Source organism: Erythrolamprus reginae, chromosome 3, assembly GCF_031021105.1.
Source record: "Erythrolamprus reginae isolate rEryReg1 chromosome 3, rEryReg1.hap1, whole genome shotgun sequence".
Classification (NCBI taxonomy): Eukaryota; Metazoa; Chordata; class Lepidosauria; order Squamata; family Dipsadidae; genus Erythrolamprus; species Erythrolamprus reginae.
In genome coordinates, this window is record NC_091952.1 from 211,941,749 (window position 1) to 212,085,927 (window position 144,179).

At 39.4% G+C, this 144,179-nt stretch overlaps 1 protein-coding gene and 1 long non-coding RNA gene across 5 annotated transcripts; one reads left to right on the top strand and one right to left on the bottom strand.

Moving 5' to 3' along the window:
* Positions 1-19,470: 19,470 nt before the first annotated feature.
* Positions 19,471-29,743, bottom strand: LOC139165931 (uncharacterized). Of its 2 annotated transcripts, none has more exons than XR_011558843.1 (4): positions 29,592-29,736; positions 27,462-27,511; positions 22,864-23,023; positions 19,471-20,033 (listed from the first exon to the last, which is right to left on the bottom strand). It is a non-coding gene; the product is annotated as an uncharacterized lncRNA (long non-coding RNA). The 2 variants fall into 2 exon arrangements; XR_011558842.1 differs by lacking the exon at positions 19,471-20,033 and adding an exon at positions 21,197-22,372 and having other exon boundaries at positions 29,592-29,743.
* Positions 29,744-29,799: 56 nt separating this feature from the next.
* FAM110B (family with sequence similarity 110 member B) lies at positions 29,800-116,832 on the top strand. 3 transcript variants are annotated; one of them, XM_070747794.1, is made up of 2 exons: positions 29,800-30,255; positions 113,905-116,832. In XM_070747794.1, the coding sequence occupies exon 2, from the start codon at positions 114,245-114,247 to the stop codon at positions 115,355-115,357; it is 1,113 nt and encodes a 370-aa protein (XP_070603895.1). In that variant the 5' UTR covers positions 29,800-30,255; positions 113,905-114,244; the 3' UTR covers positions 115,358-116,832. The 3 variants fall into 3 exon arrangements, 2 of the variants coding, with proteins under 2 accessions (XP_070603895.1, XP_070603896.1); XR_011558722.1 differs by lacking the exon at positions 113,905-116,832 and adding an exon at positions 66,019-66,093 and having other exon boundaries at positions 30,171-30,255; XM_070747795.1 differs by lacking the exon at positions 29,800-30,255 and adding an exon at positions 66,017-66,093.
* The last annotated feature ends 27,347 nt before the right edge of the window (positions 116,833-144,179 follow it).

Sequence of the window (144,179 nt, forward strand, 5' to 3'; positions counted from 1 at the left end):
ACTCAATCAAAACTTTCATACTGCTCCAGAGAATCCAATCAAGTAAATAGTCTGAGAAACTGTTATGGATGAGAACAAAGTAATGGGAAGTTGCAGTAAGGACAGAAACATACAGTCTCTGCATTCTTGCCCTTGATATAATTAAATATCATCCTCCAATCCTATTAAAGGATAGTTTAGAGGAAACATAATCCCAATCATGCCCAGATAATTGCCAATGATGTTACACAATAATATTTAAGTAAAATATTGGAATTATGTAAGACAGTAAATAGATTGTGTTAGTGGCAAAACATCCACCTAACTCCTAAAAGCTGGTTTAGATTATCACATGGATGTTATTGTCAAAGCCCTCTGACTCTTCCCTTCTTTTCATTTGTCTACAAGAATCGATAGAATAGAATAGAATAGAATAGAATTTATTTATTGGCCAAGTGTGATTGGACCCACAAGGATTTTGTCTTTGGAGCATATGCTCTCAGTCTGCATAAAAGAAAAGATACATTTGTCAAGAATCATGAAATACAACACTTAACGATTGTCATAGGCAGAGGTGGGCTGCTAAGGTGGAACGGTGATATGTGCTCGCCCCCGTGGCTCTGAGTGTTAACTGTGCCGAAACACGGGCACACCTGCGTGTCTGCATGTGATTTTGCTACCTGCCCAGGTGCAGAGCATAATTGTGCTAGATTCTGCTAGCACTCAGAGCCACAGGGGGGAGAAGATGTCACCGTTCCACCTTAGCAGCCCACCTCTGGTCATAGGGTACAAATAAGCAATCAGGAAACAATCAATAGTAATATAAATTGTAAGGATACAAGCAATGTTACAGTCATAGTCATAAGAGGGAGGAGATGGATGATAGGACTGATGAGAAGACTAATAGTAATAGTAATGCAGTCTTAGTGAATAGTTTGACAGTGGTGAAGGAATTATTTGTTTAGCAGAGTGATGGCATTCAGAAAAAAGCTGGTCAGAGTGGCCACCGCTGCTCACGGTAAAGACTGATAAGCATATTTTAGTGTTGTGTAGCAGTGGTATAAAGTATTCTTGCCTGTAGTGGGACAATTGGTAGCTCTTTAACTTGACACTCAGAAAATGCTTTATCTCTATGAACCTTCTGATTAGTCTAAAGACTGTTTTCAAACATATGTTTATCTACATTTTTATAATGCTTACTGAAAACCACAACGCCTGTGCACAATATTAGCTTTGAGCTTAGTTGCTGTGATAGTCATAGATTCAGGAACTTGAACATAGCAGTTTTTAAAGATCTTGAGCCAAACCATTTAACCACTTTTCAATCTTACTTTATATCAAATTGTTCTGGTTTCCAGATCTCCAACAACAGTTAAGTTTCCATCTGTATATTCATTATCTCTACAAGTGCATATTGTTTCAAAGGATCATCAGTTGTATATTTCTGGACAATGTTGTTCTCAGTTGTGCCTAAACCCAGCCTGGGGTGTTGGGAATAACTTCTAAAGCAACCAGACAAGCTTGCAAAAAAGATTAGGTGATTTTTAACCATTGAAAAAATAAGTTTCATACATGCTTCTGTATTCTGAAATATCTCTTTCAAAGGATTTGTACAATCTCATCTCTGTTTAATGCTCTTTGACCAAACTATATATGAAGTTTTGTCTGGTTATTCTTTCTCTGAAACATGCTCCATTTCTTGTTTGCTTTGCACCCCACCCCCTGTGATCTATTCCCCAATCACTAGGCTTCCCTGAGTCATCCAGCTTCCAACCTGGCTATTTTAATACTTTTTTGCTTGAAATTAAGTTTATTAAAATTAGTATAGTTGTCCAAGTGCCAGGAGGCAGATATACACACACCAAGCTTCTGTAATGTAAATGATTGTTTCTTCTTTATGTGTTTCAATAAACTTATGCACTTGTTGAACTTGGATGATTGCCTGAGCTAATTATTCCCTGAGGAAAAGTTTGAAAGCACCATTTCCCTGGCTAGTGTAAAATCTAAAGATATGTTGTGTGAACCACAGTTTGATGAAAAAACTTTTCATAGTTTAGTTCTGAGTGCTAAAGACACTATTCCTAAATGCTTTTCTAAAAATAATTCTATTTAATAATAAAGTTTACTTCTGACTAGACATACGTAGGCATGCCATGGCATGTTTGTCTGGAGTTAGTGTAAAAAAAAAGTAACCAAGACATTTTATATATAGTTAATGTCTTTGGTTTTAATATTGTCCTGAATTAAATAATTATGTTACCGTCATGGTTGCTTATTTTCACTTATTAGTTGATTGTTTTCAACTAGTAGCAAGTTCCAGAGAAATATTTGTATTACGCTCATTGGCAATTTAACCAGTAACCTCTGAGTTATAGATGTAATTATAGTTATTTAGTTATTTATGTAGTTTTATTATTTAGCTAGTTATAGTTATTTGCTTATTTATCTGGACCGGGACTCACTGCTCACAGTCACTCATGCCCTCATCACCTCGAGGTTCGACTACTGTAATGCTCTCTATATGAAGCTACCTTTGAAAAGTGTTCGGAAACTTCAGGTCGTGCAGAATGCAGCTGCGAGAGCAATCATCCCAAGGTATGCCCATGTTACACCAACACTCTACAGTCTGCATTGGTTGCCTATCAATTTCCAGTCACAATTCAAAGTGTTGGTTATGACCTATAAAGCCCTTCATGGCATCGGACTAGAATATCTCTGGGACCGCCTTCTGCTACATGAATCCCAATGACCGGTTAGGTCCCACAGAGTTGGCCTTCTCCGGGTCCCGACGACTAAGCAATGTCGTTTGGCGGGACCCAGGAGAAGAGCCTTCTCTGTGACAGCCCCGACCCTCTGGAACCAGCTCTCTCCGGATATCAGAGTTGCCCCCACCCTCCTTGCCTTTTGCAAGCTCCTTAAAACCCACCTTTGTCATCAGGCATGGGGGAATTGAAATTTCCCTTCCTCCTAGGCTTATAGAATTTATACATGGTATGCTTGTATGTATGAGTGGTTCTTTAAATTGGGTTTTTTTAGATTATTTTTAATATTAGATTTGTTTACATTGTCTTTTTATATTGTTGTTAGCCGCCCCGAGTCTTCGGAGAGGGGCCGCATACAAATCTAATAATAAAAAAATAATAATAAAAGTTATCCTTTCCACCTTTCTGCCAGAACTGATGAAGCTTTTTGGTTAAGAAGCGAAGCATCTTCAAGAAAAAACAAAGAAAGTCCAGCTGCCATTTTAAAAAAAATATCTTTGAGATAACCAAGATGATTAAGAATTAATAACCCAGTTGTGTAACTCAACTTTGGGCATTTCACAACATGGCCTTATTTATGGCCATTTGTAGCATTTGAAAACTGTGGGCATGTTTTTTTTTTCCAAACCACAGCATTTGCTTAATGACCACAGAATTCACTTTAAGACTGCCCAATAAACCCTGTATTATAAAATAAAGTTGGTTACATGACTGGCTGTTTTTTGACTGTCATGGCATGAGACTGTAATGGGCAGCCTCCAATATAGTTGTATGTTGAGAACTACATGTACTTGAATATGTGATCATCAGAGCTGTAAAATATTCAGAACCGAAGCAAGCAAAGATACTTGCAGATCTGGAGTTGGCATCCTTTCTATAGCTCCTTAAAAGAACTACACTTTTTCCTGGGTTAAGGAAAATATTTATTTGAATTCGGGGCGCATTTTGAAGATGGATACAGAATACAGTTGCTATGCTGTTAGTAGCCCCTTCATGTAGCCCCCCTCTCCATTACTTTTTTCTGAAACTGTAATTCTTCCCTGTGCCCCCAGCAAAAGGCACGTGCTCTTTAAGGAGCTTCAGGATGGCTGCACCAGATTCAAATAACCTTGGCTTGCTTTGGATATGAAAGCTACACTACTCTGATGTTCATGAAAGTTTACTCAAAAGAAGAACAAGGAGTTGTTCTATTAAAAATATGAGCTGTGATGGCAAGACTGTAATATTCTAAGATAATGTAACATTCATGTTGCTCCTGAGGACAATTTTACATGATGATTATTTTTATACGCTAAAAGAAAACAGAGCGAAGCACCATGATAAAACAAATCTTCTGTACAAACACTGTGGTAAAAGGAAACCCAATTAAAAAGTGACCAACAAAACAGTGAGAATGGAATGCCCCGAACTCTTCAGGCCTTTATAGACTTGGGACAGCTTTTTGAATTAGGGCTTGTAGCCAAGTAGTCAACAAAACAGTGTGATACCACTGTTAATAATTGCACATCCATACTCTGCATTATTGGTAAATGTTCAGGAGTTTCATCTTCTCATAATCCAGTCATGATGTTTTTAGGGCATGGATTGTTTAAATCTGAGAGGATTCACAATGTGACACCAACATACTCAAGTCATAGTATGTTCAATCAGAACTTCCTCATTATTTCTTTGTTTGTTTCTTCAGTTAATAGTGTATTCATACCATCAACAAAGCTTGTATTGAATGTAATTGACTATTGGAAAGACAGGCTTTTAGATAAAACTTATCCCAGGATTTTTGTATTGTAGATCCAAAGAGATCAGGCTACATTATATCTAATCAGAATTGCATTAAATTGGTTGAACAAAATTCAAGTCACCAGCGTTGTCCAACCAGCACCTAAAGCTTTGATTCTTAGCATTCAGAGCTTATTTTATTGAATTCCAATATCCCCAGGATTTATATCTATGCATGCATCATTCAAATGGCCATGTTTTTCTAATGTTCTTAGTGCAGCCATGTGATAAAATAAAAGCAAGTATCTGAGTATCTTTCATTTGAGTTATCAAATTTGCAAATATTCATAAAAATCATTATAAAAACATAACCAAAACAGATAGGCACAATCTGCTCTGTACTCTATAACAGTGAAGCCTTGATTGAAAAAAGTAAGGAAGCCCAAGTTCACTGGAATAGGAACATAGAAAAAAGCTAAAGTGCAGTGAAAGGTCAAGATACTTTTCATGAATTAGATGGTTAAATCCATCTGCCAGATTGGAAGAAGAGAACCCTTTTCTCTTTAACCCTTTAGATGGTTATATCCATCTGCCAAGTAGGAAGAAGAGAACCCTTTTTCTTTTTCAAAGAATTTTTTAAAAGATAGTCAGCTCCATGACTCCTGCATCATTGAATAGGATAACAATTGGAAGGGACCTTAGAGGTCTTCTAGTCCAACCTCTTGGTTAGGCAGGAAACCCTACACCACTTCAGACAAATGGTTATCCAACATCTTCTTTAAAACTTCCAATGTTGGAGCATTCACAACTTCTGTAGACAAATTGTTCCATTGATTAAATATTCTAACCATCAGGAAAAGTAATAATAATAATAATAATAATAATAATAATAATAATAATAATAATAATAACAACAACAACAACAACAACAACAGAGTTGGAAGGGACTTTGGAGGTCTTCTAGTCCAATCACACCCCCATTAGTTCTAAGTTGCTTTTCTTCTTGATTAGTTTCCAGACATTACTTCTTGTTCTACCCTCAGGAGTAGTTTTGAAACTGAAAAAATGTTCAGGAGACTGTAATGTGACTCCCACTGGCTCCAGTCAATGTCATCTCTCTGGCTCTCTGTACTTTAGTTTGAAACTTTCAGCTCAGTAATGCTGCATCTTTCGGTGCAACTTTTCAGCTTCAGGTCCTCAAGATCAGCAGAACAAATTCTGCAATTTTTTGTACATAACACATACCAATGTTTTGTGGAAGTCTGTGCCATTCTGAATTCTCATTACTGTCCCATTTGTCTCTTGTTGACACTTTCCAGTCTCCAAATTCTTATCAATTCTTATCTTGCTTTGAGAGTTATAACATTCCAACAAAGCTTGCATTACAGCCAATGCAAGCAAGTCAAGAAATATAACCAAAATAGCAATAACTTTTAACCCAAATTATTTCTCTCCTAAGGTGTTTATTTCATCAAATAAATTAGACAATTCTTATAAATCACTGTTTCATACCAGCATCATGCAGAGTAAAACATCAAAAATGGGTGAAATAAAGAGTTCAAACACAAATACCTTTTAATCAAAGTAAGTCAAAGTAAGCCAGGCAGTCATCTAAAATCACACTCAAATGTAGATTCAATCTGAACAATAATTGAAGCTAAGTTATCTCATTTGTAAAAGACATATCAATCAAAATAGACGTGAACTTTTCATGGTATTGACACCAAATGTAATAATCCAACATTAAGAGACTTAAAGGCAATGCTACCTTGACTAGAAGAGATTGTTTTCCTAATTTTAAGCATTCACAACATTTCTTTTTGTAACAGCTAGTTTTGAAACTGAAAAAAAATGTTCAGAAGACTGTAATGTGAACAAACTGTTGCAAACTATTTCATCATCATTGTGAAGACTTACCTTGTTAATCTTTCTTAAAAGCCCGGCTATGTTTATTTATTTTATTTATTTTATTTATTCGATTTTTATGCCGCCCTTCTCCTTAGACTGAGGGTGGCTTACAACAGGTTAGCAATAGCATTTTTTAACAGAGCCAGCATATTGCCCCCACAATCTTGTTTTCATTTTACCCACCTCGGAAGGATGGAAGGCTGAGTCAACCTTGAGCCGGTGAGGAGATTTGAACTGCTGACCTACAGATCTACAGTCAGCTTCAGTGCCCTGCAGTACAGCACTCTACCTGCTCCGCCACTCCAGGTCAGCTGTACTGAATGTGTTAAGCATTATAGCCTTTTTCCTGACTGTATTGCTAAGAAGCATCTTGCTCCCATGTACATGTAAACTGGATATTTGTAATGTTTTTACTGTTTTTATTATTTGTATTGTTTTAAAATGTTTTAAGTATTTTTAATTGTAGTTATTTTCTGAATTCTAAATCACCTAGAGTCATTAACTGAGATGAGCGGCTATAGAAATTGAATAAATAACTTTCCATCTGGTCATATGAAATAAAATTAAATTGGAAAATTTATGTTTTAAAGTGCATAGAGATATATTGGTTCTATATTGAAATATAACAAGAGTTTTATTTGCTTGTAAATTCTAGAGAATCAACAGAAGGCAAAAATTGATTACAGAAAAAAACAATAACCCCAGGCTACATCAGATTTCACAGGCCGTTTCAGCTATAAAAAGCAATTAATTTGCAGGTGCCAGTAAGAATCTATTAAGTACATGCTAATATCTAGCCATTCCCAAGCAGAAAACATTAGTTGCTCATAGAGCTGGTAACTTGCTCAAAGCATCAAAGTTATTTTTTTAATCCCATATCCTACTCTTTCAGTAGCCCTGTTTTTGTAGGCTATTTCATGGCTGAGATCCAGTCTTGTGATTTACCAATCTCATTAGTATCACCATCACTGCTATACCTTCTCCTTTTTTAACCATAATAGCAATTAGACAGTTAGAAAAAGTCAGATTCTGATCTTCTGACATGTTCCTAAATTTTCCTGAATTACTGTCTTAGTACAAAGTTTACAAAGAGCAACAAAAGAGACAATAAGATAAGAAAAACTAAAACAGGCTCATATTTTTAGAGCAGAGAAGTATCAAATTAAATTGTTTTGTTGTTGTTGTAACTGTAGTTGCTGTTTTGTTATAGGATGAATTGGCTCCATTCTTCCTTCTTGTAACTAGATTCAGTGAGTACATCTGCATTATACCAAGGCTGCAGGGCATGCTTATAAAAAAACATTACTATTTTAGCAGTCATATATTAAACATAAATCTATTATCATGATCTTATCTGTTCCTGGTCTGTTTTAGCTACAGAACAAGAACCAAATTTTCAGAAAGGTCATTAGAGATCCAAACCTTTGTTCTTTTTCTAAGCAACTTGACATTTAAGGAATAACAGATCTTTGTCTGCACTTGAACTTGATTATATTTTAATTATCCTCTAGAGAAGTTAGCAATAGTTATTGTATAAAAGTTGTTAAGACAGGTGACAAAAATTGGAGGAGCAAGGTCAAACATGAATGTTGAGAAGAAGGTTATCTATCTGCCTTCAGATATTGCTTCAATTTGCTAGGGTTGCCTCCAATCTGGAGAACCAATAACGTCTAGCAATGATAAGTAAAATTTATTTTTCAATATAATCTCCAAACATAATTGTATGCATTTTATCTTGCCCGTTGGATGTGAGGACAGAGGAAAGACAAGAGGTGGAAGACTGATAGAGAATTGTTGCATATCTTTTTATTTTATGAATACTAGTGAGGAAAAGGCATTTTAAATTATGATGGTCTTGAATTTCAATGAACAGTTTTCTGAAAGCACCATTGCTACTATACTGGGTTCCAAGAGAACTATAGTGTTAGCTATAGTGAGTGTGTCTGCACGAGGTGTATTTGGGAGGGATGGAAACTAAAATAATCAACATAGCCCAGAAATCACACAAAGTCTCGGTCATTTTTTGGGTTTTGACAATGCATGTGAAAAAATGCATAGAACTTCAATCATAAGATGAAGTCTTGGCCTTTTTCACTCTTGCAGGTACTGAACCAAATAAAACTAGTGCATCTCTTATTGTGAACATTATCATTATTCTCAGCAATTCCCATTTATTCTACATCCAAATTCTATTTTTGCTTCTACTAATCAAGGAAGATATACAAGTTCTTTAGTTATTATTTTCTTATGAAATTTATACTGTAGTATAAATAAATTTGGTCTCCATTTATATACAGTACAGTAACTTGCCCTGTCGGTTTTGGTAGAGGTATGATTTTCACCTTGGTAGTTCCTTGATTAGGATATTATTTTCTGTTTGATGTTGCCTTCTGACTGTTTTCCCCCTTATATTAATTCTTGCTTATCTGGATATTGGCTGCTCTTTTTGTAACCTTCCTAGCTTTTCTTACTGAATCTTTTGACTGGTCTGTAAGTCTCCTACTCTTTATGGGAAAGGTTTATCAGTCAGGTTTCAGGCCTGGCTGCAGCACAGAAACTGCTTTGGTCGTGCTGATTGATGACCTCTGGTGAGCCCATGATAGGGGTCATTCCTCTATCTTGGTGCTTCTTGACCTCTCAGTGGCTTTTCATACCATTGACCATGGTATCCTTCTACGATGACTAAGGGAGTTGGGGGTGGGAGGCACTGAATTGTGGTAGTTCTCCTCCTATCTCTCCAGTCAGTCGCAGTTGGTGTCGGTAGGAGACAGATGTCGACCCTAGGCCCTTCCTTTGTACGGTGCCATAGGATTCAGTTCTCTCCCCTATCCTATTTAACATCCACATGAAACCACTGGGTGAGATGATCCAATGGCACTGAATGAGGTATCAGCAATATGCTGACAATACCCAATTCAGTGAAGCGGTAAATGTGATGTGCTGGTGCCTGGAGGCTGTGATGGTCTGGATGAGAATGAACTCAACCCCTACAAGACTGAGTTGCTGTGGGTATTGCCTCCAAAGGATTATATCATATCTCCATCCTTGATTCTAAGGGGGAAATATTAACCCCCTCAGAATAGGTTCACAATTAGGGTGTCCTCCTAGATTCTGAGCTGATATTGGAGCAGCATGGCTCAGCTGTAGCTAGGGGGACCTTTGCACAGGTTCGCCTAGTGTACCAATTGTGACCCTATCTGGGTCAGGAGGCTCTTCTCATGATCACACATGCCCTACAACTGGTCCAGAATGCAGCCACGTGAGCTGTTGTGGATGCACCTAGGTACACCCACATCACACCAACTCTCCATGAGCTGCATTGGTTCCCAATCAATCTCAAAATGCAATTCAAGGTGTTTATTTATTTATTTATTTATTACTTAGATTTGTATGCCGCCCCTCTCCGAAGACTCGGGGCGGCTCACAACATGTAAAAAACAAATCATAAGCAATCCGACAGATTTAAAATATTTAAATATTTAAAAAACCCCATATGCTAACAGTCACACACACAGACATACCATGCATAAATTAAACGTGCCCGGGGGAGATGTTTCAGTTCCCCCATGCCTGCCGGCAAAGGTGGGTTTTAAGGAGTTTACGGAAGGCAGGAAGAGTAGGGGCAGTTCTAATCTCCGGGGGGAGTTGGTTCCAGAGGGCCGGGGCCGCCACAGAGAAGGCTCTTCCCCTGGGGCCCGCCAACCGACATTGTTTAGTTGACGGGACCCGGAGAAGGCCCACTCTGTGGGACCTAATCGGTCGCTGGGATTCGTGCGGCAGGAGGCGGTCTCGGAGATATTCTGGTCCGATGCCATGAAGGGCTTTAAAGGTCATAACCAACACTTTGAATTGTGACCGGAAATTGATCGGCAACCAATGCAGACTGCGGAGTGATGGTGAAACATGGGCATACCTAGGTAGGCCCATGACTGCTCTCGCAGCTGCATTTTGCACGATCTGAAGTTTCCGAACACTTTTCAAAGGTAGCCCCATGTAGAGAGCATTACAGTAGTCGAATCTCGAGGTGATGAGGGCATGAGTGACTGTGAGCAATGAGTCCCGGTCCAGATAGGGCCGCAACTGGTGCACCAGGCGAACCTGGGCAAACGCCCCCCTCGCCACAGCTGAAAGATGTTGTTCTAATGTGAGCTGTGGATCGAGGAGGACGCCCAAGTTGCGGACCCTCTCTGAGGGGGTCAATAATTCCCCCCCCAGGGTGATGGACGGACAGATGGAATTGTCCTTGGGAGGCAGAACCCACAGCCACTCCGTCTTATCCGGGTTGAGCTTGAGTCTGTTGACACCCATCCAGGCCCCAACAGCCTCCAGGCACCGGCACATCACTTCCACCGCTTCGTTGACTGGGCATGGGGTGGAGATGTAAAGCTGGGTATCATCCGCATATTGATGATACCTCACCCCATGTCCTTGGATGATCTCACCCAGCGGTTTCATGTAGATGTTGAATAGCAGGGGGGAGAGGACCGACCCCTGAGGCACCCCACAAGGGAGAAACCTAGGAGTCGACCTCTGGGCCCCCACTAACACCGACTGCGACCGGCCAGAGAGGTAGGAGGAGAACCACTGAAGGACAGTGCCTCCCACTCCCAACCCCTCCAGCCGGTGCAGAAGGATACCATGGTCGATGGTATCGAAAGCCGCTGAGAGGTCAAGGAGCACCAGGACAGAGGATAAACCCCTGTCCCGGGCCCGCCAGAGATCATCCATCAACGCGACCAAAGCGGTTTCCGTGCTGTAACCGGCCCTGAAACCCGACTGTTGGGGACCTAGATAATCGGCTTCTTCCAAGGACCGCTGGAGCTGGAGTGCCACCACCTTCTCGACAACCTTCCCCATAAAGGGAAGGTTGGAGACTGGACGATAGTTGTTAAGTACGGCTGGGTCCAGAGAGGGCTTCTTGAGGAGGGGGCGCACAAGCGCTTCTTTATAGAGTGATGGAAAAACTCCCCTCCCCAAGGAAGCGTTGGTAATCTCCTGGGCCCAGCTCCGTGTCACCTCCCTGCTGGCCGAAACCAACCAGGAGGGACACGGATCCAGTAAACAGGTGGCGGAACTCACAGCTCCGATGGCCTTGTCCACTTCATCAGGTGTCACCAGATCAAACTCTTCCCAGACAGGTGGACAAGTACGTGCCCCAGTCACCTCGACTGACTCGTTGTCAGTCGACTCTGTTACACAATTGGAGTCGAGATCGGCCCGGATCCGAGCGACTTTATCAGCGAAAAACGTGTTAAAATCCTCGGCACTACTCTGTAAGGGCTCCCCAACTCCCCCCTGGTTGAGAAGGGAGCGGGTCACCCTAAACAGAGCGGCCGGGCGGGATTCCGCTGATGCAATCAAGGCGGCATGGTACGCGCATCTTGCCGCCTTGAGCGCCACTTTGTAAGTCTTAATAAAAGCTCTTACAAGTGTTCGATCGGATTCAGACCTACTCTTCCTCCATCGCTTCTCTAGACGTCTCTTTTGGCGTTTCAACTCCCGGAGCTCCTCGTTGAACCATGGGGCTCTACGGGGTCTAGCGCCATGGAGAGGTCGCAAAGGCGCAATCCGGTCAAGAGCCCCCGCTGCAGCCCTGTTCCAGGCCTCCGCGAGAGACTCCGCCGAACTGTGGACGAGTGCCTCTGGAATAACCCCAAGCGCCGTCTGAAAGCCCTCTGGGTCCGTCAGGCGCCTGGGGCGGAACATCTTCATTGGTTCCGCCTCCCTGCGGGGGAGGATTGGAGCCAGGAAGTCAAGCCGTAGTAGAAAATGGTCTGACCATGACAAAGGCAACACTTCTAAGCCCCTTAGTCTCAGACCATTACTCAATTGCTCGGAGAGGAATACCATGTCAGGTGCGTGCCCTCCCTCGTGAGTCGGACCCTGAACTACTTGAGTCAGGTCCACGGCTGTCATGGTGGCCATGAACTCCTGTGCCAACCCAGAGGTTTCGCCGAGTGACGGCAGATTGAAGTCCCCCAAGACAATAAGTCTGGGGAACTCTACCGCCAACCCGGCTACCTCCTCGAGTAGCACAGGCAGGGCTTTTGACACGCAGCTGGGAGGCAGGTACGTGAGAAATAAGCCCACCTGAACTCCTAAGTCCAACTTCATCAAGAGAGACTCGCAACCCGCTATTTCCGGAGCAATGAGTCTACGCAGGCAAAGGCTCTCCCTGGCTACAATAGCCACTCCTCCCCCCCTCCCCTGGGGTCGCGGTTGATGCCATATCTGAAACCCGGCTGGGCAAATTTCAGAGAGAGGAACACCTCCCTCCGGGCCCAGCCAGGTTTCAGTAATACATGCCAGGTCGGCCTCCTCATCCAGGATCAAATCCCGGATGAGGAGAGCTTTATTAACCACCGACCTGGCATTCAACAGCAGCAACCTGAGCCCAGGGCCAGAGTTGGTTATCACCCATAAAGCCCTACATGGCTTAGGGCCAGACTATCTTTGGGACCGTCTTCTGCCGCATAACTCCCAGTGACCGATAAGGGCCCACATGGTTGGCCTTTTCCAGGTCCCATTGACTAGAAAGTGTCAGTTGGCAGGGCCACAGGGGAGGACCTTTGCTGTGGTGGCACTGGAACCAGCTACCCACTGAGGTCCATATGCGAAGACCTGGCTCTGCCAGCAGACCTGGGGCCATTAATCAATACGGTACCACCTAGATCTGGCCACAAAAAAAACCATATGAATTTTTATTTTACATATTTTATTTATTATCTATTTATTTATTCATTCGACTTCTATGCCGCCCAATCCCAAAGGACTCGGGGTGGCTTACAACAATATGATTTCCATAACCCCAGATTTTGATTTTGCTGTCATACCAAAACCTTCAAAAGTCTTTGTTTCATAGAATTGGGAAATCTATCATGTCAAATCTTTTAAGTAATATTTATGACAGGCTTTCTTTAACAAGCTTAAAACAATATGCAAGGATTTTATTATTTCATCTTTTATTTATGGGAAAGGAAAAGATAGCTCACTTACACATTTGCCAGAATTGATACATACAATAGCTATTTCTAAGTTAAAGTATTAAACTCTTGCATAGAACAGCTTAACTGAGGAAAGTACAACATACAGATGAGTTCCTGTTTCAAAATGATCAGTATGCTGTTCACGTATATTTTCTTTTCCTGTGACTTTTACATTCATCCTAGTTTTCTGACCAGTGAATAGTTCTGGCAATTATGTATTTTATTTGAATATTCACAAATAATATGTGTTTACAATGCAGTCAACTTTGAGAAGAGTATTGCTTTGTGCCCTACTTGTGGACAGAACTTAATCCAATATATGACCAGTAACTGAAGGCATCTGATTTTGGTTTTATTTTAAGTCTAAAGTGGACATGGACTGAATTGCTAATGATACAGAGAGCCGTCTTGAGAACTATCTTGTAAAAATCAGGATATGCAGCCACCTGCACAGATACTCATATCCATTGCCTCCCATCAGTTTTTCCAAAAGCAGATTTGACAGCTTCAAAAAACCCCAAATTTGTCTTTTACTTCTCTTAAAAGAAACAGACTGTGGATGGACATGGAAAAGGAAGAAAAATGAACAATTTTAAAATCCAAACTCTAACAAAGCGGTATCACATTGATAAATGCAAACTTATTTTCTTTTTGAATGATACTTTTTGCTGTAACCCACAGATGTAACCCACATGAAAATTCTCAGTGGCTGATGAAATGAATCACTGAAATGGTAAATGCAGCAGTTATCCTCACTTCCTGTTATTTTAAGAGTGGCTGCATAAGAAACATTTCTGATAAGTTCTGTCCTCTACCATTATTTTCTGACTCCACGACAGCTACTAATATTAGAAGAATTGGTGATAGAAAAGAACTTGTTTCTCTTTGTGACACTCCTTTGAATAATCATGAAATATGATTACTGGGATTAAAATAATTTTTTGCCCTTTATTTAAACAAAAGGGCAAGAAGACAGTTGACTCATAATAAGGGTCCCTGCAGTAGGAATACTTTTAGGAATAGTTTTCTGGGGCTTGCAAGAATATGATGAAATAAAGGGCAAGAAACTTTGTTGAACTCTTGGCACACTTCTCCCTTTATAATCCAGGGGGTGGGGAATCTGTTTTTGCTAGCACAATAAAGCTGAGCTTGTTGAATATCTAGTCTTTTTTAAAATTAAGGCTGTTTCAGCATAGAAATGACTGTTCTGTCTGTTTAGAACTTTTTAAAAAACAACAACTATTTGTTCGCTTTTGTCCCTGAGATTTTTACATTAACTGCTGAAAAATTTATCTGCAAGTCTGGCACACCGAATAATTTTTCTAATTTCTATGAAGTGTTTGAGATTTCCAAAGTTTGTAGATTAAAACCATAGATACATTGTAATACTGAATTCTTACCTGTTATTATTCTATTTGATAATAGTACAACATGTTTACAGGTTAAGGATATCTTATTATGTTTTGGTATGAGAAATACAATCTCGGTCTATAAAATAATTTTATTACAGCAAGAAAAAATGTGCATAGAGTGCATTTTCAGTGTCAAACATTATTTACCAAAGAAAGTACAACAGAAAAGCTTGCAGAAACTATTTGTTTTGTCGATCAAATTGCATTTACATTATAGATAAAAGTTGGTTCTTACAAACCAAAAAAAGATATCAAATGCTTCTAATTATGGAATAAATATTACCTGTTATATTCTGGATTTATTAGGGAAATGAAATATCCATCTTGTTTCCAACACTTTAAAAAAATGATGGCGTTCAGGGAGTATCTTGTAAGGTGCTTCTTGGTATTCAGGTTAATTGTGTTTCCACTATTAGCAGACAACCTTGAAACTATTGTTTCAGCAAATATAAATAGCTGTATTCTGGTGCCTTGGTTGTAGAAGCAACTCTGAGTTAAATTACATAGGTCACATGCAGATTTAATCAATCGGTATTTGGTTCCCCCTTACTATTATTACCTTATTTGACCTACCTTAATGGTATGCCCTTGATGGGGTCTTTTTAGAGAATTGTTTTTATACTAGAAACATAGAAACATAGAAGTCTGACGGCAGAAAAAGACCTCATGGTCCATCTAGTCTGCCCTTATACTATTTTCTGTATTTTATCTTAGGATGGATATATGTTTATCCCAGGCATGTGTAAATTCAGTTACTGTGGATTTATCTACCACGTCTGCTGGAAGTTTGTTCCAAGGATCTACTACTCTTTCAGTAAAATAATATTTTCTCATGTTGCTTTTGATCTTTCCCCCAACTAACTTCAGATTGTGTCCCCTTGTTCTTGTGTTCACTTTCCTATTAAAAACACTTCCCTCCTGAACCTTATTTAACCCTTTAATATATTTAAATGTTTCGATCATGTCCCCCCTTTTCCTTCTGTCCTGCAGACTATACAGATTGAGTTCATTAAGTCTTTCCTGATACGTTTTATGCTTAAGACCTTCCACCATTCTTGTAGCCCGTCTTTGGACCCGTTCAATTTTGTCAATATCTTTTTGTAGGTGAGGTCTCCAGAACTGAACACAGTATTCCAAATGTGGTCTCACCAGCATTCTATATAGCGGGATCATAATCTCCCTCTTCCTGCTTGTTATACCTCTAGCTATGCAGCCAAGCATCCTACTTGCTTTCCCTACCGCCTGACTGCACTGTTCACCCATTTTGAGACTGTCAGAAATCACTACCCCTAAATCCTTTTCTTTTGAAGTATTTGCTAACACAGAACTGCCAATACAATACTCAGACTGAGGATTCCTTTTCCCCAAGTGCATTATTTTACATTTGGAAACATTAAACTGCAGTTTCTAGTTAACAGTTTCAGTCCAATTACTAGCAGAGAGATTATGCTACATTTTTAAAAAGAAAATTCTGTATTTCATAGAATTGTTTCTCATAGAAGTCACAAGTTCTGTGAACTAATGAAGGTAACAATGCTTATGCTTCTATTGTAGCTCTCTAAAATCTCCAAACAGTTATTACATCTGTAGTTAAATTTCTTTTAGAATTTCATTTAAATATTTTAAAATTCAGCTACTTGTAGAATGTATGTGTTCTATCCCGAGCTTTTCAGATTAAAACAAATAGCTAAAAGCTAGGATTTAAGATTTGAATTACACTCTTTATTTGAAAAAGCAACATTATAAGCAGAATTCCATCTTTTAAAAGTTCAGGGAATAGATTTCTCTGTTGCGAAGTTATCAGATAAGCTTCTGGGAAAGGCGCCAACTTCAGGGCTATTGGCATTCCAGCAAGATAAGACAAACAATGAGTCATGGGGTCATGGGGTATAAAATTCAGCTCACCACATTCTGGCAGGCTTCTAGCAGAGGACTTTTGTGGAGCAGAAAATCAGGTGTTTAGGGGAGCATTTTATAGAACCCCAGATCTAACACAGCCTCAATGAAACCAACGTTGAAACTCCACCCAGAATTTTCCAAGGTCTTTTCCTTTTATACCTGCTGCTGGGAGTAATCAGCAACCCCCTAGAGTTAAAGCTACAAATTACTTCCTTTTACCATAAAAGTGTTGTTGTCTGCTTTGTAACCTCCTGAATCTAACATCTAAGATTGGCTCATCTACTCTAATGTCCCCTTCTTCCTCTGATTCAGATCAATCCCCCATTGACATATCTGCCGCCTCTGGTGGTTCCTCGGGTTCATCCAGGTCTATTTCTCCCAGGGTATCCAGAGGGGCCTGGCTCATTCTCCTCGGAATCTAACATTACCATAGGTGGACAACGAGCGCTCACAACAGTATGTAGCATTATCTCTCAATAAGCTAGGTAAGACAATATTCTTCATGGTTTGATGTTTGCAACATTATTTATGTCACCTTTGTGGTATCAGAACATGGGTGCCATTTAATAATCTGGCACATTAGACAATTCGGCATAAACTTTCTCCTCCTATCAACCATGTGTATGTAAAAACAGATTTATTCACACTGTGAATAAAGTTGTTTTCTTCTCAGTTATGGACTATTCTATGATTTCAGAAAATTATGCAGTGATGATTAAATTAGAACATCTTCCCTGTGCGTTTTAATTTGACTACTTCATTTTTTATCATCCAATTATAAAATTTCCTGTTGTAATAAAAGCACTCCAGACTCCACTATCCTAACTGAAATCTCAGATATGGAATGTTTAGTTCTCAGTATCGAGTAAAATATAATAATGTGCACAGAAGCCATTTTTATTGAACTGGTAGTGATATGTTTAGTAAATGAGAACTCTTGAAGACTATCAACAAAAGCACTATATTCCAGTTCACGCAGCAAAACGCAGTTGGAAACATTTGATAAATTAGTGTGCCTTGAATTACAGGGGGTGGACAAAAAACTGGAAACACCTTGAAAAATCATCAAAATACAGTATGTGGAGAGGGGGAAAAATTACTGGAAAACTATTGCAATGTAATGCCTGCAATTCCTAGCCTTTGTACTTGTTCTAATATTGAAGACTGTAATAAGATCCAGCACGACAAAGATGGTCATACTCTCTCTATTCAATTATAAGTTTTGGTTTGATTTCAAACAGGCGGATGGTTTCACTTATCATCGGGTCTTCCTCTGCCCTGCTGTTTTCGACCTGGATGGGTTCGTCAATTCTGGCTGGATTCCCCTCTCCCTTTGGAGTCTGGGGTTGGAACTTCTGCAACATGCCTGACAAATTTTCCCTCTTCCTGTCTCTCACACTGTCTCTGGCCTTGCCCTGTTGAGTGGGGTTGTTCTGCTTCTGCAGTGGCTAGAGAGATCTCTTTTAACTGGAGGGACTTTTCTTCCAGCACTTTTCTCCGTGGGAGATTTATTTATTTAATTTATTTAATTTTATTTTATTTTTTTATTTATTTTATTTTATTTTATTTTATTTTATTTTTTTATTTTATTTCATTTCATTTCATTTCATTTTATTTACCACTCATTCCAAAACGGACTCATAACGACTAACAACAGTCATAAATACAACAATAATAAAAGAGCAATAAAAACACAACAGTAAAACCCAATAATGTAATAAAAATGGTAATATCTTTTTAAAAAGCCATGCATAAATTACAATCAACCTAATTCCAGGCCTGTTGGCAAAGCCAGGTCTTAACAGCTTTCCGGAAGATCGGTAGGGAGAAGATAGTGTGGATCTCTGTTGCAGTTGATTCCACAGGGTCAGAGCCCCACAGAGAAGGCTCTTCCCTGACGTCCTGCCAACCAACATTGTTTGGCAGTTGTTTGACATGCCTAAAACCCCTGCTCCTTATGCCGAGGCTGGTGGCCTCTAGTTCCTTTATCCATAGCTGCAATGGAGGAAATGTTGTCCAGTGAAGGGGGGAGATCATACTCCCCCTCAGGCCCCTTGGCAGGAAGGGGGACTCTTCAGGAGGAAGTGGGGATATTATATTGTTGAGGTTTTTAAGTATTTATAGACAGGAAGCAGCTAAATTATATCTTAATGTACTGTTGGCCCTCTATATTTTTAAATCTTACAATTTTATTATAAAGTACATAATTAAAAATTTAAAATACAATTTAACTATCCTTCTCTGTAGTGCCTAGGGAAGCTTTGTACTCAAGGCCTATTATTTTTCTACTTATCAATCTGACCTATCTTAAAAACAAAATCAGATAACAATTTGAATGAGAATAATTTTAGAATGATTACCAGAACTGTGAGAAATATTTCCAACTCTTAAATCTTTTATCAAGTAAAACATGAAATGGCAGGTAGACTTTGCCTTCAGTGCTAAATTTGCTGTGAAAATAGCAACAGATGGGACAACTACTAGAAAAACTACACTGATGAAAATAGGAGGGGTTTAGCAACAGACACAATGTTGATGTCCAAATCTAAGGCAAGTTGTTTAGCTTGGGCATCACATGGTTCTGTGCCAGCAGAGACACTCATATTCTCCAGCAAAGTGATGATTCATCTAGGTGTATCATTCAAAAGTGGGATGTTGGCTCACTGCACTCTTTTACTTCAAATATATCCTTTGCTCAAATTTTCATTAAAGTGAAACAAACTTCAAAGTTCTTCAACGGCCATAAATAGCATTTGTAGCAAAGAGTGATGACATCAAAATGACAAGACCCATGTAGTAAAATGCCATGGTTATGAATTTACATTCTGGAATCTGATCTAAGTATATAACCTGTGACTTTTCTTTGATGATATTACCATAAATACTCTTGTCATTTGTCTTTCCTTGCCAGGAGCCAGGTGCTCCCAGCCATACTAAATATTTTGGAATGTTTTTTTTCTTTTACAGTTTGGAGACTAAATAATAAAATATTAACGAGGGCTCAATTTTTATCCTGCTCATCTATGCAAATATTTGTCTTTCTATCCTTGTACTGGGATATGGATTGATTCCTTGGATCCTCTTAAATATACTTCCTATTTTCTTAAGGCTATTCAGAATATTATCATTTTCCACAGAGAACTTCTTTTTGATGCTGAATTAAGTCAAGTGGTGAGCTCCTCCCTTCTTTCTGCAAATTAACCATGTAGGAGTGTGCTAAAGTTACATTTCTTTCAGAATAAGAATGCTGATTCAGTAAGAATGTTCTTATGTACATCAATAATAATGCACTATACAAAAGTTGAAAGGGAAAAAAAAGGGATGGATGGGAAATGATGTGTTCTTCAATATTTTTCTTAGCAATTTCTGTCCTGACAGGGAGGGAAGGAGAGAGAATAATAAAGTCACTAACCATAAATTATTTTCTATAAAATATCCTAAAAAACTGATTTGCATCTAGCTTCACTATTTTTGGATTGTTTATTTTTCCTGATCTCCTCTCTCAGAATACTGTCTATTTTTGTCTCATCTTCTTTTTAAAAGCCTGAAAAAGATTCTTTATACTCCTGATTGATTCTTTGGCGCTTGATTTCTCAGGCTTTGATCCTCTTTGCCTTTACCTGGATTGACAGTTTCAGTTTAATTATCAGAACTCTTAGGAGATGAGAGATCTCCTCCCTCATTTCAGTAATTTGGTCATGTTGTCTGGTGCAGGTAATTCATCTTAGACATAGACATAGAAAGATAGAGCTAGAAGAAAACTTGGATATCATCTAACCCACTTCCCAAGGCAGGAGACATTGTATCATCTCAGACAACTGGTCATCCAGTCTTTTCTTGATAACCTTCAGCAACAAAGCACCCACAACTCTATAGGGGAAGCTGTTCCACCGACTCATTGTTCTCACTGTCAACAAATTTCTTCTTAGTTCCAATTTGGATCTCTCTTTTATGAGCTCCTACCCATTGCTTTTTGTCCTAAAATCAGGTGCTTTGGAGAATAAATTGCTCTCTTCTCTGTGAGAACTGCTCCTACAATTTGCCTCTCTTGGGCTAATGTACAAAGTATATTGCATGCTTAAACATTTGATCTTTAGTGGACTGTTCAAATGATACTGTGAGCACTTTTATGATTTAAATGGTTGAATACAAAAATAGACTTTAAATTTTGGAGTCTGGGACTGAATATATTTTTCCAGTTCTTCAGAATATTAAATATTTATTTTGAGGTGACGACAAATAAAATTTAAGTTTATGTCTGTACAAAAAATTATAAATAGAACTCCTTCCCCATCTAGACATTTATGAAGACATCAATGAACATAATTCATTGTCTACGGAGAGGGGTGGCATACAAATCAAATCAAATCAAATCAAATCAAATCAATCAATAAATAAATAAATAAATAAACAAACAAACAAATAAATATTAGTGATAAAAGTATAATTAGCTGCAAGTCTATAATAAATTCATATTTGGTTACAGTAATAATAATACCACTTATTTTGAATAAATTGTTTTATTATGGATTCATTTTTAAAATTTTATTGAAATGCTGTCTTCCTCTTTCACAAAACTGAAATTTAGTAGACTTCCAATAGAACCCTTTTTAATTTATCAGTGAAAAAACATGTGCCAAAGATTTTGCTACTACTGTATATTGTTTTATGTAAACAAGGCTAGAAAAATATAATGACTTGGATTTAAACAGAAACCAAAACATTTGCAAATAATTGTTGCTTGTCCCAGAGCTGTTTCTCATGTCACATGGCAAGAATCTCATATACTGTACATAATAATGTACAGTATATGTCACATTTTCTTAAGCAAGACTTAATGTTGGTAAAAGTGCCAGGCTGGCATTGTGAGGAAGTGGAAGATGACTGCAAATATCCAAACTGTACATTCTACTATTATTCCTCTTTTCCTCACAGACTATTTATATTTCAGTTTAAGACATTGCCATAATTTAATGAGTTTTCAACAGATTCTAGCATTGCAATATCAGTTCCACTTTCAATTTCACATGTGATGCCCAACTGCTTTCTTTCTGACTGAAAAACTTGGCATTATATCAACAGGTCAAATTAAACATTCTTTAACTAACATTTTATCAAGCCTGTGTCATATAATCCAATTTTCTACTGCCGTCTTGCTCATAATTTGTATAAACCAATGCCAGAGAGCTTTCATTCAAATATGCCCACAGAGATTCTATTTTACAACTTATCATATAAATAAGAAATGTTCATTCACATTTAATTAAGTATATTTTTAATCAAATTTCATGTTGTGTACTAATGTAATTCAAATTCTGGAAGATGTCATATTTAGAAAATACATTGTTAAAGGTCCCAAAGAACACAAGCAATAAGTACACTACAATCTACTGTGCTAGAAAATAATTTATGCCAACCAGTAATGCATGAAGGAAACAAGTTTTGGGAAAGTATCAGCTATCAAAGATATCAAGCCCACAATTTGTATTCTTGGGTTATTAATTGTTTTCATTTGGCCAGGCAAGAATGAAGAAAAAGGAAGATAATTTTGATTGTGACAATAAAAATTGTAATATAGGTGGTCCTTGGTTTATGACCTCTTTTTCAATGACTGTTTGAACACCGCGCCAGATTATCTCAGGACCGCCTTCTGCCGCATGAATCCCAGCGACCAGTTAGGTCCCACAGAGTGGGCCTTCTCCCAGATAACCTGACAAGAAATATGACTAGATGTACTAAATCTACTTCACTATAAGACTACATTAGCAGAATTGTTCAAATCATATTTCACAACCACATTCTTTAGCAATGAAAATTCCAGGCCGTATTAGCATTGTTAGAAGAGGACTAGCTACAATTCATTTTAAGAGAAAGGATCTGATGCATTAATTTTATCTCTATGCTGCAGTTAAATTTCTGTGTCAAGAATTACTGACAGTACTACAGAGATTGAAACCCATTGGCCCACAAAATACCAGATGTTATGGTGTAAAACTCTCAGCATCTTTTAATTTGGGATATTAATACAAGGGATTATTAATTGAGACTTATTGAAGCATTCAAGCAAAAAATGACTTTTCTGGCTTGCTTACCTGGTTGTGTGAATTTAATTGAACATGATTCTGGTGGTGATGCTGCCTTTATTCATATAAAGAAAAGCACCATAAGCCTATTCTTAAGGAGATTAAAAATTTAACTCACCTTTTTTCTACAAGCAGGTTGTACTGATAGTATTTCAGTAGTGGTAGCTTATCTCTTTATTGCAATTTGGTATAGTTGCAAGGCACCAGGTTAGAAACCTGAAGACACTGAAGGACATAGGCTAGGTTGGTAACCTTAATCCAGTCATTCTTTCTCAGCCCTAGGAAGAAGGCAATGACATACTATTTCTGAAAAAACTCACCAAGAAAATTACAGTTATTTCTGGCAGTCAACAATAACTTATTCAGCACCAAACCCCCATTTCTATTATTTGGCAAATATAGACTTCTCTCACTTTATGCTAGGGATACATTTTCCAACAAGCTCTTATAAAACAAATTCACATAAAGCAAGACATTGAGCCAGTGGAAAAGGGAAATTGCAGTGGTATCAAATTTTGTAACTCAATGGTATCAAATTTTGTAACTCAAATGCATTGACAAATTTGCTCATAAACGTTCAGAGTCTTATTATTATGCACCAGGTTACTTAAATATGCCCTGCAACTCAACATAGTATGGCCAACTTGATTTCCAGTATGAGATGCTTGTCAATTGGGATAAGGGTATTGGTCAAATTGTTGCACCTGGGTTGAACACTTTTAATGGTAATATTATTGCAGGTATAAAAGAACAATAAGTGAAAGATAGCACATATAGCACACTTCATCATAATGGTAAATGCAGGAAAAGTGGGAGAAAGCAGTTCTGGCATATTTATAGACCTATGGGGAAAACTGATATATTGACATAAACATAACAGCCATTTTTTCCATTAAAAATGTCTTAGATGAAAAGTTAATTAGATTATAGCAAATTTATTTATTTATTATTACTTAGATTTGTATAAAGCAGGAAAATTACTTAAATCAGATGAACTACTGGGAATACAACTCAGTTTAGATTATGTGCAAGTTATCTGGTCAATCCAGAATTCCATCAATGCTTTCAGAAATTCTGATGATCTTGGAAATTATTATTATTATTATTATTATTATTATTATTATTATTAATTAGATTTGTATGCCGCCCCTCTCCAGGGACTTGGAGCAGCTCACAACACAAAACATGGTACAAATCTAACGATAAAAACAATTTAAAACCCTTAATATAAAAACAATCATACATCTCAGACAAACCTTGCGTAAAACGGAAACGGCCCTGGGGAGTCAATTCCCCCATGCCTGATGGCAGAGTTTGCAAAAGGCAAGGAGGGTGGGGGCAGTTCTAATATCCAGGGGGAATTGATTCCAGAGGGTCGGGGCCACCACAGAGAAGGCTCTTCCCCTGGGTCCCGACAGACGACATAGTTTCGTCGACGGGACCTGGGAAAAGCCAACTCTGTGGGACCTAACCCGTCGCTGGGATTCGTGCGGCAGAAGGCGGTCCGGAGATATTACCTAGTCCTAAACTCTGTCCAATATAGAATTTTACTGCTATACGTAAACATTCAACATTCAGCAAAAAAGCTGAATTGCTGTATCTAGTGCCTAAAGAGACAACAGATCAAAACAGGACTGGGGTTACTTTTGTAAAGAAATGTTTTAACTATATTGTTCATACTGGCTTTGTCAAATTGGAAGATAACCATTTCTGCAATAGCTGTAGCATAAATCACCAAGCATTCATGGGATGCATACTATAGGAGAAACCTATGCTTACTATATCGGGGGGGGGGGGGGGGGTTGTCAAAGATTTGTATTCAGGTAGAGTGCCAATGGAATGAGAAATGGGAACCTGAATGAATAGTCCACTGACTGCATTTGGTTACAGCTTTGATTATAGAGGAAGTTGGCTGTATTGTCCCCTGATATATATGCATTGTCACATTTTCAGTTTTGCTTTACCCAGGATTCTATTCCATGCGAAAAAACTCTTTGCTCCTGGGAAATTTTAGAAAAGATGTGCATGCTTCGTACATGTGCTAGAAAAAAAGGGTTAAAGTAACAGGTACCGAATACAAGCTTTTGTTAAGCATTTTAATATTAGAGTAAACATTTATTCTGTGCTTCCTTACTACCTCTCACTCTGCCTGCTCTCCCTTCCGCCTTTATTCCCAGACATACGGTTAGTTCTTCACTTACAACAGTTCATTTAGTGACTGTTCGAAGTTACAATGGCACTAAAAAAAGTGCCGTTTTTCACACTTACAACCATTGCAGCATCCTCATGATCATGTGATCAAAATTTGGATGTTTGGCAATTGGTGATGATTCTGGTCTCTCTTGATCATGTGATCATCTTTTTTGATCTTCCGACAAGCAAAGTCAATGGGAAAGCCAGATTCACTTAACAACAGTGTGATTAATTTAACAACTGCAGTGATTCACTTAACAAAGGTGGCGAGAAAAATGGTAAAATGGGACAAAATTCACTTAACCAATTTCTAACTTAGCAACATAAATTTTGGGCCCAATTGTGGTCATAAGTTGAGGTCCTATTCTTATAAATCAATCTCCTTTTTGTTACGCCAACTTCACTAAAGGTTCAGGTTAGAGTCTCATTTCAGGAACATTAATATTCACATGCTGAATTATTATTATTATACAGTAGTTTTATTTAAGTGGCTGAATATAATGTACATACTGTCTAAGCTAGAAGCCCACCAAGAATTGGATCCACACACAACCAGATTAGCCAATGTTTCAGCATATATTGTTCAAATTAATTAATGAATTAATTAATTGGATCCAAGATATTGTATATTGTTTATTATATGTTGTGAGCCGCCCCGAGTCCTTGGAGAGGGTGGCATAGAAGTCAAATAAATAAATAAATAAATAAACAAACAAACAAACAAACAAACAAACAAACAAACAAATAAATAAAAACATATCATAGCAGAAATACTTAATGTAGCAAAAGATAAGAGCAAATCCTGGGCATCATTCCACGACCAATTAGCGGCTAATATCATAGTCTCAGTCTGGAAGCCAAAAAGTCATTAAAATGTTAGTTGAAATGTAGTCTTTAATCACCATATTCACAGTCTTTTGGCAGGAATCCCGGAAAGGCAAATTGTAGCTTTGCACATGCTTTATTTTAGTAAAGAGATCTCGTTCACCATATTCAAACCAACTTTTAGTCTAACGTTGATGTACACAAAGAGCTCATCATGAAACCTCTCCTTATAATATAGCCACAAGGCATGGCCAACTGTTCTATAGAGCTATTCACACAGAGATCTCTTCCTCCTCAAATATTCCTGTCTGCTGATACTTCTGTGCACCCTTGCATCTAGAAGTGGTCTTTGTCATCTCCTAGGTCACTCAAGAACACCTCTGAAGGTGCAACAGTCCCTGGTTGGCTTTCAGTCTCTGACTCCACATCCTCTCTGACCTCCTTGCTCTTAGACTCGGGTACTCGCCTGTGCCAAGTACACAGGCTTAGGATACCAAAACACACCCATCTCTTGATCCTCAGAATCTGTGATCAGCTGAGCGAGATTTATTTATTTAATTAATTTATTTAATTTGATTTCTATGACCCCCAATCCCAAGGGATGGGGATAGGTCACAACAAGTATATCCATAATTATAGTTAAAGAGACTAAGTTCTCATTTAGTGTATTCTATAATGACTAGAAAATTGATTCAGTCCACACTGCAGAATAAAAACTGGTTAAAGCACCAGGCTTGAAGCCAGAACTGTGAGTTTTAGTCCCATCATAAATATGAAAAACAAACTGGATGCCTTTGAGCCAGGCACACTCTGTTGTGTTGAAAAAGGAGAGGAAAGGAATATGGGTTATGCTTGACATGTGGAATGATTTATTAAAATAGTAAAAGCAGTAAAAGCAAGTGTTAAGTTACCAGGTAGCCAAAGAATTTCCAGGACCAAGGGAATTGATGTTTTGATATAACAATTACACTGCTGAGAAGAATAATAGTAACCACTTTCTGTTGTGAATCTTTCCCATTTGCTTTATAATGCATAAAATATTTCCCCTAAGGGAATATAATGACAAAATTTCTACATATCTCTCTATTCTATATCACCTGAGAGTCACCATTATGAAAACAACTAAAGAAAAAGTATTAGTTGGCAAAACATAAAGGTTTACTGTTAAATGGCAAAATCCAGAATTTACTCAAAGGACAGTCGCTGTTTCGTTGCTGCCATCTCACAGTTGCCTGGATTTCTTCAGTCCAGATCTGAAGATTTTTTTCTTGGATTTTTATAAGAATATTGAAATTATAGCAGGAATAATTTTCTTAAGATATTCTATTTCCCCCCTTTCTTTCCAATGTATTAACATTATAGAATGGATTATATTAAAATATATATTGAAGTTATTTTGGTCTCCTTAATAAAGCACAACTAAGGAGACATTACAATGTTAGATGCAGATGGTGGCATAGAGGTATAGAAAACTCTAAATCCTAATGCAAGTATCCCACTGGCCAAAAAAGACCAGCAATCCTAGAATGCAATTTTTAGATTATGCCGTTCTATGTGAATTCATTGTGTTAACTGTATCTTTGTTTTGTAAACTCTCCTAGGATTTTGGCTGCAATTCATACCAGCCTACTGTCTTTATCTCAATGTAATTTATTCCAAGTCAGTTGGCATACATAGGGCTGTACTTCTTTTACTTACCGGTATATTACTGGCGTGTCCAAATATCTGAGCGAAGCATTTAATCAGCACTAAAGGACAGAAGAGATGAACATTTTACAATCTGTTACTGTACAGAAGAGTCCAAATCATCATACATCTAATTTCATTTTGATCGCTTTAATTTCATTGTCCAAGGTGCAATGACAATAACTAAAGTAAACATTAAGCTAACATTAGGTTGTTAAACTTTCAGCCTACGGGCTGGATGTGTCACATACTGGCCACACCCATGACCATTTTAGCAAAGGGAAAAAAAGGTTGATGTCACATGACATATCATTGGAAGTTTGACACTCCTGAGCCAAATATATATACAACATTTTTTTAATCAGTTTCACACGTATTCTATTATCAGTTAGGAAGGGGGAAAGCCACATACAAAGCCCAATCTATTGAAAAATAATATGTGCAGAATTATATGTGGGGTGGTGGTAGTGAGGGTGGGAAATAAAATACAGATTGTAAGTGAAAGGTAGCATGTTATCTTGATCCTGGCTTAACATGTGAAAATTATGCTTCCCAAATCACTGTTGAATGTATGCTTATGTTGTACACTGAACACAAATCAGTCACATACGTTTTAGTTTAGTTTAGTTTAGTTTATTAGACTTGTATGCCGCCCCCTCTCTGAAGTCTCGGGGCGGCTCACAACATAATAGTGATACAATACATTACAAATCTAATAGTAGAAGTTAAATCAATTTTAAAACATTAATACATAGTAAAATCTCTAAACTATACAATCATACACATTCAACCTAATCCATCATACAGGAAGGCCGAAAACATAATAAAAAGGGGGAGAAGGTGATAATTATCACCACGACAAAGGTGGGTCTTCAGCATTTTACGGAAGGTGAGAAAGGGGGGCTGTTCGAATCTCTGGAGGGAGTTGATTCCAGAGGGCTGGGGCCACCACAGAGAAGGCTCTTCCTCTGGGTCCCACCAGCCATGTTGTTTGGTCGACGGGACCCGGAGAAGGCCAACTCTGTGGGACCTAATCGGTCACTGGGATTCGTTTTAGTTTTATACATTGACCAACTGGTTTATGTCATTAATTTATGGCTCATTGCATTGTGTAAGCCTTTTTCCCAAATTGGCTAGCATTCAGACTACGGTCAAACCATTCATTTTTCAATAAAACATTGTTAGGCATTGTTACTCAATGTGTTGTGTAACTTCAGTTTCCATGTCATGCCACAACAGATATAAGAATAATGGCAGGATAAATTTTTATGAAAGTGAATTATGTTGGCATTCTAGCTAACATGCAGGGACATTGGCTGCTAGAGTTATGGTTCACAGACTCTAACATGCTGCTGAAATTATTATTTTTTTAAAGTCCACAGCAGGGTATATCAACATTCATTTAGCTACATTCATAAAACATTGGGATGACCTCAAGATGACAATTGTGTCATGCCATCATCAAGGATTAAGTGCTCCTCATCATTGCACAAAAAGAAATCACATCATTTGTATTGTGACATCAATCCCACTTGCTCATGCATAAATTAAACCCACCCAAATTATTTTATTCATACAATGGAAGTAATCATGTCAGGGAAAAACATAACCATGGACTTGTTTTTTATTAGTTTAAGGTATTAGACCAAAATGCAACATATTGTGCATAGCTTACTGACAATATTTACTGACCCCTCACATCCTGCACATAAATTGTTTCAACTCCTACCCTCAAAAACGCTATAGAGCACTGCAAGACAACTAGACACAAGGAGTTTCCCCCGAAATGAAACAAAGAAATAGTTCCCTCACCACTGCCAAACTAAGGCTGCATTACTATTACTATTAGTCTTCTCATCATTGCTATCATCCATTCATGACTGTATGACTGTAACTTGTTGCTTTTATACTTTACAATTTATATTGTTCCCGGATTGCTTATTTGTAGCCCATGACAATCATTAAAGTGTTTGTACCTCATGATTCCTGACAAATATCTCTTTTCTTTTATGTACACTGAGAGCATATGCACCAATGACAAATTCCTTGGGTGTCCAATCACACTTGGCCAATGAAGAATTCTATTCTTATTAAACATGTTTGGCGGACACAGCCTCAGAGCCGTGTATCTGCTCTGCCCACCTTTAATTTAGTCACCCTGGTTTCCCAGTCTGTTTATCATCCAAAAGCCAGAACGCCACCTTTCAAAAGGAACCAAGGTAAGGAATACGTAGTGCTGTTTTCTGCTCCGTTACATCGTGGAGGTCGATCCGAGCCTATTGTACGCGAGCAACAGCATCCCCCGCCCCGCCCCTCTACCCATTTCAGGATGGGCCGAACCATTCAGAGCGCGGAATGGGGGGACGAGGCGTAAGGAAAGGAAGAGAAAGAAGCGACAGAAGGAAGGGTCCGTGCAAAATACAAAAGCGAGGTGCGAGGTCCCCTCGCCGCCTTCCGGGACATCCAGGAAGCCGCCTATAGAGAGGGGAGAACCCTGCCCGCCGTTCCTCAATTACCAGCTCCCCCCCTCCCGCGCTAGCAAGAAGTGGGAAGGACGGAGCTCGGCGCCGCTTGTAGCTGCGGTGGCAGCAATTCGGCCGTGGGAGAGTTTTCATTCAATGTGCGGAGGAAGCGCGGGGGTGCGTGCGTGCACCGCGTCGCCTTTAAGAAGCAAAGCCGTGCAATTTCGCCGCGGTCGCCCTCGGGCCACCGAAGCGTCGGCTCCCATGGCTTTCTCGGCAAGACCGCGTCTCCTCGCGTAGGGGTGGCTATCTCGGAGGAGGAGGCGACCGAAGCGGGGCGCCAGGTAAGTCTGGCTTGTGCTCGGAACGAGGGAACGCGGCCGCCCGGGGCTTCTGGACGGGTGGTCGTGGCGGAAGGACACACAGACAAGCAGAGACCCTCGAGATAGGAAAGGGGGGGGGGGGGGGAGAGAAAGACGCTCCATTTGCCCGGAGCCTTGTCTCTCAGCTCGGATGCGGCGGTTTTGCCTTTTTCGCTCCTCTCCCCACCTCGGTTTATGTGCGACTGGAACGCTGGTGCCCGCTTCGGAGCGCTAGTTAGGACGCCTGAGGCAACGCTGCCTCGCCAACGCCGACCTAACTAGCAGGGCTAACTAACTAGCCCGTTTTACAAGGCGATGGGGGAGGCAGGGTCCCCTATAGCAGTGTTTCCCAACCGTGGCATCTTGAAGAGATCTGGACTTCAACTCCCAGAATTCTCCAGCCAGCGAATGCTGGCTGGGGAATTCTGGGAGTTGAAGTCCAGATCTCTATAAGTTGTCAAGGTTGGGAAACACTGCTCTATAGCTTGCGCTATATATGCGCCGGTCGCTACACCTGGGTTGTTGTGCCTCCTCCCTGCGATAGCGAGGGGGCGGATTGTTTTGTTATTATTATTTTTTTTTTGGGTAGTAGCTTTGGGAGGGAATCACTTGGACCGCGAGCGCAGAAGCAGGAGGGGGGGGGGTTAACGTGCGCCTGCTCAGGAAACCGAGACCCGGGTTGGTACAGTATTGCAGAGAGAGAGACACACACACACAGAGAGAGGACGGGTTATTCGCTCTTTCATTATTGGCGCCCGCGCATGTGTATGTGTGTGTGTTGTGTATGCATCTGGGTGCAACGTTGCCCTTCAGACGTGTAGAAATGGAAGCAATGCCGGGATAATGGGAAGCTCGCCTTCGTTAAGGCCGTGGCTCTACCTGTGCTGTAAGAGCCTGGGGGCTGCCTTTCCGGAATAGAAACAGAAACATAAAAGATTGATGGCAAAAAAGTCCTCAGGGTCCATCTAGTCTGCCCTTCTACACTATTTCCTGTGTTTTGTCTTAGGATCGATATATGTTTATCCCAGGCATGTAGATTTGCTGGAAGTTTGTTCCAAGCATCTACTACTCTTTCAGTGGCAGTTTGGTAACACCCTTGGGAATGATTGAATTAGAAGTCTGTGGAGATTCTTAGCCATCCGGTCCAGGATTGTCCAAAAGGTCCTATTCCCCCCCCCCCCCCCCCCACACACACAAAGTGGCCTCAAAGGAGTCTCTAAAAGAATGCAAATATCCAGCTGTCTGAGAGGAATATAAATTCTTCCATTTCCTCACCATCCCGTCAGAGTTGAAAAAGCTTCTTGGATGAGAAGCGAAACATCTTCCAATAAAAAAACGAGAAAGTCCAGTTACTTCCTGGAAAAAGTACCTTTTGGCACAATGAATTTGAAGAAAAGCAGTTATATAGACTCCGGGACAGAGATGGAAGTGTTTTGAAACATGCATCCTTTACCCCCAATGTTTCCCAACCTTGGCCACTTGAAGATATTTGGACTTCAACCCCCAGAATTCCCCAGCCAGCGAACGTCTAGCACCGGTGTGTGAAAAGTATTTGTATCCCTTTTAGGATGGGTGTTAGCCCAGCTTTAATTAAAGCTAGGCTTTGGCTGTTTCATTGCTGTTTGTATACTTGAGCAGTGTGCCTTCGTGGTGTTTGTGTTTGACAGGGTGGAAAGTAAATGTAGTGTGGATGTTTGCTCTAAAGAAAAAAAAAATGTGTTTGACATTTTGTCAGTGTGCTTATATCTGAAGTTTAGCAGCCTTTTTTAATGGAAAAACACCCTTTCAAGTTTTATACTGCATATATATCAGAAGATAACTGCTGCTGGATATATTGATATTTTCTGTCTGGCAGGCAGGTACAGCTGTGTTTATATTTTGTGAGCTTCAGTGAGGGAATTGGAATACCAGTGACAACTGTGTCACCGGATACAGAAATTAGAATACCAGTGACAACAAAATACCAATATTTTGTTTTAGGATTCTGTTGTTAGCATGAATCTAAAACACTAATTCCAGCATGTAGATATCAACCTGGCTTAACTTCTTGATGAGGTTTTGGCGGTATGAGTATTACAATAGTTCATCTGTCATGTTCTAATGAAATGGTTAAAAAGTTCCTAATATCAGTCTTTAACTTGCCCCTTATGTTCATGCCATATCTACAATATAGGGATAAAAATAATAGTTTATTCTACAGGATTGGTATCATTTTGACCCTATCAGATTTGATTATTAAATTGATGTTAAGTAACAGTTCCATCAGGAAATTGAAATTTGGAATTCTCAACAGTTTCTCATTAGTTAGAGAGAGGTTCAGAGTTAAGTCTTTATCCTGGGTTAATTCTTGTCTGCCTTTTATTGGTTACTACCGGTATATTGCTACAAGATGGGGAGATAGTTGGATGGCAGCAGTAGAGGTGAAATTTATTTTGGTCACAAGCTAAACATGAGTCAGCAGTATGAGTCTGCTACAAAAGCTGCAGCTGTAGGTTACGTTAACAGAACCACAGTTTTGAAAATGAAGTTTTATTTTATGCTGTTTTTATACTCAGATATTATCCATTTGTAATCTAAGAACCAAGATATAAGGATACCATATCCAAATTGAAACAGACCTAGAAGACATATGAAGATGTCAAAATAATGGTTTTTGGAATACGTAGTTTAGAAATCAGAATCTTAAGTGTTTTGATCACATAGAATATGGCAGTAGTTTAAGTGTTTGATGCTGAGGGATCAATGGTGACTATAACTGATTTCCATTAAAGAGAATAGATTTAGCATGAGCTTGATTTTGAACTATAATCAAACTATATTTTAGTGAATAAAAATGATGTTAACATTTAGAAAAATGGGATAATTGAGTAAAATCATGGTTAATTTATGGATGTGAGTTCTACAAAGCTTTTAAATGATTAGAGCATCTAACATCTAACTAAATGAGCATCTGAATATCATTGGCTGTTCTCATGGAAGGCATTCAAGCAGAAGCTGGACAGCCATCTGCATAATTGATAGCTGTTAAAAACATCCAGCAGACATGTCCTTGAATGGGATAGTAAGGCATTTTGTTACAGCTGCAGTTCTTATTACCCAAAACCTTAGTTTCACATTCTTCCCTGTGTGTCTTCAACTTGTTGATGACTAAATTCTCTGAAGAGAGTTTTATGATGGATTCTATTTATTCATCTATTCCAGTGATGGCGAACCTATGGCATGGGTGCCACAAGTGGAACGCGGAGCCATATTTGCTGGCATGTGAGCTGTTGCCCTAGTTCAGCTAGAACGTGCATGTGTGTGCTGGTCAGCAGACTTTAGGCTAACACAGAGGCTCTGGGAGGGCGTTTTTGGCTTCCAGAGAGCCTCTGGGGGGATGGGGGAGGGCATTTTTACCTTCCCCCAGTTCCAGGGAAATCTTCAGAACTTGGGGAGGGTAAAACACAAGTCTACTGGGCTCGCCAGAAGTTGGGAAACAGGCTGTTTCTGGCTTCCAGAGGGTGTGGGAAGCTGTTTTCGCCCTCCCAAAGCATTGAATTATGGATGTGGGCACTCACACATGCACGATAGCACATGGCCACACTTTTTTGGCACCCGAGGAAAAAAAGGTTCGCCATCACTGATCTATTCAGTAGATGCCACTCTGTTTCAAACAACTTTGAGTGGTGTATTGTAGAAGAAAGTGACAATATAAAACTAGTAGTGAAATATTTATAAAAAATGAAACAAGATGTTTGAAATAAGAGTTGACTATGGTTTACCATAGTCAAACACAATCCAACAGACCCCAGTATTGGGTTCCTATCAGTACGGTCCACTCTGCCATTCTGGTAGCGGCCCACTGATTGCAGAATTTGTGTGTGACGACTCTAGTACCATCTTTCCTGGGTTGTCGCAAGCACCATCTTTTCTCCCAATTTTTTTTTTTTGCCTTATTTTGCTTCCTGCGCATGCACGGAAGTAAAATCTCATGAGGGAACATTCGTATGCATAAGATTTTGGCAATTGCATGCACGGAAGCAAAAAAATAACCAACATCTCGCAGATGCACGTGTTGCTTCGCAAGATTTTGCTTCCACGCATGTGCAGGTAGCAAAATCATGCGAGAGGATGTGCGCACATGCATAGCAAGCATGTCTGTGCGGGAAAACATGGTGATGTACATGCAGCACACCATTATCAGGGTAAAAGGAGCTCGCCTGATGCGCCCAAACCACTCCTATGGTGGGGGATACTATTGCTCACATATAATAGGCTTGAATCGACCTCTGCAATGTAACAGAGTAGAAAACAGCACGAGTCTGCGGAGAGGGGTGGCATACAAATCCAATAAATAATAATAATAATAATAATAATAATAATAATAATAATAATAATAATAATAATAATAATAATATGTATTCCTTACCTTGGTTCCTTTTCAAAGGTGGTGGATTTGTATGTCAAGAAACTAGGAAAGTATGGTGGCTAAATTAAAGGTGGGCAGAGCAGAGAGAGAGATATACAGCTCTAAGACTGTGTTTACCAAACATGCTTAATAGAATAGAATTCTTTATTGGCCAAGTCTGGCCAAGGAATTTGTCATTGGTACATATGCTCTCAATGTACATACATTTGTCAAGAATCATGAGGTACAGACACTTAATGATTGTCATAAGGTACAAATACTCAAGACCTGGAAGAATAGCTTTCTGGAATGCCGGAATGAGAGCCATGGGGATATGGGAGAATCTCATTCGAGAGAGCAGGTATCATGACAATAAAGGCATGCTTCTAGATCCTGATAAGATTGCAAGTAGACTTGGACCAACTCTATCAGATTGAATCAGCTAGGTTGTCATGGGAGACAGACAGTTCCTCAAGTAACCAAGCCCTATGCCATGTAGGGCTGTATAAGCACCTTGAATAACACCTGGGAGAATTTTTTAACCAGTGTCACATGCCAATCAAGGTTCATTTTGATGAATTCTGAGCCACTTGAAGTCCAAGTGGTGTTCAAAAGTTAGCCCTGCAGTAACTTTTGCAGTAGTTAATATATGTGGTGACTAAGAGATGAGTGACTGCACAACCTTTTTGCTGCAGTCCTTTTTATAGCAATTAAAAAACAAACAAACCACCAAATCTTAACCATTGTTTGGGAATTGGCAAAGCAAAAGCCTATTGCCTGGGAAGAATAGAACAAGGTTAAAATGATCTAGGCAGATATTGAACTGAGATCCTTTCCTAATCTAATTACATCATTTTATCTTTTTTACAATTACTTTTTAACATCCTATTGTTTTCCAGCTTTCTCATTGGTGCCTAGGGAGATTGCTTGCTATAGGACAAGTATTATCTGATCATTATTTGATATCTGAAAATGTTATTTATAACCAGCAAACTTTTTATGAAATAGTAATCCCAAAATATTAGCCCACATTGCCTGCTGTTTGTAAACATGGTTCTGTTCCGAGTCTCTGATATCAGAAAGAAACTACATCCATAGATTCTTCACGTAGTAATTCAACCAAATGATTATTCTATATGTAAAGAGTACCAGTGTTGAAGATTTACTAGTTTTTGTTTTAAAGAAATGCATTTGACTGGTAGGTTTTTTCCTACACAGATAGAGGGCAATGCAGATAATTTGGTCTTTTGATCCACTCCCTGAACAGTAAAAGAGTTGGAAATACCTTTACCGGGCTGCTTTGAAGCCTTCTCAAAGGGTTCTGAACATTTCCGATGAGATAAATGAGGAAACAAAATGACTCATAAAATTATTTCCACAGCTGTAGTAAGTACCAAATTAGATATTAGAAGAGTAGTTTAAGATAAACAAAATCATCAGAGAAATCTATTATGTTTTTTATTCATGGAATGTGTAAAGTGCTCTGTTTTCCCAGGAATAAACAGACAGCTCTTTCTTCAAGCTTTGGTAGCTTTGCCAAATCTGATAAATCTGTCATAACTTTACATAGATTTATGATTCAACTGAGACATAAAATTACCGTTGTGGCAAAGATATCAACTTTTAGAAAAGTAGCTGATAAAGAGTTGTTTCAGTTTATAGCTGGAAAATAATGGAAGATTATGATTTTTTTAAAAGTAGAAAAGCATCTAAACAACATACTTGTATAACGTGATCAAAATTCAGGCAATTAGAAATATATATATATATATATATATATATATATATATATATATATATATATATATATATATATACATACACACACACACACACACACACACACACAATTGTTGCACATTGCCACTTGCGATATATATATATATATATATATATATATACACACACACACAATTGTTGCACATTGCCACTTGCGATCTTCCCCACCAATGTCCAATAGGTCAATGGGGAAAGCTGAATTGTTTGATGGTTGTATGATTCACTTAACTGCTATGATTCTCTTATCCACTATGGCAAAAGAGGATCATAAAATCAATCAATCAGAATAAGAATACACCTGGAAGGGACCTTGAAGGTCTTCTAGTCCAATCTCCTGCTTAAACAGGAAACCCAATACCATTTCGGACAAGTGACACTCCAGTTTCTTCTTAAAAATCTTCAGTGATGAAGCAATCACTATTTCTGAAGGCAAGTTATTCCACTGTTAATTGTCCTCACTGTTAGGAAGTTTCTCCTTAATTCCAGGTTGTTTCTTTCCTTGATTAGTCATTATTCATTGTTTCTTCTCTTGCGCTCCAGTGTTTGGGAGAATACCATAAGTTGACTTCCTCCTCTTTGTGGCAACCTCTCAAATAGTGAAATACTGCTGTCATGTCTACCCAGTTCTTCTTTCCTTTAGACTAGCCAAACCTAAATCTTGCAATCCATCATATTTTTGTCTTCAGGCCTTTTATTTATTTTAGTTGCTCTTCTTGAGACTTTTTCCAAAGTCTCTACATCTTTTTTGTAATGTGGTGATCAAAATGGGATGCAGTATTCCAGATGTGGCTGTACTAAGGCTAAGTGCAATTCACAACTACCTTATTTAGCAACAATTCTTCTTCCAATTTTAAGTCATGATCTATCTGGAGGTTCTTTCTTACATCATATGCCTAGGTGTATGGAAACCTGTGGTAGTATTAGTATAAATATTTTGACTGTGCCCCTCCCCTCCAAAAAAATGTACAATATTTAATTGGGACAAACTAGTTTCAAAACTCAATTGGGGATTACTAACTGATTATGGAATATAAGCTGTTTATATAACTCTATGATGTGAACTTCGTATTTCTTTTTTTTTTTTACATCCTGGCAAACTATGCTTAATCTTTCTTAAAACAAACTCAAGTTTTAGGTGCAGACAAATATGATTACATCCAATGAATTCAATTTTAGATACATTATTTTGCTTTGATGTTAGCCTTGAGCTTTAAATGAAAACCAATTTATAGCTTTGTTGGTCAATATGGGATGAATATCTGAAATCTATCGAAGGGGTATTTTTAACAGGACCAGAAAAATTATATGTGAGGTTTAGAGTCATCAAAACCTTCTGGCACAATGTTAAAAGTTATGTGGTCTGTAAATTCATATCAGGTTTAAGATAGCAATGTCAGATGAAGGCAGAGACAATGTAGGATAAGATTTCACACAATCTTCAACTTGCAAAAAAAAAAAAAGTTGCTCCTCCCACCTCTCTAAACCAGTGATTTTCAACCTTTTTTGAGCCGCGACACACTTTTTACATTTACAAAATCCTGGGGCACACCACCAACCAAAATGGCACAAAAAGACAGTAAATATTATTTATTTATTTATTTATTCAATTTTTATGCCCCCTTCTCCTTAGACTCAGGGCGGCTTACAACATGTTAGCAATAGCATTTTTTAACAGAGCCAGTATATTGCCCCCACAATCTGGGTCCTCATTTTACCCACCTCGGAAGGATGGAAGGCTGAGTCAACCTGGAGCTGGGGATGAGATTTTAACTGCTGACCTTCAGATCTACAGTATTTCTACATGTATTTATACATAGAACATACAATCCCATTTAACATCCCCTTATAAATACAGTCAATCATCAATCATCCCTCCTCAAATTTATACTACTGTCTCATTTCTGTCTCTCCCCCCCCCCCCCCTTATATGTCTGTGTGTACTCAAACCATTTCCAAAACCAGGTGAGGGCTGGGGTTTTATTCTCTTTTATTCTTTTCAAAAACAGGTGAGGGCTGGGAGTTTTTTCTTATTATTTGGGTGCTTTTTACCATATGCTTCAAGAATCACCTCTCTCTCTCTCTTGTTTCTCTCTCCTCTCATTCTCTGCCTCAATCATTTTCTCATTTCTCCTCCCCTTTTTGTTCTCATTTCTCTCTCTCTCCTTTCCTCTTCCTATCTGTCTCTCTTGCTTTCTTTCAGTATCTCTTGCTATCTCTCTTTTTCTCTCTTGCTTTGCTTCTCTCGTGCTTTTTCTTGTTCTTTCTCTCTCTCTGTTGCTCTCTCTCATTCTCTTATTTTCTCTCTCTCTTTTCTTTCTCTCTCTCTTAGTCTCTCTCTCTCTTGTTCTCTCTTATTTTCTTTCTCTCTCTTGTTCTTTCTCTCTCTCTCATCTTTCTCTCTCTTGTTCTTTCCCACTCTCTCTCTCTCTCTGTTGCTCTCTCTCGTTCTCTCTCTTCCTTTCTTCTCTGTGGAGGCCAGCGAAGGTTTCCCTTAGTTTGAATGTTCCGAGCAAGCAGCCCCTTTACTGACAGCCCGGGACGGGACTGTGAGAGGGGTGGGCGTTCCCACAGCGCTTGGAGCGGCTAGCGGCCGGATCGCCAGCGCCGCTGCAGCCACCGCTGTGGAAGAAGCCGCACCCCAAAAAAGTCGGAGAGAAGGAAGGATTGGGCGGGCGGGGACAGCCACAAGTGGAAGCCTCAGCCCTGGAGCCCCCTCGCGCCCATGGCTTCTCGTCGATGCCTCTGCCTGCCCGATCTGCGGGAGTGCTAATAGCGGTGGCGGCGGGAATAGCGGGGGGGGGGGCTCCTGCAAGTGGAAGCCTCAGCCCTGGAGTCCCCTCGCGCCCATGGCTTCTTGTCGATGTCTCTGCCTGCCCGATCCGCGGGAGTGCTAATAGCGGCGGCGGGCAGGAGCCCCCCCTGCTATTCCCGCCGCCATCGCTATTAGCACTCCCGCGGATCGGGCAGGCAGAGACATCGACAAGAAGCCATAGGCGCGAGGGGGCTCCAGGGCTGAGGCTTCCACTTGCAGGAGCCCCCCGCTATTCCCGCCGCCGCTATTACCATTCCCGCGGATCGGGCAGGCAGAGACATCGACGAGAAGCCATAGGCGCGAGGGGGCTCCAGGGCTTAGGCTTCCACTTGCAGGAGCCCCCCCGCTATTCCCGCCGCCGCCGCTATTAGCACTCCCGCGGATCGGGCAGGCAGAAGCATCGACGAGAAGCCATGGGCGCGAGGGGCCTCCAGGGCTGAGGCTTCCACTTGCAGGAGCCCCCCCCCACTATTCCCGCCGCCGCCGCTATTAGCACTCCCGATGCCACAAGTGAAAGCCTCAGCCGCTGCTATTGCCATCCCGCCGAGTCCCAAGCTCACCTGCTGCAAAGAAGGAAGGCACGAAGAAGAAAGGCGCGAAAATGAAGGTGTGAAGAAGCAAGCCGGGACACTCAACTTCCGGTTTGGAAGCGGAACTTCACGGCACACCTGACGCTGTTCTAAACAACAAGGCCATTAGTCCCCAGGCTGTCTTTTATCATGGGTGGTGCATAAAGATACAGTGGTACCTCTACCTATAAAAGCCGCTACTTACGAACTAGATAAGAACCGGATGTTCAAGATTTTTTTGCCTCTTCTCAAGAATCATTTTCCATGTACAAACCTGAGCCTCCGAAACTGTAACCGGAAAAGGCAGGGAGAAGCCTTTGTGGGGCCTCTCTAGGAATCTCCTGGGAGGAAACAGAGCCTCCATCCTCCCTGTGGTTTCCCCAATCACAAGCATTATTTGCTTTTACATTGATTCCTATGGGAAAAATTGCTTCTTCTTACAAATTTTTTTACTTAAGAACCGGAACGAATTAACTTCGTAAATAGAGGTACCATTGTATCTTGATTTGGCAGAGTGCAATATAAACATTGCAGTCTTACTAAAGAAAGCTGGAAAATAATTTCGCACTAAGAATAATATCAGTTAAGTCAAGTTGTATAATGCATGTGTGTCTGTATTCAAATAGAGATACTGAGATATCTCCTTGTTGACCTTATTGTATAAGTAGATTACAAATAGAATATATTAGAAGTAAAGGTTCTAATTCATATGCTTTTTTCAGCAAAGCATTTTAATTGAACTTTGTAAACACATGAGTTAAAAAAAAGATTCTTCATTTTATTCTTTGTAATTCATATGTGGAATGTGTTGCTTTTCAAAAATGTTGACTTTTCTTTTCCTGTAACTCAGAAATATCTAGGTCAAGAGATTTGATCTTATTAATAATGTATGGGCAACTCTCCTAGTTACTTGGTTTCACAAATTTTATTCAGAGAAAATGCCTGCTGCTCCTGTTATCTTCTTTTTCCTACTGGCTTCTTTGTGACGCTAAATGTGTCTGATTATGAGGATTCTTTTCTTAGTGCAGTTAGCATCTTCCAGGACTGCATCCTTAAGCTTTTGTCACATCTAGAATGTACCAGGTTGGAGAACTGTACATTTAAGTGTTTGCTGACTAGAATAGAAAGATATATGGAATTTTTCTACAAATGGTTAGAATTCAGAAGAAATAACTGAATAAACAAATAAACAATATAGAGACATATTTGATACCCGTAAATAAGATAGTAAAAGTGTAAATAGTTGACAATATAGATAAAGCAATAATGATGTATGTACAGTACTATCAGAAATATAAACAAAGAAAATAAGGGTGTGCTTTCTTTCCTTTTTTCTTTCCCTCTTTCCTTTCTCTTCTGTCTTCCCCTTTTTTCTTTTTCTTCTTTTCTTTCCTCCCCCTTACCCTTCTTTCTTGCTTTACTTGTATGTTTGAATTGTTTTTTAATGTTTTCTGAATTGTATTGTTTTAAATGTTAATAAAATTTTTAAAAAAACACAAAAATATATTAGAAATGTTTGCTGTGCAATAGAAATATTTCCTAATAGAGTTTCATGGGAGCATTCATTATATTTATTCAGAATTCTAATTTATTTGGTAACTTAATGTAACTCATATGCTTTGAAATGTGCCAATGTTTTGTGTTTTCAAGTCATACTCCTAGAAAGGCTCCCATATAATTTTTTAATGAATCTGGTCCTTTTCCTCCAAGGCCTCTGCTTTCTATTAAAAGTACCATATTTTTCAGAGTATAAGATGCATCTTTTTACCCCCAAAAAGAGGGTGAAAACTTGGGTGCGTCTTATACATTGAATGCAGCCCCACCAACCTAGCCTCCCAGCAATTTACCTCTTTGCAGCAAACAGAATAGAGTCTCATTATCAGATAATGTGTTGCTCACAAGCAACTCATTATCAGCCTCTCGACCCTCAGCTGAATTGAAGCTGCAGACAGGTGAGCCACTGATAAACTGAAACTGAAACTAGGTGTAAGTAGAAAATTGGGAGGGACAGACAGAGGCAGAATTTTATTTTCTTGTGCTAATCAGTTGCTGAATCTGGATGCAAGGAAGTAAGTCAATAACTATAAATGTTTGTAGAATGTTCAAATTATGAGACTTATTTTTTAAAGATTGTTTTATTATTGTTCTAGACAGCTTAACAAAATGAAGAAGCTTTTTAAAATAAATGATTGATCTGAAGAGGGCCGGTACTATCGTATCTTGTTTTAAACAATAGAGAAATAATTACTTCCAGAAAGCCACATCAATTTTAACAATGCTGTACAAGTATAGTCTTCAACATGACAGTGTCCTGTTTAGTATTAAGATACTAAAGTATTAAGTATTAAGATAAAGCAGCTGAGTTAAATCCTGACTTAGTCATGTTTAGAGTAGAACTATTTAAATAATTGGGAGGTGTTAGTGTGATTACATTTAAGAAATCTTTCTGGCATTAATATGTTGCCATATTAGATGCTTGGAAAAAACTTCCAACGTGGTTGGAAAATCCATAGTAACTGAATTTAAACATGCCTGGGATAAACATATATCCATCCTAAGATAAAATACAGGAAATAGTATAGGGGCAGATGGACCATGAGGTCTTTTTCTGGCGTCAATCTTCTACATTTCTATGTTTCTAAATAGTTTTTTCCACAATATAGAAACAGATAAGAGTAATAGATAAAAATAATAGAAAAGAGAAAAAGAAATTTAAAAAGATTAAAGGGGGGGGGGGGGTTTGAAGAAGAATAAAAAATAGTTTCCAGTCTTTCTTAGCAGCGATTATAAATACATTTGTAGTTTACCATCTCTCTCTAAAGTTTCCTTCTTTATCTGTTGTTTCTATAAATCTAATTGATTAAAAATGAACGGATGTTTTATGAATTTTTTGTGGCAAAAAAAGAAAGTTTTCCAGCATTTTGAATTGACATTTTATTCAGTTTCATTGTTTGTACCTGTAGACTAAAGGATCTTATCTGTGCTCATTTTTTAGATTTTTATAAATACCAATTTATCATTTGAACTAAAAGTAAACTATTAAAAGGAATAAATCTAAGCAAGTTATTGTTTACTTCATCAGATGCGCTTACAAAGGTTATGCACTGTATGAAATAGCGATAGTATTTAGACTTATATACCACAGTGCTTTGCAGCCTTCTATAAGCAGTTTACAGAGTCAGTATATTGCCCCCAACAATCTGGGTCCTCATTTTATCAACTTTGTAATATTGGAATGCTGAGTCAATCTAGAGCTGTTGAGAATCAAACTGCCGAACTGCTGGTAATCAGCAGAATTAGCTTGCAGTATTGCATTTTAACCACAGAACCATCATGGCTTCAGGTGCTTCAGTATTTTTGGATTACCATAAATTAGCATGAGTCTCTCATAATTTGATATGTGTGTATATGTGTGCACACATGGATATGAGTTTGAAAGCAATGCTAGAAAGTCTATATTAGTGTCCATCCTATTTTTGATACAAATTTTGATGCTTTATTTTTGCCCCGCTTTTTTTGAGTAGATAATGACAGAAAATTATAGTCCCCTTGGAGAGCTACCACAGATGTATCAATGTATGACAATGTAACGGTGTGGGCATTTTGTACCCAATAGTCCCTTCTCATTATTCATGTCTCTTAAAAGTACATTTTTGGAGCCTATAATTCATGTTATATGTCCTTCCATCATTTTTGCTTGGATGACTACCATTTAGATTATTTATATCCTTATGCTCAAGGAACTCACTGAAATTTTAGAGAGGACATCATAAACAATTCTTATAATAAACTACAGAGAGTGAGATACTTCCACTGCACTGATGATAGAAATGGCATGCAATGAAATGAATAAAAATAGGCACAAAGAAATCAACTTATTTGTGTCCTGTAACCTAACCAAGATAATTTGTATTTATGTCTTTATCCGGTTACATATTTGTGTAGTCAGATGTGGTTATGGACTCTTCGTATGCATGAATATTTTGTTTATTTTTTTACTTTATTAAAAACTAATCACAGCAATCTTGAAAAACTTAAGAAAATTATAGCTCTGTTTAGGATCATGTTCTGCTTAGCCTTGATGTGTTCCATGATATTTGTAAAAAGACTAGTTAATTGAATGTTCATGTTTTCTAAATTCTCTTCCAGTATTCTGAAAATCATATTTGTATGTTATGTTGTATGTGGTTGTAAGTCCTATTTAACTCTATTTAGGAATTGAGAAACCTTTTCCTTATTTTTAATAGTTTCCACAAAGGGAGGTCTACAAGTGATTGATTTCTTTATCCTTAGTTTTTCAAATGATTCCTGTACATGCATAGTCTTGAGTCTATTTTTTCATTTATTGTGGCAGGCATTGAAATGCACATTCTGTTTAAAAGAACACGCTAGAATATGAAAGACAGGCATGCTCCTTTACACATTATTTTGTCCAATTTCCACACCTTACTGACTCTTCTTTCTCATTTTCATCCAACCCTCCATATTTAGCAGAAGATGAACTGAATAATTTATTTCACCCAACAGTAGGATATAAATACCTGCCTTGTACACTGACAAAATACCAGCTTTAAGTCCATATAGTTGTTCAGTGTTAGAAAAGTAGGGCAGTTCAAGGTTCTGAATTGAGAAGGCATATACGTATAATTCTTTGGTGTCAGTCAATATCAATGAAACGGCTGTGAAATGGAATTTCGGAGCCCAGAACTGTTTTTAAAATCATATAATTTAAATATATATTTGTTGTGGTTAGCTCTGGCCCAGCTCCTGCCCCAAGGACTGTGGATGTGGGGCAGACATCCACATGCTGCAGGCCTGTTCTCCCCCCCCCCCCGGTGGGATCTGCTGATGAAGGCTCCTCTGACCAAGAAGACATGAGTGACAGGGAGGAGGAGAGTGTGGCAGACCAATTATCTAACTCCTCCTTGGATTCAGAACAAGAGTTAATGATACAGCCACACATGGGGAGAGCAATGCATAGGCAACAACAACTGAGAGATTATTATCAAAGAAAATGAGGCCACCTGTGGTTGGGTGGGGCTGTGGTAATTAGTGAGGCTGCTATAAATAGCAGCCTGTGGGTTTGGCCATTGTGGAGGATTATCTGATCCTTTTGTTTCCTGACTGCTTTACTGACTTTGACTTTTTGTGTGCTGATTTTCCCCCCGCTTTGAAACCAAACCAGAGCAAAGTGTGTTTCACTTTGTGAAAGAAGAAGGACTGTGAATTGCCTCACAGCTGCAATCTAAGTATCACAGAACTGAAGGGACTTGTACAAATTACCAGTTTGTTTGGAGATGAGTGCTGTTTGCTATACCAAAGGAGGGCTTAGTTTAAGTGAATTTTCATTATAAAGAACATTGTTTTGAATTTTCAAATGTGTGTGTGTCTGAAATTTGTACCTGTGAATTTTTGGAAGGAGTCTACCAGAGAGCCCGACAGAACATATATTTAATTTATATATTTAATTTATATCCCACCTTTATTATTTTTATAAACAACTCTAGGCAGCAAACTCATCTAATGCTCCTACTTCTCCTATTTCTAGAGGTGGGCTCCAGCCGGAACACTAAATTGGGCTCGCTGCGGCGGCTCATGAATGCTTGCGGGGCCAGCGCGATTTTGCTTCTGCACCTTTGGAGATAGCAAAATCGTGCATAGAGCTGCAGGTGTGCCTGTATTTCGGCATGCGTGGTAGCAAAAAAAACCTTGCTGAAACATGAGCACATTTGTGGCTCCTTGTGCGATTTTGCTATCTCCACAGGTGCAGAAGCAAAATTGTGCTGGCCCTACAAGTACTCACGAGCCGTGGTGGTGAGCCCAATTTAGTATTCCAGCTAGCAGCCCACCCCTGCGTATTTCCCAACAACAACAACAACCTTGTGTGTTGAGTTGCAGGAGAGTGACTGCCCAAGGCCACCCAGCTAGTTAAGGCTGAGCTTTAACTCACAGTGTTCTGGTTTGTAATCTGGTGCCTTTAACCACTGGACCAAACTTACATAGTTTTAATTACTTGCTAATCATAAAACTTCCAGTTATATATGAGTATCTTTCAAGTAATGGATATTCACACTGTTCATCAGTATTTTCTTACTCTTGCCAAAAGTTGTAAAATAGCACTAGACATGTTTTTAGAGCCTCTGCTGTACATGGGAGAATGATGGAAAAACTTTCTCTGCTTGCCATTGTAGAACTTCCTTACAAAAAATCTGTTTCACATTAAGTGAAATTGTAGAAGGCCCAAGCATGTTCCAAGAAAGCTAGATGTCAAATACACACTCCTAAGTAAGAACTAGAAAAATACTAAACATAGCATAATAGCTACAATATGACTCAACATGTGCTATACACTTCTATTGTAGAACTAGCACAACTACATATCATAATATTTTAAGATACAAGAGTGATGGCTTGCAATATGAAGTTTATAAGACTTGAAGGCTATTAGCTGGTGATACGTCAAATTATAACTGATTAGCGTCATATTGTATGCATGGTAAAACACCTTCTTAGAAATAATACTGCATGTCTTGGCGTGCTTATTTTAAGGAACAGAACCAAATGGTTGCAGGTCTTTTAGTCCAACTCCATGCTCAAGCAGGAAACCCTCTTCTCAAAAACCTCTGGTGCTGGACCATCCATGGCTTCTGGAGGGAACTTATTCCACTGATTAATTGTTTTGTCAGGAAATTTCTCCTTAGTTATATAGGCTGGTTCTTTCCTTGTTTAGTTTCCATCCATTGCTCCTTGTCCTGCCTTCTCGTGATTTGGAGAATAGGTTGACCCTCTCTTCCTTGTGGCAGCCTCTGAGATATCGTGTCATCTCTAGTCCTTCTTTTAATTAAACTAAACATATCCAGTTCCAGCAACCAATCTTTATGAATTTTAGTCTTCAGTCCCCCAATCATTTTTGTTTCTATTCTCTGTATTCTTTCTAGAGTGTCAACATCTTTTTTTATATTGTGGTGACCCAAACTAGATGCAGTATTTCAAGTATGGTTTTACCAAGGTATTATAAAGTGGTACTAACACTTCACATGATCTTGATTTGATTCCTCTGTTAATGCAGCCTAGGACAGGGTTGGCTTTTTTGGCAACTGCAGCCCATTCCTGGCTCCTATTTAAGATTTGTCCATTAGGACTCTAAATCCCTCTCATGATACTATTATTGAGCCAGATGCCACCCATGCTTACACATTTGCTTTTTATTGCCTAACTGTGAAATCTAGTTTTGTTACTCTTGAAGTTAGATAGAGCTTAGTGTTCAGGTCTGTCATTCTATATCTTAAACCTATCTTCTGGGGTAATAATTATTCCTCCTAGCCTGGTGTCATCTGCAAGTTTGATAAGTTTTGCTTCTTTCGCCTTATAAATGCTTAATATTTTTAATAGCACTAGGCCTAAGACAAAGTCTTGGAGTACCCCACTGCATACTTCCCTTCAAGTATGGTTGTTCAGCCAATTACAAATCTATGTGGTGGTGATGCTATCCATCCCATATTTTTCTAAAGTATCAAGTAGTAGGTTATGGTCTACTTTATTAAATGCCTTACTGAAATCCAAATAAATTATATGCACAGAATTTCTGTGGTCCACTAATTTTATCCCATTGTCAAAACAATGCAATAGGATTTGTCTGGCACAATCTGTTTTTGATAAACCATATTGGCTTATGGGTATGATTTTGTTTGCCTCTAAGTGCTTGTAAATTCGGTATTTATCTTTTCTATAATCTGCTCGAATTGTCCAAAATTTCTGTAATAGAGGCCACAGTTAACTCAGAAGTTTAATACAGAACTCATGCCAGGCCTGGCAGGTACAGACTTAAGCAAATAATACACACACAGGTTTATATATAACAAGCTGCCTGAGGCAGCACCCAATCCCGCAGAGAGAAACTTCCCGCTTACATTGTAACCGGGGCTGGCGGCCAATCAGCACCCTGGATAGGGACGCCTATCGCCCGGCTCTAATCTGCGGCTGTAACTGAGCAGATACAACACTCCTATCCCTTTCGTTAGCACATACATAATCTTTCAAATATTCCGGCCTCTTACAAAGACGTCCCGATCTCCGTGGCTCTATTTCTTGTTCCTCCCCAGTCTCCAGACTCGCCTCTCTGCTTCCCTCGCTTCCAAACGGCGAGGCTTCTGCCGAGCTGTCAGTTTCCCCATTACTTCCGCCCCGGGGTAGGTTTTCCTCCATAACGATTCCGGGGTGGCCTTGACCTCTTTCCTCGCCAGTAGCCATTCCCTTGTCTGACCGAATTTGGTCCAAATGTCTCCTCCACACTCGGCCATCCCGTAACATGACCTCAAACGACCTGGGACCCAACTCCCTGCTTATTTCTCCTTCAGCCCAATTCTGCTCCCCAGAATATGAGCGCGCAAACACCCGGTCACCTACTCTCACCTTTCTGGCCGGGGTTTCTGGCCAGGGCACCGACTGTGAATACCACGGATGAAGTCTATCTAAGACTATTCGAAGTTTGCGACCCATTAATAGTTCAGCAGGGGTCTTGCCAGTGGCCACACAGGGTGTCGTGTGCTGTGCTAATAACAAATCTGCCAACCTTTTCTGCCATGAACCCCCAGTCATCTTCTTTAAAGACTCCTTGACTGACCTCACTGCCCGTTCCGCCTGCCCATTACTGGCCGGGTGCCAAGGCGAGGTCAGCGCATGGCGAATGCCCACCGATGCCAAGAACGACTCGAACAGTACAGATGTGAATTGCGGGCCGTTGTCCGAAACCAGGAGGTCTGGGAACCCCTGTGTGGCAAATACTGTCATCAGAGCCTCTATAATCGTTTGTGACTGTGTGGATTTAAGGTGCACCACCTCCACCCACTTAGAGTGAGCGTCCACTATTACCAAGAAAGACTGCCCCATGAAGGGGCCGGCCAAATCAATATGTATCCGAGCCCAGGGGCCCGCAGGCGGCTCCCAGGCCAATGGCTCTCCCCGGGGAGGGAAAGGCCGGTGCTCTTGGCATGTCCTACAATCTGCCACTCTTTGTTCTACCCCCTTATCCAGCCCCGGCCACCACACGTAATCCCTTGCCAGGCTTTTCATGCGCACAATGCCTGGATGGCCATCATGCAAGAGAGCTAACACCTGGCTGCGCTGCCTACTCGGAATTACCACCCTGCACCCTCTCAGCAGAATTCCCCTTTCCACGGAGAACTCGGTTCGACACCTGAAGAAAGGCACATACTCCTCGGCAGGGGCTGAGACAGGCCACCCCCTTAACACCCATTGCCTCACTTGGGACAAGGTGAAATCCCGCCCAGTTTCCCAGGCTACCTCGGCTGCAGATAAAATATGACCCCCATCTGACAGCGCAAAGACAGAACAAGCAGGTGCGGGGTCCACTAAAACTTCGGCCAGGGGGCATCTGCTAAGGGCATCTGCATGAGATATATGGCGCCCAGGTTTGTATGATAAGGTGTAACTATAGTTAGCAAGGAAAACTATCCATCGTGACATCCTGGGGGAGATAACTACAGGGCTTTGACGGGACCCAGACAATAATCCCAATAATGGCTGGTGGTCAGTCACCAGCTCGAAGTGACGGCCATACAGGTACTCGTGGAATCTTCGGACTCCAGCAATCAGAGCCAGCGCCTCCTTGTCGATGTGGCCGTAATTACGTTCCGCTTTAGCCAGCGTGCGGGAGAAGAAAGCCAGGGGAGCTTCTGTACCATTGGGCAGTCTGTGGCTTAAGACTGCGCCCACCCCATATTGAGAAGCGTCGCAGGTGAGTACCAGGGGCAGTCCAGGTGAGTATTGAGCCAGGATATTATTAGAAGTGAGTAACTCTTTAACCCCCAAGAACGCGGCTTCCTCCCTCTTTCCCCAATGCCAAGGGGACTGTTTGTCCAGAAGTCTGTGCAGAGGCTCCGCCACTGAAGCTTTATGCGGGATGAAGACCGCATAAAAATTAAGTAAACCCAGGAACGCCTGGAGCTCTCCCTTGGATTGTGGCCTGGGGGCATCCCTGATGGCACGAATCTTTTCAGGAGTGGGGTGTATTCCCTGCCCATCCACCGTGAAACCCAGGAACTCGACTCTGGGCACCCCAAACACGCATTTCTTAGCTTTCAGTTTAAGCCCAGCTTCCTTAAATTTAGCCAAAACCCTCCTTACTCGGATCATTAGTTCATCTGTGGAACTCCCCGACACTAGAACATCGTCGAAATACGGCACAGTTCCTTCCAGTCCATATAACAGGCGCTCCATCAAACCTTGAAAGATGCCGGGGGCGATGGAAACCCCGAATTGCAGTCTGTGGCACTTAAATACCCCCCTATGGGTGATGATCGCCTGGGCCTCGGCTGTCAGGGGGTCTACGGGGAGCTGCTGGTACGCTTGGGACAAATCGAGCTTGGCAAACACCCGACCCTCCCCCAGAGTATGTAGCAGCTGTTGCACCACTGGCAAGGGGTACGAATGGTGGGCCAATGCACGATTCACAGAGCACTTATAATCCCCACACAATCTGATTCCCCCATCCCCCTTGAAAGCAATCACCACAGGGGTCTCCCAAGCAGCCTGATCTACCGGCTCTAAAACCCCCTGGGCAATTAATCTGTCCAACTCTGCATCTACCTTAGGACGGAGGGGAATAGGGACACGACGGGCCTTTAAACGAACTGCTGGAATCTTAGGATCTAAATTGAACGAGATGGGGGTGCCAGTATACCGACCCAAATTGCTGTCAAAAACGGTAGGGAACTCCCGTGCCAGCTGTTCAAATCCCGACTCCCCCACAATAGCATTAACCCCCTCAACGGAGAGTCCTAGAGAAGAGAACCAGTCCAGTCCAAGCAGGCTGGCGAAGGGTCCATCCACCACTACGAGAGGCAGTCTACCAGCGAAAGTCTTGAAGCGGACTGCAAAACGACCTTCTCCAATGATAGGAATTGCAGCTCCTTGGTAATCCCTCAGGCTCAAAGCGCAGGGCAGCAGACGACTCTTCCTCCAGGCAGGGAAACAGCGCTTGAGGGTGGCCCATGAAATTAATGAATGAGCAGATCCGGTGTCTACTTGCATGTTATAACGAGAACCCCCCAATTGAACCACCACAGAAATTTTCTCAGCCGAGCCGGCGGTCCTCCTGACATAAGACGGAACCGGACGAGGGCAGCTGTACACCGCGTTGCAGTCATCTCTTCTGGGGGGGGGAAACCGTCTTTGACCCCGAGAACTGAAGCCAGAAAACTCACGCTGCTCTCGGAACGGGGCAGCAGGGGATCTCCGAGACCGGCAAACTCTGGCAATGTGACCTTTGGCACCACACCGCCAACATGCCACATCTCGGGACGGACAATTTGAACGATAATGACCCCCCCCACAGCCACGGCACGGCGACAAAGGAGGACGAGGACGTCCCGTCGGTGCTTCCCTAGCCCGATTAGTAGCCAATCTGCAGACCTCTTCATCTTCTTCACCCCCTAAATCGCCCACCTCCTCCGGGGCCAGCTTGGGTTTATCCGGGACAGGGGTTGTCTTTTGCGTGGCATTAACTGAGCTGTCCATAGAAGCCAAAGATTGTGTAGATAACTCGAAAGCACGAGCCTCCGCCACTGCAGCTTGGAAGGTTAAATCCCGGATCGCCAGGAGACGCCGCTTGAGGCGACCGTCTCTGACTCCGAAAACTAGTCTATCCAAAAGGTAGTCATTAAGGTCCCCAAACTCACAATATAATGCCGCTCTACGGAGAGCAGCCAGAAAGTCATTAATAGACTCCCCTTCGGCTTGATTTCGCTGATAAAAAGTGTAGCGACGAGCACACCTCGAAGGGGCAGGGGCATAATGATCTTGTAACGTTTTCAAGAAATCATCCCAAGCCACATCATGGATGGAAACTGGGGCAAACAGGGCACGAGCTGTTTCAAACATATCGGGTCCACAAAACCCCAAAAAATAGGACCTCTTTCTATCCCCAGAAATGTCCTGGTATCCATTTGAGATCAGGAAACAATCAAAACGGGCGACATAGGAGTCCCACGTCTCCCCTTGAGGATCAAAGGGGGGGAATGTTAAATGCACAGACATCCTGACTTACTGTCTCCACTGTCAATCTTCAGCATAGGCTCGCTACCTCGTCGCCAATGTAATAGAGGCCACAGTTAACTCAGAAGTTTAATACAGAACTCATGCCAGGCCTGGCAGGTACAGACTTAAGCAAATAATACACACACAGGTTTATATATAACAAGCTGCCTGAGGCAGCACCCAATCCCGCAGAGAGAAACTTCCCGCTTACATTGTAACCGGGGCTGGCGGCCAATCAGCACCCTGGATAGGGACGCCTATCGCCCGGCTCTAATCTGCGGCTGTAACTGAGCAGATACAACAATTTCTATGTGGTGATTGTTATTCATGTCTTTAAATGAGCTATACCAGTGATAGCGAACCTATGGCACGGGTGCCTCAGATGGCACGCGGACTCATATCTGCTGGCACACAAACTGTTGCCCTAGCTCAGCTGCAACATGCATGTGTGTGCTAGCCAGCTGATTTTTACCTCGCATGGAGGCTCTGGGAGGGCATTTCTAGCTTCCAGAGAGCCTCTGGCGGGACAGGGGAGGGCATTTTTACCTTGCCCTGGCTCACAGGAAGCCTTTGGAGCCTGAGGAGGGCAAAACACGAGCCTACTGGGCCCACCAGAAGTTGGGAAACAGGCTGTTTTCAGTCTCCAAAGGCCCTCTTGTAGGGGAGGTTTTTTTGCCCTCTCCAGGCATTGAATTATGGGTGTGGGCACTTGTGCATCTGCAATAGCATGCACGCCCGTTCTTTTGGCACCAGAGGAAAAAAAGGTTCACCATCACTGAGCTATACCATAGCAAATATGAAAAAATAAAAAAACTGCCTCAATAGAACACAGTCCTATATCAATGTCATTTTCTTGACAACAGAATTGGTTTTCTGTTGTCCACTTTTGAAATGTTTTTCTGAATTTTCAGCCTAATCTATAGCCTGGTGATTTTTCATTTAGTATGCAAATCTGATGAGATGTATCAAACTTTTTTTGAAAGTAGTGGAAGCATTTGGTAGCATTTGCTTTAGTGGAATATGTACTGTTATTTCAACCCAGTTGATGAAACAAGAGCTCAGGCCAAGAAAAGAAAAATGATGAAGCTGCACAATTCTATCCTCTTCATTAGTCTTTTCCTTAAAATTGGAGAAGCAGGTTCTCTAGAAATGGAGATTGAAATGGAGATAAAAGAAAGTGTGTGTACTATATGATAGATTTGGTATAGTGATTAACACATCAATTTTGAATCCAGAAAATTGACGGCAGAAAAAGACCTCATGGTCCATCTAGTCTGCCCTTATACTATTTCCTGTATTTTATCTTAGGATGGATATATGTTTATCCCAGGCATGTTTAAATCCAGTTACTGTGGATTTATCTACCACGTCTGCTGGAAGTTTGTTCCAAGGATCTACTACTCTTTCAGTAAAATAATATTTTCTCATGTTGCTTTTGATCTTTCCCCCAACTAACTTCAGATTGTGTCCCCTTGTTCTTTGTGTTCACTTCCCTATTAAAAACACTTCCCTCCTGGATCTTATTTATCCCTTTAACATATTTAAATGTTTCGATCATGACCCCCTTTTCCTTCTGTCCTCCAGACTACAGTATACAGATTGAGTTCATTAAATCTTTCCTGATACGTTTTATGCTTAAGACCTTCCACCATTCTTGTAGCCCGTCTTTGGACCTGTAAGTGTATTCTTAGTAGGTTTCTTATTATTATGCCAGACTACAAGGATTGTTTTTCCAGCTAGATGCAAGGCTATGACCTCCCACTTTTTTGTTTTGTTTTGTGAAATTATCTCCCCCACCTCTTCCCCCAATAATCATACTTTTTACTGTAGGTCAGTTGCAGTGCAGAAGGTGTTTGCATCTTTTGGGAACAGACAGTCATGCTTCAATCAGAAAGCTACAGAGCTAGTCAGTTACTATTATCATAATATTCTATTTTTAATCATCAGTATGTTGATTGTTTAGATTTCAAAATATCCGTATTGGAGGTCTTTCATTAACTTTTTTGTTCAAGTATCATTAAGGCTAGGAATGGGTTAGGAAATTTTCAGTAGATCTGAATAAATGTAGAGGCTCTTTCTGATAAGTCGGTTCAGCCTGTCTCACATTAGCTTTGGCTTGTTTTGAAAACTTTATACTGTATATTTTCATGAATATTGGAATGCATGCAGGAGAGAGAAAAAGGTCACTAAATGTCAGTGAAACAAATGATAGTTTAAACAAACAGAAATGATTATCCCAATAGAAATTAAGGGCAATGGGCTTATAAAAAAAACAGGCATTCTTGAGCTTCCAGAGTTAAAAACGGAATGTGTGCAACACATACCAAATAGTAAGACCACTAATGCTAAAAAGAATAATATGCTATGTTTGATGGACAAGTGATTTCAACAGAGTTGTTTGAAATCTACCTTGATTTTTTACTTTTTTAAAAATAGATTTATTGAATAAAATAAACAAAGTAAAAGCCATAAAAGACAATTTTAAAAATTGTAGAGAAAAGGAAATTGGTAAAGAAGTGGTTTCTGATCTACTTAAACCAGTTATAGATTGAAGGGCTTGACATTAACTTTCCAAACTATCTTCTCCCTCTCTTGCTTCTCCCATTTATATACATTTTCATGTATATGTCTCTTTGTGTGTGTGTACATACACACATATATGCATATATACGCACATACAAAGTGGAAGGTCTTACATTTGTTATTCTAGGTACTACCATGGATATCCTGAATCTAGTACTTGAACATATTTACCTAGTTTTTAAACAGCAAATCACCTGTGAGCCAAGTCCACTATGTCCTATTTTTTTTTGTGCTTGTAGATGCCCATGATGTTTGCATGAATATATTCAGTATATTTTGGGATTATAATTACGGTTACTATTCACAGTAGGTTTACCTGTATTTACCCTGTGTTCATGTAAAGGTATTCCTCGCTTAGCAAGGATAATTAGGACCAGGAATTCCATCACTAAGTGATGCAATCATCAGACATGTTACCTGACTGTACTAATATTTCCAGTTGCTGTTGTTAGGGGGATCCTGCACAATTGAACTACCATGGGTCACATGATCACTGTTTGCAACTTCTTGGTTGCAAACAGTTGGCAGTGAAGTTTGCAAATGGTGATCACATTACTTCAGAATGCTGCAGCAGTATAATTGCAAGCTAGTTACCAAGTGCTCAAATCATGATATTGTGACCTAAGGCAGTGATGGCGAACCTATGGCATGTGTACCACAGATGGCACACAGAGCCATATCTGCTAGCACATGAGCCATTGCTCTAGCTCAGTTCCAATGTTCATTTGTGTGCTGGTCAGTTTTTGGCTTCCAGGGGGAATGGTGGAGTGCGTTTTTACTCTCCCCTGGTTCCAGGGAAGCCTTTGGAGCATGGGGAGGGAAAAACGCAGTCTATTGGGCCCACCAGAAGTTGGAAAACAGGCCATTTCCAGCCTCCAGATAGCCTCCAGGGGGCGAGGGAAGCTGTTTCCACCCTCTCCAGGTATTGGATTATGGGTATGGGCACTCATGCATGCGCGATAGTGCATACACACGCTCTTTTGGCACCCGAGGAAAAAAGGTTCATCATCACTGACCTAGGGTATGTTCCGACAGCCATATCTACAAGGAATCATAAGATTCTGAAGTCCATCTTATTCAGCATTGGTGTAACGTTGACTGTTTGCTGAACGGATGGATGTTAAGCGAAGACAACTATATTGTTTTTGGTTGTAAAAGCATCTCATCAAAAAATACAGTTCTGAATACCCCCCCACCCCCCCCGAAAAAATATTTAACATTATAAAAAGGATAAGAATAAAAATACAAAGCTTTCAAGTGAAGCTTTAGCTAAATCTGTGTGCAACAACAGTGGCTGGGTTCACATTTCTGGCAAGAAGTATTTGCTTAGTCCATTGTAGTTTGCTTGCTTCTTTCTGCCTTAGTGCAAAGTATAAACCCTTTCAAGGGACATTTAACTGTTCTGTGCTTTGTTTTCTTTCCAACAACAATTGAAGATTTGCCTTTTCATGCATATAATCTGATCCAAGATTGTTGTATATTTTTTCTGATTTTTAAAATAAGCTTTTAAGTGTTTCATTGTTTTTATTTTGATTATTTTGTTATTCCATCCTCCTCCTTTATAGACTGTTCAGCTTTTCTCTAGAGAAAAAAAATGTTATGGGAAATAGATAAGCCCAGTCATTGAAATTTATAAGTGAATCAGGCAACTGTAAAAATAAAGTTCAGCTTAGCTCCATATGTGGCATCCTTATACAGGTTTAGGAACTGAAAATAAGAACTTACATGTATGCCTTAATTATAGATAGTCCTAAAAAAAGATGAGAGTTCACTTTATAGATGGCATTTTGGTCTTATGCACAAAATATTTGAGATAACAGGATATCGGAAAAAATAGAGAATGAGCAAATATGTAAATATATAGATTACTAGATTTGAATGATATTAGTTATGTATGTTCACATATTAAACCTCGGGATTTGCCTTATTCATTTATTACAACTAGTTTTAGCCACTTCAATCAGGCAAATAAAAGTGGCTTACAAGTATAATGGTTAAACAATTAACCATAATTTACTTAATTATAAGTTCTACAAATAGCTTCTAGTACATAAGAACATAAGAAGAGCCATGCTGAATCAGGCCAAAGCCCATCGAGTCCAGCATTCTGTGTCACACAGTGGCCCACCAATTGTCCATGGGGATTTTGAGCAGAAAAAGAAGGCAAGACCCTCCCTTTCCCTTGATCCCCAACAAGTGGTACTCAAGGGAATCCTGTCTGCCTCAATCAGCATAGAGGCGGCACATGGACATCCGTTTCAGTAACCACCGATACACTTGGCATCCATGAATCTGTCTAATCCTGCCTTGAAGCTATCAATGCTGACAGCTCTCACGACCTCTTCTGGAAGTGAACTCCATAAACCAACGACCCTCTGGGTGAAGAAATATTTCCCTTGATTTGTCCTCACTTTCTTACCTATGAGCTTTACCTTGTCCTAGTATTGTGCAATAGAGAAAATAATTTTACTCTATCCACCTTTTCTATCCCATGCATGATTTTATACACTTCAATCAAGTCACCCCTTAAATGCCGTCTTTCAAAGCTGAAGAGACCAAGGGAGGTGCTCCATTTCCTTTATCATCAAAATACTTATTTATCACAACCTTAATCCTTAATGACTGCTTGAAAAGTGATGTTTTTAATTTTAAACAAATAATAGAGTTTGGTTAAATCTGTAGCTGTACTCATTTAGTCACCAACTTTGCTATTTTATTTATTGTTAAACAAATATACAGTATATGCCCATCCAATTTATACACAGGTGACTCTGGTCAGGTTACAACATTAAAACCACAATATAAAATCATACCACCACCATCCCCACCATTGTTGAAAGGCTAGTTCTAAAGAATTAGAGTAAAGATCTATTCAGCAGTTCTATTCCTATCCATATAAATTTCTGCTTCATTATCTTTGTGCAGGACCCTTATGTGCACAGTTGTACATTTAGAACTTCTAGAATCCAAGAATTGCTCACACTCCTGCTCACTTTGTTCACGTTCAACCATCACAGCTATAGCCTATTTGTCATTGTTGGCTTCATAAATCATTTATTCTTCTGAAAGTTTAAAATCTTCTGGTAACTTTTCTTCAAATCCCTTTAGAATTGTTAATTGGGACACTTCGTTCTCTTGTTCCAAGTACCGTGTTTCCCCGATAGTAAGACAGCGTCTTACTTTCTTTTTACCCCCAAAAGCCCCCCTACGTCTTACTTTCGGGGTATGTCTTATATTGGAAAAAAATTGTCGAATTTTTTGTTTTAACCATAAAATTAACATTTATTAACAACCTGAACAGTATTGTATTCACCACTGTCTCTTTCCTTTCTCTCATTCCCTCTTTCTCTCTATCCTTTCTATCTCTCACTCTTTCCTTCTCTCCCTCCCTTTCTCTCTCTTTCCTTTCTCTCATTCCCTCTTTCTCTCTATCCTTTCTATCTCTCACTCTTTCCTTCTCTCCCTCCCTTTCTCTCTCTTTCCTTTCTCTGATTCCCTCTTTCTCTCTATCCTTTCTATGCCTCACTCTTTCTTTCTCTCCCTCCCTTTCTGTCTCTTTCCTTTCTCTCATTCTCTCTTTGTCTCCTGGGGCTGACTGTGCCTGCCCTGCACCCCCCACCGCGGAGGGAAAGCATTTGGCATTGGCACCCCCCCCTCCACGAGCAGCAAAAGCCTAAGCGTCGGAGCCGAAAGGCAAACAGCGCGCCCCGCCGCTTAGGCTTTTGCTGCTCCTGGAGAGGGGGGATCGGCGCCCACCCCTCCAGAAGCAGCAAAAGCCTAAGCATCGGAGCCGAAAGGCAAACAGCGCACCCCGCCGCTTAGGCTTTTGCTGCTCCTGGAGGGGGGGAGGATTTTCTCCTCCCCGCCCCCCCGGCAGCCAAACGGCACTGAGGCTTTCGGCATCGGCGCCCACCCCTCCAGAAGCAGCAAAAACCTAAGCGACTGGGCACGCTGTTTGTCTTTCAGCTCCGTCGTTGAGGCTTTTGCTGCTCGTGGAGGGGAAGGCGCCGATGCCGAAAGGCAAACGGCGCGCCCCGCCGCTTAGGCTTTTGCTGCTCCTGGAGGGGGGGATCGACGCCCACCCCTCCAGAAGCAGCAAAAGCCTAAGCGGCGGGGCGCGCCGTTTGCCTTTCGGCAGAAGAGGAGAGGGAGCGGATCGGGCGGGCGGTGGCAGCGCCTTCTACTGCCGGCGCCTCCCCCCCCGCGGGCTGGCAGGGGGATGGGTACTGCGCGCCCATGGAAAAGGGCGCAGGGGAGTATTTTGGGGTCCGAAGGCAAACAAGACAGGAGTTGCCATGGAGAGGACTTTGGAAGTGACGCCGGCTGCTTTAAAATAATAAATTTACTCAGCGGTAAGTTCCGCGGTGTCTTTCAGCGCTTCCTTACAAAAATGGGGGGGGGAGAAGGAAAGAAACTGGTACAGCAGCCGGCATCACTTCCAAAGTCCTCTCCAAGCAGAGGATGCTACCTCTCCAAGCAGAGGATGAAACCACAGCCGGCTCCAGCGGAGGCAGAAAGTGACTGCAGCAGCGGCCAGCGGACGCTTGTAGACTGCCGGCGGCGGGAAAAGCAAGCGTAACATAGAGAGGATCCGGCGGCAATACCCCCCGTGTTTCCCCGAAAGTAAGACATATGTCTTACTTTCGGGGTATGGCTTATATTAGCCGACCCCCCTGAAACCCCCGATATGTCTTACAATCGGGGGTGTCTTACTATCGGGGAAACACGGTAGCAAGCATTTTCACTTGGAAGACCCTGAGGTATCCATTTCTGAAATGCCCCTTAAGATATGATGAACTCTTTTTATTTGACTTAAGGTCACAAAATAAATTCTTGTAAGATCCATCACACAATTACTAAAGAGATAAATCACATCATTCATCACATTATTCCTTGCCATTTGTACGCTTTAACAATTTTTAAAGGTGGCAGGCCCTGAAATTTCTGTAGCTGTCTCCCCTTCTTCCTATCGTATTTCCAGATTACACAGCACTTCCACAAGCACATATTCAACAGCTCTTTTTTAGATTCAAGAAACTGATAATGCTATGAGGCACCTGCTTTCCTCTTTACAAAATGACAAAATTTCTACTGAGGCAAACAATCAGACCATATTTTTAACCAAATACTTGCTTGCATCCTATTAAGGCAGTGTTTCTCAAATAGTGGGGCATGCCCCTTTGGGGGAGCACAGAGTGATGCCACCGGGGAGTGGTGCATGACCCCTGGGAATATGCCTTTTTTTTTTTGGCCGCAGGGAGTAGGGTTTTTTTTTTACAATGAGGGCCGCAACTGGTTTGAGTCTGTTGTAATTTCAAACAGTCATTAAGCAAGTGGTCATAAGCTGAGAACTACCTGTGTTGAAGAGCCCTTCTTATGCTGAGAAATTTCCCTATTTTAGGGAAACTTGTATCTATTTACTATGGATACCAATAGATGCTTTTTAAACAAGTTGCTGCTTTTATAGCTACACTGTTTTACCCGGGGTATCAAACTGGCGGTCTGTGGGACAGATGCATTACACACAGGCCATGCCTTCCCCAGTTCTGCAAAGGGAAAAAAGTCTTGAAACGTCATGTGACGCCACAAGTTTGTCACCCGTATTTTAGACTGTTTTAAGTGCTTCGTATATTCTTTCTTGATATTCTTCTAGAAGCCTTGTGTAATAGGAAAGTATTCCTGGTTATCAGCCATTCAGTCTGCCAAAATCCCAAAATGAGAGTAATATCTTGCCAGGCATGACAAAAAAGATTTCTATTAGGTGCAAAGAGGTGTGGAAGAAACATCAAGATATTTTATTGAATTCAATTGATTGCACAAAATTAGGATGAGGGAAGGAGTAGGTGGAATAGTGTGGTTCCTTCTCCTTTCATTCAGGATATCTGCGAGACCGCCTTCTGCTGCATGAATCCCAGCAGCCAGTTAGGTCCCACAGAGTTGGCCTTCTCCGGGTCCCGTCGACTAAACAATGTTGTCTGGCAGGACCCAGGGGAAGAGCCTTCTCTGTGTCGGCCCCGATCCTCTGGAACCAGCTCCCCCCAGGGATCAGGACTGCCCCCACCCTCCTTGCCTTTCCTAAACTTCTCAAAACCCACCTCTGCCGTCAGGCATGGGGGAACTAAGACATCCTCCCTTGCCTATGTACCTCTATGTATGATATGTTGGTGTGTATGCTTTTTTATATACTGGGGTTTTTGGGCTTTTTAATGTAAAATTGTTATTTTAAACTTTAATATTAGATTTGTTACTGTATATTGTTTTTATCATTGCTGTGAGCCGCCCCAAGTCTGCGGATAGGGGTGGCATACAAATCTAATAAATAATAATAATAATAATAATAATAATAATAATAATAATAATAAATAATTATATATACTATTTTTGTTCCATAACATTCCAATTTTCAAATACTTTCAGGATCATTTTGAGAAAGGAAGAAAATAAGTCAGAATCTATTAACTTGGGTATTCAAATCCAGTTTTTAATTCTACTGCCAATTTCTTAGGGCCAACAATTGATATGTAATTAGCTTCCACTTTTAATTATTCATCATAAAGGTGTTGGGTTTTTAGCTCAGTTTTAAAAAGAGAACATTAATTTTTCATACTTGCTTGCTCTTTTGAATGATTTGAAGTCATTGACAGCAACAGTTTGAAGAAAGTTGTAATGGCAGAGAAGCATATTCAGAGGAGAGTAATAGATACCCCATTTAAAGGCATAGTGTGCTTAGTCACAAATCATTAAAAGCTGGCAACCGTGAATCTTCAATGTACAGCTTTGCTATACATCATGGTATCTGACATATTGGAAGAGAAAAACACCCTCAATAATCTGTCCAACTGGGGTAACTCAGTTATGTGCAGGCCCTATCTGAATCACTCCCAAGTGTTACTAAAGAGAAGGCACTCGTACCAAACCCAAGCTTCTAAACATAGGGATTGTACTTTGACCCAATTAGCTGACAGACATTAGGAGCAATTGATGTGATTAGCAATAACTACTTTATAAAGTTAGGCTAGTTTTAAGAGATGTTGCCAACATAGCACTTAAAAAATAAATAATTCAAGGAAGAGGGCTTTAAAATGGGACATCCTCATTTGAAAAATAGTCTTTTGAATAATAGAAGCAACTTTTTAACTCAAATGTCTCATTGACGTGGTGTTCCATTCCTTGTAATGTAGATATATTGTCAGTTTCATGGAAGTGATTTGGCCTTACAGGACATTTTTCAACTTTCTCTTCTAACCAATTGTGTTTGCTCTTCTTTTACCCATGTACAGTGGTACCTCATCATACGAACTTAATTGGTTCCAGGAGGAGGTTCGTAAGGTGAAAAGTTCGTAAGATGAAACAATGTTTCCCATAGGAATCAATGTAAAAGCAAATAATGCGTGCAAATCCTTCAGTAAAATCCCAAACTTTAGAAGGGAGGCGAACAGAGGGCAGGGAGGAACAGCTAAAGGGGGCGGGTGGAAGAAGCAAGGCTAGGCTAAAGGGTGAGTGGGAAGGAAGAAAGGCAAGGGGGGCGCCCCTCCCTTTTCTTTCTTCAAAAGACACCGTTTCAGTGCCTTTGCAAGCACGTTGTTCTCTGCAAAATCTTTCCTCCTCCAAGCCACCCCTCCCATTTCTTTCTTCAAAAGACACCCTTTCAGTGCCTTTGCAAGCACGTTGTTCTCTGCAAAATCTTTCCTCCTCCAAGCAGCCCCTCCCTTTTCTTTCTTCAAAAAGGGAAAAAAAGAAACCCCTTCATCCCAGCAGCAGCTGCTTGGGTTCGTAAGGTGAAAATAGTTCAGAAGAAGAGGCAAAAAAATCTTAAACACCGGATTCATATCTTGAAAAGTTTGTTCGTAAGATGAGGTACCACTGTACTTCCCTTGCCTAATTGTGATTAGTTTCCGATTCCACTATCTTTGAATAATGGAGGAAACTCTTTTGTTTCTTTATCCTTAAAATGACAGTGTACTGTATTTGTCTTTTAAGGTTATTGCTACTTAGAAACTATATATTGCTGAGAAATGCAAATGAAACTGGACATCTATTTTGATGAGCTTTGGCTGCCATCAACATTTCTGTATTATAAATATTTTCTTTTTTATCTGGAAACTTTCATTTTTAGAGATGTTTGGGATTTCTCTTTCTACTGCTGAAAGTCCCATACAGGAGTATGTATTCACCTGAAATATGTGGATCTGCTCATTCAATGTACAGTATGTCACTGTCTATAAAATTCTCCTTCTATATTGCATCATTTGTGTAACCATATAAGTATAACTTATTAGGCCAGAAGAAGTTAAGTTTCCTATTGGGAAATTCACGTGTTGCACCATCTGCATGTTGGCTCAACCATAAATGTCATTTATTTATTTATTTATTTACTGACTGCCTTAAAACTGCTTTGTCCAAATCATAAATTGTGATTGATATATCTGAAGTACAGTATTGTCCCAGAAGAGTGATGGCGAACCTTTTTTGGCTTGTATGCATGTGCTCTCACGCCTTCTCTCCCCTCCAAACACATGCATCCCCCATGTTGCACATGCGCACAATTCCCCATCCATGTGCATGCGCACAGTCCTCACTGAAACCTGGGATGGTGGAAATACGGCCAACGGGCAAACAAAGTTTGGAAAAAAGGACTTCTGCTTTGCCCGTTGTGCTGTTTTTTGCACTTTGTAGGGTTCAGGAAAGTATCCTATAGCTCTGGAGTGCAAAAAACAGCACAACGGGCAAAGCAGAAGTGCATTTTCTGAACTTCTGGTTTGTCTATTGGGCTGTTTTTTGCACTCCGGGGCTTCAGGAAGCTTCCCTGAACCCTCCAGAATACAAAAAGCAGCACAATGGGAAAACCGGAAGTATGTTTTTTAAACTTCCGGTTTGCTCTTTGGGAGGTGTTTTGCACTCCAGGGCTTCAGGGAAGCTTCCCTGAAGAGTCCAGAGAGCGAAATAATGGAAAAGTTATCTGGCCAGTGTGCTCATGTGCGCTGGGGCTGACATAGGACCTGCCTCCTTATATGGCTCCACATGCCACCTGTAGCATGTGTGCCATAGGTTCAACCTAGAATGTGGTTACCAAAACCAAAGTATTTAATCATGTGATTAAATATAGATAGCAAGGAGGACCATTTTGGTTGCTTCCTGATATTCAGGCCTCTCTGTTTCTATCAACCCAAACCTGTGTAACCTGTGGCAAAGGATTGTGGGAGTTAGTTTTAAAGCTAACTCCAGATGACATCACATTGCCTGTCTCTAATATAAAGGATGGTGAGTTCCCTTTAAACATTTTTGTTTTGTAGCAAATCTACTTTTTGTTTCCCTTCCCTCCAAATATGTATGGGACTAGGACACTAATGAGAAACATCTGGAACAAAGTAGTTGCCAGATGTTGAAGGAAAACGGATTATTTTTTTTCCAAGTTGTAAAGATGTTTGTCCTACTTTATTCCTCTTCTCTATTGCAATAGATCACATGAATAATTTATCAAAGATTCTTTGCCTGGTACCTGAAATGATAATTCTGCTGGCTTCCTGCTCACAGTGATATTTTATCCTTTGTCCTCTCCTAGCCTCTGTTTGTATATTCGTGAGGTCTCATTCCCTAGAGGAGAGGCTGACTTTTGCTTTAATTTCCTCCATGCTTTAAAGGAAAACTTCAAAATTGAACACTGCTAATAAGTAAACAGTAGTTCTTCTCTGCTTCCTGCCCTCCCCCAATAAAAAATAGTTCTGGAAAGCCAGGAGCATAAAGAAGTGTATTCTTGTTAAATTTGAATATTCTGCCTTTACACATTTTAAACAACAGAATTGCAACATGTAGCACTATTCTGTAACTTGACTTTCAAGCAAATTGAAAGACAGCTACATCTGCTGTTCAGTTAGAAACAGAAGACATTTAATTTCCCTTTTAAAACCAGCCTTAACAGTGATGCAATTCAGCTGAAGTAGATTTACAGTGCTTTTTTCCTCTACAAATCAATACAGCTTGGAGAGGCTGTCATGGGAACTGGGTGACTCAGAGCCAGCTGTGCTCAAATATAAACTTCTGTACTACAAACTCAAGGTAATGACTCTTTGCTCTTGTTTTTTAGTCAGCACTTTAGTTGTGAGACATTGCAGAGTAAGTTTTAATTGACTACTTAGTTTCCATTAGAAACTGGCTGAAACTTTGTTCTGGAAACATCAGCAAGTTAAAACTATTCTTCCTAAAGCGCTTTGAAACAATCAGGAGGTATGCTAGGTAGTATCAAAAGAGAACAAATATTCCTATACTGTACTTCTACAAATGTTTGGACATTTTCATTGTGGGTGGAATGAATACTGGAACTGTTGCTCAAAACTTTTTTATTTCATTAATATATAGGAAGCTTTTTTTAAATATTTTATTTACAAATATACAAAACATAAAAAACAATCATAACAGTTGATATTGGAATCTATTACACTACAATATATATATATATATATATATATATATATATATATATATATGTACGAAAACAAGTATATATATAATATACTGTATATATATATTATAGCATTCAGTAAGCATATAGACTTATGAAAAAGCAAGAGAAAGAAAATAAAAAGAAATAATATAGAGATAGTAGAGAGAAAAAGAGGAGAAGAAAAAAAGAGTTGAAGCAATGAAGAGAAGAGAAAAAGAAGAGGAGAGGAAAGTGGCTGAGTGTACAGTGAAGTTGTGTTGAGAATGTAAACTAATTTTAACTTTATTTGCTCATTACCTTAGATCAGGATTAGTCGTATAGATAGAGAGAAGCCAGCGTTGAATTTATCATGGTATAGAGATTTGGAACTAAAAGTAAAATTTATATATCCAATATCTCTTGCAGCATTTGAAATAGAAAAGAAGGGTTTTATACTAGATTTGTGTCTAATCTAATATATGCAGATCGATCCATTGTTTAAGCAAATTATTCTCTTTTTTTAAACCACCTATAAAAGGGATCCCAACATTTGTTGAATGAAGATTCGGTTTCATTTCTAACTGCCATGGTTAGCCTAGTCATCTCTGCAAAGTATATAGAAAGCTGTCTGCAAATACAACACACCTCATGGGCATGTTCAGTATCATCATAAACAACTTTGTTATGCAGTTATTTTACTAGTGGCAAGAAGGTTTGTTGTTTTGTGATTATTCTAGGATCATTTTTTTTAAATGGAAAGAGCACTCACTGAGTATAATCCTACCACACTGTTTTAAATACTCCATCAATTTTTTTATTTATTTGATTTTATTATGCCGCCCTTCTCCTTAGACTCAGGGCGGCTTAGAACATGTTAGCAATAGCACTTTTTAACAGAGCCAGCCTATTGCCCCCACAATCTGGGTCCTCATTTTACCCACCTCGGAAGGATGGAAGGCTGAGTCAACCTTGAGACGGTGATGAGATTTGAACCGCTGACCTGCAGATCTACAGTCAGTTTTAGTGGCCTGCAGTAGTGCACTCTACCTGCTGCGCCACCTCGGCTCTATCAATGTTTCAAATTTCATTGAAAAGGAAATGTTTCCCAACAACCATCTTTGATCCTTTATAATCATAGACTGTATGCATTGTCTGAAAGAAGTGAGAAGCGGAGGTTATCCAAAGTGGACTAACTCCTAGCATATGAAATACTGTAAGTTGTTTTTCATCTTTAAAATATTTTGCTCAATTCAATTTATAAAATAATAGTTTTCTATTTGTAATACATCCATTCTTCCTTTTACTGCTTGTATCTTTTTTATTTGTCCATTATGTCTGTTAAGAACAAATCATACACACTTTTGACTGTTATATCAATAATAAAATGAAACCACATTTTATTAGCTAAGATTTAACCAAGAGGTTGAAAATACTGAAGTTGAACTATCATAAAATATATATATTGGCTATACATGTTGATATTGCATTATAAAGTGTATAACATTAATTTTATATTTTATTATATTGGTTTATATTTGTCATTTGCCTGTATTGTGATTATTATAACTGCATTCTAATCAAACTAAAATTACACAAAGATGTTCATTTATACTATGGTATAAATGAACATCTTTGCGTAATTTTAGTTTTCATATAATTATAACTCTCCATGAGAATTGCATCTCACATATGGTTTAAATCTCATTCAAGGAGCCAAGGAACTTTCTGTATTAATAGAAGATTCCACTGGAGGAATGGAAATGCTAGATGCAACCTAATACTTTATTAATTTATAAAAATAAGTATAATTATTTGTGCTATAGGACATTTTTTTTCTACCATATATTGTATAATTCTGGGAGGAATTGATTCCAGAGAGTCTGAGCTGAATGGAAAAAAGCTGTAACAGGTGAGGTTACCATTCTTACCCAAAGATCAACTAATTGGCATTGACTGTATAATTGAGCTAAGTGCAAAGTAAAGTGAATTGTAATCAGGTTTTTCAAATAATTGGCTATTCCTGTACACAGACCTATGAAGGTCAACATCAGCAATCAAAATAATACTCAGCCCAATCAATATAGAGATGGGTGAAAAGAGATGAGCTATTTATTAAAACACACGAATTGGGTATGTATAGTCAAGTGAAAAGAAGGACTAGGGGTGACATGACAGTAGTTTTCCAATATTTGAGGGGCTGCCACAAAGAGGCAAGGTCAACCTATTTTCCAAAGCACCTGAAGGCAAGATAAGAAACAATTGATGGCAACTAAGCAAGGAGAGAACCAACCCAGAAATAAGGAAAATTTATTGACAGAACAATTAGAGGAACTGCTTCCTTCAGGGGTTGAGATACTCCATAATGGAGGCTTTTAAGAAGGGACTGCAGACGCACTTGTCTGAAATGGTATAGAGCATGGGTGCCAAACTCGCAGTTTCACATTGCTGTCACATGATGTATTGTGACATTTTCCCCCTTTGTGGAGCTGGGGTGATTGTGACCTGCACGTAACCCATCCAGCCTGCAGGTTGCCAGTTTGACATCCCTGGTAGAGGATCTCCTACTTGAACAAGGAGTTGGACTAGAAGGCCTCTATGGTCCCTTCCAACACTTTTATTGTTATAATTATCTAGGAACATACAAACTAAACTATTAGGGATGTAGTGTTTGGCTCAGATAAATCAAGCAGATCTGTCATCAAGCTATTACAGTCATCTATACAGCATTTCACCAAGACATGAACTTATTGCTTAGCTGCTTTTGAAGTAAGATGTGAATGCATTCTTTGAATGTTTGTAAGGAAGTTACACATTCTTATAGTTAGTAATTAATTACTTCAATTGGAGCTTGTCATTCAGAACAATTGCCAAATTATGTACTATGTTTGTAATTGTCATTTGTAATTGAAGTCTTGAAGGACAAAAGTCAAGAGAAAGGGACAGTCATGTTGAAAAATAATTAATTGAATCATTTTAGATGCAATTTAAGGTAATGAGATTTCATTAAACTAGAAATCCAAGTTAGACATTTAGAGAAAAAAAAATATTGCCTCATCTAAGACTAATCACTTTTCCTATTGTATCTTCAAACTAGAGGACCAATCTCTGCAATGGGTAATCCTATTGTGCAAGCTGTAATTGGTTCGTGTTTCATATGAGTTTTCATTCATATACCTTGTTCATATTGAAAACATAGTTTTATATGTCAATAACCTTGACCTTGATGCAGAGTATCAAAAGTTGCCAGGAATGCCTTTATCCTACAAAATTATCTGTCCCTGCTGAATATACTTTCAGAGAATGCAGCTCTGGCCAGAGAAATGTTTTCCTCTTATTTATATCACATCCAGATATCCAGAAGTTACTGTTGATTCAAAATTCAGCATGTTTGGTAAGAGCATAGGCATAACATCTTTTTATAATTCAAAAGTCTGCTAACAGATTTTATTAGAGGTTCTTTGGAAAACAGGGCTAGAGTTTCATGAATGGAATATATGGTGTCTTGATTCTCCTAAGCATTTTGGAATACAGTAATACCTCATGATACGAACTTAATTGGTGCAAGGAGGAGGTTCGTAAGACGAAAGGTTCGTAAGACGAAACATTGTTTCCCATAGGAAACAATGTAAAGTCAATTAATCCGTGCAACCAAAAAACCCCCCGCAAAAAAACGGCTTTCGGCGACTGCTGGGAAGCTGTGCGGCTGTTTTAAAAGGTGACAGCCGGCCTGGGGGGCTTCCCAGCACCCCCCTGAACCCGGGTTCAGGGTTTGGGGGGGTGCTGGGAAGCCCCCAGGCCGACTGTCACCTTTTAAAACAGCCGCGCAGCTTCCCAGCTGTCTCCCGAAGCCGAACGCCAAAGCCGAACTTCCGCGTTCGGCTTCGGGAGACAGCTGGGAAGCCGTGCGGCTGTTTTAAAAGGTGACAGCCGGGCTGGGGGGCTTCCCAGCAACCTCCCGAACCGAACCCGGGGTTCAGAAAAATTTTGCCTCTTCTTACGAACTTTGTTCGAGTTACGAACCGGCGTTCGGGAGGCTTCTGGAAAGCCCCGCCTCCCGGCTGTCACCTTTTAAAACAGCCGCGCGGCTTCCCAGCAGTCTCCGAACGCCGGTTCGTAACTCGAAAAAAGTTCGTAAGAAGAGGCAAAATTTTTCTGAACCCCAGGTTCGTATCACGAGTTGTTCGTAAGACGAGGGGTTCGTATCTTGAGGTACCATTGTATCTCTTTTGATTAATAAAAAACATTGAATAAACTACAAGTTTGTTTCTAGATACAATTCAAAGCTGTTGGAACTTTAAAACTACTGGCTTAGGAACAAATTTAAAATGGTATCTTAAACTTTACCCAACTGCCATCTGTTGAGAGGACAAGAGGAGGTCTAAAACTTGTTCCAGAGAAGGCCATCTCACATCTTTACTGACACGCTTTGCAAATTGGTGAAGAATTGCTTTTTAAGAAGTCATTCCTTCCCTCATTCATTGATCTTTTGTATGTATAAAAAAGCCTGAATGATTTAATTTATTTGTTGTGACCCAAATATTCTGTGTCATGTTAAGTTATGTATCGTATTTTTTGGAGTATAAGACATACCTTTTTTCTTCCTAAAAGAGGCTAAAAGTTTGGGTGCATCTTATTCTCTGAATGTAGCCTTTTTTCCCCCAGCCCTAACTAGGTGCTAATGATCTTCCTGGCTTCCTACTCCCTCTGAAGAAGTTTTTTTTCACCCCTAAGTCTTTGTAGGCTTGCTTTCATTCCTACTCCCCCTGAAAAAGTCTTTTTCAGATCTAACCAAGGGATAAAATAATGTGTTGAAGTTGAACAGATTAAGGACGCTAGCCAGATGCTAGGTAGATTTCCCCCCTATTTTTCTCCCCTAAAACTAAGGTGCATCTTATACTCTGATGCCTCTTTTAACCACCACCTCAATGGTAAACTTTTAAATAAAGTAAATACTAAATGTTGATTTTTAAAACAGGATGATTTTAAGATAGAAAAGCTAGTCTTCATACAGTTTCAACCATATGGAAAATCAAGTCAGCTGTTATAATAGACAAATACATTTTTAAAGGTATGTATCCATAAAACAACCTGCATTAAGCATTAACATTATTTCAGTTACCTGGGTTCTTGCCTGTTCTTTTTAGAGTATTAATGTATTTTTCGATGTATAAGACGCACCTTTTTCCTCCCTAAAAGAGGCTACTAATTTGGGTGCCTCTTATACTCTGAATGTAGCTTTTCTTTTTCAGCCCTAACTAGCTGCTAACGATCTTCCCAGCTCTTACCTTGCATGCTCTTTCATTGTTTCTCTCTGCCAAGAATGTTTTCCAAGCCCTAAGTCTTTGCAGGGTTTTTTTCATTATTCTTACTTGCTCTGAGTAAGTTTCTTTCAGCCCTAACCAATGCTAACAATGTTCCCAGCTCTTACCGGTTTGCAAGCTCTTTCATTGTTACTCTCTGCCAAGAATGTTTTCCAAAACCTGTCTTTGATTTTTTTTTCATTCTCTATTTGCTCCAAATGTTTCTTTTCAGCCCTAACCAGGTCCTAATGATATTCCCAGCTCTTACCCACTTACAAGCTCTTTCATTGTTACTCTCTACAAAGAAGAATGTTTTCCAAGCCCTTTGCAGGATTTTTTCCATTGCTGTACTTGCTCAGACTATTTCTTTCCAAGTGCTAATAATGTTTCCCGCTCTTACTGGCTTGCAAGCTCTTTCATTGTTAGTCTCCCAGAATAATTAATTTTTTAAGCCCTTAACCAGACTAAGGACGCTAGCCAGATGAATACCTGGTAAGCAGATTCTTTTCCCTATTTTCCTCCCCCAAAACTAAGGTGTGTCTTATATTCCAGTGAACCTTATACTACAAAAAATATGGTATATCTTGACATGGTAAGTCTTTTCCTCCCCAGGGTCAAAAGAGAAGGGGTGAAGCCAACACTAGACCCCAACAGAAGTCAGAGCAGTTGGGGTTCTTCATGGGGTGGAGTAGGATGATACTGAAAAGGTACATAATAACCAGTAGTAAACATCTACATGTTTGAAAGGAGGAAGAAATATAAAAGAAACTGGAAACTGACTTGCTTTCTTATAGGTATACAATGGGGAAGACAATCTTTATCAGGCTTTCAAAGTTCTGGTTTTTATGAGGGTAAAGTTACGGCTGTTGTTTGTTTCCTGATCTGCCCTACCTTCAAGGGCTGACAGATGGTGTCTCATTTAGGAAAGTCATTCTAAAATTAGAGTTGTAAGTGAACAAGAACAAACCACTGTCAATTGTCATCAAGAAAATTCCATGCATGTTAGAAGATCACACTACATCCCATATTGGAAGATGCTCCTCTAGTTTACTGGGGGAAAAACAGTGAATCGCCATAATTAGATTTTGTGGTGATGGGGTGGACTCCCAAAGCTGCAAGGAAGTCTGGTCACTTATGGTGCCAATATTGAAAGCATTCCTCATTTTACAAGATCACACAGAAACTGGAATATGAAATGTATTATTTTTGCTCCTAATGAGGAGACTTTGGTATTTCTTCCAGAATCTGGACTTGCAGGAGACAATGAAATCCCAGCCAGCTGTAGAGAAGAGCTGGAAGCTATTACTTCTCCTAAAGAGGGGACAGCTGGAAATGCTGAATAGTTTGAATCTGCTATTCTGGATTCAAGGGAACAATTGAGACTGCTTTGGTGAAGATGCAGGGAGTCCCTGAAGTTAAGTGTTGGCGGAATCAAAGTCTTTCTACCAGAATAATTAAACAATCTCTGGAGAGATACTCCACTTTGCCAATTTACAGCCACCCTTTGATTTCCCTTGTTATACTTGCAACCAAAATTCTTCTTTGAACATTTCATGAATCTTACTCGTGTCTTGAAACATTTATTTATCTCCGGGACCGCCTTCTGCCGCACGAATCCCAGCGACCAGTTAGGTCCCACAGAGTTGGCCTTCTCCGGGTCCCGTCGACTAAACAATGTCGTTTGGCGGGACCCAGGGGAAGAGCCTTCTATGTGGCGGCCCCGACCCTCTGGAATCAACTCCCCCCGGATATTAGAGTTACCCCCACCCTCCTTGCCTTTCGTAAGCTTCTTAAAACCCACCTCTGTCGTCAGGCATGGGGGAATTGAAATATTCCCTTCCCCCTAGGCTTCTAAAATTTATGCATGGTATGTCTGTATGTATGATTGGTTCTTTAAATTGGGGTTTTTAAAATTACTTTTAATATTAGATTTGTTTACATTGTCTTTTTACTGTTGTTAGCCGCCCCGAGTCTGCGGAGGGGCGGCATACAAATCTAATAAATAAATAATAAATAAATAAATAAATAAATTTATTTATTTATTATTTTATTTATTAGATTTGTATGCCGCCCCTCTCCATAGACTCGGGGTGGCAAACAACAATAATAAAACAGCATATGACAAATCTAATATTTAAAATAACTAAAAACCCTTGTTAAAAAAAAAAAACATGAATCAGGTTCCTTGAATCACCATGTGGCAAGCAACAGAATGCTGAGAATGACCCAGCTACTGCTCTGCTCTGTCTTGTAAAATACCTGTTAATCTTAGATTATAGTTTTTTTTATTTGTTTTAGGAATTATCAAAATTGCTACATGACTGAGTTAATTATAGCAGCAACAGCGATAAAACAAATGATGAAATTCAGTGTAGAATTTGAGAAATACCAAAAAAGATTTAAAATTTGTGAAACAAACAAACACTTTCAAGATATGGGCTTTTAGGAATAAGTTTCAATCATATGATATACTGTTAATTGGCATGATAAGGCCATATTTATTAGAATTAATGCAGAATGAATGTCCAAATATATATGCATATTCTACAGCTGCACTAGTAGAAAACACCCGGAGAATTTTGTGGCACATTTATTGATTTGATTTGATTTGATTTGTATGCCGCCCCTCTCTGTAGACTCAGGGCGGCTAACAACAATAATAAAACAACATATAACAAATCTAATATTTAAAATAACTAAAAACCCTTATTAAAAACCAAACATGCACACAAATATACCATACATACATTGTATAGGCTGTATAGGCTGTATAGGTTACAAACTGTTTTTATTGTGTTGTGAGCCGCCCTGAGTGCGGAGAGGGGCGGCATACAAATCTAATAGATAGATAGATAGATAGATAGATAGATAGATAGATAGATAGATAGATAGATAGATAGATAGGCAGGCCTGGGGAAAAGAAATATCTCAATTCCCCAATGCCTGATGACAGAGGTGGGTTTTAAGGAGCTTACGAAAGGCAAGGAGGGTGGGGGCAATTCTGATCTCTGGGGGGAGCTGGTTTCAGAGGGTCGGGGCCACCACAGAGAAGGCTCTTCCCCTGGGTCCCGCCAAACGACATTGTTTGGTCGACGGGACCCGGAGAAGGCCGATTCTGTGGGACCTAAGCGGTCACTGGGATTCATGCGGCAGAAGGCAGTCTCGGAGATATTCTGGTCCGATGCCATAAAGGGTTTTATAGGTCATAACCATTGCAATAGAAGCTAAAAGTAACATCCAGGAAAGAAATAATGAGTGATTTGAATGCAACAATAGATGAAATGAAAAAAAAAGGATTTTGATAGTTATTCCATCTCTTACATTATTATGTAACCAGAGTTTCCTGGAGAGAATTCTTTGTTTATTATCAATGTAAGTGCAAACTCTACTGAAGGATATTACTGATTACACAACTTCAGAATCAAACTAGCTACACAATAATAATGATAGAAAATGGGAAAATGAAATCCAATCGACCAAGAACTTTTATGTTCAGATGGCACAGGCCATCAATTTTGGCCAGAAAACTATAACAGTTAAATTTAGAAAAAAAGAGAAAAGAGATACAGAAGACATATATCAGAATATACAATCAGTGAAAATAATAGATTAAATCAATCAACATGCCAAAGAGAATCTGGAGCATAGGGAAAAAGCAAGAAACATTGTGAAGATTGGATTGGGAAAAATATTTTAAAAATATGAAAAAGAATAAGATCCTGTACTTTCCATGGAGCTGCTATTGAAGATTACAGCTGATCCATAATGTGTTTTGGATGCACCCAGTTTGTTCATGTTACATCTCTCTTTGTGAGCTGCCTGGATTATCAATTCAATTGCAATTGAAAGTGCTTGGTTTAATCAGTAAAGCTCTTTATGGCTTAGGGTAGCTGGATAGGTACAATGAAGGTACTCAACTACTGTAATGCTCTCTTTACATTGAAAAATGTTTGGAATCTTCAGATCGTGCAGAATGCAGCTGCGAGAGCAATCATGGGCTTTCCCAAATATGCCCATGGTACACCAACACTCCGCAGTCTGCATTGGTTGCCGATCAGTTTCCGATCACAATTCAAAGTGTTGGTTATGACCTATAAAGCCCTTCATGGCACCGGACCAGATTATCTCAGGGACCGCCTTCTGCTACACGAATCCCAGCGACCAGTTAGGTCCCACAGAGTGGATCTTTTCCGGGTCCCGTCAACTAAAGCAGTGATTTTCAACCTTTTTTGAGCCACGGCACATTTTTTACATTTACAAAATCCTGGGGCACATTGAGGAGGGGGGGGGGGTGGCTCAAAAAAGTTTGGACAATTTTTTTCTCTCTCTTCCTCCCTTTCGCTCTATTTCTCTTTCCCTCCCTCTTTCTCTCCCTTCTTTTTTCTCTCTCTCCATCCCTCTTTCTTTCTCTCTTCCTTCCTTCCTCTCTTTTTTGCTCTCTTTCTTCCTCCCTCCCTCTATGTCTTTCTCTCTCCCACCTTCCCTCCCTCTCTTTCTCTCTTTCTCTCTCTCTCTTGCTCTCTCTCTTGCTCTCCCTCTTGCTTTCTTTCTCTCTCTTGTTCTCTTTCTTGCTTTCTTACTTTCTCTCTTGCTTTCTCTCTCTCTCTCTTTTTCTCTCTCTTGTTTTCTTTTTCTCTCTCTTTCTCTCTTTCTCTTGCTTTCTTTATCTCTCTTGCTTTCTTTCTCTCTCTCTCTTGTTTTCTTTCTCTCTCTGAGCTTTGCGGCACACCTGGCCATATCTCACAGCACACTAGTGTGCCGCGGCACACTGGTTGAAAAACACTGAACTAAAGAATGTCGTTTGGCGGGACCCAGGGGAAGAGCCTTCTCTGTGGTGGCCCCGGCCCTCTGGAACCAACTCCCCCCAAAGATTAGAATTGCCCCCACCCTCCTTGCCTTTCGTAAGCTGCTTAAAACCCACCTGTGCTGTCAGGCATGGGGGAATTGAGACCCTCTTCCCCCTAGGCCTTTACAATTCTATGCATGATATGTATGTATGTATGTTTGGGTTTTTTAAAATATATATATATATATTAATGGGCTTTTAATTATTTCTAACATCAGACTACTATTGTACACTGCTTTATTGTTGCTGTTAGCTGCCCCGAGTCTCCGGAGAGGGGTGGCATACAAATCCAATGAATGAATGAATGAATGAATGAATGAATGAATGAATGAATGAATGAATGAATGAATGAATGATTTCTGCCCGCTCTATAAGATCTGGCAGGGTTGGCATACTCTTGGCATTCTCAATACCATGTTTTTTATGGAACTCAGAATATGTAATTCTTGTTGTATTCTCTATCGTCTGGGTGGTATTCCACTAAAGTCTGTAGAGGCCTCCCTCAGCTAAAGTGATTTATGAAGCACATATCAGGAACACACATTTTCTAATGTAGTATTATAACTCTTTGCTTTTATTCTTTCTCTCCCTTTTATTAAGCATTTTAAACCCTTTTATGTCTCCTTGTGTTACTTCATGATTAGATGGCTTATAAATCAAATAAAAAATCAAGTTCACAATACATTATGATAACTAAAGATGGAAGGTGAAATCCTTGGATAGCAAGGATGTACAACAACTGAATACAAATTTCTTAAAATGAAGCAGACAAGGACAATGTTTTCTTAATCAAGAATATGAATAAATATTCATAGAAGAAAGTTTTAAAGAAAAATGTTTTTAAGATGACTGCGGAAATCACAGGAAATTTTATAATAAGATTATTCAATCACAGAAGAGAAGTGACTAAGGTTAAAAACAATTGTGAAAGAACAACACTGAAAAATTAAATGGAATACTAGAATGAAAAGTATTTTTGCAGGCACTATATTCATAAATTCACTACTAAAATGGTAGGTTGTAAGTTGTCACATAAAATCACAGGTGCAAATGAAAGGCTTATTAAGCTGAAGTTGTAGGAGAAGATAATTAATTGATAGCAATTCTGTGGCAACAAATATAGAACCAAACTCTGGCATGGAAATTGAAAAAGTTTGGTACATATATCTAATTAAAGGATGATGCAAAAGAATATGCAAATTGATGAAGTTGAAATCAAGTTGTGTATATAAGGACATATTCTGTTATAAGAATGGCAGGAGTGAAGAGATGCATCAAAATAGGTTGCAAAGTGTTAAGAGTGACACTTAGCAGACAACAGTTAGCAGGAAAAAGAAAAGATTGGGTGAACTTACTATGCAAGTAAAAATGGAAGGTGAAAAATCTTGATTGAATGTTAAATATGAAAACGACAAAAATAGGGTTAGCCTGCAAGTCATCTTATGGGTAGTTGTATTTATTTTCATGGAATCTATTTAATCAAATCTTTCCCAGAAAATTGCAGATAATGAAGTTTCACAAAATGTAAAAATTGGTATACCATTTTCTACATGCATATACAGTAAGAAAAATTCCAGAACTGCATTTATGTGACAACCTTCACAGTAAAAGATGGGCTGGATTCTGTTTGAAAACTGGATATCCAAAACATGGGAAAGAGAACCAGAGAGAATGAGTTTATTTTGCATTCTTGAAATAATCAATTAAAACAGTTTAGATATGCTGGATGTGTTTACTCTTTGGTAGCTGTCTATGAAATACAAATTTTATGGGTTTTTTAAAAATCCTCTTTAAAACTTATTTTTCACCATCGCAAATTGGTTACTTTTAATTTTGTCTATGTATAGATTATATCTTGCTGTACATATACAGCTGTAAACAAAAATACAAGTATCCCTTGTCAAGGGATGTCTTAACGGATTTCTTAATCATACTATTAAACATGACATTGTTCTGCAAATTTGAATGCATATTTTTATGTGGGGGAAATATGCTTACTCTCTTGCAAATAGGCAAAGTTTCTTTCACTTTCTGTTCCTTTCCAGATCTAATTCGGATGGAGAATTTACTTTTTACTACCCTGTTTCCCCGATAGTAAGACACCCCCGATTGTAAGACGTATCGGGGGTTACAGGGGGTCGGCTAATATAAGCCGTACCCCGAAAGTAAGACATATGTCTTACTTTCGGGGAAACACGGGGGTATTGCCGCCTCCTGCCCATGTCCCCCTCTCCATACGTCGCCGCGTCTGCAGGAACGGGTGGTGGGGCGCCACGAAGGGCGGCGCTTGAAAGCCACCACGGCACCGTTGTTGTCCTCACGGTGCAAAGCCTCACAGTCCCGGATCGCTTGCTTCCCCGGCCAGCAAGCCGGCTGCCTGGGAAAGCGGCGCGCTTTTAAAACACGCGTTTTTCAAATGCGCTGCTTTCCTAGGCAGCAGACTTTGCTGGCCAGAGAAGGGAGCGATTCAGGACTGTGTGGCTTTGCGCCACTTCAAAAGCTCACGCCGTCACCGCTAGGGAAGCTCCAATATAAGACATACCCCGAAAGTAAGACATAGTGGGGCTTTTGGGGATAAAAAGAAAGTAAGACACTGTCTTACTTTCGGGGAAACACGGTAGATGCATTCATTTTAAATTTTTAATTCATTTTCTATTTGCATTTTCAGGAGCCAATTATTAGATTAATTAAGATACCTCTCATATAATTATGCTCACAATTATCTATGTGACATATTTCTCTATATTTTTATTTATTTATATTTCTTATTTCTTAACTATGTCCCTCAGAGAGTATGACATTTAAAGCTTAAAATATTTAAAGTTTCTTTTTAAAAAAAATATTTTAATTGCTTTTGTTCTGAAGTGAAGAAAATCTGGTCTTTATGGTACTGTGAAGAGGTAGGATAGTGGCCAGCCATCTGGACTTTTTGAAATAATGAAGAATGAAGGTATATGATTGTTAAGGACCAGGATTCATTGGTCTCTGAAGAATTGAGGGAGACTAGAAACATTGAACTGGTAGCCTTGTTCCTTTTGGTTACCTCATTTTTGGCACTAAAGGAACCTTTGTGCCGGTAACTGCAGTTTAATTATTTTATTAGAGTTAGCTAATACAGTGTTTCCCAACCTTGGCCACTTGAAGATATCTGGACTTCAACTCCCAGAATTCCCCAGCCAGCGCTGGCTGGGGAATTCTGGGAGTTGAAGTCCAGATATCTTCAAGTGGCCAAGGTTGGGAAACATTGAGCTAATAGATGATTTTTTGGGGGGGGAGGCAGACTAAATAGGTCATACTGTACCTGGAAAGCAAAACATGCTATCTAACCTGACGCTGACAGCCATGGGCCTGGGTCAGAGATGGGAATCACATATTGTAAGAACTGGTTCGCCCAGAACCGAAAATGTGAGTGTGTGCGCGCATTCCGCGCATACACATGGCATTAAAAAATGGTGATTATATAGGATAGCACCAGGGCAGGTGGGTGGATACCACTCCTTGTCGGAACTACCAATTCACCTGAACCAGTCCCAATAGGCAGCAGCCCACCTCTGGCTTAGGTGTGTGTGAGTGATTGCAAGAAAAACAGAAACATTGTCTCAAGGATGTCCTGTTCTCAAATAATTGAATTCTGTCTCTGTTTGCTTATCATGCTGGCAGACAGAACCCCCCCCCCCCCAAACCTTTATAGAGGTAAAATATTCCATGGAATTTATTCTTGAATGTGAAGAATGCGGAGAGGGGCGGCATACGAATCTAATAAATAAATAAATATATATATATATATATATATATATATATATATATATATATATATATAGAGAGAGAGAGAGAGAGAGAGAGAGAGAGAGAGAAAACAAAAGCAAGCATGCATGCTCTTGAAACCAATTCAGTGTTTTCTTTCACGTGCACGGGGAATAGCCTCCCCCTTGCTGCTTGGCAGCTCATTCTTATCTAATTGTAAGCATGTGAGGTGCCTACTCTCTGTAGTGTGACTTCCTAGGAGGAAGTAGTCAACAGAATACTGAAAGGTTTCTGTGAGACACAGCTGTACATTATCTGGAATCAGGTTGTAAAAGTTCCTGGCACAAGGAATCCTTAGAATACCACCTTAATCTAAGAGACAAGAAGGCTTATTGCTTGACAGAATGTTGCTTGTTCTGTTCCTAAAACTGTGACTAGCTTTAAAGTAAAATTCTACTGCTATTTTTCCCTACTTTCATGTGAAAAGGGTTTGGGGGATATGGGGACCAGTATCTTTATAGTCTTCAACTACAGTTTGCATTCACATTTTTCGCTGGAATATTGTTTTTATTATTGTTGTGAGCCGCCCCGAGTCTTCGGAGAGGGGCAGCATACAAATCTAATAAATTGAATTGAATTCAATTCAATTCAAAGACCAGCACTGAAAAAAGTGACATAACTATTTTTCAGCATCCCCATGATCACGTGATTTACATTTGGATGCTTGACAACTGATTCAGCGTCTTGACTGTTGCAGTGCCTCAGAATCACCTTTTGCAATCTTCTGACATCTGGGGAAACCAGATTGACCTAACAACCGTGTTACTAATTTAACAACTGCTTTGATTCACTTAACAAATGTGACAAGAAAAGTCGTAAAATAGAGCAAAACTCACTTTAAACAATTAGAATTAGCAATAGAAATGTTTGATTCAATTGCGATCATAAGTTGAGGACCACACGTGTTTAAGGCTGCAAAGTATTTTGAACCAAGACTGTTAAAAAAGTGTACTCATTATAGAATTGTTCTATTTCCCTGCTTAAAATAGCGTCTCTAATGGGATATCTTCCCTTTCTTCCACATTTATTTATAGACAAAGTTAGTTGGCAGACACTGAAAATGGAACAAGGATGATGTGACATACCTATCTTGCAAACCAAAGATTATAAAGACACTTTTAATAGTTTGCAGAGACTTGTTCAAAATTATCAGCTAAATATGTAAGGGAATTTTAATTTCTTAATTTCTGACCCATATCTTCTATATCAGTGATGGCAAACCTTCTTTGGTTTACATGCCAAAAGGGGGTGTGTGGGTGCGCTATCATGCGTACACAATCCCACACCCCTTCCTCCCCCCATGCATGCACTCACCCGCCGTACTGCCCCCATACATGCGCACAGGCCTTACTGAAGCCTGGTACGTGAAATAAATGCCCAAGCAGGTAAATCGGAAGTTTGGGAAAATGCATGTCTGGTTTGCCATTGTGTGCAAAACACAGTGCTCCAGAGTGCAAAACACAGCACAACGGGCAAACCAGAAGTTTCAAAGTTGGACTTCTGAAAACTATAGCTCACAAATAAATCCTGGACTGCAAGTGCCCTTTTTATCCCCCTGTTTACTTTTGTTATTTTGGGTTTTTTAAAGGCATCATTCCCAAAGTCTGCAGTTCTATGTATGATTAAATTAGTGTTAATAAATGGGAGCTAGATACACTGGCAGTATTTTAATGAATGGAAATCAAATTCTGGCACATCCTTATGCCATTCAGGATGCATCACTTTCGTTGTCATTTTCATTTAAACTTGTTAATGCTTGCAAAATGTGGACTTGGGCAAAGAGGTCATTCTCTCTGCATGTCAAGGGAGTTAGTAATTATGTCAAGTTGGGAATTATTTTGCTGAATTTGAACGTTTAGTTGTATAATGGACATGGAATTCTTTTTCACCACCAAGTTAATCATTTTACTGGCTAATTTAGCTTTAATGTTGCAAAAGTTTTTATTTGTGTTAACTGCTGCAAAGCAGCTGCAAACCTAACTTCTCCTGGCACACAAAAGATATGCAGTAGGAAGATAAAAGCATGTGACAGTAGCCACAAGCTAAATATTTATATTAGTCTTGTAAATACTGAAATCCATCCTAATATGTGAAAAAAACCCATCTTTAATTACCAGTCTTATGATCGTGGTAAAATAAAGTACAGTGATCCCCCGAGTTTCGCGATCTCGATCTTCGCGAAACGCTATATCGCGATTTTTAAAAAAATATTAATTAAAAAAAACCCCACTTCCGGGTTTGGCTTCGGGATCAGCTGGGAAGCGGCGCGGCTGTTTTAAAAGGTCGCAGCCGGCCTGGGGGGCTTCCCAGCACCCCCCCCGAACCCCCAACCTGGGTCTTCCCGGCCACCCACGCAAAGGGGAAACCCCGTCTCCTCGCTGATGCCCGCAGCTCGCCCGCCGCCAGCAAGAGGGGGAAGACCCAGGGAAGGTTCCTTCGGCCGCCCAGCAGCTGATCTGCTCGGTAGCGCAGCAGCAGCGAGGAGCCGAATCGGGCTTTCCCGTTTGTGTGGGCGGCGGGGAACGCAAACTCCACCATCTACGCATGCGCGGCCATAGAAAAAAAGGGCGCGCATGCGCAGATGGTGTTTTTACTTCCGCAACCCTACATTGCGAAAAATCGATTATCGCGAGGGGTCTTGGAACGGAACCCTCGCGATAATAGAGGGATCACTGTATAAGCTGAAAAGAAAAGCATGGGTATGAGATACATACAGCTACATACAGCTTACCTTTAGTTGCACTGAAGATGGACTTTGCACTGAAGATGGACTTTGGAGAGAACTGTTTAATGAGTGAATTTAACTCTTTTTTGTATTAATAAAGAAAACTTCCATTTTGTTTTTCTGAAATGGAATTATTGGCATATAGGGAAAACTATTTTATTTAATTTAATTTGCAGGCAATAGGTCTAAATTAATAATTACTCATTTGATTACTATATATCTACTCTGGGCCTCTTTGGAGTGTAATTTTTGGCAGATATATGGTTACTCATACTCTACACCAGTGTTTTTCAACCTTTTTTCTTCAGCGGAACTCTTTGGTGTTGTCAGATTTCTGGTGGAACCTATACCGTGTACCGGTACTGTTTATGTCCCTTCAAGGCGAGCCTTGAACATTAAGGAGGGAATTTAATTAAAAGAAAATGTATGTAACTGGATGACAAAATTAGAAAAAAACTTTTGCAACTTTTTTGATTAATGATATTAGTTACTAACAAAATACCACATTTTATTCATGGAAAATTAGATGGTACACATGTATTGTTTTAATGTATGTTGAGAGAAAAATAAAAAAAATCCCTTTCCCCCCAAAAAGTCCTTCCTTCCCCCATCCCTCCATTCATTTCATCCTTCCTTCCTTCCTTCCTTCCTTCCTTCCTTCCTTCCTTCCTTCCTTCCTTCCTTCCTTGTTCCCTCCATTTCTCCTTCCTTCTTTCCTTCTTTGTTCACTCCATATCTCCTTCCTTCCCTCCCTCCTTTCTTCCTCTCCACTTCTCTCTTTCCCTCCCTCTCTTTCCCTTTTCTTTCTTTCTCTCTACTTCTCTCTCTCTCTTTTCCCTCTTTTCCCTTTCTCTCATTCTCTCCCTCCAGGTCTCTCTCATTTCTGTGTACCTCTCCCTCTTCCCCCTTCTCTCTCCCATTTGTTTTTCCTCCCTTTTTGCTCTCATTTCTCTCACTTTCATTTCTATTTTTCTCTCTCTTTCCTCTTCCTCTCCCTTTTTCTTCCTCTCCCTTCTCTCTCTCATTCATTTCCCTCTTCTCCCTCTTTCATTCTCTCTCGCCCCTGCCAAAAAGAAACAGTGAATGGAGGATTGGCAGGAGTGGACGTGGCCTGGAGAACTGGAGCAGCCGGGTGGCATGAGGCTCTGACCCAAGGGACTTTCTGACCCACAGCTTTCAGGTGGGGAGAAACGGCATTCTAGGAGGAGGAGGAGGCAAAAGCAGAGTAAGGCGGAGGGGGCGGCAAAGGCTGCTGCTGCTCCTGGTTGGGTTTTTATTTTTGTTTTTCTCACTAAGTCGCGGAACCCCTGGCTGGCCTTTGCCGAACCCTTGGGTTCTGCAGAAATCTGGTTGAAAAACACTGCTCTACACGTATGTACACACACACATCATATGCATGTAGCCATTGGGAGCAGTTGACTTTAATTCAGGTTGGTTTGGTAGTTTTAGCAAAGTTGAGACGGAAAGTTATGAGAAAAGATGTTCCTTTCTGTCCTTATCTACTTTATTTCTGGATGCAGAGAAAGAACGGAATACCTCCATCACTCCCTTCCTTATTATTCATGTCCATCATACTTCTGTTTAAATATAAAGTGCATCCGTCTTCCGTTGGCCACTTACCTAGAATCAGAATAGTTCAACTTTTCCCACTTAAATATTTCACTCTACATAGCTACACCTTATATAAACATATAGAGTTTGAGTTGCAAATAATTAAGGCTAATAACAATTGCAGGTTATTAAAATCAATGCAAAATTTGAATGCTATTTGGGGCTTCAAATATTGTGAGAAAGTGGCTGCAGCCAGACTTCTTGTATTGAAAGAAACTAGAATGCATGTGCATATGCTTACATCCATTCTTGTACAAAGTATACCTGTCTTGGGGGGGGGGGGGATATTTTATTTTTTTTTTGGTTATGTGCCCTTTCATCGTTCTGTGCTAGCAAATGGCTATAATTAGATTAGCAGCCTGCTAAACAGCAGTGACAGTATCCAAGCCTCAGAGAGCATGTGCTAGATTCTGCATGTGCCTTTCTGCTATTGGCTGGCAACATTTGCTGCTTTCCAATTTGATAGGTTTCCACAGTAATCTTTATGCTGCATTAGAGACATAGATACAGTGGTATAGTGTTAATGCAACGGTGGAGGAACTCCTCTGTAGCATAAAAGAAAAGCATACAGAAGAAAGAGTCATTGCTCTTTATTATAAACCTATCAGCATTTTAACAACCGCTGGCTGCAGGCAGAGGTCAGTGAAGGAGTTTCAGTTCATGGTAATTACTTTCAGGTCTTTATCTCCTCCCATAAAACACATCCATGCATGAAATGAATACAGTTAATCATGTCATCTATCTAATTTTCTTCTGTTTTCGTTAACATGTGCAACCTCCCGGAATGGTCAGAGCATAACAAAACACATAATTATATTTAAGATTTAGCAGGAAAATATATTGTTATTGCATGGGGGAAATCTCGTGAAATCTTCGACGCTGGCACTTACCTATTTTTGTTGTGATAAGAGTGTTAGTATTAGTTTGGGTTTTTAAAAAAGGTAACAATAGCTGACTTAGAATATATACAACTTTTTTTTCATTCCCGAAGAATTTTTTTTCTACATAATAACCATTAATCAGGGATAATTCTGGAGGTAGCCTTCAGTTTGGTCCAGGCAGTAACAATAAGCCTATTTATGCAAAGACAGGAACTTGGATTAATGTGCTCTATTGTCTGTTTACAGCATGTTTGTGTGGATTCTTTGTTTGGTCCTCCGAATTCCTTATTAAGTAGGAACTCACTTCAATTGCAGTGGATCCATCATTGCATAGCTATTGTTACAAGATAACTAGTTTTAAGCTTGTTTATGTGTAGCATGTGTCAAAGATCATTCCCGGTGTGTAGCAAAATGGAATTTGGTATAACTGGATGGTGCATTGAAATGTTTTGACAAGCTTGGCTGTTGTTTTTTTTAAAGGAAGGGGAGAGTATGTTATGATTGTCTTCCTCCAACCTCTCCATTCGATTCTTGTTTATAGGCTACTTGATACTTGAGATTTTTTCAGTAACTGATCCAAACTTATTCAGAAGTGTGCTGATTGAAGGTATGCCACCTTGCTTGATTATTTAAAGGAGCAGCTGAAGCAGGAAGTGTTACAATAGATCTTTAGTTGTGTCGTTGCATTTATTAAGGAAACACTCATAACAAACCTCTGAAAACTACTTTTGTGTAAATTGTTTTTTTATGCATTGGCATTAGCACACAAATATGGTTTGTTTCTGTGGAAGCTTTTTGTAAATTGGGCTCTTTGAAGTTTCTCATGGGAATGTTTTGACTGCTGATGGCCAAGTAAATGTGCATTAGGTCACAGATTGTCCAACTGGCATTTAGCCACCATGCGTCTGGATAACAGGAGAATGACCTACCGTATTTGCTTTTGTTTCAAATCTTATCTCTACTCTTAATTTCAGGTTTTTCTCTAATTAAATTTTACGAAACACAGCTCAGTTGTAGGTTTCAGTTTCTGATACATGTATGTGTGTGTGTGTGTGTGTGTGTGTATACAGTGTATTTATGTATGTATGTATGACACACACACACACACACACACATATATTGTGTGTGTGCGCGCATGTATAGTTTTCTTTTTCTTGGTATCACCATAGGATACATCAGAATGGCATCTCAAATTTAATTCTTATCTAAGCTGTGAACTTAGTTTAATTTCCAAAATAGATTTTTCAGATATTACACATAAAATTAATACCTGGACTATCATTAAGGGTTGCACCTTATGATTCTTGACGAACTTATCTTTTCTTTTATGTACACTGAGAGTATATGTACCAAGACAAATTCCTTGTGTGTCCAATCACACTTGGCCAATAAAATTCTATTTTATTCTTCTACAAGGGGAGCATCAGAAAACAATTTTGTTATCAACCTAATAAAAGTAGACTTGAAAGTTACGTTCGTTTGTCTGGCTTTCTTTACAGAGTACCTGGTAAACATAAGCATGACAATGATCTTATAATAAAATTTTAAACAACCAGATTGTCAGGTGTGAAAACGTGATGTTTCAATTAAACCGATTCCTTATCCAATATATGCCTGTGCTCAAGAATCTACTCAACTAAGAGTTAGCATTATCTTGGTGTTAGATAAAGGTCAATGAAATTCAAGATGGGTTGGACCTAGTTTATTTGTGGCTTTGTAGCATCTAGACTGATTCCTCTTTTGACACCACCTCCTGATCTGCCCTTCCTTCTCCTACCCACATAGATGTACGTGTTTCAATGCCATTCCAAAGTCCTATTTCATGAATACGTACATCACTTGATTAGGGAAAAGGAAGGTAAGGGAGGATTATATTTTTACAAAAGGAACCATGGTTTGTAAGAGAAAATATTTAAAAACATAGCATTAAATCCATTAATATTTATGTATTCAGTCATAGCCATAACATCTTAAAATAGCATAACTCAATATTTTGAAAATTGTATTTTTAGTTAAGTTTTCTAAATACTGTATGTTTGTTTAAAACTCATTGCACTTCTTACTTAGATGTATGCCATCTTCATCTCTACATGCTGATTGTATCTTGCATGAATATTGACGTTCACAAGCAAATGATACTTGTATTGGCCTAAAAATTAGAAATGCATATTTTTGTAATGATCTATATCAGTCATGGCGAACCTATGGCACTGGTGCCACAGTTGGCATGTGGAGTCATACCTGCTGGCACGCGAGTCATTACACTAGCTCAGCTCCAATGTGCATGTGCGTGCTGACCAGCTGATTTTTGGCTCACCCGGAGGCTCTGGAAGAGTATTTACAGCTTCTGGAGAGTCTCTGGGGGAATGGGGGAGGGTATTTTTGCCTCTGGAGCCTTGGGAGGGCAAAAAAACGGGCTTACCGGACCCACCAGAGTTTGGGAAATGGGCTGTTTCAGGCCTTCAGGGGAGGCCACTTTTGCCATCCCCAAGCATTGAATTATGGGTGTGGGCACTTGTGCATGCACGATAGCATATGCTCATGCGCCACCACTGATCTATATGTATAACCTTTAGATACCACGAGAGACATGTCCAATACTGAAGGATATTGGCAGATACACATTAGATCAACAATTGTTACAACCACACATTTTATACCTATCTATGTTTGCAGAAAAAAGAGAAGTTTACTTTTTCTAAAAGTTACATCAAATCTAAAAAGGGGGGGTCATGTTAGGAAAGTAACGAAGAACTAAAGAAACAATTGCATTGAACTACTAGTGTATTATGTACTGAACTATTTTCCAGTTTCAACTTTTTCATAGTGAAATGAAACAAAATGGAGATAAAATTGTTCATGTCCATTTTGATTGATCTTTCTGATTTTTACAGTCCACTTAGGATGCTGCTTCCATCCGGCTCCTGGATAGAGGGAAGGGAAAAGCATCCTTCAGCAGGCGGTAGCAGCTTGCAACCTTCCCTGCCAGCAAATTGTGACCCATGATTTCAATTATCACTTGAAAGCCAATTGAAAATATGAATAAGTTGCCAAGTGCCACCTGCAATTGAATGAGATGCGACCACTTTGCAAGAGTGATGGGGCAGGCGTAGTTTGGAAGATGGCTCACAAGTAACTTTTGTACAGCCGTAGATTCAAGTGGTTAAGCAACCAGTCATAACTTGAAAACTACCTGAACTACGTATGATCAGGTGATGTTATAGATCAGTGGTGGCGAACCTTTTTTTCCTCAGGTGCCAAAAGCGAAGGTGCATGCCTATCACTCATGCATGTGTGCCTATACCCATAATTCAGTGCCCCCATTGGGGACAGCACATGTGTGCTGTCCCCATGCATGGGTGCATCACTCCCCCTTTTCCCAACTTCCAGTGGGCCTGGTAGGCCCGATTTTTATCCTCTCCAGCCTCCAGAAGCTTCCCTGGAGCTTGGGAAGGGTGAAAACTCCCTCCCTCCTCCCCCAGAAGTTCTCTGGAGGCCAACAATGCAATCCCAGAGTTTCCACACGAACAGAAAATCAGCTGGCACATGCATGTTGAGATAGGTCCGGGAGACATAGCTCCGTGTGCCACCTGTGGCATGCATGCAATTGGTTCACCCTTACCGTTATAGATCTTGAAATAAAATTATAACTTCAAACGATCATTAAATAAATGGCTGTAAGTTTACTTAGTGACCATTCAAAGTTACAATACCACTGAAAAATGTGACTTACGACCGTTTTTCACAGATATGATTTTTGCAGCATCCCCATGATCATGTGATCAAAATTCAGATGCTTGGCAATGGATTCATACTTATGACCCTTGCTGGGTCCCAAGATCTCGTGATCCCCATTTGCAGTCTTCTGATAAGCAGAGTGAATGAGGAAGCCAGATTCACTTAACAATCGGGTTACTAACTTATCAACAGCAGTGATTCACTGAATAACTGTGGCAAGAAATCTCATAAAATGGGACAAAATTCACTTAACAAATGTCTCACTGAACAACAGAAATTTGGAGCTTAATTGTGGTTGTAAGTCAAGGGCTACCTGCATTGTAGTTTTTAATTAGATTTGTGGTATTGTTTAAAACACAATACACAAAATCTAATTAAAAACTACAATGCAGGTAGTCCTTGACTTAAAGCCATTTGTTTAGTGATTATTTGAAGTTGCAATTGCACTGAAAAAAGTGACTTATGACTGCTTTTTACACTTATGGCTATTATAGCATTCCCATGGTCACATGGTCAAAGTTTGGGTGCTTGGCAACTGGCTCATATTTATCACATTGCAATATCCCAGTGTCATGTGATTTCCTTTTACGACCTGTCAAGCAAAGTCAGTGGAAAAGCAAGGTTCATTTAAAAACCATCTTATTAAATTAACAACTGTAGTGATTCTCTGAACTGTGGCAAGAAAGGTTTAAAAAAAGGTGAAACTCACTTAACAAATATTTCATTTAGCAATGGAAATTTTGGGCTCAATTGTGGTTGTAAGTTGAGGACTATCTGTTAAATAACACTACATTAATTATTACCCTATTTCCTATGCATTCTTTTCTTTCTTACAAAATTCAAAATGGAAGGACTTGAAGGAAGCTATAAATCAGATTGCTAACACCCCAGAACTGGTCTATGAATCTTTACAATAACCCACTTAGAATGTGGTCTATTATTGCAGTCATCTTACTTCAAAAATGATACTATAAAACAGAAAATTTGAAGAGATTGCTGAATGTTCACAAGGTTCAACATTATGACATTTTAATTTTATAAAGTGATGAGGAAGCACAATTAATAAGATGAGCCTGGGTGGCGCAGCAGGTAGAGTGCTGTACTGCAGGCCACTGAAGCTGACTGTAGATCTGAAGGTCAGCGGTTCAAATCTCATCACCGGCTCAAGGTTGACTCAGCCTTCCATCCTTCCGAGGTGGGTAACATGAGGACCCGGATTGTGGGGGCAATAATCTAGCTCTGTTAAAAAAAGTGCTATTGCTAATATGTTGTAAGCCGCCCTGAGTCTAAGGAGAAGGACGGCATAAAAATCAAGTAAGTAAGTAAGCAAGCAAGCAACTAACTAACTAACTAACTAACTAACTAACATTACGGTGGTACCAGAGAACTGAACAAGAAGGATGCTTTTTCCTTTTCTCAGTACCCTGAAATTTGAGTGATGGGAGATAGAAAAGAGAAATAGTCTTTATTTAACTACCTTCATGTAGTAACGATCAATTTAAATACTTTAAAAATTAGATTAGCTAACTCCATTTTAAATATATTTATCCTAGGATATTGCCATGCCCACATCAACTATGAATCATGCATTTATTTACAATAAAAAATGCCCAATAATGCCAAAATATTAATTGGCAGCCAGCCAATCATATTTTGGTCAGAAGATGGGGAGCAAATAAATGTTATAAATAAACAATAAAAAATATTTTATTTTCCAGTATTTTATCATTTAGAAAACAGGAGAAATAATTTATTATCTTACTACTTTGGAGGCAAATCCCAAATCTTTAAAAACAATGCTTAATTTATTATCTTACTACTTTGGAGGCAAATCCCAAATCTTTAAAAACAATGCTTAATTTTGAAATATTAATATTGTATCTGTATGTATGAAAACATAAACTAAAAGATCTAGTATTTTGGGTCAGATTAATAATGAAAATGTATTCTGAAACCACATAGAATCTTATTCTTTAACTTGTTTATGTATTCTGGAGAGCTCTTAAATTTAATATTTTTGACAGTTTATTGAGTGTCCTAGAAGTAGCAAATAGACTGTAAGGTTCCTATTATAATAAGAATTAGATCCAATTCAGTAAAGTTCAGATACTTTGGAGTTATGAATAACTGTTGCATAACATACCGGCACATGCTCTCTGTTTGGCTAGGTTCCTTGCTTACATCATCACAGATCCTACTGTACAATTTGTATCCTGAACATGGACAACTCCAGGGGTAGGAAAGTTATTTGCCCGTTGTCAGTCTCTTTCAAATGATTCAAGTACCACAACTTTTGCTTTTGCATACAATAATCACATTGGGTTGGCACTGTTTCTAAAAGTCTGTAGGAAGAAAGATCATTGCTATGTTTCCCTCACTTCTAACATTTATGTTCTTCAATAGAATTTTGCGGGAGGCAGAAACATCAAGATATTACTGGCACTTTCTGAAAATCCATTGTTGTTGTGTTTTATCTTATTCCCTGCAGAAAGAAATATTTAATTCACAAGTAGTCCTTGAAATACAGCTTTGATTTCTGCAGCAGTCTTGACTTGAAACAAATTGACCCCTTCTTCCCATTCCATTCTGGAGCTGCAGGGTAAAAATAATTTAAAATCATCCTATCACATGAATTGGATTTTTGGAGACTGCAACAGCTATACCAAAGCAGCTTCTGTTGATTTTCCCAAAGAGTAAAGAAGATCTAATTTATTTTCATACTTTTTGGGTGTTTGTGAAAAGCATTAAAACATTTAGTGATATTTATTTATTTATTTATTTGTTTAATGAAAGCTAATTTTTTTTTTATCCTTTTAGAATTCATCCTTTTAGAATTCATTCATTCATTCATTCATTCATTTGATTTCTATGCCACCCTTCTCAATCGACTCAGGGTGGATTACAACATAGATAAATACAAAAATACAAATACAGCATGTAGAAATCTAATATTAAAATTCTAAAAATCTTAAAACCCCCAAAATCTTTAAAACGCAATCACCCACATTCATCCAGTTGGATTAGCCATTCATGGGTTGGGGTTAGTTCTTATCACTCAAGGCCCCCCATGCCTGCCAGGTCTTCAGGGGGTTTTCAGGGCCTTATGAAAGACCAGGAGTGTGGGGGCAGTACAATTCTCTGGAGGGAATTGGTTCCAAAGGGTCAGAGCCACCACAGAGAAGGCTGTTCCCCTAGCCCCACCAAATGACATTACCTAGCTGACAGGACTTGGAGAAGGCCAATCTGTGGGACCTAATTGATCATTGGGATACATGAGGCATTTTACAGCCTGAAATTTGATTCCTGGTAGAGCTGAGGACACTTGGTTGGTAGTTCAAAACCATTTATTATAAGGATTATACTCTCAGGGCTGTGTGGCATTTCAGATCTAAAGGAGAGATTTTTCAGAATGCAGAACTTTTTTCACTAACTTCTTTAAGGAAGCCCATCTACTCCTATGATCACCAGGTTCCTTCTGCAACTAACTGCTTAGTTTTAGAAGTTGCCAGCAGGTGTTACCTTTCCATTTGTATTTGTGTTCCATAGACTGTTGTTCCCTTTGGATCTGGAATGCCGCATAGCCATGGCTACTAAAATTGTTTTTGGTGCCTTGGCAAGATCAATTATTTGTCTTGAAACCAGATATAGTTTCGCAAAGATTTTTAGCATATTGTTACAGCCCTTAGGGAATGGTGGTGAAATATTGTGATATAAAAATGACAAAAGAGATACTAAATGTTTTCAGGCACTTTTGATTAAAGTGTAAGTGCAGATATGAAGCAATACTGGGAACAGCTCCACTGTTGTCAGATATCTATAATCATATGCTTCTATTTACAACATTAATCAGCCTATGCTAATTCACTTGTCATCTATATGAATACTTTGTGGGCTGTAATCATTTAATGTCAATGACTTTTTTGAGTTGGGGTAAACCCAGCAGTTGACAGGCTCATGGGTGGGCCATCTGTGTCTTAAAAATACATAAACATAAATTGTCTTCTGACCTACTGATTGTGAACTAGCATTGTGGGATTTTTTTGGTCCCACTATACTTAGAAAGCAGCACTATTAATTATATTGACCAGAATCATTAATGAGGGAGATGAGGATTTGGACAAACAGTTTAGTATTTCTGTTAGTAAAATAATATTGTCTGTGAAGTGATCTTTCTGAAACTTTTATTCTCACACGCTCTCACCTATTTTCTGAAAATAAAACATTTATAATACAGTGTTCCCTCAATTTTCACGGGGGATACGTTCCAAGACTGCCCGCGAAAGTCGAATTTCCGCGAAGTAGAGATGCGGAAGTAAATACAGTATTTTTGGCTATGAACAGTATCACAAGCTTTCCCTTAACACTTTAAACCCCTAAATTGCAATTTCCCATTCCCTTAGCAACCATTTTAGATTATTACTCACCATGTTTATTTATTAAAGTTTATTAAAAAATATATTTATTAAAGGCGGATGAAAGTTTGGTGATGACATATGACATCATCGGGCAGGAAAAAACGTGGTATTTGGGAAAAACCCGCGAAGTATTTTTTAATTAATATTTTTGAAAAACCGTGGTATAGACTTTTCGCGAAGTTCGAACCCGCGAAAATCGAGGGAACACTGTACATTTAATTTTAGTTGAATTCTGTAGTGTCTGTCTGGAGATGTGATTTGTGCTGCATTGATAACCCATGTTTTATGACAATCCCCAGAGACTTTCAAAGATGATATAGTTTGTATAAAATAGTAAATTGGAGATCACTGGATTGCATTTGTCACCATCTGAACTAAACACAGACTTCTTTTCTATATTGTAACAAATAAGAATGTTTCCCAGAATATTTCTTATCTGTATACACTGGAAAATAGTTTATCAGCACTGTTTTCTACATGTGATATTTCTGCTATTATTAACTTTAAGGCGTATAAGAATTGTTTTAATAACTATTAAAATTATTTTAACAATTAGTCACTATTTTCAATTTATTACTATTTAGTTTGTATTTTCTTAGTATTTAATTCGCTGAGCAAAAAATATGGGAAACTCTTATTTTACCCTCCTTTTTGTCCTTTTGAAATACTAGATTTACTTTAATCAACTTGATTGACTGTATTTATGATTTGAATATAAAAGTTTCCTGCCAGATTAATAAAAATGTTCAGGAATCCACCCATTACCATCATCTTAAAATTTCCCTTGATTTTTTTTCCTGTTTCTTTTTCCTTTTTCCTTTTCCTTTTTCCTTTATTTAATCACATAAATTCTATTGAGAAGTCATAACAGAATTGCTGCAAAACAAATGGGTCCTTCTGCACCTGAATGTATTATATAAACAACAGATATGCAACTCAGAGCATGTTTTTGCATTGTGGCAATTATATATACAACCCACTTTTTATTTTTACATTATAAATTACATTACATTATAGAATGACTGAAATTGCATTTTAATATGCTAGCTTGAAGTAGCATCTTGTTTTGCTCCGTGCATATATATATTTATTTTAAAATCCTTGAAGATCTTAGCTAGTTGCCTTTTAATAAAGAGACCACCTTACTGCATATTTTAATGTTAATAAATGATGGGCTGTGGAAAGTACATATATTTAGTTTTATTATTTGTCTGTCTCTTTTTATATAAAAATGCTTTACTGAAATGCATAAAATAGCAATGATTGTTAGTTTAAACAGCAGGGGGAAATCCAAAATTAGCTTAATAACTTTCTTAGAACTAGTCAAAATGGCAGTAAAAAGTTTGCAAGTTTTTGAGAATTTGCTTGGCAAGACTTTAATAAAGTATATTGTTTTATATTTTATAATAAAATGGGGAAATAAATAATTCATAAAGGCAAAGCAGATTTTTCATTTCAGAAGTAAAGTATAGACTTTAACTTTTAAACAATTGCTAACCATTACTGCTTAAAAATATTTTTTGAATTGCTATTTTCGTCTATTCATCAAGAACTTTGTAATTGTGTGCCATCAAAAAAAGGTCTGTCAAAAGTATACAGATTTTTCAGTTCAATAATTTCTCACTTTCCCTTTTCTGGTCATCATGCTTCCTTCCTCTTATAACCCTTCAAATACAGCTACTTGGTCACGTTTGTTGTATTGTTGCTAGGATTTCCTAACTTATTACCAGATTTTTCAGTGGTTGATACGTCAATGGTGGGTTTTAATGACCAGGTAAATAAATATTCTGCATGACAATAGCAATAGCATTTAGACTTACATATCGCTTCATAGTGCTTTTACAACCCTCTCTAAGCGGTTTTACAGAATCAGCATATTGCCCCCAACAATCTGGGTCCTTGTTTTACCCACCTCAGAAAGATGGAAGGCTGAGTCAACCTTGAGCCAGTGGTGAGATTTGAACTGTTGAACTACAGCTAGCAGTTAACTGAAGTAGCCTGCAGTGCTGCACTCTTAACCACTGCGCCACCTCGCCTCTTCTGTTGCCAAACAGATCTTTCGTTTTCCAGTCCATTTAATTGGTTGCTGTCTTCTCTTCCCTTTTATTGTTTTGCTTTCCTTCTACTTTCCCAGCATTATAGACTTCCGAAGGGTACTCGGGCTTGGTTTGGTCTCTTGGCTAGCCATGCTGTTCTCAATACCAAATTTTGCAGTCCTTTCTACATATTGCTTTTCTCCAGGGCGCTAGATAATCAATCGATTGTGCCAGATGTGGCAGAATTAGAAATCTGACAGAATTAAAAAATTGTTCCAGATAAATAGGCATTATCAATAATTTTACAGAGATTTTTTATAAATTTCCTTTAAGTTGAGCATGTCTCTTCACTATTCTTTACAAGCCAAAGCTTGTGAGATATATATAGATCAAGGCTGGCCTCCATCGCCCCTGATTGTTTAATGAAGTACTCACAGAGCTGGGCTTAGTTATTCCTTTAATTAAATTTACTGAACTGGGAGAGCAATTATGTTTTCACAGTGGCACATCACATTTTAAATGAGCACCAAGCTTTGCTTTTTCTTCACTTGAATTCCCTTTGTGTACCACAAGTTCCTACATAAAACGTTAAGGTCAGAGGTAAAGATGCAACTAAGAAATTTTTTGAAAGGGCTGAATATCTTTTTTCCAGAATTGTGGAACAAGAGTTACTTCTTATCACTTGCCTTTCCCAAAAGAATGGACAGTCTGCTTATACTAGTTCAATTTGCTCTTTTCATTAAAAATAGAAATGTCTAAGTACCAATATCAGTTGAGCAAAAGAACGTGTTGACTTCTTTTGCCTCACAATTTTCTCCTTGTAGTGCATTGTATTATTTATAATAACAAACATCTGTATTTATACAAGTGGAAGAAACAGATGCAGCTATCTTTGTTTTATCTCTTAAGAAGCAAGTTTTAGTTGGATTCCATTTCAGCAAGAATGGAATGGAGAAAGAATACACACTTTTCTGTTGCAGGATTATTATTTTTCACATCTTACTTAGTAAAAGTACAAGAACTTTTCACTTCACAACTGCAAATTGTTTAGTAAACAAAGTAACCTGTTTAGTGATAATTACAAAAATAATAATATCCACAAGTTTATATGCACCAAGACAAATTCCTTGTGTGCCCCCTGGGCATGTTTAATTTATATATGGTATGCTTGTGTGTATGTCTGTTAGTATATGGGGTCTTTCTTAAATCTTTAAATATTTTAAATATTTTAAATTGTCAGATTATTTATGATTTGTTTCCACGTGTTGTGAGCCGCCCCGAGTCTTCGGAGAGGGGCGGCATACAAATCTAAGTAATAAATAAATAAATAAAATAAATAAATCACACTTGGCCAATAAAGAATTCTACTCTATATACGTAGCTGCATGTATAACCTATTTCCTGCATCCTGTATCCAACAAATATGCAAACTGAACACATCAATTAATTAATGTTGAGTATCGTATATTCTAACAGTGAATTCATTCCCATTCTCTAAATATCAGTTAATATTTACATGGCTAAAATGACTTCCACAATCAAGGCAAACATGCATTAACCCTTGGCTTAACAACCATTCATTTAGTGATTTATTTTCACACTTACAACCATTGCAGCAACATCATGATCATGGCCGTGTGATCAAAATTTAGATGTTTGGCAATGAGTTCATATTTATGGTGGTTGCAGTGTCCAAAGTCATGTGATCATCTTCTGACAACTAGGTTAATGGTGAAACAACTATCTGTGACAATAAAGGTCATAAAATGGGGCAAACTCACTTAGCAATAGTCTCACTTGACACTAGAAAATTTCAGCTGAATAATGATTGTAAATCAAGGATTACCTATATTAATAATCGACTGGAAATTGTCATATACTGTTTGAAGCTCAATAATCAGTTACTCAATGAGGAATGTAGAAATGCTGCCTTTTTTGTCAGGATATATATTCCAAAAATGTTTTTGTTAAATGCATTTCGTATCACTTATAGCCAATTAAGAAACTGGAAGATTTCTATTATTTCTTCCCTTTCTTTCCTTATACATTCTTTCTTTCCCTATACATTGTTTAGTTTATCCTGAAGCTGAAGAATGTGAGGTAGCTTAACTTTTATGATGAAACTGTTGCCCCAATCACCTAATAATTTATTTCAGGCAGCAAGGGGGTGTTGGGTATGTAACAATGGGTTTCATTGCATTTAAAATGCAGTTATAATTTTTTTTCATTCTTAGAAAACCAAGTCAGCAATTATAACCAAAGATGTTCGGGTTTTTATTTTAATGGAAGTTCTAACTGTCAAATGTTGTATACTAAGTGCTTCTGCTTTTAGTTTTTCTTAAAAAGAACAACACAATGATCCTCTTGTAAAAATGAAGCGATTTGTAGAGAAATTCGCTAGGATCACAACATCTGCCATCATCAATCATATTGACTATTGTATTTTTTTTAAATTTAAATGAAGAGACATAGACAATCTCACACTCCAGCCATTTCAGCATACTATATCCAGTTTCCCACAAGAGAGATTGAGATGAGATGGACATCGTATAAATCGAATAAATAAAAAAGCTAAGTAGACCCACCTTAACTTTCCCACAGTTATTTTCCATTGCCTTTGATGTCTCTCCCTTCTATTCCAGTCCTAGAATTTCAATCACCAATAGACACATAGAGATAAATCACATTTACACACTATTTTAAAAAGATACAATAGAAAAGCTAAGAAGGAAACAAAAACAGGAGAATACATTTTCTCCATCAATCAACACTCAGGTAAACAGGGATTAATACCAGACAAACAAGCAGAAAATCCCACGGCAAAACACTGACAGGGCAAGCCACTTTATATAATGATTTTAATGTTTACAGCATCAGTCTCTCAGCTGGAAAAGGACTGAGGCTGTATAGTACTGTCTTTCCTTGTGAAACTTCAAAGTTTTCAGTCAATTAGAATTATATAATGTTAGTCCTTTATGGATGCAAGATATTTCCTTGTTTCATTATGTACAGTAAGGCTTGTGATCAAGGAAAAGTAGTGGAAGAGGGAAATTTACAGCATAGTTATGTTCCATTCTTTACATATGTGAAATATAAATGAATAATGAATACTCATACAGTGATTCAGGAAGTACACTATTTATCTATTTAATAAATATCAGTTTATTTATCTAGATAAATGGTCAAAGCAATGGAAACTGCAGTTTAATGTTTCCAAATGTAAAATAATGCACTTGGGGAAAAGGAATCCTCAATCTGAGTATTGCATTGGCAGTTCTGTGTTAGCAAAAACTTCAGAAGAGAAGGATTTAGGGGTAGTGATTTCTGACAGTCTCAAAATGGGTGAGCAGTGTGGTCGGGCGGTAGGAAAAGCAAGTAGGATGCTTGGCTGCATAGCTAGAGGTATAACAAGCAGGAAGAGGGAGATTGTGATCCCCTTATATAGAGCGCTGGTGAGACCACATTTGGAATACTGTGTTCAGTTCTGGAGACCTCACCTACAAAAAAATATTGACAAAATTGAACGGGTTCAAAGACGGGCTACAAGAATGGTGGAAGGTCTTAAGCATAAAACGTATATGAACTCAATCTGTATTGTCTGGAGGACAGAAGGAAAACAGGGGACATGATCGAAACATTTAAATATGTTAAAGGGTTAAATAAGGTCCAGGAGGGAAGTGTTTTTAATAGGAAAGTGAACACAAGAACAAGGGGACACAATCTGAAATTAGTTGGGGGAAAGATCAAAAGCAACGTGAGAAAATATTATTTCACTGAAAATGTAGTACTGTAGATCCTTGGAAAAACTTCCAGCAGACGTGGTTAGTAAATCCACAGTAACTGAATTTAAACATGCCTGGGATAAACATATATACATTGTAAGATAAAATACAGGAAATAGTATAAGGGCAGACCATGAGGTCTTTTTCTGCCATCAGTCTTCTATGTTTCTATTTCTTTGTCAGTAAATATAAATTTAGCAATTTGGAATTGCCAGGTTTCTTGCGTTCTTCATGGCAGTTTAGTAATTCGTAGAAAGGACAATTAGAATAGCTAATGATATTTTAGTGTAGCAGTTTCCAGTCCCCAATCTTGCTAGGCATTCTGAAGTGTCTTCGTCTTCTGCTAATTTCAGACTATTGAGTACAGATAGAAAAAACAATTAGCCAATATCTGCTCCCTCTGGTGGACCCATAAGAGAGTGCACAATGAATTAGATCTTATAGTAAAACTGAGGAGGCAATTAGTGAAATCAGATGAATGTTTTAGCAATCTATGGTTTAATTGCTAATAATGTTTCAACATCTCACAGATTTGTGAGATTGTGTAAACATAGATTATGCAGTCCATCATTTTATTACAAGAATTAGATAAATATTTGAAAAGCAGTTCAGGTAACAATTGGGAATTCAAAAAGTTAACAGGGCACAGATTTTCTATTCCCAATACCTTACAATACAGTTTGAAATTAACTATGTTTGTTGTTGCATTTATCAGTCTTAGATCACCATGAATTCTGTTCTCCCAAAAGATGATTATTATGCAAATTCAAACTCCAGTTAAAAGTCCTATGGCCTTGGTCCCAATATCAAGGAAAAATAAATTATTAAAACTCTTATTGCATACAAATTTCACTAAATGCCATGTGCATTTTGGATGTGTGTGTATATTACACACCCATAGTGATGGGCTCCTACGGATAAGGTCAGGTACGCAGAACTGGTAGAAATCTTTTTGTCTGATATGCAGAACCGGTAGAAAAATTTTGATTTTTTTTTCTTTTTTTCCCTTCTTGACTCTGGGTATGTTTTTCCTATCAGAGTAAATGAGGTTGAATGTGTATAATTTTAGAAGAGCTGTGTGTGTTTATGTGTGTACATACACATACAGTTTATATAGTAGATAATGTATATTTTTGTGTGCCTGTGTTCAATATATATGTACATATTTGGCATATATACATAAAAATTAAATAGTATATTTTGGATTTTCAGTAATAGTAAATAGGAAAATTTGACGCTAGGAGAGGCCAGGCACCCTAACCAAAACACTTAATGTGAGTGATGTCAAGTTGGCCATCTTTAAGCCAGTCACATGAACTTTAAACCACCCCAATCATATGATCATCAAGCCACTCCCACCTGGTCACATGGCTGGCAAGCCACACCCACAAAATAAACCACGCCCACAGTGTGATAGTAAAATAATTTGCAGCCCTTCACTGCATACACAGCCCTCGACTTAAAACAGTTCATTTAGTAACACTTTAAAGTTATAATGGCACTGAAAAAAGTGACTCATGACCATTTTTCACACTTATTACCATTGCAGCATTGCCCAAGGTCATGTGATCTACATTTGGATGCTTGATAACTGGTTCATTTTTATGATGGTTGCAATGTCCTGGAGTTATGTGATCATCTTTTTCAACCTACTGACCAGCAAAGTCAATGGGGAAGGCAGATTCACTTACTAAGTACAGTATTAAGTTGGTGTTATTAATTTAACAACCATAGTGATTCACTTAACATGTAACAAAATGGGGTCAAACTCACTTAACAAATTGTTCACTTAGCGACCTGTATAATGTGTGTGTGTGTGTGTGTAAGCATGTATTTCAGATGAACTGGCACGGAAAAAAAATACTGAAAGATAGGATATAGACAGCTGTTGGGCCAATCCAGGAATACAGTATTCCCTCGATTTTTGCGGGTTCGAACAGCGCAAATAGCCTATACCACGGTTTTTCAAAAAATTGGTTTTTCCCACCCGATGACATTATATGTCATCACCAAACTAATAATTTTTGCAAATAAATAACAAATAATTATTGTTAATAAATAATTATGTTTATAAATATCAGGATCACTAAGTGTCTTATTCAATGGTGAGTACCAGTAATAATGGTGAGTAAATGGTTGTTAAGGGAATGGGAAATGGTAATTTAGGAGTTTAAAGTGTTAAGGGAAGGCTTGTGATACTGTCCATAGCCAAAAATGGTGTATTTACTTCCTCATCTCTACTTTGCGGAAATTCGACTTTCGCGGGTGGTCTCAGAACGCATCCCCTGCGGAAATCAAGGGAACACTGTAATGCAGTGAATGTTGGTAGTGGTACCTTTACTTTTATTTAGATTATGGAAAATGATTATGTATAAATACAGCACAACAGCATAGCTCTTTCAAGTGTCAATTACAATTATAAATTTTTTTCACCATAAACATCTTGGCATTTTTAAGACAAAGAGAGAAAGTAATTGGGTTATTTTGAAGCCTTCTACCAAGCTAGACGTTGCTCTTTTTCAGGAAGGAGGTAGTGGCAAACCACTTCCCAAAAACCTTCCTTAGAGAACTGCAATCCAGGCAGTTCACTAGCAGACATTGCTGATGGAAGGTACAAAAAAACAGAGCAACACTGTAGACTTTGAAACTGCTTTGCTTTGGGCTAAAACAGTCCTTGTGATGTCCTCAGTCAGGACTGGATAAATGAAACTGAAAGAAACTATATACAGTATGATTGATTACAAAACAGTTTATTTGGAAATTCGCTAAAAGCAGCAGCAATCCAGAAATTAAACTGAAGGATGGGCCATAGGTTGTTTGGAATAAATTTGTGATGTACTGTATGTGTAAAGGAATGTTTAAATGTAAACAGCCCCCCCGGGCCCCGAAAAAGCAGGTGTGTTAGGTCTGCTTCGCTCAGAATTTAGGAAAGTAAAACTCAGAGTCCATTTTGAACTTCAAAGATCACTTTTACTAAATCAGAAGTGAATACATCAAAAGAAAAGAAAAGTCTGAGGAAAAAAGCGTGATTGATTGATTTAATTTAATTTTATTTGACTTCTATGCTGCCTAATCCCGAAAGACTCAGGGTGGCTTACAATAATAATATAAATACAATATAAATAGATACAAAGCAATAAAAAAGAAGTCGAATATTATCTAAGACTAAAACATCTAAGACTAAAACCCCATTAAAAAGTTCTTATAAAAAAAGGCAATCATAATCATATACACGCAGACCACTCATACAGTTGGCCATCAAAGATGTAAATTTATGACCCCCAGGCCATAAAGCCCAGCTCTTTATGGCCTTATGAAAGGCCAGCAGAGTGGGAGCAGTATGGATATTGGGCGGTAGTTGGTTCCATATGCCTATTATAAAGTAACCCTAACAACCCCCTTGGCAGTTCATCCAATCCACATTGTCCATAATCATCAGGTGGCAGCATCTTCACTGGTGTGTCACGCTTTTGGAATGTATGGCCGTTTACCTTGGTTTGTAGATAAGCAAGCCTGCTCTGCGTATCAGTGCCAGCCTGCAGCTGCCCCCGTTTTTCACCCTTTCTCACGCAGAATTATAGAAACATAGAAGATTGACGGCAGAAAAAGACCTCATGGTCCATCTAGTCTGCCCTTATACTATTTCCTGTATTTTATCTTACAATGGATATATGTTTATCCCAGGCATGTTTAAATTCAGTTACTGTGGATTTACCAATCATGCCTGCTGGAAGTTTGTTCCAAGGATCTACTACTCTTTCAGTGAAATAATATTTTCTCACGTTGCTTTTGATCTTTCCCCCAACTAACTTCAGATTCCCCCTTGTTCTTGTGTTCACTTTCCTATTAAAAACACTTCCCTCCTGAACTTTATTTAACCCTTTGACATATTTAAATGTTTCGATCATGTCCCCCATTTTCCTTCTGTCCTCCAGAATATACAGATTGAGTTCATTAAGTCTTTCCTGATACGTTTTATGCTTAAGACCTTCCACCATTCTTGTAGCCCGTCTTTGGACCCATTCAATTTTGTCAATATCTTTTTGTAGGTGAGGTCTCCAGAACTGAACACAGTATTCCAAAACTCCCCTGGGCTTCTCTAGCAAGCTCCCCCCCCCAAAAAAAATCCTAAATGCCTTCCCCCACCCCCGTTTTTTATGACAGCTGAAGTGCAGTTGAAGATAGGAAGAGAAACGCAATGTGGATTTGTGAAATACCCTCTTGCAAATGTGGATCAGGTGACACTTGCCTTTTCTTTCCCCAACTTCTCCCTTTCAGAATAAGGACAAACACATCATTTCCTGAAGGTGACACAGTGACTTCTTCTGTGGGCAGCATTCCCGTTGCAGCTGCATAAGGTCTTCTGAAGTTCAGCACATCAAGCGCTTGCATTATTAGGCCAGGAAATCTTTTCTTTATTGTACTTTCAGCAGAACATATTTGCATTTCATCTGCTTCAGATAACAGTACACACTGCTGTGTCGCTATTGTAGGCTGAATCTTTCCTATAATTTAAAAGCAGTTCCTTGCAACATGAAATCTGCTTTCTTGTAAAGCACTTTGAAGTGAGAATTATGTCAAGCTCTCACTGAATTGTTCCCATAGAGAGGAAACAATTCAACATGGAATATGGTTTATTGAAGCTAATTTTAAAAGGTGACCTACTTCGTGTCACTACAGATCAAGTTTTATATTTTTAGGTCCTCTGTAAGAGAACCTGCGGACTTCCCAATCATTTTTCTCCTCTATAACACTATTCTAGGCCAGAATGGTCCTGTTCTGATGCATGTGGCCTGTAAAAATTTGGATTGGAGAAACTAGGATTTAAACTGAATCTTAGTACACAGGATTTTTGTTTGTCCATCCAGGTTCACTGTCTCTTAAGAGGGTAAAAATACCCTGAAGAATAGATTCTTTTTTTTTTTTTGCAAAAACTTTATCTTTCTCAATATTCCATAGTGTTGTACCACATGATTCTTGACAAATGTATATTTTATTTTATGTACATTGAGAGCATATGCACCAAGACAAATTCCTTGTGTGTCCAATCACACTTGGCCAATAAAAATTCTATTCTATTCTATATATACATCAATACATATATTGTAACATCTTATCAAGTATTAACATACATTTACATATTATTATCCACTAAACCAACATATTAATCTTATATACATCATTATCAAATTGCCTGTCTGTTTCTCCCTTGTCATATCATGTCATTCCCATCTCTTACCTCCCTCCCTCCCTTTTCTCTACCTACTTTCTCCTTCTCTCCCTTCTTCCTACTTTCTTCTTCTTCCTTTCTCTAACTTTCTCCTCCTCTTTCTCCTGCTCACCTCACTCTTCTCCCACTTCTCCTCCTCCTAACCCCTCTCTTTCCCTACTTTTCCTCTTTCTTCTCTCCTCCTCCTCTCTTCTACCCCCTCTTCTCTCTTATGTCTCCCTTGAATGTATCCATTTATACCAGTGGTTCTCAACCTTTCTAATGCCGCGACCCCTTAATACAGTTCTTCATGTTGTGGTGACCCCCAAGCAATAAATCTAGCGCCAATTCTCCCAACAGAGCTTTAAGCTGATTGGCAGGAAGATCAGAGGGACGCCCCCACTGTAAACGCCTGATTAGTCGGATTGTTAAAAAATGTTCCAAGGTTCCAGAATAGAAGCTTTAGTTCCTAACACCACGGGAAATTTGTCTTTCCCATGGTCTTAGGCAACCCCGACCCCCAGGTTGAGAACCACTGATTTATATCTATTTTTTGGTTAACAGACAAGCACCTTGTCTCTCTAAATTCCCTTAATGTATAATAATATTAACCTTAATTCTTTTCTGTGTTAATACTTCTATAAGAACAGATTCTTGAGGCATCTACTGGACTCAATGGCTGTGAGGTGGGAATCTGTTTTGGGAGTGGGGGTGCTTTTTTTCAGTTTCAGTTGCTGCACTAGTTATAATCTATCTGGTAGTGGAAGGGTTTGTGGCACCTTAATTAGAGAATTTATATTTCAACAATGTTCCAGCAGGTGCCTTGTTTGTTTGTTTGTTTTGGAAAGTTTGGTTCATCTTTCTGTATCAACAACCATTTTAATATTTTTTTCATCTATGTAATTCATAAATGGGTTCCAAGTTTATGTTGAAGCCCTATTAGACTCTTCCAAGGCTGAGAACATTTGTTGTATAGTATATGCCTACAGGTACAGTTTCTGCTTCTTTAACAGTTCCTTTTCAGTTGCTGTAGTAACTTCGAGAGCTTTCTTCATCAAAAGTTTTCCTTTTCTCTTTTTATCTTAAAATATTGCTGTTGATGATAATGAAGATAGTGATAATTGATAATATACCAGTACCTCTAGGGATTGAGCCTTCTTAAAAAGGTGCAAACTAGAGCAAGTTATCATTATGAAAAGGTAATAATTTTGCTTTCTCTATCTGGGAGAGATTGTCACTGTGAACTTCTAGATACCTGTCTACACTTCCTCAAAATGTGAAAATTAAATACAAGGGAACAGTAATTCAATTTTTTGTCTTCCAGATGGGGAAAAACTATTTTTGGCAACCAAGCTATCAATATCAAGAACTTTAAGTTTAGTCCCAATTTGTCTTTTACACCATTGCTATCCAGTATGCTCTGCACAGACCTGATGAGGATGATGATATCCAGTTTTAATTTCCAAGTTCCAAAGTATTTAAAACAGCGGTCCCCAAGCCCCGGTGTTGCAACCCACTACCAGGCCTTGAGGCGTTCAGACCTGGGCCAGGGAAGTGGTAGGCAAGCACTGTTTGCCTACCACTTGCATGGAACCATCCTCTTCCCCCAGTCTGCAAAGCCAGAAAGGTTAAGAAACTCCAGTTTAAAATATTAATAAATATTTATTCAATAAATAAATATTAACAAAATGCAAATATCAGGGAGGCAATGAATTGCTGCAGTATATTTCAAGACAATTGTTTCTCAGATGCTATCAAAACACAAAAGTTTAATAGGGTTGCAAAGTGTTACAAATCTTTATTTATAAAGGTACATTTCAACAATCTATTTTATGCTCTTAACTTATTGGATAACTACTGTAGTTGTGCTTGTCTATTGATTGGTGAACTGCCAACAAAGATGTGAGCATCTAAAAGTTCTCTCTAAGAGACATTTAGAAGGATCTTAAACCTTGAGGAAAAGTGATATGACCCTCTACAATCACAAAAATCAAAATAAATAAAACATGTCTCCTAAGCAGACATACAAAATATCAGAATATCTTCAGTCAGTGGAGAAGAGCTTGAAATAACATTAAAGCTTAAGGGTATGTTGGGTACCTGTTATATTTCTTAGAAGAAGATATGTGTAATCCTATAATCTACCTGGAAACCCCTGGGTTTTTATAAAGACAATTCTTCTGAAGACAGCTCTCTTTGATATTTAAAACCTGCCAAATGCTACATTTTCCATTGTGCTGCTAAGGAGAGTCCAACCTGAGTTCAGCTCTAGACAATTGCTAGGAACTGAGTTTAATTTATTCAAATTGAATAGTGCCCTCTAGCTGCCTAGCAGGTCAGTTTTTAAAACTCAGTCGTAATGTAGGGATATTCTTTTTCCTTCTCCTGATTACAACTATTTGATCCAGATTGGACTTTGCTCCAGCATAAGAACACAAGAAGAGCCGTGTTGAATCAGGCCAAAGCCCATCGAGTCCAGCATTCTGTGTCACACAGTGACTTACCAGTTGGACATGGGGCCCTTGAGCAGAAAGAGAAGGCAAAGCATTCCAAATGGTGCCTGGCAAGCTCCCCCTTTATGGAGACCCATTTGTTTGGAGATTCCCTGGACTCTATATTGGTGGAAGACCATGACAAACGGAAAGTGCTACCGAGAGCCTACAGAAGGGTAGACAGATGACCCATGCCTTATTTTCATAGACAGCCCTTTCAGATTGAGTCTTCCTCTGGAGTACCCCTAAACCAGAGGTCATACAACCAAGGGGTCAATAGGCAAGAGAGATCATCCTTTCGCCAACAATTTTATCAGACAATTTAATTGACTGTGCTTCGCTTCAACAATCTTCAGTCACTATCACTATCCTAATATCCAGGATTTTTTGAGAGGTGCAGCTAACCTGTGCCACCAAGTAATCCATCATTAGTTGAGGGTGCAGTAATGGGACTGACCTTTGGTTCTGCAAGCGCTCACCAGGCCACCCTTTGAACTGCTATGTTCGATTTCATTTAGTTCTCTGTCCTTCAAAACAACCTTTCTTGTAGCCATCATTTCAGCCAGAAAGGTGTCGGAATTGATGGCGCTTTCCGTTAGACAAGATCTCTGCCATTTACACCATGACAAGGTCATCTTGTGCCTCAATCGAGCATTCCTGCCAAAAGTGAACATCTGGTTTCACAGGGCACAGGAAGTTGTCTTGCTGGATTTCTGTGCTAATGCCACTCACCTGCTTGAACACTGCTGGCACAAATTAGACGTTCACAGAGTTTTCAAAATTTATATTAGCTGCACAGCGCCCTTCAGGAAGACTGAGACCCTTTTTGTATCATTTATCCCAGCCTCCAAGAGGCAAAAGGTCACTTCACAAACGATCAGCCGTTGGCTTAAGTCCTGCATCATGGAGGCATATCGGAGTCAATCAAGGCCTGTTCCTGATGGTCTTACTGCACATTCTTCCCCTAGTGCAGCCACTTCGGCAGAATGAGCCAAACAAGCATCAGTAGAGGACATTTGCCGAGTCACTACTTGTACTTATCCTTCCACCTTTGTCCAACATTACTGTCTGGACTCGTTTGCATTAGCTGAAACTGCCTTCAGCAAAAGAGTTTTTCAGAGGGTCTGTGCTCCTACTGCTCCCTTGGTCCAGCCTTCTCCCACCCTTGAGGATTAAGCTTGGGTGTATCCCATGTTGGACTCTCCTTAGCAGTGCACTGGAGAAGTTCCGTTGGTCTACCTGAGCGGTCTTCTCTGTGTGCTATGTGGAGAGTCCTAACCTGGCTAATATGGCCCAGGGTTGTAGCTTTCTTGGACATGCTCTTGACTTCGACTAACTTTCCTTTTTCACCATTTAAAATTAACCTGCTAGGCAGCTAGAGGGTGCTTTTCAATTTGAATAAATTAAACTCAGTCTCTAGCAACCAACTAGAGTTGAACCCATGTTGGATTTTCCATGCAGCGCACAACGGTACTTCCACTTTATTTTTACCTATTGTTGCTAGTCCTTTCCCTTTATTATTGTAATTCAATACTGTTGCTTTCATTGTAGAAACCTCTTAAAACAACAAAGTTTAACTATTAATAGGCTTTTTACTTTTCAAGGAATTCAGCTGCTGTTAAATAGAATTCTTCTATTTCTGTGCAGACTCTTCTGCAAGACTCTATGCTCTTCTGTGCAGAGTATCACAAGTCTGACATAAATTTGCTGCCCATAATCTTACTGAGATCCATACCAGCTTTTTTCTCATTTTAAACAAAATATGTGAAGCACCATTTGTGAGAGTCTACTATCCAGAATCCATGTCTGAAAAGATGTGTTTGTAGGGATGGAAGCAAGTGCATTCCAAGTTATAAATTGATTTTATGGTGACTACATACAAATGGTAAAGCAAGATGTATATCCAAGTCACATTTGAGAGTCAAGTTCTTTGAGAAAAGCTAGAGAAAAGTGTGAGATTAGCTTTGGACAGGTGGAATGTTGTTCTTTACAATCTTGGAAGTCAGGGTCTTATTTATACTTACTGAATATATGTATTTATTCCAGGCCAGATGGTCTTATTTATCTCTAAGGTCAGGCATATGGGTAAGTTGATCTCTTTGACTGCACGAGTCAAAAAGAGGGCGGGTAAAATATTTACTGACCCCTCACATCCTGGACACAAAATGTTTCAACTCCTACCCTCAAAACGTCGCTACAGAGCACTGCACACCAAGACAACTAGACACAAGAACAGTTTTTTCCCGAACGCCATCACTCTACTAAACAAATAATTCCCTCAACTCTGTCAGACTTTCTACTAAATCTGCACTTCTATTCTACTAGTTTTTCTCATCATTCCTATCACCCATTTCCTCCCATGTTGACTTTACGACTGTAACTTGTTGCGTATATCCTAAGATTTTTATTAATATTGCTTCTTCATTGCTTATTTGACGCCTATGAAAATCATTAAGTGTTGTATGACATGATTCTTGACAAATGTATATTTTATTTTATGTACGTTGAGAGCATATGCACCAAGACAAATTCCTTGTGTGTCCAATCACACTTGGCCAATTAAAAATTCTATTCTATTCTATTCTTTGGAAGCCTCACACAACTTTTTTTTTAATAGCCAAATGCATCACTGCAAAATGGTACTATCATTATTTACGTTGCCACTTTGAACATGCTATTACATGGTTGGATTCTTCTGCTACAGACTTCTCACTATTTTCTACGTATGATAAACAACTTCTGTCAACACTTAGTTGTCCACTTGTTTACATAACTTACATCATTATTTTTTTATGTTGCCTCTTTCCATTCCAAATTGCATTTTTTATAATGGTAGGAATAGGACTCTTATCAACATTGGCACTGCTATAAAGAGAACATCTTCATCCTTTTGCAAGCTATTTAATAATTCAATAATTTGGTTTCATTTGAACAGGCTATTTAAGCAGATACATTTACCCACAAAAGAGATCACACTATTTTTATTCATTGTTAGTGAGTTAGTGTTTATATTCAATTGCTGTGTATTTACAAAAGAGAATTAAAATCCTCATTTATGGAATTAACAGTGCATGTATTTGGTACAGGAAACAAATAAGATACTGGAAAAAAATAAATCATAAAACTAACACATACATATCAATAGCATAACATAAGATTAGATTAGATCAGATCTAATCTAATTGGATTTATATGCCGCCCCTCTCCGCAGACTCGGGGCAGCTCACAACAATGGCAAAAACAGTACATAGTGACAAATCTAATAATTACCAATCTAATTACAGTTTTAGGTTAAAAAATTCATAAAAGCAACCCCAATATATATAAAAAACAAGCACACCATCAATCAAACACCAAAACAACATGGGCAAGGGGGAGATGTTTCAATTCCCCCATGCCTGACAGCAGAGGTGGGTTTTAAGGAGTTTATGAAAAGCAAGGAGGGTGGGGGCAATCCTAACCTCAGGGGGGAGCTGGTTCCAGAGGGTCAGAGCCACCACAGAGAAGGCTCTTCCCCTAGGTCCCGCCAGACGACATTGTTTAGTCGACGGGACCCGAAGAAGGCCAACTCTGTGGGACCTAACCGGTCGTTGGGATTCGTGCGGCAGAAGGCGGTCCCGAAGATATTCTGGTCCGGTGCCATGAAGGGCTTTATAGGTCATAACCAACACTTTGAATTGTGACCGGAAATTGATCGGCAACCAATGGGCATACTTAGAGAAGCCCATAATTTGCTCTCGCAGCTGCATTCTGCACGATCTAAAGTTTCTGAACACTTTTCAAAGGTAGCCCCATGTAGAGAGCGTTACAGTAGTCGAGCCTCGAGGTGATGAGATTTAAGATTTAAGTCATAAGTGATCCTATGTATTGGTAGTATTCAGAACTTTATTCTCATCCAGGGGTGTTGCAGAGTTCTATTCCGAAAATGCTCTGTTGCTCGATAAATGTGTACAAAATCATACTGATTTTGTTCTCAGTACCTTTCCAACATAGACTTTGCATTTTTGCAGGATCTAGATATTTTATCAAAGTATGTCCAAAATCCCAGATTGCTAGTCAGTAATGATAGGGCCACAGTGAAATTAAAATTCTGTGTCCCGAACTGCATTTCTTTCTATTCTAGTGTTTTTCAACCTTGACAACTTTAAATTGAGTAGACTTCAGCAGAAATTCCCAATAAATATGCTGGTTTGAAAAATTCTGGGAGTTGAGGTCCACACAGCTTAAAGTTACCAAGGTAAAGAAATACTGCTTTTATTCCAATAAACAGAATTTTCAGTTTTAGCACTTGTATTTTTCCTCTTTAGATGAGTTCTTCTGATGGTTTTAATATTATATGAGTAAGATGTACTAATAACCTTGCCCATTCTATTGTAACATTTTTTTCTTCTCAATCAACTAATTGCTGGGGGGAAATAATAGCTGGGAGATCTTATACTCTTCAATTGTAGGAGCACTCTGTTTAGTCTTGTTTTCTGTTATTGTTTTTTAAACAAATTCTGCATACAGATTTGTACTTGGAAATTGCATTGTAAAAACAAAACCTTGCAATGAGGAAGAATGCTTTGCTCTGCTATCTGATCTGAAGAAAATCTTCTATTTTCTCTATACAGTGTTCCCTCGATTTTCGCGGGTTCAAACTTCGCGAAAAGTCTATACCATGGTTTTTCAAAAATATTAATTAAAAAATACTTCGCGGTGTTTCCCCCTATACCACGGTTTTTCCCACTCAATGACGTCATATGTCATCGCCAAACTTTCGTCTGCCTTTAATAATTTTTTTTTAATAAACTTTAATAAATAAACATGGTGAAAAATAATCTAAATGGTTGCTAAGGGAATGGGAAATTGTAATTTAGGGGTTTAAAGTGTTAAGGGAAGGCTTGTGATATTGTTCATAGCCAAAAATAGTGTATTTACTTCCGCATCTCTACTTCACGGAAATTCAACTTTTGCGGGCGGTCTCGGAACGCATCCCACACGAAAATTGAGGGAACACTGTACTGAATATTTGAAAACTGCTAATATAAGTCAGATGACCATGTGTGTTGAGGATGTATATACCATAGGAAATCTTCATTTTTGAGTTCTTTCATTTTAAGGGGTTCCTTTATAAATCCAATGTATATGCAAGAAAACTGTTTTATTAAAAAAAACCAGCAGCGATATTTATATAGTTTATCATTATTTGAGAATAAAGAAATGTTCCATTGTCAAATGTACTTTTGTTTATTTATTCAAACAAATGAGAAGCATTATGGCAGCAAGAAGTTAATTTAGCTGTGAAAAGGTTACTTCTTTGGCTTCATGTACCTGTCATGTGTAATAATGAAACATGAAAGGAATTTAATTCATAATAAGGTAATCAATCATAGTTAATTATGATTTATGACAACACTGTTGTTCAGTGTTATTTCACTGAGGATTGAAATTGAATATTTTAAAACTGAAGATCAAAATGAGAGAATAGAAGGAAAATCAAACCATTTGTTTAAAGCAGGGGTCCCCAACCGCCGGGCCGTGGACCAGTACCGGGCCGCGGGGCATGTTGCACCGGTCCGCGGAGTCAGCAGCTGCTGTGGAGCCGGCGAGTGCCAAACTGTTTCCTATCTCTTTCCCCTCCCGTTCACTCGGGACCACCGTTTGCCTTGGGTTGAGAAAACATTTGCTTTCTTTCTTTCTTGCTTCCTTCCTTTCCTGTCTTTCTTCCCTCGTTGAAAGTGGTCTATTTCCTCCTTGCGAAGCCCTCACTCTGCCTGCAGCTCAGACAGAAAGGCTTTGGCATTGTGCAGCTCTTTTTTTGGCTAGGCTCCCCCACCCTATTCCTGGGGGCCTGGGCGGGAGCGAAGCCAGGGGTGTGCGTGTGACCATGAAGCCCTCACCATCAGCTCCGGTAATTTTCTTTTGGAAGGATTCCTTGCTGCAAGAAAATTACCGGACCTCGCAATGGTGGGCGCTCCAAGCAGGCAGCGATCACAAAGGAAGGCGACTGTGTCCGTGGAGGCACCTCCCCCCCTGGGATTCCTTGCTGCAATCCCAGCTGGTGCGGGTGGTGGGGGGGTGTCCTCTGAAACTACCAGAAGGAAGGAAGGAAGCAAAAGTTTTCTCCCTCAGGTGGACCGCCTCGGCCCAAGGCAAACGGTGGTCCCGAGTGAACGGGAGGGGAAAGAGACAGGAAACCACCCCCTCCTGCCCTTCCTCCCTCTGTCACCTTGGTTCCCACACAAAATTAAAAGGGGGGGGAGGAAAGAGAGGCAATGGAACAATAAGCTACATACCCATGCTTAATCCCGTGCCCAACCACACCCCTTTCCGCCCCCACCGGGCCATATAAAAATTGTCTTACTGAAACTGGTCCCTGGTGGAAAAAAGGTTGGGGACCACTGGTTTAAAGGGAAAAGTTAACATTCTCTCTGAGCATATTTAAGGAAGCATCATTAAAAATAACTTGAATTATTACTGCAATCTTAAATGAGAAATTAGGCTTACTACTGCTTTAATACCAGTTACATAGTAATTGTCATCTAATAGGACTTGCAATATATATATTAGTTGTTTACAGTTGTTTAATTATAATTACCATACTGGCTTAAACAAATTTTCTGCCTAGACTAGAATTATGTCTTCTCATGGCAGTCACTGAATATTCTGAAGACCATATATTTGTCATGTTGCCCCCCCCCCAACAACATTAGGTAATCATAAATATGTGTCTTGTAGCAATATACCAGATATTGCATTGCTTTTTCGTGGCTAATAATTCCTTATGGTTTTAAATAATTAAATGGTTATTAATTAAGTTGTAATTATTTGTTTGCCTGTCAGAAATTGCTCGTTTGCCTGTCAGAAATTGTGCCTTTCAATTATCTTAGTAGCATCTGTCCCAGAGACAGAATAGTAGTAATACTTTTTAGCTTTTCAATGTCCCAACTATTTCCGTCCTCTTTTGGTTATCAAAGTTTCTAAGGCATCTATTTCTGACTAGAAACAACAGGTAATGAAAATAGAAGATTTACAGGAAGTATAGATAGAGGGGAAGACTGGAATGGAAGCTTTGAAGGAACGCAAAGAGAAATAATAGGATGAGAATGCTGAATGTAGATGACAGGCAGAATATGTACAGGAAATAAAGGTCCCTCTACATTGGCAAAGCTGTTTCATATATTTATTTATTATTTATTTATTCATTTGTCCAATACACAAATACTGTACATAGGAAGAAAAATAGACATGTAGTAATATATATAAGGGTAAAGTGAACTTAGAGGAGAGGATATATGAAAGGAAGAGCATATATATGATAGGTGAAAGAAAGGAAAGACAATTGGACAGGAGACGAAAGGCACACCAGTGCACTTATGTACGCCCCTTACTGACCTCTTAGGAACCTAGAGAGGTCAATCGTGGAGAGTCTGAGGGAGAAATGTTGGGGGTTAGGGGTTGACACAATTGAGTCCGGTAATGAGTTCCACGCTTCGATAACTCGAGTGTTGAAATCATATTTTTTACAGTCAAGTTTGGAGCGGTTCGTATTAAGTTTGAATCTGTTGCGTGCTCTATAGTGATATACTGTATAGTTTTCTGCATTTCCTTAGTGGAACTGTTAGTCATTAAAAAAGGTTCCATAAAATAATTATTATTCTGATATTACGATGATTTGAAATATTTGTATTCTAAAATACATGTTTTTTTTAATCCAAATAAACTCTGTTCAGTATAAAATGAATATAACAAGCCCCAACTCCTACAGTTCTGGTTTCTTCTGTCTTAAGGATATTTTTTTTAAAAAAAATATTTTTAGATAAAGCTTGTTTTATTATGCCTGCTAGCTTTGAGAAAACCAGAAGCCACATATTGTAAAATATGTGTGCAGTATAAAGCTTGGAACTATGTAACTTTAATATTTAGTTCATTTAAATTACCCCTTGACTTAAATTATGAAAAACTAGTATCACAATGAAATGCATGCTTGTACCTGAACAGAAGAGCAGTCATCCTTACTTTGCTTACAGTCTTAGTAAAAAGCATGCTTTTCAGTGTTGGTGTAATGAAACGCGTCAGCTAGAATGACCCACTGCTTTAGCTCAGCCAGCAAATGAAGGGGTGGGAAGAAGGGAAGGCTCTGTTGCTACAGTGTGATATCACACACTATTGCTAACATGTGGTTGGCTATTTTATGTTTCAGATCACTGCTTGTAGTGGAACACAAAGAAACCGCAGAGACTTCCGCATCCTTCAGTGAGAAGAAAGAAACCAACAGAGCAAGATTAATACTGGCTTGTTTCTGGTGGCTTGTTTGTACAAAAGCCGCCTGGGGAGGGGTGGGGGATGGGGGGGCAGAAAAGAAAGAAACATCCCTGATATTTAACGAGCTGTGAAATGAGGCACTGCCGCTTCTCCTGCTAACCTTCAGATTCTAAGGTTCATCTGCTACTCATTGTGCTTAATATACATGTTTCTGCACCGTGCATTTAGAGGATCCCAGAAAGGAATTCAAAACGGCTGCGGGGGAAACGCCACCAAACATGCCTACAGAAACACTACAGACAGGTAGCATGGTCAAACCTGTCAGTCCTGCCATCACTTTCACTTCCGCTGTTCCTCTCCGCATCTTAAACAAGGGACCTGATTATTTCCGCAGGCAGACGGAGCCTAATCCAAAAAGACTTAGTGCTGTGGAGAGGCTAGAAGCTGACAAGGCAAAATATGTGAAAAGCCAAGAAGTCATCAACGCCAAACAAGAACCCGTGAAGCCAGCAGTGCTTCCAAAGCCGCCAGTGTGCCCTGCAGCTAAGCGAGCCTTGGGCAGCCCTACCTTGAAAGTATTCAGCAACAATGCAAAGACTGAGAGTGGTGTCCAGAGAGAGAACCTGAAGTTGGAAATTTTGAAGAATATTATAAACAGTTCAGAGGGCTCCAGTTCAGGTTCAGGTCACAAACACAGTTCGCGAAATTGGCCTCCCCACAAAACTGATACAGGAGACTTAAATCGTCACTCATTTGCAGAATCCCTAAAGGTTTATCCCACCCATGGTTGTAACAGTCCTCAAGAAAGCAGCTCCAGTGTTAATAGAAGACTATTGGAACAATCAGCAGAATCTTTCTTGCATGTTTCACATAGTTCCTCGGACATTAGAAAAGTATCCAGTGGTAAACCTTTAAAAGCAATACCCTGCAGTAGTTCAGCTCCACCTCTGCCTCCAAAACCCAAAATTGCAACCATCACTACGTTGAAATCACCAGAGATGGACTCAGTGGAATCCACTTGTGGAGTAAGCAGAAGACCTTCCCTTCAACGATCAAAGTCGGACTTAAGTGACAGATACTTTCGAGTTGATGCAGACGTTGAAAGGTTCTTTAACTACTGTGGACTTGATCCTGAAGAGCTTGAAAATCTTGGAATGGAAAATTTTGCAAGGGCTAACTCTGACATTATCTCTCTCAACTTTCGCAGTGCAAGTATGATCAGTTCAGACTGTGAACAGTCTCAGGACAGCAACAGTGACCTTAGAAATGATGACAGTGCCAATGACCGTGTGCCATATGGTATTTCTGCAATAGAAAGAAATGCCAGAATCATCAAGTGGTTATACAGCATCAAACAAGCTAGAGAGTCACAGAAAGTATCCCATGTGTGAGTGCGTTTTGGGGAAGGGAGGGGGAAGGCAAAGCAAGACTAATTTGTGTATATTCAGTTGTGAAGGGTTGTGAAGTCTACTTGAAGTCTTAATACACTTCTCAGATCTCTTTTTATGTTCCTTGTTGTGCAATGTTTTCAAGTTGCATGCCTGTCAACATGTGAACTGACCTGGCTTCTACTTGAATAATAACTAGCTACAGAGCCTGGCTGAGCATACACACATTATCTGCCAAAAGTTTAAGACCAGAATCTAAACAGGGCTTTTGTCTTTAAATAAATTGTTTACATTGAATGGTAATATGGCTTCTTTATAATAGATTGTAATCTCTTGAAGTTGTGTGGGGGGTTTTTCAAAAATATTTGGCCACTTTTGGTATTTTAAGCACAACTTAATTTGCTTAAGAAAGAAAAAGAGGAGACATTGCAAAAATAATGTTATCATAACCCTTAGTTGGAACCGCATAGTAGTTTGTGGGAAAATGGATCAAATGAAATTTATGTTACCTACAATACATAATGTATCTTGTTTCATTCTTTGATGTTTTTCTTTTCAAGCTATGTTCCAAGGTTTTCTGTTTTAATATTCTAACCAGAGACCCCTTCATACATACATTCTTCCTATGACTTTTTAATAAATACTATAAGTGGTTATGAAAGTGTTACAGCCTTTAAACTACTATTGTGGATTGTAATGTAAAAAACATCTGTCATATCTTAGTTTTCCTAATAATGGGCAATTTTTTTTATTTTCTGGAAAGTAACTAAGATAGTGAACAATGAAATTGATGATGCCTTTAAAGGAAGGTTCCTTGTCTTAAACTTTTGATGGGAGTTGTTAAATCCTGTTTGCTGATCTTGAATGCCTTTAAATAGACAAAGCACATCATGATTACAAGCTCCTGCTGCTGACTACGTTTTTGTAGACCTGTTTGAGCATTTCATGAATAGAAAATGGAAATACACAGCCATAGCAGTGTAAGAACTTTTTACCCAAAAATTTAACACACAATATAAATGAATTATATCTGAGAAAGTGTCATTATGTTGTCTTAAATATGTTATATCTTAAGGCTGTGGAAGTTTGTTACAGCTCTAGGAACTGTAGAAACATGACAGTATGTAGCTTTATTTTTGGTTGTCACTTACTCCTGTCCCTCCAGTGTTCAGTGCTGCACGTCAATCTGTTACACTTTTTTTTTTTTATACAAATGTGTGTCTTCCCAATGGTTTAACTGTCACATCAATGTGGCAGTTGTGGTGCATAGCAGAGAAGTTAAAAGTGCAGTGGTCTATTTCATTATTATTATTACTATTCTTATTACTCATGCTTTGAAGTATTTTGCAGCACTATCTTATACTTCGTCAGCTAATAGGAAACTTTTTAATGTGTAAATGCTGTAAGACTTTGTATATATTTCAGTTGTTACGAGATCTTTAAGAAAAGTGTTATGCTAATAAATAGCTATTGTTGCAGCTACTGTTTATGTGTTTTTCTGTTGTTTTGGGGCCATTTGTGATGCAATACTGCAGAAATAAAAGCTAAGGATTAAAATTTCTGATTCAGTGTAGAATGAAATAGGATATTACAGACAAATGCTGTTGTACCTATAGATAACAAATGGGGAAATTAATTAGGGGAAGAAAGCTAACTTCTTTGGGATTCTCTTTCAATTATTATGTGAGGTAGAACACATGATAAATAATTGATTTAGCCTTCCTTAGCAATTTGTTTTTAAAACCTATATTGAAAGATAATTGACAGATTATCACTTTTAAAGAGGCCCGTAGAACTAAGATTATAATATCATGATCGTGGCACACTTATGGTTTAATGTCAAGGATGCCTGTATTAAGGATTTAAAAGAGGTAAGTTAAAAAAAAAGTTTTTGTCCTCCTCAGCCTCCCAAACCCTCTGAGCGTGGTTTTTTCAAAAAAACCAGTCTGGTTTTTGCAAAAATGGGATAGGCAAAAACGGGGATGTTTTTGTCTTCTGCCAACCCCCAGGAGCTGTCTGTAGGCTTCCCAGACCCTCTGCCACCCCATTTTTGCAAAAAAAAACCTGGGCCCATTTTTCACAAAAATGGGACATGGGAGCAGAGATTCTGGAGGCCAAAAATGGCTATATTCATTGTATAAGACACACTGATATTTCCATCTTCTTTTTGGGTGAAAAATACAGTATTTTGCTTATTTATATCTCTACAAATATACACAGAAAACAGATGTGGTTTACATTTTCTCCTGTAAATACCTTTTCTAATAGTTCAACATTGCTAAAGGGAGGGCACAGCTGGAATAATTGCAGCCTGTGTCCTGGCTTGCCAGCTAACAGAAAATAAAAATCAGACAAAACCTCCACTTTAAAGCAGGAAATTTTAATCAAAATTCAAAGTGGAGTTTTTGACAAAGTTTCTTGGCTTTAGCTTTGGCATAAGTATAAAGCATGTAATATACAATCTTAAAGATGGAAAATTTTAGGAAGTAGTAGACTAGTTTTCCCGTGCCAAGAGTTTAAAATTGTAAAAGATAAGTGTGCTCCTTTTTGTCTACTCCCTTCCTCTTTTGCATCTATTTAACTGCCCTCGTTTCAAAAAGAATGAAAGAAGCTAAATTCTGGCTCCTTGTATTCAAATAGCCACCTGTTTTTATCTCTTGTGTAGACTAAAGTTTTAGATATTATCATTTCCACACTTAAATTCAATTCACAAGCTTTAATTGAAACCATGTTTCTCTGTTTCTGTAGAACAGAACAGAAACAGCAATAAGAATCGGAATACCCATTTGAATAGAGCACAATGTTATATATTTACCCTGTTTGCTGTTATGCCAAAGCAAGGAAACATATGGAATTGGGAGACTATGTTGATGAACACTCATAAAATGGTGGATAAGACAAATTTATCTAGTTGCATAATGGCTGATCATACACCTAAATTGCTACACTCAGATATTAATATATACCAGAAGACAAATTAGCCCTTCCCAAAATGCCATCTATCGTCCCTGTTGGATTTTTGTGACTAAGCATTCTTGCATCCATATATAACAGTAAAGGCTGGTGAGCTGCTTTGCAGAATGTCAGCCTTCTATGTCTGTTTTAAAAATTTAAATAATAGTATATATAGTATATATAGCATGTCAAGAGATGCAAGAAACCTTCTGGATCTATAAAGGAGGAAGACTGTGGTTCAACACATTATCTTTAAACACAAGTCCTCTATGATGTCAGGAAAATTGCATCAGATGTAGAATCAGGCATCAACTCTTTTTTCTTTAAAAAAATAATGGCTACTTTCATATTTGGCTAGAGAAAAACCCATAAAGATGCAGGCATGCTTTTAGTCTTAAGAAAATTCATGATGGGTAAAACTAAAGATAGATAATTGGAAAAATGTTAAATAATTTATAAAGTATTCTCTTATTTGCTACCAAAACATTACACATAGTTTAAAAAACAGATTTGTAACATTGAAAAATTCATAATTTCCATCCTATTGCGCTGAATTTAAATTACTGCATTATTGTATTATAATAAGGAAGCTTTGAACTTTCAGGAAATTAAATAGATAAAAGAACAACTGGTTTATTCTGAATTTTTCTTCCCTTAGGGGACTAAGAAGCAATCAGCCAACTTAACAAAACTTGCAACGTATAAAGGCGGAATAAAATATTGGGAATTGGCAATGCTTGTACTTAGATGCATCTACTTTCATGGGAACTGTATTCAAAAAAGCCACACTAATAGCCATAGTAAATTTGCAAAGGCTAGAAAACACAGTACTAGTACATATTGCAGAAAGTTTTCAGAGCAAATATTTGGACTGGATTTCACTCTATTTGTGTTGGTTCTTAAGAAAAGTGGGTTATTATCCTGTTAGAGTGTGGCTAGTTTGGAAAATACAAGTGGGTGTGTTAATACAGCTTCCCCCATTACTCACCAGGAAACTCTTAGAGCTAATAGGATGTGGTTTATTCTTCACTGTTAAACTATGACAGATTGGTCCTGGTATAAAATTGATTACCAAGTGCCAGATGAGTCTTGGTGTTTGTCATTTAGTTCACTGAATTAAACAACGAATACTGGAAGCCTCATTTATTGCAGATCATGTTAGGTCATAGTGGTATGAGAAGCACCTTTGTTCAGCACAACATAATCAGAAATGTTGATTTATTCAGTTCCAGTTGTGATTATGGGAGCCCTGAAAACTTGGTTTTTATCCTAATTCTTTGCTAAAGCATCTTAAAATATTCTGTATATGCTCTATGACTGCAGATCAACTTTCTTACAGCCAAACTAAATACATAGCATGAATCCCAGTGACCAATTAGGTCCCACAGAGTGGGGCTTCTCCGGGTCCTGTCAACTAAACAATGTCATTTGGCGGGACCCAGGGGAAGAGCCTTCTCTGTGGCGGCCCCGACCTTCTGGAACCAACTCCCCTCAGAGATTAGAATAGCCCCCACCCTCCTTGCCTTTCATAAGCTCCTTAAAACCCACCTTTGTCATCAGGCATGGGGGAACTGAGATATTCTTTCCCCTAGGCTTCTACAATTTATGCATGGTATGTTTGTATGTATGATTGGTTTTATAACAAGGGTTTTTAGCTGTTTTTCTATTGGGTTGTCACATGCTGGTTTTACCACTGTTGTTAGCCGCCCCGAGTCCACGGAGAGGGGCGGCATACAAATCCAATAAATAAATAAATAAATAAATAAATAAATAAATAAATAAATAAATAAATAAATAAATAAATAAATAAATAAATAAATAAATAAATAAAATATTTCTATTTAATTGACTAACATTTTTTCCAATCCTATGAATTAAGTAGGTTATCAAATCTATTATATGGTACATAGGTAAAAGGTATTTGTTTACGTACAGTTACCTTCCTTAACCTGTCACCTTCACCATGCTGGCAGGGAATTACCCAACATATCCAGACAATTTGAGAATTACCATTAAAAAAAATAAGCCAACTTTGTTTTCTTACAACACAATATGAATGGAGAAAAATCCTTAGCATCTAACCAATAAGGAATATTAGGCAAGCTGTTAGCTAATTCTTGATTTTGTAAATTTGTAACATATGGCAAGGTGTATAATAGCTTATACCAGTGATAACGAAACTATGGCACCTGTAGCACGTAGAGCCATATATGCTGGCATGCAAGCTGTTGCCCTAGCTCAGCTCCAACGTGCATGTATGTGCCAGCCAGCTGGTTTTTGGCTCAGCTCCAGGAAAGCCTTTGAAGCTTGGGGTGGGCGAAACACAAGCCTATTGGGAAAGAGGCCATTTCTGGCCTCCAGGGGGCAGGGAAAGCTGTTGTTGCCCTACCCAGGCATTGAATTATGGGTGTGGGCACTCGTGCATGCATGATAGCATGCACCCACGCTCTTTCTGCACCTGAGGAAAAAAAGATTTGCCACCACTGTCTTATACTATATAGAGCTGTGGTAACACAGTAGTTAGAATGCAGTACAGAAGGCTATCCTGCTGACTGCCATCTGACTGCAATCTGGCAGTTCAAATCTCCATTTCCTCATACGTTTCTCAATGGCTTCATCTCCTATAATTTATGCTATTATTTGTCATACTGGGTACTTTATTGTGCTAGACAAGTGGTTGGGAAAATTTGAGAGTTGAAGTCCAGGTATATTCAGGTTGGCAGAAACATTGCTTTATAGTAGCGTTTCCCAACCTTGGCAACTTGAAGATATTTGGACTTCAACTTGAAGTCCAAATATCTTCAAGTTGCCACGGTTGGGAAACACTGCTTTGTAGGATAGCTAGTAAGTCTTTTAAGGAACTACTAGCGAATATTATGAAAATAAATAATTAAATCCAATGTATTTAAATTGAGGTTATTCCTCTGTAAAAATACCCATTCCATTCTCCTAAAGCAAACAAAAGAACCCAGAAGATTTAAAGTTGTGTAGAAAGATAACATTTGAAATGAATAATGTAAATATATTTACATTATAGTTATGTCAAAAAGACTGTGTCCCAGTTGACAATATACATTCTAGTTTAATTCATGTAACTCAAAATAATTAGTAATAAGTAGATAGTAATATTCATGTTTACTCACAACCTTTGACTTTAAAACTTATTTGTTGCCTCTTGGGTGGGAGAATCATTTGCAAAGATTGTCTCTCTTGAGGTACACTACCTCTCCTATCTTAGGTGAATTTTCTTTATTTTATATTCACTTTCCAGCACCTAGCAGCTGAAATTTGAGATGGGTTATATTTTTATTTAACTGAATGGTCATTATCTAATGTACAACAGTGTATGCAATCATGAGCATGCATGCATATTATTGTTCTGGTTCCAGTGAGGCCACGCCGACCAGCACCACTGGTCACCTAACACTACCCCAAAACCGCAAGTCCCCGCAGCATCGGAGCAGAGCTGCAACTCAGCTTCCAAAAGAAGCTCGTGCCTCCAAAAAGACAGGCCATTAAACTTGTCCAAGAACTCCCGCCACACTCGGAGGTCAGCCCTGACCCCCGCGCAGAGGCGGGTACGATGATGGGGCAAACGTAGCCCCTTCATCGCGTTGTACAATCTCCTTGAAAAAGCATTGCCGGGAACTACCACCCGACAGGCAAAATTGAGTATCCCCGCTAGTTCCTGGAGCTGCCGGAGAGTGACCTTCCAGCAACCAAGAACCTCATCGAGCTTTCCTTTAATTTTAAGTAACTTATCGAGGGGCAATCTAGAAGATTGCTCCTCCGAGTCCAATTCAATACCGAGGAAGGTAATCCTGGTGGCGGGGCCTTCAGTCTTCTCAGAGGCTAAAGGCACCCCTAGCTGAGCACAAAGGGCTTCGAAGTCCCGCATTAGAGCAAAACATTGCTCCGAACGCGCAGGCCCCGCCAACAAGAAATCATCGAGGTAGTGAACGACCGAGCCCAGACCACTGTGCCTCCTGAGCGCCCATTCCAAGAAGGTACTAAAACTCTCAAAAAGAGAGCACGAGACAGAGCAATCCATGGGTAAAGCTCTGTCCACGTAATAACCTCCCTCAGAATGGAAGCCCAACAGCTCAAAGTCGTCTGGGTGTATGGGGAGGAGCCGGAATGCGGACTTAATGTCGCATTTACCCATAAGGGCTCCCACCCCACACTTCCTAACCATAGCCACGGCAGCATCAAAGGATGCATACCGGACTGAACAAAGCTCGTCAGGAATGCAGTCATTCACTGACTCCCCTTTTGGAAAAGACAAATGGTGAATCAACCTAAATTCACCACTCGCTTTTTTGGGGACCACACCTAGGGGGGACACCCTAAGATTCGGGAAGGGCGGCTCCGGGAAGGGCCCAAGGACCCTGCCCTCGGCCACCTCCTTCCGAATCTTTTCTCTAACAATGTCTTCATGTCCCACAACTGACCTGAGGTTGTCGGACATGAAGGCCTTCCTAACCCCCACGTAAGGGATCCTAAATCCCTTAGAGAATCCTAGCAAGAGAGCGGCCGCTCTCGAGCGAGGGTGGTAGTCTTTTAACCAACCCTCAAGCACTTGTAAATTAATTGGGCTGGGCCCCTTTACCCCCAGCTGGTGGGGGAGGCTTTGGGGGACCCCCACCTTTCTTTTCCGCCCCTTTCTTGGGGCGGGGGCACACGGAAGAGGCATGGTTCCCCCCACAATTACCGCATGCATGCTTATACCTGCAAAAGGGATGAAAACACGCCCCTTTTGGGGCAAACTCATGGCACGCCGGGGAAGCCCCCTTTCCCGCTCCCCCCGCAGCCGCCTTGGCTGGCGTGGAAGCCACGGGCTCCTCTTCCATGAAGTGACCGCTGTCGGTCCTGTCACAACCCTCCTTGCCGGACATATACGTTGCCTGGAACCAAAGGTCCGGGACCACCATATCCCAGGGCAAGGAGGAGTCATGGGCTATGCACATCCGAAACCCCTTATCATAATGCCTCCAAATGGTACCTCCGTACTTGAAGTTAGCCCTGGCAATTAAATCAATGTATTTAAGCAGAGCAGCAGCCCTAACCGGCTGCCTCTGAATCACTACAGATGCGAAAGTCAAGAAAACGTACAGCCACGAGCTGAAACACTTTGTGACCTTCGTTTTCTTCACCTTTTCCCCAGGCACGACATCTTTGTTCTGCTTGGGGACCTCCCTATTTAAGAGGGAAAAGAGGTCCACATACTCCCCCCGCCAAATTGTTTCCTTCACTGATGGGTGGAGGTGGTACCCTAAGGGTGTAGCAGGCAGCCCACAAGGGATGGCCCCAGGCTTGATGCTGGCGAACGGGTCCCACATGGTGGAGACCCCCGTTCCCAGCACACCTAGCCCCGGTGGATACACCAAAGGGGGCGGGGGCATAATAGCAGGCGCTGGAGGGATCCAACCCCCCACCCCTGCCCCAGGTGGGAAAGCTACCCCCGGAGCTACTGCCGGCGGGGCCGGCGGGGACCAAACCTGACCACATGTGCCTGAAGCGGACCCCAAAAAACTAGTGCCACTCCCCAACGCAGGCGGGCTAAACCCCGGACCCTGCACGGGGAGGAGCGGTGTAGTGGCTAAGTGTGGTGCAACCTCACCTGCCCCATATGGGGTGGAAGACATCCACGGAGGGCCCATCCGAGCGGGGCCCTGGAAAGCTGACATCTGCTCTGACTGGGCCATCTGCCCGGCCTGGGCCATCTGCCCGGCCTGGGCCATCTGCCCGGCCTGGGCAATCTGCCCGGTTCGGGCCATCTGCCCGGTTTGGGCCATCTGCCCGGTCTGGGCCATCTGCCCGGCCTGGGCCATCTGCCCGGCCTGGGCTGCTTCATCTTCTGGGTCCCTTCCCCAGGCCGCCGATGCAGCAAGGGGGAGCCCGCCTGGGCCCGCTCTGGACCACCAGCACTCCAAGTCATCGAGCCTCTCCAGCACCCTGGCCCAAGATAGAGAGGGAGAAACCTCAGGTTGAGGGGCTGTGGGCATAGATCCCACCGCCCCCTCAGACGGGACCACCCCAGGGGGCCCCTCCATACCAGCCCGAGCCCGGGCAGAAGGCCTCAAAGCCCTCCTAGGCCGCGCCACCGGTTGGGCCGGGGGGGGGGGGGCGAGCTTGCCTCTTCTTTGGGGCCATACCTTTACAGTTAGTACAACTCTAATATTAAACCTGACCCAAAAAAGGCCCAAGCCGGGAAGCAAGGCCGGCCTAAGCACAGTAGGCCTCACCAGGAAGGCCAATCCACCCCCCCAGCAGTGGGAGTAAGGCCTCACTGCCCACCGCTTCAGCAAGGGGGGCCTGGAGGAACTAGCCCACCCTAAGGGCTCCCTGTATGGCGCGAAGAAACGCCCCCCAACCTCGAAGGGGAAACCAGGCCGCACCCCCCAAAGGGCACCCCCCCACGCCCCCGATCCCGGGGGCAACCGGAGGGTCAAACCGGAGCGGAGCCCAGCCAATGCTGGCTCCGCCACTGGAGAAGCAGCTCCTGCCGCCCAAAATGCCACCGACACTCCGAGAGGCCTTTTCGCCAACCAAGCAGGCCACAAAATGGCGGCCGCGCACGAGGCCGCACCCAAAATGGCCACCGCGAGCAGAACTGACAAGCGTCTGCTCGGGGTGATGGTCCGGGCGAAAAGGCTGAGCCTCGGGCCTGCCCGCCCTTAAATAGGGCGAGCAAGCCCCGCCCGGACCAATCAGCAGCCGGGCCTATGCAGGCCCGACTCTTGGGCGAAGTCTCGCATCGCGAGACTTCACCCGAGAAACAAGATGGCGGCCGCCATGGGGTCCGGTGTCTTCCCGGCCCCTCCCGCAAACGCCGCCGGCGGGTAAGTCCGCCGGCGCTATTTTTTGCAAACTATTGATCACGTCATCATCTCTGTTACAAATTGATAAGGCATTCCTACTATCCACCTATGAACTTAATAATTTAGATAGAACTACTCAAACAATTAATTTATTTTGGACCAGGGAATTCTATGAGTTAATGCTAGCTCAAAAGTAAGAGTCTAGGTTTCAGATCAAAATATTTGTTGTCCTTTTCCAACCTTTTAGCATTTTATATATTGTTATAGAAAGAAATGTGTATTGAAGGAGAAAGTAAGGCTAGACATTCTGTCATATCAAAAATATTAAATTGGGATTTAGAGACTTCTTTTCCCTTCCTAAAATGAAGAACATTTAAGTCCCCATTTGCTCAATTTTTTTACTCTTTAAGAATTCCTTTTGGCAGAATTTTTCTTGGCAATCTTTTGGATAAATTGTTCATTATTAGAACAGAACAGTATGAGAGACAATAGCAAATAATTATTCAGTTAGTAGTAGAGTGGGAAAGGGAGAGGAAGGGAGGACAGAAATAAAATAAGAAAATAAGCTTTAATTGGTTAAAAGCCAATGTACACAAACCTCAACATTCTTTTCTTCAAAAATTTGAATTATCCATCTTGTCTATAGGATTATGATAAAAACAGAAATATAGTATTTCAAAATGTAATCTTTTAGATCTGATTAAGAAAGTAGTAAGTGAATGTTTCTAGATTCCATTCAGGATCGTCTCAACAAAGTTTGAGTTTGGTATATTTATCAACTTTGCTTAGCTTCTTATCACTCTCAAAGATAGGGCCTTACTTCATTGAACACTAAGGTGATGTCCATAGCCAAAAACACCTTTTTTGAATTTTTGATCTAACCATCATGTCTGTTCTTGAATTAGAACTAACCATCTTATCTGTTCTTAAGTTTTTAAGTTGAACTTCAACAACATAATGATTAAACAAGTTTTTCCAATCTGGTGACTTATCTATTTTAAAATTACAACTTCCAGAATTCTAAGGCCGTCATACTAGTCTTAACAAAGCTAAAAAGCACAAGGTTAGGCAAACTGCGGGGTGGCGCAGCAGTTATAGTGCTGTACTGCAGGCCACTGATCTGTAGGTCAGCGGTTCAAATCTCATCACCGGCTCAAGGTTGACTCAGCCTTCCAGCCTTCCGAGGTGGGTAAAATGAGGACCCGGAATATGGGGACAATATGCTGGCTCTGTTAAAAAGTGCTATTGCTAACATGTTGTAAGCCACCCTGAGTCTAAGGAGAAGGGCGGCATAAAAATCAAATAAATAAATAAATAAATGTTTTTAGTAGGGCTAGCTTCTGGAAGCTGTTGTTAGAATAGTGCTAGAAATAAAAAGTGCCAGTATTTGTAATACGAAATAAGAGTACTTGAACTTCTGTGATTTAAACAAATCCCCAGTTTGTATATTTTATAATAAATCACATCACATTGGTAAGTTTTATCTGCAGTCTTACAGAGTTGTTTTACTTTCTATAAAAATATTTTTAACAAAGAATTTTCACTTATCTGTGTGCATGTGATATATTTTCATGTGCATATTAATGAGCAAATAACATGTTTTAACAAATTATATTTCACTACTTAGTAACAATAACAACTATGAAATATTAATCATACAAAAAGTACAATGAAATTAAGATCAAATATTTGAAATCCAAACAAGCTGGAGGTCATGCTGATGATACAAACTGTCTTGAATGGGAAATTATTAATTGTTCTTAATATAATTTAGGAGTAAACAGCAAAATATATTCCGTTTACCATTCTAGACTAGAAAGTATTTAAGGAAGAGATCAGTGAAAGGGGCTCTAATTCTAGCAACCTTATTACATGGACTCCAAATATTTTCAATAAAAGTAATAATTTAAATAGCATCTCACAGGATAGCTGAATATTGCAAAATATCTGTATCCTATGTTCCTATGCAATTTTATATTCAATTTTTTCCCTTAGTGGTTGTTCATTTATTTTGAAATTTGGTGCCTGTAATATCACACAAGATGTAATGACCACTGAAAAGTTGCTGATATCATTTGTGATGAATTGTTTTCACATTAATAACACATTGGTAGATTTTATCGTTTTATGGATTTCTTTCATCCTGGTCTAACTTTATGCTTGATCTGAACTGAGATGCAATATTCTAACCAGTATTTTAATGTCATATAAAACACAGCATTTCAAGTATAAATCTTCTAATGGTTTGTTTTCCCAGGAATTATAGTTTAGCACATTCTTCAGTAAAGAAAAACATGTCTTATCTTTATGTGCCAATATGAGAGCTATCTGTTTCACTGCCAAAAAAAAGGGAGAACTCCCAGCACAAAAGGAACTTTCTCACTGCTGATCCTGGAATTTTAGCACAGGAGAAGGTGGGTTTTTTTAAGGATTTAAACAACTTTCTTGTTTTTTTCTGTCTTGAATTCCTGAGGAGAGTTGACACAGAAATCACATAACTGTTTTCCAAACCAGCTATGCCCAACAGCAATTAATTAAGTGGGAAAGGAGGAAAAGCAAAGTGAAGAAGCAAAAATCTGTGCATCTAATAATAAAGTCTAACCCTTTAAATAAATTGCATAAACTTTGTCCTTCTCCCTTCTCGCCAAAAGCTTTTCAGCTTGAAATGCTGCCAAGGCGGCTGAGTACCTAATTTTGATGAGAAAACAGTCCTTGAAAGGATGTGCTGAATAGTCTCAGCACCTCAACGTTCAGATTTTCAGATTTTATTTTTCTGCATCAAACATGGCATTTTTTTTCATTCACTGTCATCTTGAGGCATCCTTGCATTTCATTTGGAGAAGAATTATTTGTTCCTCCAGCAATATTGTCTTTTTATTCTATTCATATTTTGTTTTCTCTTATTGTTTTCTTATTTTTACGGCCTAAGATAGGGTTTGCAAGATTGTTGCTGCAGACCTTGAACAAGAACATAAAGTTTGATGTTGAATCTGGCCTCTGGCTGTTGCTACTGAATACCAAGTGGGTCTGCAAAAACATCTCCTGGGGAAAAAGTGTCCCTCATTCGTGATTTAATCACATAGAAACATAGAAACACAGAAACATAGAAGACTGACGGCAGAAAAAGATCTCATGGTCCATCTAGTCTGCCCTTATACTATTTCCTGTATTTTATCTTACAATGGATATATGTTTGTGCCAGGCATGTTTAAATTCAGTTACTGTGGATTTACCAACCACGTCTGCTGGAAGTTTGTTCCAAGGATCTACTACTCTTTCAGTGAAATAATATTTTCTCAAGTTGCCTTTGATCATTCCCCCAACTAACTTCAGATTGTGTCCCCTTGTTCTTGTGTTCACTTTCCTATTAAAAACACTTCCCTCCTGAACCTTATTTAACCCTTTAACATATTTAAATGTTTCGATCATGTCCCCCCTTTTCCTTCTGTCCTCCAGACTATACAGATTGAGTTCATTAAGTCTTTCCTGATACGTTTTATGCTTAAGACCTTCCACCATTCTTGTAGCCCGTCTTTGGACCCGTTCAATTTTGTCAATATCTTTTTGTAGGTGAGGTCTCCAGAACTGATCACAGTACTCCAAATGTGGTCTCACCAGCGCTCTATATAAGGGGATCACAATCTCCCTCTTCCTGCTTGTTATACCTCTAGCTATGCAGCCAAGCATCCTACTTGCTTTTCCTACCGCCCGACCACACTGCTCACCCATTTTGAGACTGTCAGAAATCACTACCCCTAAATCCTTCTCTTCTGAAGTTTTTGCTAACACAGAACTGCCAATGCAATACTCAGATTGAGGATTCCTTTTCCCCCAGTGCATTATTTTACATTTGGAAACATTAAACTGCAGTTTCCATTGCTTTGACCATTTATCTAGTAAAGCTAAATCATTTACCATATTACAGACCCCTCTAGGAATATAAACCCTATTGTACACTTTAGAGTCATCGGCAAATAGGCAAACCTTACCCTATGTCACTCACAAACATATTAAAAAGAATAGGACCAGGAACAGACCTTTGTGGCACACCGCTTGTAACCTGTCTCTGCTCAGAATACTCGCCATTAACAATAACTCTCTGATGTCTATGCTTCAGCCAGCTTGAAATCCACTGAACTATCCAGGGATTAAGTCCAATCAACCTGGCATGTATTAATGCAATCTGGGCTGTGCCTGGAATAGGAGTATGTATCAGGTGACATCTGCAGCAATGGTCAAGGTGTGGTGGTTGTCATCCAGGAACTCCTTACAGCTTTAAAGGGGCTCCTACACCACAGGTGACCATATCTGAGACCCTGTTCATTAAGTTAGGCTTTAGGGTGCCGATAAAATGGGTTGATGGTGAATCATTTTCCCTGCTGAATAGCAACCTGCCTGTCTGAGATATTTGACCCCATTTGGGGGTTAGCAATGAAGTGTCCTAGATGTATCATTCTTAAAGACTTCAATCTGCTTTCTCTAGGAATGGGGTTTCAGCTAGCTCAGAAGTTCATAGCTACCATGATTGTCCAGAGCCCAACATGGGACAATGTTCACACTACTAATATTGGTTTCTGTTGCAGCAGTTGTGATCTGAAAGTGGGGGAGTCTTGATGCTAGATCTTCATAATGCCACAGCCACTATCCGGTGCTGTAGCCATTATCTAGAGAAGCTGGGCATAGTAGATCTGTTCACTTTCAGTGAGTGATGGACCCTAAATGGTTTCAGAAGGACCTGGGAGTTATCCCTGTTGCTCTATCCAACCGTTGGTTGTAAAATGGGGCAAAACTCCAAACTTAACAAATGTTTCACTTAGCAACAGAAATTTTGGGCTCAATTGTGTTTGTAAGTCGGGGGCCAGCTATAATATAAACAGTAGTTTCTGTCCATTTTTGGAGAGTAATGTCAGCATAGTTTTAAAAAATATGGGAATTTATGGATTCTAGTTATCTAAAACTGACAAAAGCTGAAATGTAGAAACATTGTTTTTTGAACTTGGTTGTTTGCTGATAGACATTTTATTATCAACTAAGTCATATCATCAGTATGAGTAATGAGTATGGGTGAACACCTTACTGAAGTCCAACCACACTTTAAAAAGGCAAGATTATGCCAAATTCTTCTTAGAAACCAAATACTAAAAAGTGAAACATAAAGAGAAATTGCAAATAGAAAATGCTGTCCTCTGAATCCCCATAACAGAATACAGAAAGCTTAGATAAGCACTAATACAGTATATGCTGTTTTTAAAATACACAGTTGTTTTGGCATCCCAATAACAAAAATTGCAATTAAAATCCACAAGGCCATAAAGCGGTAATCTTATTATAAAGCAATGAAATACCTTTTAGCAGAAGGCTCAGTACGCCTTTGCTGTTTAAATCCACTTTTCTTTAATTCTGAAAGTCAACATAAAGAGAAAAGCTGTTATCATTTGTTAAATTAAGAGAAATGATTTTCAAAAGCTCTTAAGTGACTTAAAGCAGCATGGCTGGGTTCCTAAATCATAGCAAGGCTTTTAGAAGTATGTGGATTAAAATATGCATTGGAGGACAGTAATTCCTAACTGCAATAACATTTGCTAGGCATTAGCCTTTGGTTTATGCTAATTCAACAGGTTGGATTTTTATAGATAAACATAATTCTCTATTAAGTAATAATTTAGTGAAAGCACCTAGGTTAACTATTTAGAATTTGTTAGACATGTTGTGTCATTGCTATGATTAGACATTCTGCTTTATTGATTGATTGATTGATTGATTGATTGATTGATTGATTGGATTTGTATGCCGCCCCTCTCCGTGGACTCTTTAAATCAGTGGGAGGATGACACCCAGTCAATTGAAAGACTTATCAGTGTCTACACGTTGTAATATCATTATATAGTGTTTTTCTTTTTTAAAAAAAGCTGCAATAAAAAAAACCCAAAGAAAAGTTATGTAGGAGAGTTAACATGGAACCAAAACTAAAATTAAGTACATAAAAAAGTCATAGCAAAAGATAACAACCGGAATATAGTTGTAATCACATCCGCAAGAAGACAGTTGAGTTGTTTGGTATCTGACTGTTAAATCTGCTTATCCTCAGTACAGGTAGTCTTTACTTGTAAGTAGTCAACTTACAACAGTTCATTGAGTGACCGTTCAAAGTTACAGCAGTCCCCAAAAAAGTGACTTATGGCTGTTTTTCACAGCTACGACCTTTGCAGCATCCCCATGATCACCTAATCAAAATTCAGATGCTTGGTAACTGGTTCATATCACCATGATAGCATCCCTATATTTCCCTCCTAATATCATCATAGATAGGGCAGTGACAAGTTAATTTATTTTACTTAACCCACCATACAAAGGCCCAGATGCTGTTCCATTGGGTGTTTACAAAATCTCCCTTTGAGGAGGCATGGTCTGAGGATAGGGGTGAAATCCAGCAGATTCCTACAGGTTCTGCAAAACCGGTAGTGGAAATTTTGAGTAGTTTGGAGAACCAGAAAATACCACTTCTGGCTGGCCCCCCAGAGCAGTGTTCCCTCTAATTTTTTGGGGGGGTGGGCGGAAAAGTATAGTGTCTGAGCAGCAGTCCCTTTGGGACTGGGCGGCACAGAAATAATAAACAAACAAACAAATAAATAAATAAAAAACCCACCCTGTTTTGCCTCAGAGAATTTCAAAATAAAATACTGTACTGTGTGTCTATAACAGTGAGCTCATAATAGGGCAACTATCAATATCAAAATGCCACTTAAATAGTTGAGCTAGTTTCAAACTAGATTTTGATTTTCTTTCTCTCTTCCTTACTCTCTTTTTTCTATCTGTTTCTCTCTCTTTCTCTCTTCCTCTCTCTCTCCTTCCCTCTCACTCCTTCCCTCTCACTCTTTCCCTCTCACTCTTTCCCTCTCGGCTTCTGGGCAGGTTTGGAAAACTCTGAGTTGATGATGATTTTTAAGTGAGCGATTGCTCACTGTTCAGCTTAGAGGGAACTATGCCCCAGAGTGGGGTAGACATAGAGATTTTGCAATATCCTTCCCCCAGGAGTAAGGTGGGAATGGAGATGTTGCACTATCCTTCCTCTGCCATGCCCACCACGCCACATCCACCACACCATGTCACACCCACCAAGCCATGGCCACAGAACCGGTGGTAAATGTGGATTTCACCACTGTTGCAAACCATGTTTTTACTTGTTTTTTTAAGGATTTGTATATCTAGTTGTAATTCTCAATTCATTGAGATAGGATATAATAATTTTTTTCCTTTTTTCCATTTTTTTCCAATTTTTTTCAACATCACATACAAATCAATATGCATATACGTTAAAATATTAAAATAAAATACATAGTTATACATTTTTATCAATCATTCAAAAGCCAATACTTTATTCTGCACTTACATCAATAATCATCAGTCTGTCCCACTTTTTTTCCCTTGCACTCTCCTCCCTTCCCCTCCGTCTCTCTATCTCCTTCTCCTACCTTCTTAGTCTTTCACTCTTGTTTTTGTGATATAAGACTGTTTATTCTAGGTGTATGTCACCTAGAATATGTCACCAAAAAAAAGAGAAGCTACCTTCAAAAAGGAAACTTAATTTTCTCTTCTGGGTTCTTCATCAATTGATTCTAAATTTTTTACTTCAACTTAACCGCTGTTGGCTTAACTTTCCAAGATAGTTGTTATTTTTATTATTATTATGATTATGATTATTATTATTATTATTATTATTATTTATTAGATTTGTATGCTGCGCCTCTCCGTAGACTCGGGGCGGCTCACAGCAATGATAAAAACAATATATAATGACAAATCTAATAGTTAAACTCTAAAATAACAATAATACATTTAAAAAGTCTAAAAAACAAGAAACACCAATATATAAAAAACATACATACAGTCATATCATACACAGAAAACTACATAGGCAGGGGGAGATGTTTCAGTTCCCCCACGCTTGACGACAGAGGTGGGTTTTAAGGAGTTTACGAAAGGCAAGGAGGGTGGGGGCAGTTCTAATCTCTGGAGGGAGCTGATTCCAGAGGGTCGGAGCCGCCACAGAGAAGGCTCTTCCTCTGGGTGCCGCCAAGTCTTTTCAGAATCTGTGAGCATAAGAGGGTACCACATGTACTTTATTGAAATTGCTGGCTTTCATACACCTCTTACCTATCAACCTGTCCCTTCTTTTTGCATTTTTTGGGGGGTAACAACTGATCAGAAAACAGAAAGAAAGATCCTCAAACCAGTTTAATCCATCCAAACACTTTAGAGTAAACTTTGCATTTATCATGGTGGTAGATTGGCCCAAAGATACATAGGTCCTTGGTGTAAAACCACAGTAGCAACTGAAGCATCCATTTCTTGTGCCTCTTAATTTTAGGCTTATTGCTTCCTCCCCTTCCTTGATCTCTTTCCTCATTGTTTGTTTTTTTTGTCTCATATTTTATCATAACTAAATGCCTCTTAAAAATACATTTTGATTTATAATTTATCTTAATATCTATACTCATATTCATTATGCATTTCAAGTCTTATTAATCATCAAAATTCTTATATTATTTCAGATCAATTAATTGTTCAGACTTCCACATAATGAATTTCAAATTTTCCCTTTAAACAGATCTCGTATACAAGGGTAATTTCTGCCTCAGTAGGTATTAAATCGAAAATCGATCTAACACTATTATCTATTCCTTCCTCTAATATACAGTACTATATTGTGTTATACAAAAGGAACAAAACTCTTAACAAAGTAATTATATTTATTATATATACAGTATCAAATAGTTGTTTTTTATGTCTTTTAACTTTAAACCTCTTGCTTCCACCTCTTCCTTAATCTCTTTCCTCAAATCATCAAAATTCATTGTATTATTTCAAAATAATTATTTAGTTTTCCGTAAAATAAATTTTCAAAATTTTCCTTTAAGCAAATCTTTTGTATAAAGATAACTTCTATCTCAATGTTTATTAAATCTAAAAATCTAATATTATTATCTATTCATCCATCTAGTATACAATATTGTGCTATGCAAAAAGAACACAGGATTCTTGACCAAGTAATTGTATTAATTATGTATATCAGATTCTAGACAATTCATATTCTTATCACCATTAAATCTAATTTAATAATTATAATTAAAAAAGAACAATTCTATAATATTCCAACATCCATCATCTATTTTATTTTAATTTCCTGACTCTTTCCTTTTTATATATGTATTTTATCCATCCCTATTTCCTTAACTTCTTTTCTCTTTTTCTTTTACCTTCATATTGATATCTTCTCTTTCCCCCAACTCTTCCTCCTTTTTAAATATGTTATGTCATTATTAATCTCAATGTAGTCATCAACCCATTCATTTTTTATAACTTTTTTCTTTTATCACTGTAGTTATCAGTGTGGTCATACTCTGTAAACAATGTAGTCATTGTTTTTCAAATAAAAATCATAATAATTGTGGTAATTTTGATCTTTATTTCATTTCCAGTATTCTTTTCCTGTTCATCGCTGTATATCTCTGTGTTTTTATTAATCTTTTCTTCTACTGTTTCTTTTTCTACTTTTATCCCCTCTTGTATTTCGTTCTTGTCCTCTTCCTTTACTTTGATTCCCCAGCTTCTTCTCCAATCATCAAGCAAGTCTTTCAAAATGCCAACCAATTCCACACAATTAATTTCCTCCATGTCAACGAGATCACAATCCTCCAATCCAAAAGTTCAACAAACTTCAGTTATGATAAAAGCCTGCCTCTACCAAGTTCAAACTTTCTATATATACCACCACTCCTTAAAAGTTGCTTACCTCCATTCTTAAGATCACAACTCGTCCATTTTAAAAACCGTCCATCTGCTAACACAAGCATATTTTCACAGCCTTTCCCAATTGTCTGTCCAACAGATGGCATTCTCCGTTTGATCTTCTGACTCTGCCTTTTCTGTTTTTTAATTCAGTTCTACTTTCCAAAATATTATTTTCAATTTATTATCTTCTCTATTTTTCGTATCTCCACCAGTTCTTTTAAAGCAAAGCTCCTCAGTCTTTAGGTATTGTTAGTTATAGTTCTTTTTAAGGTTTTTTAACTCCATGTTCTCCATTTGCTAATGTAGCTAGTCCTTAATTTCCAGTCTCTTTTTTCCCCCTTTAACTGTTAAAATATTTTTCTAATGTTTTCTTTTGGCAAAATCACTTACCAGTTTCTGCACTTAGCTTTAGAATCCTCTTCCCAGTTTACTCCAATCTTTCTAATTTAATCCTGCTGTTTGTGGCTGCCGCAGCTAGGACAACACTTACATGGTCTTCCGTTCACTGCAGGCCGAGAGGACAAAGCTGGGCCCCTGGGGTGGGGGGGGGGTTACGACTACCCAGCTTATCAGCAAGTGCCCCTCTGGCCGAACCAGGTCATCTACCTGTATGGATATTAGAGTTCCCCAGCAGAGCACTCTGTAGCACTGCAGCATTGGCCACACCCTTCCTTTTTTCCATGTTCAGCCAGATATCTAATACACAGTCCAGACTTAAGCAAATAGGTAATACACTTCATAATCACTGCAAAAGCCAAACTTCAGGAGAGCAGACAAAAATCTGGCCTAGTTTTTACTGAGATAATGGATAGGCAGGTCATAAGAGAGGTCACCAGAGGACAAAATGTTATTTTAAGTTTCTAGCTTTTGCCCCCTAAAGAGTTCTTTTCCTAGTAAGTAATCTTTGTTCACTGTTCTTTTTAGTAAAATTCAGTGTCATCTGGTTTACTCAATTCAGTTTGTTTTCAGTTAGTTTGTTTTGATAGTCTTGCTAGCTTAATTCCAAAGTTGCAGCTTTAATTTTTTGACAAACAGCAGTTAATGTTGCTCCATTCATTCTAGTTATCATGTTGGATCAGTTCTGTTTGTTAAAAATATTAGCTGGACCAGGATTGCTGTTGATTTTATACTATTTACATTTATCTACTAAAGCAAACAAACTCCCTTTTTAAGACCCTGTAGTCCTTATTTGGGGAACATGATTAAAATTTAGTATGGTTATATTTTAAATTTGGCCAAATCTCTGATCAAATTCAGTCATGTAAGATAAATTCAGAAGATCATTAAAATAATAGCGCCAGCGGACTTACCCGCCGGCAGTGTTTGCGGAAGGGTCGAGGGAGACACCCCATGGCGGCCGCCATCTTGTTTTCGGCCGAAATCTCGCGAGACGAGGTTTTGGCCGAAAGTCAGGCCTACGTGGCCTGACACGCTGCAAAGTCTGGGCGGGGCTTGCTGGCCCTATTTAAGGGCTTGCAGGTCCTGGGCCAAGCCTGTTCGCCCAGACTTCGCAGCCGGAGCAGACACCCACCCGCCCTCCCTATTTTGCAGTGTGCTACTATGGGTCGCCCTTAGGGGGGCCGAATGGGAATTTTTTGCGGCCTCGCCCCTTAGGCCGGGCCGTTTTTTCGCCCATTCCACACTGAGGTGATGGATGTGCGGTTAGGGGGTGCTTGCACTTTTTAGGCTGATTGGCTTACCTTTGGTCATTTGGGTAGGCAGGTTAGGGGTGGAAATCTGGGTGGTGGTTTAGCAACTGCACGTTCTCCCTTGGGCATCTTTGGGGATGATTGACAGGTTCTCTTCAAGCTCATGGTGGGGTGCTACCTGAGCAGTTGGGGGGAACCTGTCTTTGGGTCCCGCACATTGAAGTCTCCGGGTAGGGGTGAGCCGGCGGGACCCCCCCTCATGCAAATGCATGGCAGGGTCTCAGGTGAGGGAGAGGTCCCTCACCTGGACTAGCATCGAGCTACGCCCATAGTTGCCCAGGAATGTTTATTGCTACGTCATTTCCGCCCCGGAAGTATTTGTTTGACCCTGCAGGTCCACTGTTTGGGTCATAGTTAAGCATGTTGATTTATGCTAATTTATGCTAATTTAATTAAATAAATTATGCTAATTTATTTTAATAAAAATGACCCAGTTTAAATCCAGCTCTTGTGTCCGTGTCGTTACTCCGTCTCTTCTGCAAAATTAGGTTGTTTCATATTTAAAGCCAAAGTTTGCTAGTGATTCAGAAATGTCCAGAGAAATTAACACATAGCCAGTGTGTCTGCAAACATGTTTACATTTCTTCTCAAGGATAATTTCAAAATAAGGAATGAGAAAATGAGATTCAACTCTGAATTCCATTCACAATTTATTATTTTAGCAAATATTCCTCAGTCTTAGCGCTTTGATTAACAAGATGTTGAAATAGTATATTGTAGAAGTATTTTGCAGTTCAGTGCTCTAATAGTTTGGTGTTTTTTTTCCATTATCAGGTACAGTCAGTGAGAGTCTTTTCAGAGTCTGTGAGCATAAGAGGGTACCACATATACCTTATTGAAATTGCTGACTATCATACACCTCTTACCTATCAACCTGTCCCTTCTTTTTGCATTTTTTTGGGGGTAACAACTGATCAGAAAACAGAAAGAAAGATCCTCAAACCAGTTTAATCCATTCAAACACTCTAGAGTAAAATTTGCATTTATCAAGGTGGTAGCATGGGCCAAAGATACATAGGTCCTTGGTGTAAAACCAAGCATCCATCACTAAACAATGCTATCATTAAACGAGTTACAGTTATTTTACGAATAACCACTGTCATTAAATGAATCATGCAGCTGTTAAGGGAATGTGCAACTACTGTAAATACATGCCAGTTACCAAGTGCCCAATTCTCACCATGTCAGTGCAGGGATGTAAGTATGAAGACTGGTCTTATAAAGATATAAGTCATTTTTTTCAGCACCATGGTAACTTCTGACAGTGATAAAATGAATGGTTGTAAATGGAGGTCTATCTGTATTCATCTAATGTACTGGTTATACTCATTCTTAGATTAGGAGGCCCTTTAGATAGTCACTTGTGTTATCTCATGGTTGGACTATTGTCAGATGTCCTGCAGGGGACTGACTACTTGATGTCATAGTGGTTAGAGTGCAGTATGGTAAGCTGCTTCTGCTGACTGATGGCTATAGTTTACCAGTTAAAAATCTCACCAGGCTCAACTTTGACTTGGTCTTCCATCTTTCTGAGGTGGGTAAAATGAGGACACAGATTGTTGGGGGCAATATGCTGATTCTGTAAATCGCTTAGAGGTGCTGTAAAGCACTGTGAAGTGGTATATAAGTCTAAGTGCTATTGCTACTCTTAAAAAACTCCCAGATTTTCCTGAATGCAATGATTCAGGAAGTATTGATCTGCCACAGTGTGCCTATATGACTTTGTTCCTCCATTAATTTCAGTGATTATGAGTCCGTTTCTCGGTACCCGTTTATCAGCTGTAAAGACCTTAATGAAACAGAGCTGTTATTTGACAGGCCATCTGTCTTCTATAATTTCTGCCTGTCCAGTAAGACTGGATGAAATAAGTATGCTCCAGCTCCCTTCTGTTAAACATTGTCATCTATCGGGACCTAAGAAATATGCCTTCTCTGTGGCAGCAGCTGTCCTCTGGAATGCTATTCCCCCTCCCCAAGATTCATATGGCTTCCATCCTAATGATGTTCCCCAAGTTACTGAAACCCTGGCTGTTTTCCCAGGCCTTGAAGAAGGGTGGTTTATTAAGCCTTAGTATGTTTGTTGTTGCTGTTGCTTCACTTGGTTCCCTTTTCTTCTAGAGGGCTATGACTTTTCTTTAAAAACAAAAATCTTGTTTTTAAAGGGTGAGCCACCCAGGATCTTTTGAAGACAGATAATGTCTAAAATAATTATATACAACAAATACATTTTACATTGAAATTCTGCTCCTTTTTTCAGTTTTCCCTAGGCACAAAATAAACACTCCATAAAACCTGATAGCTGGATTAATATGTCAACCTGATTAAATGTGATGTGCATTCAAAAGATCAGATAGAAGTCTCTGAGAGGCAGAGTTTAGTGTTTCAACCTTCAGTACCATCCCAAAGTCCACCAGCCATTGAAAACGTGATTAAGAAGTAGTATTCTCCTAATACAGTGCTTCTTAAGCTTGACAACTTTAACATGTGTGCACCTCAACTCTGGAGGATTCTGAGCAGTGGTGGGCATCTGCTTGTATGGCTAATTGCATGTAGCTCAGAGGCTCTGGCGAGCAAGTGCAGGATCAAGCGCAATTTTGTTTCCTGCACCTGTGCAGGTAGCAAAATCTTGCAAGGGGACACATGTGTGTGTGTGTGTTTCAGTGAGGTTTTTTGCTTCCCCGCATGCATTCCCGTGCAAAATTTTGTTATCTGCATATGCGTCCCTGTGTGAGATTTTGCTACCTGCACACAAGCAGGTAGCAAAATCAGCTACCTGCTTGTGTGCCATGGAGCTGCGCGCAATTAGCCATACCAGCAGGAATCCACCTCTGATTTTGAGAATTGAAGTCCATCCATTTTAAAAGTTGCCAAGGTTGAGAAACATTACCCTAATGTATTTTGTAAGTCATGTGTCAAAATCTTACAAAAATACAGTGGTACCTCTACTTAAGAACGCCTCTACTTAAGAACTTTTCTAGATAAGAACCAGGTGTTCAAGATTTTTTTTGCCTCTACTTAAGAACCATTTTCTACTTAAGAACCCGAGCCGGGAAAAATCTCCCAGGAAATTTGAGAGCAGCACGAAGGCCCGGCCAGTTTCCTGCCTTTCCCCATTTAATCCCTGCCATCTGGGCTGCCAGAGGAGCCTTTTGGTGAGTCTTTGGCAGTCCAGAGTGAACAAAGCATTTTGCAGATACTGATGGCTTCAAGATGCTCATTTTTCAGCCCTGCACAGTAGCATTTGCAAAGCAAATGGGTAGCAGACTTCAGAGGACTTCATCCCTGGATGCTGTCTGTTAGAGTTATGAAGAATAAGAAATGTGTTAATGACTATAAGCAATAGTCAGATGTGAAAATCAGTATACAGTGATCCCTCGATTAGCACGGCCTCGATTAGTGCGAAACGCTACAACACGGTTTTTCAAAAAATATTAATTAAAAAATACTCCACGGTTTTTTTGCTATACCACGGTTTTTCCCACCCGATGACGTCATACGTCATCACCAAGAGTCACTTCTCTGTCTCTTTCTCTTTCTTTCCTGTCATTCTCTGCTTCAATCATTTTCTCATTTCTCTTTTTTTCTCCCCTTTTTTCTATCATTTCTCTCTCTCTTTCTTCCTCTCTCACACTCTCTTCCTCCCTCTCTCATCTCTTTCTTTCCTTCTCTCTCTTTCCTTCTCTCTCCCCCCCTCCACTTGCCCACGAGAAGAAAAAAAGCAACCTCTGCCGGGCAGCTCCCCTTGTGCCCCCGCTTTGTGCCTGCCTCTTGTCCCTCTCTTTTGGGGATTTTTTTTTTCTTTTCTGTCTGAGTGCATCTGTGTGAGCGCGAGAGAGGGAGTGTGTGTATGTGTGTGTGTGTCTGTTGCGGCTTGGGCTGGTCGGCCTCGGAGGCGGGAGAAGGCAAAGAGGTAGCAAGCGGGGAACCCGGCGGGGTGGATGGCGGCGGCGGCGTGTGTGTGTGTGGTGGCCGCCTTCAGCTTGGGGTCGCCGCCGGCGTGCTCGAAGGACGTGCCGCCGCCCGCCTTGGAGCCCTCGAAAGCCTCGTCTTCTGTGCTCTGCTCGCCGCTGCTCTCCAAGCGGGGCGCAGTGGCTGGGAGCGCGCGCCTTTTCTCCCCTGCGTGGATCCTGGCTAGCCGTCGCGCCTCTCTTGAAGATGGGGAGCCTGGCGACGCGCTGTTTTCCCCCACCGAGGACAATTGGGGTAAACTCTTTTGGTTGGGAACCAACCGGCCCGGTGCTCTTTTGGCTCTCTTGGGGTTTCCCCTTTGCCTGGGCAGCAGGAAGACCCAGGGAAGGTTCCTTTGGCCGCCCAACAGCTGATCTGCTCCGCAGCGCGGCAGCAGCGAGGAGCCGAAGATGGGGTTTCCCCTTTGCCTGGGCAACGGGGAAACTCCATCTTCGGCTCCTCGCTGCTTCCGCGCTGCGGAGCAGATCAGCTGTTGGGCGGCCAAAGGAACCTTCCCTGTGTCTTCCCCGCTGCCCACATGCAAACTCCACCATCTGCGCATGTGCGGCCATGGAAAAAAAAGGGCGCGCATGCGCAGATGGTGTTTTTACTTCCGCACCACTATAACACGGAAAATCGATTAGCGCGGGAGGTCTTGGAACGTAACCCCCGCGCTAATCGAGGGATCACTGTACAGACATAAAGAGGCAGAGACTTCTATACATTACTGGATATTGGATCTGTCTGATGTATGCCAAAAAGACTCTCCTACTGTTTCTAAAATTCAAATTAATACTAATATGTAAAATTTAATAGGGATGTCTGAAAACAGCATTGCATAATTTAAAATATATTTTAGAATACTAATATTTATACTATCATAATTAGGGGAGTGAAATCTGTATAATGAATTAATGGGAAAAATGTTCATAGAACATAATCAGGAGTTTTATATTTCAAGAAGGAATTATTTCAAAGGGTTTTTTTTCACTTTCTCTAAAAACAAAATCTGTAATTGGCTTCCAAGAAAGAATAAAAATATGTCATACTGCTTACGTAAAAAAAGATAAAAGAAGAATTTAAGCCAAGAATTGTTAAGAAAACTGAATGAGATTTTGACAGATTTTATCTTAACAACTGTAAGTAGTTATTCTCCCCTACCCTTATTCACCACAAAAAAAAAACCAAACATAGGTGCTATCATCCCCTTCCCCCATTATTCTCAATTTGGAATAACTTTGGTTTTGAAAAGCTACAATTACAGAAGTTACCAATAATAGGAATCAGCACAGCTGTGCTTGGAGCTGTTCCATCACATAATCACCTGTCATGCATGCTAATTCCAGCTATGATTAAAGCCCATGATTTCTAGGAAAGATGGCCAACACCATTGTTAGAAGTGTCATAGCTTAATCCAATAGACATGGGCTTGTATGTGCCTGCTTGCAATATCTATTCTGTCAGCTGGAGTTATAGGTGGTGCTCATACTTTGAGGGATCATGTCTTTTGTTGGTTTGCTTTATTAAAAAGTTCTGGCCCAGTATTTTCAACAAGAAATTAAACATAATGGGATTAACATACACAAAATGTTGGCTGATGTAGGCTATGTCAAGAAATGACATAATTCCATGATACAAAAATAGTCTTCTTTAAAAAAAAAATTCAAACAGGCTCCAGAGCAAGTGAAGAAACACAATAACTCATGTTTAAAAGGTGCAAAATACTTCTGTTTACTACGCTTAAAAATTAGCTATATTCAGTTACTTTCCTGAAACAGCCTCTGCACCCACCCACAAGTCTAGTTCTTTTGTCATCCTACGATTAGTGGGGCGTGAGAAATGGCATGCAGCGTAGATCAGCAAATGTTTATTTCCTTTTGATATTTTTATAGTAAGCAATACAGACTCTGACAAATAAAATAACAGTCTTTATTTGTTTATTACTTCCAAAGCTTTATACTGTATATCAGTTCCAGACATACGAATCCTTAACAATGAAGCAATAAAGTATGGTAAATGTGTTCCACAGGTTGATTTATCCCTGAAGGGCTTTTGATATTCTATTTTTTTACTTGTGGGGCAAATTACTTTTAATCTGTTTGTTTTACTAAACTAAAATAAAGGAAAACAAACAGAATGAAATAAAATAGTTCTGTTTTTCGATATAGCATTAATTCTTCACCACACCAGCTAATTCTTTTTCCATTACATCATTAGATAATAGAGTGTGAAAATTTGTCTGTGGCATTTTCTTTCCATCAAAAAATAATAATCTTTTGCTATGTTCCATTGTTTTTCATATTGTGCAAAAGAAAAGGAGAAAACACCTAATTTAAAACATTTGTTATGATATAAACAAAGTTTAACATTTTCTAATTTTTATCTCTTTGATCATTTAATTCTAAAGTAAATATACAGAACTTTCAAAATGAGTATTTTTTTTAAAAAAAATAAAAATTAATAAAGATTTAGTATGTTTTTCATTATTCAATTGGTTTTTTCCTCTCACGAAATAGGTCTTTAAGGTAAACAGAAATATAGAGAAGGAGATTTTTATAAAAAAATCTTCATCTCCTTCTCATTTGATAGCTTGTGAAAACCAGACCCTAGTGGGAGCTGTAATTCTGATAAAGGAAAAGCTGGAATTTGATGACATCAATGCCTAATCATTAAGGGGTCTCTTGTTCTCTGCACTAATGAGTAAACTGTCAATTATCACAAGTGACAAAGTTAATAGTGAGAGTTAGCAAAAAGGTAGGAATTTTTGATGCTAATTTATTTCATAAACCTTGGTGCTATACGATAACGTGTTTGCTTGTTTTGATGTAAGCAATTTCATTTTTTAATTCAGAGTTAACCCGCAAGGTGGATCTGCTACACAAACTGATAAAGGCAGTTTTAGGAATACCGGATATTAGCTAGAAATTTCCACATGACCACTAGATGCAAGAGAGCTAGCTCTGATCTGGTAGTCCTAGCTGACTAGTTGGTTGATTCAATTCTGAAGCAACTAATTCCTCAAGTTTCGGCACAGTTCATGACATTAAAAGTAAGCAAGCACTATAGAAGCAAAGATCCCATGCATCCAAATAAAAATAATATTCTACTGGGAATTGATCGTATCCTACTCCAGATTGGAGAATCCAACAATTTTTCCATAACTTTTTGAAAATTATCATAGGAGTAATATGGATCATTGAGGGGATGTTGGTTCAGTGCTAGATGTGGCAACAAAAAGGCATATTTCCTAAGTTACAATAGACAGCACACACACTCATTCTGCTTGACATGATGGGATAGGCAAAAACTACTGGAAAAACTACTTGTGATGCACAATATTGGTGTCTATCTTTTTAAAAACAAATTTTGCCAAGCACAGAGCAGGCTATTGGTTATCTGCTTCCGGCAGCTAAATATTTAAGATCAGCATTGGAGGTAGACTGAGGTGGTTGGTTGTTCCACCTGGAGATGTAACAATTATAATCCAGCGCTGTCTATTCAGGACTTCCAAAGATGCTTTGTGCAACTCTTGAAATCTTTCCAATTGCCTCACCAATTTTCAGAAGCACAATAGATAAATCAACAATGCAATTTCCCATC

What these genes read in the sequence shown, in the direction of transcription:
- FAM110B (XM_070747794.1), top strand. Translation starts at nt 114,245, where the DNA reads ATGCCTACAGAAACACTACAGACAGGTAGCATGGTCAAACCTGTCAGT.